Source organism: Dryas octopetala, chromosome 4 (genome assembly GCF_963921425.1).
Source record: "Dryas octopetala chromosome 4, drDryOcto1.1, whole genome shotgun sequence".
Taxonomy (NCBI): Eukaryota; Viridiplantae; Streptophyta; class Magnoliopsida; order Rosales; family Rosaceae; genus Dryas; species Dryas octopetala.
In genome coordinates, this window is record NC_141369.1 from 16,062,758 (window position 1) to 16,178,103 (window position 115,346).

At 38.0% G+C, this 115,346-nt stretch overlaps 5 protein-coding genes, 1 long non-coding RNA gene and 6 pseudogenes across 13 annotated transcripts; 2 read left to right on the forward strand and 10 right to left on the reverse strand.

Moving 5' to 3' along the window:
- Positions 1-588: 588 nt before the first annotated feature.
- On the reverse strand, positions 589-2,835 carry LOC147287334 (GDSL esterase/lipase APG-like). The gene is made up of 5 exons (XM_086239040.1): positions 2,549-2,835; positions 1,719-1,849; positions 1,398-1,631; positions 1,041-1,296; positions 589-944 (listed from the first exon to the last, which is right to left on the reverse strand). The coding sequence occupies exons 1-5, from the start codon at positions 2,796-2,798 to the stop codon at positions 748-750; spliced, it is 1,068 nt and encodes a 355-aa protein (XP_086095166.1). The 5' UTR covers positions 2,799-2,835; the 3' UTR covers positions 589-747.
- A 2,394-nt stretch (positions 2,836-5,229) lies between these two features.
- On the reverse strand, positions 5,230-13,141 carry LOC147287335 (putative leucine-rich repeat receptor-like protein kinase At2g19210; annotated as a pseudogene).
- Positions 13,142-21,826: 8,685 nt separating this feature from the next.
- On the reverse strand, positions 21,827-26,263 carry LOC147287336 (senescence-induced receptor-like serine/threonine-protein kinase). Its single transcript, XM_086239374.1, has 13 exons — positions 26,176-26,263; positions 25,471-26,017; positions 24,887-25,374; positions 24,622-24,760; positions 24,458-24,529; positions 24,298-24,369; positions 24,125-24,205; positions 23,714-23,868; positions 23,333-23,550; positions 23,119-23,245; positions 22,875-22,937; positions 22,597-22,786; positions 21,827-22,241 (listed from the first exon to the last, which is right to left on the reverse strand). Exons 1-13 carry the CDS (start codon positions 26,261-26,263, stop codon positions 21,827-21,829), a joined length of 2,655 nt encoding a protein of 884 aa, XP_086095500.1.
- A 4,321-nt stretch (positions 26,264-30,584) lies between these two features.
- Positions 30,585-40,515, reverse strand: LOC147287337 (LRR receptor-like serine/threonine-protein kinase IOS1). The gene is made up of 14 exons (XM_086239294.1): positions 40,419-40,515; positions 39,957-40,286; positions 34,292-34,514; positions 33,668-34,167; positions 33,393-33,531; positions 33,208-33,279; positions 33,023-33,094; positions 32,846-32,926; positions 32,519-32,679; positions 32,207-32,430; positions 31,943-32,069; positions 31,616-31,678; positions 31,329-31,521; positions 30,585-30,999 (listed from the first exon to the last, which is right to left on the reverse strand). Exons 4-14 carry the CDS (start codon positions 34,035-34,037, stop codon positions 30,585-30,587), a joined length of 1,917 nt encoding a protein of 638 aa, XP_086095420.1. The 5' UTR covers positions 34,038-34,167; positions 34,292-34,514; positions 39,957-40,286; positions 40,419-40,515.
- LOC147287338 (LRR receptor-like serine/threonine-protein kinase IOS1 pseudogene) lies at positions 39,964-40,515 on the reverse strand (annotated as a pseudogene).
- A 9,209-nt stretch (positions 40,516-49,724) lies between these two features.
- LOC147287339 (putative leucine-rich repeat receptor-like serine/threonine-protein kinase At2g19230) lies at positions 49,725-54,435 on the reverse strand. Of its 2 annotated transcripts, none has more exons than XM_086239292.1 (13): positions 54,300-54,435; positions 53,633-54,182; positions 53,005-53,504; positions 52,731-52,869; positions 52,535-52,606; positions 52,372-52,443; positions 52,194-52,274; positions 51,712-51,872; positions 51,368-51,561; positions 51,123-51,249; positions 50,949-51,008; positions 50,658-50,847; positions 49,725-50,446 (listed from the first exon to the last, which is right to left on the reverse strand). In XM_086239292.1, exons 1-13 carry the CDS (start codon positions 54,400-54,402, stop codon positions 50,044-50,046), a joined length of 2,652 nt encoding a protein of 883 aa, XP_086095418.1. In that variant the 5' UTR covers positions 54,403-54,435; the 3' UTR covers positions 49,725-50,043. The 2 variants fall into 2 exon arrangements, with proteins under 2 accessions (XP_086095418.1, XP_086095419.1); XM_086239293.1 differs by having other exon boundaries at positions 50,310-50,547.
- A 3,812-nt stretch (positions 54,436-58,247) lies between these two features.
- Positions 58,248-61,584, reverse strand: LOC147287340 (uncharacterized; annotated as a pseudogene).
- A 5,407-nt stretch (positions 61,585-66,991) lies between these two features.
- LOC147287341 (senescence-induced receptor-like serine/threonine-protein kinase) lies at positions 66,992-72,027 on the reverse strand. Its single transcript, XM_086239165.1, has 13 exons — positions 71,906-72,027; positions 71,219-71,765; positions 70,583-71,067; positions 70,331-70,469; positions 69,985-70,056; positions 69,780-69,851; positions 69,603-69,683; positions 69,101-69,255; positions 68,761-68,984; positions 68,542-68,668; positions 68,225-68,287; positions 67,938-68,127; positions 66,992-67,727 (listed from the first exon to the last, which is right to left on the reverse strand). Exons 1-13 carry the CDS (start codon positions 72,003-72,005, stop codon positions 67,316-67,318), a joined length of 2,667 nt encoding a protein of 888 aa, XP_086095291.1. The 5' UTR covers positions 72,006-72,027; the 3' UTR covers positions 66,992-67,315.
- Positions 72,028-72,787: 760 nt separating this feature from the next.
- LOC147287342 (uncharacterized) lies at positions 72,788-80,727 on the forward strand. Of its 7 annotated transcripts, XR_015121874.1 has the most exons (12): positions 72,793-73,496; positions 73,645-73,694; positions 73,873-73,936; positions 74,799-74,879; positions 75,057-75,113; positions 75,223-75,266; positions 75,647-75,725; positions 75,819-75,891; positions 76,291-76,329; positions 78,973-79,024; positions 79,131-79,210; positions 79,385-80,727. It is a non-coding gene; the product is annotated as an uncharacterized LOC147287342 (long non-coding RNA). The 7 variants fall into 7 exon arrangements; XR_015121873.1 differs by having other exon boundaries at positions 72,794-73,496; positions 78,973-79,210; XR_015121875.1 differs by lacking the exon at positions 79,131-79,210 and having other exon boundaries at positions 72,795-73,496.
- Positions 80,728-84,842: 4,115 nt separating this feature from the next.
- LOC147287343 (putative LRR receptor-like serine/threonine-protein kinase At2g28960 pseudogene) lies at positions 84,843-86,295 on the reverse strand (annotated as a pseudogene).
- Positions 86,296-96,704: 10,409 nt separating this feature from the next.
- On the reverse strand, positions 96,705-101,629 carry LOC147287344 (LRR receptor-like serine/threonine-protein kinase IOS1; annotated as a pseudogene).
- Positions 101,630-110,515: 8,886 nt separating this feature from the next.
- LOC147287345 (putative leucine-rich repeat receptor-like serine/threonine-protein kinase At2g19230) lies at positions 110,516-114,458 on the forward strand (annotated as a pseudogene).
- Positions 114,459-115,346: the final 888 nt, after the last annotated feature.

Below are 115,346 nucleotides of genomic sequence, written 5' to 3' on the forward strand. Positions count from 1 at the left end.
TAATGCAGATCACCACCCTGTTTTCTCCTAGTGTGCCCGCTACTTGAGGAAATAACTGGTGGCATTTCACCTTTGCCATATGCTTCGTCTACTTCAGTTTTTATCACCATTTATCACCATTTTGTTGTATCTTCTGGTAATTTACAAAACATTACAAAAGATGCTATCCTTTTGATTAGTTCTTTAAATCTCTTAAGTAGGGTGACCAGCACCAGATTTTTCAGTATTTAATCAATTTGAAACATAATGTTTAGCTATTTTCTGGTTGTGCTTCTGTTTTCTAGTTCATATGTACCTTAAGTTCTAGTTTGCTGGTTATGTTAATATGCTTAATTAGTACCAAAAAAATGCAATAAGTTAAGCCAATGTTAGGGTGGGGGTGGCCTGGTGGGTAGTGATCATGAATTAACTCTGAAGCTTAGTGTTGAACAGAATTTTATGTTTATCATAATATTGTCTGAATGCTAAAAAAAGTTGAGATCCCATGCTTAGTTTTACATTCCCTTAATTAACTAAGAAAATATTTTATTACAATCACATCTTAGTATAAGAGAATAAGGTCAACCAGTAAATTTCTAAACCATTGCATCTCTTGAAAGTTCTTATGTAATAAAATTAATAAATTGCATGGTACCAACTACATTGTTATTAAGCTTTTGCGTCACTATCTTTGTAAACATAGTAGTACCTAAAAGCAAGTAGCAGCAGTCTTCAACATGTTACAGAAACAGAAGAATGCATGTATCCTCATCCAATGAGGGAGATGCCTTGGATTATCAATGCATCAGCAAGAACTTGATTAGCAGCTTCAGATGGATGGACACTATCCCAAAACACATATTGAGTCGCATTAGAACAAGTTCCTATCGACCTTGGATTGCACAGCAATATTGTTGTCTCTACAGTCCCCGTACCACAGCAACCTCTCCTTGCTTCTGCGAAGCCTACAAAATGATAACAGACAATATTAGACAAATATAGTTAGCTAGCTAGCTTTCCATGCTTTGCTAGGCTACTGGGCTGAAAACTCAGTTCATTACCGTAATTTGATGGAGATTTCACAACATCATAGAGAGGCTTGTAAATGTCGAAGATGACGATTTTAAGACCAGGAAGTTGCTTTTGAAGATTTCCTGCAGCGGAGCTTATCTTCTTATTAAATGCTTGGGCATCATTGTTGATTCTAGAGACACACCCTTGTTCATGGGCACCAAACAAGGTGAGTGCAGCCGGAAGGCAACCCAATGGGGGGAGTGAGGTCACTCCAAGTTTCCTGGCTCCCGAGCCATACAAATCCTAGTTTTCAAGCAAAGCAGCAGATTGAAAACTTAGTTTCAGTCTGAAGTACTATTAAATTCGAGCATCTAACCCAATACCAATTAGCAATATGAAGATACCTTAACGAAGCTTTGGAATGCACCAACAAGGGTGGAGGAATACTGGTCAGGAGTGTAGACTCTGTAAAGCAAAGGATTGACATAGTAGTTCTGAAGAAAGTCACTGCTGCCAGCACTCAGTAAATACAGTGAGTCCTTGATGATGGATGCTGCTTTCTTACTTCCTGCTACCTTGGTTAGCTTACTCTGGTATTCCTTGAAGTATTGTAGCTGCTGGGGCAATGAGATTGCATGCTGCCACACAAGTTCAATTGTATGAAACATATGGTATTGTCATATATAAGTGTACTTAGACTGTCACAAATAAGATATATTTTTTACATTCAAGGTTGCTGCTCTTTCGTCGTAACCAGATGCAGCTGAAGCAAAGTTAGCTCCGAGAAGAAGGTTCTTCCCTGATGCCTGTGGGCTAAGATATGCCGGTGGATAAGTCTTGAATCCCAGAGTATCAGCTGCATAAAGAAATTCAGATTATGTTTTGACAAGTCAATTGAAACGCTCAAATATTCTAATAGACAGAGGTGAGACCTACATATACAAGCGAGTTCCATCTTTAGCAGAAACGCAGTCCAAAATGTAGTCTAAATAGTTTTATTGTATTCTAATGAACTACTAATCCCAAAGACTAAGGCTAAAGGGACCAAATTTTTTTACCACAGTAGTTGAGCACGGCAATTGATATGTACTTACTATATCAATTATTACGATGAACTGTTAATTAAGGGTTTAGGGTGTACTAATCCTAAATCCTTAATTAACACTTCACATGATGCGGTCATTTAATTTAGTAAGAAAACGTGATCCCTAAATGCAGCACAAGTTTCAGGTGCCCATTTTCGTAATCACTTTTCGTTTGGCTTTCGGAAGATAAAAATGGCAAGAAATCTACTTTCAAAATGCTGCAGAAAAGTTTCAGCTGCATAAAGAAATTAATTATGTTCTGAAACTGATATCTAGTATGAAAAAATCATTAATTTGACTACCCAATTTAAGCTCTCAGTTCTATAACTAATCCCCTGTGCAGCTCAAAAGGTATCCATTTTGCTAAAAGAGGTACTTCTCATGCTTGAAGAAGATACACCAGAACTAGGCTTTTGAACATTCTAAAAATGAGAAAAGGCTTTTGAAGCCAATGCTAATTTTCTACTTACCAGTGATGTCAGTGGCCAGTTTCCCATTGCAAAACCTCCCTGTAGGTTGGTGATTGACAAAGTCCCTTCCATATGGAGGGTAGTTAGCCTTGAAAATAGTTGAAAGGTAGTCATTGTTCCCCACATCTACTGCAGAGTCCCCAAATGTGAAGATGGCTGGAACAAGAGTGGTTGATTCTTGTGCATTGCTACCACTTACAAATGCATATGCAACAACCAGAGCCAAGGTTGCTCTCAAGTGTATACCCATTTTCTAAAACGATTTTGTTTTGAAGATTTGGGTGTGAATTGGACCTTATAAGGGCATTGAAAATGACCCATTTGAAGTTTCCTCTTGAAGAGGGAAGGTGGAGTTTGTTTTGGCCATTAAATGAGAGTTTCATCGGTTTTACTTGCATTAAAAAGATGCAACTTGGATTATCAATGAGCTTTTTTTTTTTTTTGGTCTTGTTTTACACTTTTGTTCTTGTAAATAATTTACAGACAAAACACAATAAATTCTTCTTTTGCTCTTCTTATTAAATAGGGGGGGTATGGTAGTTGAGACGATAGTAGGTGGTGACATTATGAGTTAAAGCCGTGTCAAAGTTGCATGTGATGGAGTTATTTTGGTAGTTCTGAAAACCAGCCGATTTGGCGACAAGTTGGAAAGTCAAGTATGGCATATCTGGCTTAATTAGCTAGCTGAAACCGATTGGAAAATTAATGTTGAAAACACCATCTATTTGCTTTCCTATTTCAAATTAGAGTTTGGTTTACAAAAACATAAAACAATTACAATTAGTCAAGTAGAAGAAAGGGAAATCAAACAATTACAATTAGCTTCCAAATCCGAAAGAAACTTTCTTATTATGGGCATATGAGTATATTCACTTTATGTGTCTTTTTTCATAACGTGACTTAACATGTGATTATCGAGACATACATAATAAATGTATATACCAGTTACATAAAAATAAAGAGTTAACATATGATTATCAAGATATATACATAATAAGTGTATTTATTATATACCAGTTACATAAAAATAAAGAGTTAACATATGATTATCAAGATATATACATAATAAGTGTATACACCGATTACATAAAAGTTTACTATTCAAATCCAACGACAATCTTAATGAAGGGACAGCATAATGCTTCAACTGTACAGACATTGAGAATCATAATTAGAACTCTTTATGTCATAGATTATTAGTTGGAACAGCTCTGTTATGTTATTGATGAATGGAGACCTACATTGGAAATGGGGTCCATGCATGGTCATAATCCAAAGTCAGGATCTCCAATAAATCAAATGGGTACCTGTTGGCTGTTGCCATCAAAGTTTGCCAGCTCCTTTCTCTTTCGTAGAGACTGTAACCTCTATCAGCACACGTTCTGTGCATGTATTGAGGTTTTTGAAAATTAAATGATATCAGCCAGAGAACTTTGAAATGGAGTGGTGAGAACCTCTTTTAGGTAAGAAACATCGCACTAAATGAGGAAAAAAATTTAAGAAAGGCACTTTAGATATTTAAAAAAGTTTCATCATATTTTGGATATTTTATGGTAAATTTCAAGGAATGGGATTCTAGGAATCTCATACGTATTTCATTAAAGAAGGTTGTTTATTAGAAATCCATGAAATGCAACATTCACGTGTTTGAAAATATGGAAAATGAAAATAGTGTTACCGAGATATATACCAACAAAATTTTAGGGGAAAGCAACCAATTTTCTTTATTTTTATTATAGTTTGTTGGGGAGCATTAAATACGAGTTAATTACACCCCCTACAAGAGAAAAAAAATAAATGAACAAAAAAGAAAATATTTGTATTGAAGTTAGACCTTACATCTTGAGTAATCTTCTTAGGTCATTTCACCCCTTAGCATATCTTTTTACATATTTTCTCATCATTTTTCGTCTAACCATAAGAGATTATATGCAATAGTTTTGAAACCTCAGGGGGTGTATGTGTAATTATTGAAACCCCAAGGGGTGTATGTGAAAAAACGATAAATCTCAGGGGGTGTACGTAAGTGTAATTAACTCCATTAAATAATCTGCTGCGTTCTGGTCCAGAGCAGGCAGGTTAATTGAAATTGGGATGTACTCCTTGTAATTAAGATTGTTATGTGGAGAGTAATGCACATTCTTCACATAAGTAAACCTTTTCTTTTATGCATGTACATGTTTTAGTCAATAATATTTTCAGCTCTAAAATTGTCAACAAAGTAGGAGGCACTACTACTTTGACTTAATGAAGATTAAGGTTGTTAAAGGTTTATTGCTTTGTAAATTTGGTTATTGTTAGCAACATAGTGTTGGATGGCCCGGATGGGAATGAGTGCATATTATATGGATTGTGGCTTTATTTGATGAGGAATATAAAATTGTTGCAAAATTGCAATCCATACCATACATAATACAAAAAACTTTCATCGGACCGTCCTATATCGTCCTATAAGTCTACTGTATCTATCTCTCTTATCACGTAACTTGTCACATAACATGATGATGTATAAAACAAATAGGACCGTCTCATAGAAGATTTTCTCTACATAATACAATATCTATTACAAGCAGATTGTATATTAAGACCTTAAACCCTGCAGGATTATAACATGTGCAAACCTGCGGATTGAAATAGTACATCCCAATTCCCATTATTTTATCAAAGATAAATAAGTACTACTACCCAACTGAGGGAAACAGCATAGTAATTGAATTCTGAGACATCATCTCAATGGGACTTCTTGATTCACTTTCATTGCCGCTCTGCTTGGTTCCAGCCAGTTCTGTTGCCAAACGCTCCTTCAAGTCCACCACTACTTGACTCATGATTGGCCTTTTGATGGCACTGGTAGATACACATGCCATTGCTATTTCCACTGCTTTCCACACAGAGTTGATATTGAAACTTCCCTCTAACCTCGGATCAACAATGGTGTAGATGTCTCCTTTTGGAAGAATGGAACCAACCCATTTACTAATGTGAATTCTCTCATACTTGTATATATGAAAAACAGCTCGACCTGTGAGAATCTCCAACAATACAATCCCAAAGCTATAAACATCACTTAATTTTCTCATTTAACCTGTTTGATAGGTTGTACCTTCAAGCCAACCATGCAACTCAAGTCATATATTCTGAAAAGGATTTGCTAAAATATCCATTTATAGTTTCTTTCTTCATTTTCTTCATTTCTTAATTTGATTTAAGTTTGCTTCACGGTCATATTAATAATTTTGAAGACCAACAATGATGGATAAAGTAAAACAATAATACTAGAGGAACCAAAAGGTTTCCCATATTTTGGTCACTAAATCTCGAAAATAAATGAAAGCCAGAGTGACCTTAGATATAAACAAAAGTGTTGATGCAAATTCTCGTAAGGTAGATGCAACAACTTAGAATAGCTGATCTGGCTGATCAGATGCTTTACTGGATGATGAAGTGGATGTTGATTGAGATCTTCCTGCAAGAGAAACAAGATCAAAGGAGATGGACCGGTGTGGTACCAGCCAAACACGCTCCGATGATGAAGTCAACGATGGTGTTTGATGGTGGATGAGGAAGAACAGAGTATGAACTTGGGAGAATGGGAAGAACAAGGCAAATGTTCTGGGTTATTCTCAGCAAGTTGGGTAGGCTCTTTTGTGGATGGAGATTTTTTGTATAAGTGTTGTGTGCATAGATTGTTAGATCATCATTTTGTGCATATATGGTGCCTTTATATAGACAAAGGAAGACTTAATGAATAAGTTACCTGCATGTGAATGAATGGTTGCCAGAGACCCACGCACCTGGTCAGACCTAGTTGCATGCTCAGCTGCTTACTTCCTCAGCATTCAATGCTGCATTGAATGCCCTATTAAATGCAAGGTTGGAAGGTTCAGGCAAACTGCCCCAGTAGTCATGAATGCAGACTGGATATTCTATCTGTCAGAAGATTTGTGTCAGGTGCATTTAAGTGTGGCGGTTCGTCCCAGCATGATCTTCCCGGGAATGGCGGCGGAGAGCCGAGCCGAGCCGATACGAACACATGTTCTTATGCGTAGACATGAAGTCCATGTGTGGTCGGATCGGACATGGGATTCCAGACCGAGCCGGTCCAGTAGACTGGGGTCTTTCCGAGCCCTAACTGGTCGACGCCAGAACTCGGATGGAGACCATCCCCTGTGCCGAGCCGAGCCGAACCGGGATGACCGTGGAAAGATGGACACTCGATCCCTTGGAAGATCATCGGTTCGGCTCGGACCGAACATGGTGGGCCCGGCGTAGAAACTCGGTCTGAGCTGGCAGAGGAAATGCTGATCAGTGATGATGTGGAGGTCAAAATTTGACCACTGAGAGTCAACTCCGAGGTGGGCGTTGACCAGCCACGTGTTGAGCCGTGATTGGCTGTTCGGATCGATGTGGATTTTCCCACAAACAAAAAGAAAGGTCTCATCACAATAGATTATGCTTGGAAACTGTTAGATTTGATGGGGTACTGATGGAATATGCAGCATAATACTTTGTTAAGGTTTTTGGGTTAGTGACTCGTGCAAATAAAGTTGATTAATTATAATATATGTTTTGGGCTAAGATCCTAGAGTGGTCCACACCGTCCACTCATCATTTTGTTTTCCTACAAGTAATGTAAAAAATAAAATTAGTAGTAAAAGGAAAAAACATTTAGTGGAAGAGAAAGCTTATGAAAATAAAATTGGCTCATGTCCATTATTAGTCTTTTATTCCTATTCGATCTTTAGTATTTCATTTTTATTAGAATTCTCAGTATCCCATTCCTAGTAGAATACTCTTGTAATTAATTCCATATTTAAGAAATACAACTCATTATCAATAAAGCAATTATCATCATTATTCTCTGCGTATAGTCTTCCTCTGTCCTCTCAACAATGCAGTAAGGTTTAACGGAAAAAAACACAATGCAGTAAGGTTTAACAAGTCAGGAAACCAAAAGTAGTTTCTTAACTTTCTTCTCAAATCAACCCAGCTTGCTTTTATAACAGTAAAAAAATTGAAACCTCTTGCTTAATTCTTTTATGCATGCGCTTGTTCTGGTCATTATGTGGATTGTGGCATTATATGATTATGAAATACTTGCAATCCATACATAATACAGTATCTATTACAAGCAGACTGTATATTAAAAGACCATAAAACCTGCAGGATTGAAATAGTACTATTGCAAGAAGATTTTATATTAAGACTGTACATTATTACAACCAGACTGTACATTATTTGATTATGAAATAGTTGCAATCCATATCATGCATAATACAGTATCTATTACAAGCAGATTGTATATTAAGACCCTAAACCCTGCAGAATTTGTTCATGTGCTAACATGCAGGATTTTAATATATAGTACATCCCAAACCATTATATTATTGAGATGGATAGGTACTGCTACCTAACTGAGGGATACAGCATAGTGATTGAATTCTGAGACATCATCCCAATGGAACTTCCTGATTCAGTGTCAATGCCGGTCTGCTTTGTTCCAGGCAGTTCTGTACGTAGCCAAACACTCCTTCAAGTCCACCACTACCTGACTCATGACTGGCCTTTTGGTGGCATCTCTAGATACACATGACATTGCTATTTCCACTGCTTTCCACACAGAGATGATATTGAAACATCCCTCTAGCCTTATATCAACAATGCTGTTGATGTCTCCATTTGGAAGCATGGAGCCAACCCATTTACCAATGTGAATCCTCTCATGTGTGTTTGAATAAACAGGTCGACCTGTGATAATCTCCAACAGTACATACCAAAGCTATACACAGCACTTTTCTCATTTAACCTGTTTGATTCTTTGTACCTTCAAGACAACCATGCAACTCAAGTCATATCTTTAAAAAAGGATATAGCTAAAATATCCATTCAAAGTTTATTTCTTCACTGACATATTAATAATATTTTGAATACTAATGATGATGCATAAACCAAAACATGTACTACTAGAGGCACCAAAAGTTCTCTCAAATTTTAGTCACTGAATGTCGGATATTAATGAGATCCAGAGTGGCTAGAGATATAACGAAATGAAACACAGCTGGGATTCAAAATGTTGGGATTTGTTTTGATGTCTGTAGGATTACTCACACTGAAAACAAAAGAATACTTACTCAGGGGCAAGGTAGCTAGGAGTGCCAGCAACACCTGTCAATATATGAGTCCCATCATCTGCAGGGAAATTTCTGGATAGGCCAAAATCAGATAGTTTGGCTTGGAAAATTTCATTCAGCAAGATGTTTCACATCCCTGTGGATCATAGGCGGCTTAAAACCATGGTGCAGATGTAAGTTAATCATTGTACATCTAATTACACACACACACAGTCAAACAAATAAGTTATTGAATAGACACTAGCTACTAACCTGATGAGGCCATGGTGATTGCAGAAGATTGCTAGTGAACGAGATGCACACCAAGTGTTTGTCAATTAGTCTGAATGCACCAGTCTTCCAACCAACACAGTTCCTGAAGAGCTTCACATGAGAGAGGCAGTGAACCAAATGCTTAGTTATTCTGTGTGGTTAGGGACCTATGCTATATATAGGGTCTTGATTCCGAGTGTCCTCCCACTAAGGTAACTCTTATCAATCCTAGTTAGACTTCTATATAAAGACTTGCTTATGATTGTGTCCAGCTGTTAGCTAGTAGCATAACATCTAAGTAATCCTAGTTCATATTGGTTTAGGATACCTAATGAATGTGAACTAGTTCTGAATTAATTTGGTGTAAACTCCTGTTACTTGCTTCTTAAGTTTAGCATTTAGTTGATTATCCAAGTAGGACAATACCAAAGTCCATAAGAATCTTACAGCAGATACTCCAACCCTGAAATTAAAAATTCAGACATCACTTATAAAAATAAAAAATAAAAAGAGTTGAAAAAGAAAAAGGATTATGAAAATCATTTAGTTGCTGACCTTGTGCGGTGTCGGTTGCTATTTGAAGTCTACCTTCCCAATTCAAGACATTTGAACTGCTATCTACATCCACAAAAAATAAAAGGAAACCTCAATAGTGTCGTGATGCAGAATATAGATTTCTAGTGCTAAAAACTCAAAGCCTCTGATAATTTATTGATGTCTCAATAATTTGGATTTACTAAGAACTATTGAAATTTGCAAGTGAATACTTTCAATTGCAGCCAAACCTGAAAGAAAGTCTCGTAGGTTTCCATTGGCCATGTACTCGTAAACGGGCCCTTTGTTGGTTTCATCATTGCAATATCCTACTAGGCTTGTCAAGTTTGCATGATGAACTCTCATAAGAAGATTAACCTATGATTTAAGAGACCACAACATATCTTAGTTTATTACATAAGATTGAGTTAAAAAAAACACACTGCATTAGTTTAATTTGAGAAACGTGCCTCTGCAATATATTGTTTGAAATCCTTGAGCAGATGATGATGAAAGCATCTTGATAGCTACTTGAGTATCATCAATGTAGCCATGATAAACAGTTCCAAATCCACCTTTTCCAAAAATCCGCTTGAAGTTTTTTTTGATCTTGAGGATCTCAGGGTATGTAAACTGTCGTTTTGTCAATTCCAGTGCCCCAATGGTGGCTTTTGCAACGGTGACAGTTCCTACGATTATCATCACAAGATTATTAAGCATATATTTATGAAGAAGGTGTTATTATCATCATTAATATTTGGAAGTCTTACCATGCTGTCTTTTCCTTTTCAATCCCCACCAGATAGCTGCAACAGATAATAAGAGAACTGAACTTCCTACGATTGACCCTACTAGAATAAGGAAATTGTGCTTCTTCTTTTTGCAAGAAACATTTCCGGATAGATTTGGATTTTCGCATAAACTGACACAAAAATGGTTGATAGCAACTAATAGTTAGATTGGACATTATAGGGCCAATAATGCAAAGTCCTCTGTAATATTAGTAGCAGATGTGATGTAGAACAAATGGCAGAACGGTTTATGCAACAACTCGACCGCTAGTAGGCCAAGAAAAGGAACAAGCTTCAGCCCTACCCAGTGCCTATTTTGGCCAAATTCCTTCGTTTAGGGCTTCAAATAAGCAATTTAGTGTTTTTGAATAAGTTTCCTAAATTGCACTTTATTAATTTCCATTTTTATTTCCGTTTTGAATTTCAAACGTCTAGGGTTCTGAACGTATTTAAACAACCTTTTTGGCTGTTTGTATGATTGATTATTATTATTTTTAATCAGAAAACCTTGAGATTTCTCTCATTTCTCTAATAGTTAGATTGGACATTATAGGGCCAATAATGCAAAGTCCTCTGTAATATTAGTAGCAGATGTAATAATTCCCAACAATCCAGTTTGTAAGGGAATACTTGATCATTTATAATTTCATGTAGAAAGAAATTTGAAAATAGATATAGAAATGGAAATCCGGTGTCATCTGTGTTAATCAATCTAAGATCTAACAACAGTTTCAGGGTGAGTTAAACACAAAATTTTAAGCAGGCTCAAAAAAAACACAAAATTTGAAGGCCGTGATTTTCTATAAAGCACACCTTAATAGCAAACCATTGTTCCTTCTGTCAATGAGTTCTACTGGAACTGAACCATTGAGCTTGTTTTTCTCTCGGTTTCTGCAAAGTTAAATTAAGCACTATACTATCACCATGCCTTGTAAAAAGGGATGTGCAGTTAGCCCCATCATACATCAAATAACTTACAGGACACTTAAATTTGGCATTTGAGACATAAAGTCTGGAATTGGTCCTGTCAAGTTGTTGTCTGATAAATCCCTGAAATGAGCAGCTCAACTCATTTAAAACTGATTGCACCAAATGAAATTTGGACAATATGCACACACAGTAAGACATATATACTTACAATTTCTGTAGCACTGTGAGATTTGATATAGAAAGAGCTATCTCCCCTGTTAATCCATTTGAGGACAAGTCCCTAATTGCATGTTTCATAACTTAATTCACTATGACATAAGTGGAATTAAAATGAAGATACATACATATATACATATATATATATATATCAGTAATTTTGTGTGAAGAGATACTTACAAGGATATGATTCTTGGGGGCTCATTGTCATGATAGCTACAGGTTACCCCTTCTCATGAATATTTTTGAGGGGAACATGGATCTCCTTGCTAGTTTTTCTCAATTCCATAACTTGACTTGATGTTTGTGATTGCATCAACTAAAATTTTTCATAACACAAAGTCACAAACAGAAAATCACATTAAACGCATTCATATATGCATAGGCACTAAACTGATAGTGATGAAAGTTCGTGTAAGGAATAATTAATTACTTGCCATCTTCTTGGTTTGTTTCTGATTGTAACAATTTATTTACCATGTAAACCTCGATGGCATTCAGGATAGGTGGAAGGCTAGATTTCTCAGCCTTCAAGATTGAAAAGTTATATTTTCCTTGACTCAAAGGCTTGCTGTTGTAAATAGTATTTGTGTACAAGTAGTCAAGGGAAAATGGCCCATGAAAGTGCTCTCCATTTCTAAACTGGTTGGCTTGGAGCTTTCGACTTCTGCAAAGTGCAAGTACATATATAATTATCATTAGGAGGCTGCCACCAAAATTCAAGGAACTATTTGCATTTTTTGGCATGACAGCAGTACTCATGACCCAAGATGCTGGTTGGAAAGATTGTTTGAGTCAGAGTCGATGGTGGATTTGGTACTTAATTCTGTCCAATCATTGTTGTCAAAGGCAGACCATGCACGATCATGAACATCGTTTAGATACCTAACAAGATATCATTAAGAGATATTGATTTCATCAGTATTTAGCTAGTTGAATTTGATCAGTGTTCTGATTATTTGATCTCCTAGTTAAAAATTACTTAACTCACCTGCATCCTGAATAGTTAGCTATTAATGGACCAATGTCAAACCGCCAGGCAAGTGCCAATGATTCTATTGGTGTTTCATAAGTTGAATTAGGTAAAGGCCTCAGTTCTATTGCTGATATAAACGGAACCCTGGATCCTGTGTCCACCAAACAAACATGTATATAGTTTCGCAGGGGGACATGTATGAGCTCTACGTGCATTTCCGCATTAGAGGCATTCTTGAACTTCACTGATTCCCATAAATTAGGCCCAAGATGTAATTCGAATTCCAGTGGTTTATCTTGGCCATCACAATTCCCATTTACGAAACTTGCTCTGATCAAATATTTGTCGCCAGTTGTTAGGTCTATTTTGTAGCAGTTCCTGGTTCCTTGAGGGAAGCTCCTAACAGACAAGTACGGCTGTTGATACTCATTTCTGTAATCATGTGATATGGATTTACTTTCACCAGTGTCTATGAAGGTTGTGTCTGAAATTTAGTAAATGCTGGTTGTCTCTTCAGTATAGCTAGAATTTCCTTTAAGGCCGCAATCTATGCTGATGAAGCCTGAAACAGACAGACGCATTTAAGAGATAGAGGCCTCAGCTGACTGCTTACACATTTAAGAGAGAGAGACACATATATACATTTTATTTATTGCAGATATCGATCATTCATACCTGATTGATCCTGGAAATGAACTAATAGCATAAGAGAAAAACCACCAAGCAGTGGAAATAGGAATTGCTTGGATGTCTGCAACATCATTACACTTTCGGAAACAAGATGCAAACTTGTTTTGGAAGAATATCCTTTTATATAAGAGTAATGCTATGCAGATGATCACATTTCTTGACCAAGTAATGTAACAGACATTCCTTGAATATATTTCATGTTATAGTTGCAATATTAATATTACAAATACAAGGTCAGTTTCAAGGGGCCATATGCAGCCAGAGTTGAAGATCCAAGCACAGTACAAGACAATAGTAAATGGAATTATGGAGCAAAGACTGCAATCACCCAATCCTGACATTATAAGATATTGGCTGAAGTGATTTTCTATTGATATTGAAATGAGTGTTATATACACACATTGGTACAGGGTAGCAATAAATACATGACAGAATTACAGCAAGAATAAATGCAAGAATAAATCAAATACATTTAATGAAAAAGGTCAACTAAGGCTAAAATAGGAAAGGAGATCAGCCAAGCAATATTAGCTGATCTCTGACTTTGTATGCTGCTGTGATGATGGCAGAATATCAGCAGATGAGGAGGAATCCTTATTACGCCCCCGCAAGATGGTGGTCCCATCGGAGACACCAATCTTGGTTCGAAGGAGATGAAAGCGGTGGCGGGACAATGGTTTCGTTAAAGCATCTGCTAGCTGATCAAGGGTGGAAACATGAGAGACCTGTAGTTTACCACGAGCCACACGATCACGGACAAACTGAAAGTCAATATCAATATGCTTCATACGGGAATGAAGAACTGGATTTGCACAGTAGAAGGTAGCACCAATGTTGTCACAGGAGATAAGAGGTGTCCTTGGTAGAGAGATGCCAAGTTCTCGAAGCAAGGACTGAACCCAGGCAATTTCAGCAGCAGTAGAGGCAATAGCACGATATTCAGCCTCGGTGGAGAAGCGAGCAACCGAGCGTTGTTTGCGAGAACTCCATGAGATGAGAGTGCCACCAAGATACACAACATAGGCTGTCGTGGAGGTCCTGTCATCACGATTACCCGCCCAATCCGCATCGGAGAAGGCATACAAGTTGAGGGAGGTGGAGCGACGGAAAAACAAGCCATGGTACAGAGTTCCTTTAAGATAGCGAAGGAGCCGCTTGAGAGCTTGCCAATGGATGGTGGATGGCATATGCATGAACTGAGAGAGCTTGTTGACAGTGAATGAGATGTCGGGTCGAGTTATACTGAGATATTGAAGACCACCGACAAGTTGACGATAAACTTTTGGATCTGCAGGAGGAGAACCATCATGTAAAATGAGAGAATCTGTGGTGGACATGGGAACACTAGCCGCTTTGGCTCCATCCATATGAGCTTTGGTCAAGAGATCCCGGATGTACTTGTGTTGAGATAAAAATAATCCAGCACGGGTAGGCACAACCTCAACACCAAGGAAGTAATGAAGGGCCCCGAGATCTTTGATGGAAAATCGCCTTGCAAGGTGAGCAATAAACTGAGAGATAATGGAAGGGTTGTTGCCTGTGACAATAAGATCATCCACATAGACCAAAAAATAAATAACAACAGTATTATGGTGATAAACAAAGAGTGAAGCATCCGAAATGGCATTGACAAAACCAGCCGAGAGGAGGAATGAACTGAGCTCTTTATACCAAGCACGTGGTGCTTGTTTGAGGCCATAAAGAGCCTTACGCAGCTTACACACATGATTAGGGACATTGGAATCGACAAACCCAGGAGGTTGAACCATGAACACATCCTCAGAAATAAACCCATGAAGAAATGCATTATTTACGTCAAGTTGACGGATGGGCCACCCATGTGCAAGTGCAATATGTAGAACAATCCGAATGGTAGTGGGTTTGACCACCGGACTAAAGGTGTCGGAGAAATCAATACCGGGTCTTTGGTGGAACCCTTTTGCCACCAAGCGGGCTTTGTACCGATCAATGCTGCCATCCGGGTTTCGTTTGGTGCGAAACACCCACTTACAACCGATAATGTTTTTACCAGGGGAAGGAGGAACAAGCTCCCAAGTGCCATTGCGAAGCAAGGCAGTGAACTCTTCTGACATGGCGGCACGCCAATGAGGGTCACGAACAGCCTGAGAGACACAAGTTGGTTCCAATGAAGATGGGAGAGGGTGTTTGGTGACTGTATTAAGGCACTTGGGTTTAAAGATCTGATTTTTGGAGCGAGTCACCATGGAATGGTCATTTTGAGTAGGAGATGGTAGTGGGTCAGAGATGTGGAGTGGGACACGAGAAGCTGGATTGGGTGCTGCAGGCGCTGGAAAATGAGCTACAGATCGGTTTGGGTTGCGGATGTAAGTTTGCAGTGGTCGTGGCTGGGGGGCAGCAGGTTGGGGATCAGGTGGACCTGTATTGACCATTGGGGTAGGAGAAGGGATGAGTGGTGGGGCCATAGAGGAACCAGGCAGAGAGGCATGAGTTCCTTCCGAGCTCGAACTGGGAGCAGATGCAAGAGTGACCGGTGTTGTGGGCTGCACGCTCTGGTGGTGCGGTGTGGTAGCATGACGAAGTGGCACCGAAGCAACAATGGGAATGAGAGATGACCAAGTGGAGAGGCTAGCAGAGGAAACACGATTTGGTGTAAGATCAAAGTTAGAAAATGGAAATTGAGATTCATCAAATATAACATGTCGAGATATAAAAATACGTTTAGACGAAACATCAAGGCACAAGTAAGCACTTTGAGTAGGGGAGTAGCCAAGAAAAACACAAGGGCGAGAACGTGGAAGCAATTTGTGGGAATTATATGGACGCAACAATGGGAAACAAAGACAACCAAAGATTCGAAGTTTAGTGTAGTTAGGAGATTGGTCAAAGAGAGCAGTGTAGGGGCATGTGTTGTGAAGAGTGGGTGTAGGCATTCGGTTTATGAGGTAAACAGCGGTTTTGAAAGCATATGACCAGTAAGTTAAAGGTAAAGAGGCATGATGAAGCAATGTAAGACCAGTTTCAACCACATGGCGATGACGACGCTCAGCCATGCCATTGTGTTCTGGTGTGTGGGGAGGTGTGGTGAGGTGAGTAATTCCATGAGTAGCAAGAAAGGAACGCAATTTGACAAATTCTCCTCCACCATCAGAATAAAATTGAACAATTTTTGTTTTAAAAAATGTTTCAACAATGGCCTTGAATTTGATAAAAATAGAAAACACGTCTGATTTGAGTTTCATAGGATAAAACCAAATATATTTGGTGTAGTGGTCTACAAAAATAACATAATAGGAAAACCCATCTATGGACGATTGGGGAGCAGGACCCCACACATCACTATAAACAAGATCAAGAGGTCCACGACTAGTAAGAGAAGAACTACTGAACGGGAGCCGATGGCTCTTATTGCACTGACAGGAAACACAAACAGACTCTAGGAGAGATTTTGGAGACATTGGAATTGAAGCAGTGCGAGAAATTTGAAGAAGAGTGCGATGGTTCGGGTGACCAAGACGTCGATGCCACATGGTCGAAGAAGCTGCCACACCCACCATAGCAAGCGGTGATGGTTGCACGCCCGGAGAGGAGTGGGGCCACTCATACACATCATCCTTATTCGGGCCTCGAAGAAGAACCGCCCCCGTGCTCAGATCCTTGACATGAAAGGAATCAGGAAATAATTCAATAGATGTTTGGTTTTGTTTATTGAATTTAGCTATAGAAATAACATTTTGGCGAATGGAAGGAGCACATAAAACATTAGATAAGGAAAATGGGTGTGGGGATGATGAAGGTAATGGGGTGGAACCAACATGAGTAATATTCAAACCTGTACCGTTACCAATAGTAATTTCATCAGGCCCGTCGTACACCGAGTAGGATGGAAGATTGTTCGGAGTGGAGGTAACATGATGTGAGGCACCAGAGTCCAAAAGCCAAGTGGGCGAAGGGCGACTGGTGGTCACGTTGGCAATCGGAGGAGAAGCAAGCTGCACGGTAGGACACCTTTTGGCACTGTGACCTTGTTGATCACATAGTTGACAATAACCTCGATACCCAGTACGAGGTGTGTTGTTGGAGCGGCGGTCGTCTCGAGAGCCGGTGCGGTTGAAATTACTGGGGGAACCACGATGGCTTCCAGATGAGCGAGATGAGTCACCATGGAAGCGATTCTGAGATGACGAACTGTTGGTGTTGTTGTTGCGGAAGTTGCGATTAGATGGGCGAGAGAATTGGGTATTGTTGACGGTGATTACTGAGGGATCCTTAGTATCCTCAGTCCGGCGAAGAGCAGCTTCATGTTCAACTAACTTGTCATGAAGGTTCTCGAATGAGATGGAGGTGTCACGACCACGAACAACAGCAGCAATTTCTTTGTATTCTGGACCAATTCCATTAAGGATGTGAAGGGCAAGATCATCATCAGATAGGGGTGCATCAATGATGGCCAACTCATCAGCAATTGTCTTGATGGTGTGTAGATACTCGGAGACAGATTTGGTCTCACGACGCATGAGAGTGAGACGTTCTTTTAATCCCATCACACGGGATCGGGCCTTGTTGGCATAGAGCTGAACCAGCTTGTCCCAAGCGGTTTTGGATGTTGTAGAGGTAGCAATCAGTGATATGACCTCAGCAGAGACTGATGTCAAGATGCCACCACTCATCCCTTCTCCTACCCCAATGGTCAATACAGGTCCACCTGATCCCCAACCTGCTGCCCCCCAGCCACGACCACTGCAAACTTACATCCGCAACCCAAACCGATCTGTAGCTCATTTTCCAGCGCCTGCAGCACCCAATCCAGCTTCTCGTGTCCCACTCCACATCTCTGACCCACTACCATCTCCTACTCAAAATGACCATTCCATGGTGACTCGCTCCAAAAATCAGATCTTTAAACCCAAGTGCCTTAATACAGTCACCAAACACCCTCTCCCATCTTCATTGGAACCAACTTGTGTCTCTCAGGCTGTTCGTGACCCTCATTGGCGTGCCGCCATGTCAGAAGAGTTCACTGCCTTGCTTCGCAATGGCACTTGGGAGCTTGTTCCTCCTTCCCCTGGTAAAAACATTATCGGTTGTAAGTGGGTGTTTCGCACCAAACGAAACCCGGATGGCAGCATTGATCGGTACAAAGCCCGCTTGGTGGCAAAAGGGTTCCACCAAAGACCCGGTATTGATTTCTCCGACACCTTTAGTCCGGTGGTCAAACCCACTACCATTCGGATTGTTCTACATATTGCACTTGCACATGGGTGGCCCATCCGTCAACTTGACGTAAATAATGCATTTCTTCATGGGTTTATTTCTGAGGATGTGTTCATGGTTCAACCTCCTGGGTTTGTCGATTCCAATGTCCCTAATCATGTGTGTAAGCTGCGTAAGGCTCTTTATGGCCTCAAACAAGCACCACGTGCTTGGTATAAAGAGCTCAGTTCATTCCTCCTCTCGGCTGGTTTTGTCAATGCCATTTCGGATGCTTCACTCTTTGTTTATCACCATAATACTGCTGTTATTTATTTTTTGGTCTATGTGGATGATCTTATTGTCACAGGCAACAACCCTTCCATTATCTCTTAGTTTATTGCTCACCTTGCAAGGCGATTTTCCATCAAAGATCTCGGGGCCCTTCATTACTTCCTTGGTGTTGAGGTTGTGCCTACCCGTGCTGGATTATTTTTATCTCAACACAAGTACATCCGGGATCTCTTGACAAAAGCTCATATGGATGGAGCCAAAGCGGCTAGTGTTCCCATGTCCACCACAGATTCTCTCATTTTACATGATGGTTCTCCTCCTGCAGATCCAAAAGTTTATCGTCAACTTGTCGGTGGTCTTCAATATCTCAGTATAACTCGACCCGACATCTCATTCACTGTCAACAAGCTCTCTCAGTTCATGCATATGCCATCCACCATCCATTGGCAAGCTCTCAAGCGGCTCCTTCGCTATCTTAAAGGAACTCTGTACCATGGCTTGTTTTTCCGTCGCTCCACCTCCCTCAACTTGTATGCCTTCTCCGATGCGGATTGGGCGGGTAATCGTGATGACAGGACCTCCACGACAGCCTATGTTGTGTATCTTGGTGGCACTCTCATCTCATGGAGTTCTCGCAAACAACGCTCGGTTGCTCGCTTCTCCACCGAGGCTGAATATCGTGCTATTGCCTCTACTGCTGCTGAAATTGCCTGGGTTCAGTCCTTGCTTCGAGAACTTGGCATCTCTCTACCAAGGACACCTCTTATCTCCTGTGACAACATTGGTGCTACCTTCTACTGTGCAAATCCAGTTCTTCATTCCCGTATGAAGCATATTGATATTGACTTTCAGTTTGTCTGTGATCGTGTGGCTCGTGGTAAACTACAGGTCTCTCATGTTTCCACCCTTGATCAGCTAGCAGATGCTTTAACGAAACCATTGTCCCGCCACCGCTTTCATCTCCTTCGAACCAAGATTGGTGTCTCCGATGGGACCACCATCTTGCGGGGGCGTAATAAGGATTCCTCCTCATCTGCTGATATTCTGCCATCATCACAGCAGCATACAAAGTCAGAGATCAGCTAATATTGCTTGGCTGATCTCCTTTCCTATTTTAGCCTTAGTTGACCTTTTTCATTAAATGTATTTGATTTATTCTTGCATTTATTCTTGCTGTAATTCTGTCATGTATTTATTGCTACCCTGTACCAATGTGTGTATATAACACTCATTTCAATATCAATAGAAAATCACTTCAGCCAATATCTTATATCACTGTCCCCAGTTAAAAACCAAGCATGAAACGTAAGTGCAACACCATAACCGTAGTAAGTGATCATTTTAAGCAAGTAAAATGGGAACCAAGTTCAACTCACAAGGGTCAGACCCCCTGCCCAGCAATATAGGATTTTGACTTCTGTCAAAAACCAGGGAACAAATATGCAGCCAAGAGAGTGAAAATACGTTTAGCCAAAAAAACCACTACTTTGTCAACACATAAAAAAAAAAAAAAAAAAAAAAGAACCACCATTTTTTACTACTGGTATTACTCTTCAAAAATTTTCCATCCACTAACTTTTTCATGTTTTTTTTTTTTTTTATATAGTTATACATATCATACGAAATGTTCTCTTGACAATATTTGGCAACATAATAATTTTATGTTGGGAATTTGGATAATTAATTAAGTTAACTCATGACTGAATTTGTGGCCCAAATTTCATTAAATATTGACTCAAAATAATTTCAGTCAGAACATAATATTTCATGACATAAATCTCTACTTATTGTGAAAGTGAATCTTTCAGGTATGCTATCAAACGCCTTTTGCCCCAACCCGCAAAGGAAAAAAATCAAAGAAACTAGAGGCAATAGAGAAAAAAAGGACTTAATGAGCTCAATTGACCCTATTGTTACCACCTCAACCTGCCACTATTTGTTATGCAAATAAACTACCAGTAAGAAAAGCCCAGCGGGAAGAAATTAGATGACTAGAAAACATTGTCAGGGAATCTTCTTTTCTTTCATAGCCATTCATCCATTAATCATGAACCTGAGAAAAATGAAGTCATTGGCAAAAGAATTACATTCAGGCTAACCACATGTGAAAATTTTAAAAAGTCATATGTGGACTTTAATTATTCCACAACATGCAAGGTCTACAACTTTTTAAAGTTTAACATGCAACTCTCAAATCATCTCAAAAGAATAAAAAACATGCAACTGTCGAATGTATATATGCTCTTGGCAAGTAGAGGGCGCTGACTTTAGTGGGTCAATGGGCTTGAAAGATCCATTTTACGCACTATACTTGTCAATAGCCCATACTTATTGATATAATTGGATAAGCTACACTATATAATTGGATAAGCTACACTAATTATTCCCTAAACCCTAAACCCTTACAAAGGAATGGGCATTATTATATATGGTCTGACAATTCCATTAATTGTTTTTCTTTAATCTAAAGTTATTAGGGAGGAGAGATTGGAACTTAAAAACTCAAATAGTAAAGGTAAACACTCTTAACCGGCCACCAACAAATCCCCACGGATTGACCATTCCATTATTTGATTCACACATTAGTGTTTTGGTCAAGAGCAGGAAAATCAATTGAAATTGACAAAAGCCTGTTTCTGACCGCTTGTGAGAAATTTAAGAAGGGGTTATATATTTCTAGAACAAAAATTATTATGTGCAGATAGTATGTACAATCTTTATATGAGTATACCATTTTTGTGCATATACTTGTTTTAGTCTTGATATTTTCAGCTCTAAATATGTCAAAAATTAAGGTAATACTATTTCTTTGACTCAAATGAAGATTAAGGTTGTTAAAGGATTTTTTGGTCTGGGAATTTGGTTATTGTTGGCAACACAGTGTTAGATGGGAATGGGTGCATACCATATGGATTGTGGCATTTGTAGGCATTATGGTTGGATACAGAAGTAACTGGAGCATTGTTTTTGAGAAGATTCAGTGCTTTCTGGTGCTTGCATTGTGTTGGGTATAGGGATTAAACAAAGACACTTTTTGACAGTGTTTCCCATCTAGCACATGCTGCAGGGTGAATTTATCAAAATTCTTGCACATGCAGTCAGCCTCTTTTCTCAAGAAGATGCATCATTTGATTATGAAAAACTTGCAATCCATACAATAATACAGTATCTATTACAAAGATATTGTATATTAAGACCATATAACCTGCAGGATTTTAACGGGTGCTAACCTGCAGGATTTAAATAAATAAAAACATCCACATTCCCATTATTCTATCGAGATCAATAAGTATTACTACCTAACTGAGGGACGTAACATAGTGATCGAATTCTGAGACATCATCTCAATGGAACTTCCTAATTCAGTGTCATTGCCGCTCTGCTTTGTTCCAGCCAGTTCAGTTGCCAAACACTCCTTCAAGTCCACCACTACCTTACTCATGATTGGCCTTTGGGTGGCATCTCTAGATACACATGCCATTGCTATTTCCACTGCTTTCCACAAAGAGTTGATATTGAAACTTCCCTCTAGCCTCGGGTCAACAATGCTGTGAATGTCTCCATTCAGAAGCATAGAACCAACCCACATACAAATGTGAATCCTTTCATGCCTGTTTGAATAAACAGGTCGACCTGTGATAATCTCCAACAGTACAATCCCAAAGCTATACACATCACTTTTCTCATTTAACTTGTTTGATAGGTCGTACCTTCAAGTCAACCATGCAACTCAAGTCATATCTTCTGAAAGGGGATTTTGCTAAAACATCCATTCACAGTTTTTTTTCTTCATTCTTCTTGTTGGCTTTGCTTAATTTAAGTTTTCTTCATTGAAATATTAATAATATTTGGAATAATAGCTATGATGGATGAACTAAAACAATAATACTAGATGCACCAAAAGTTGTCCCAAATTTTAGTCACCAAATGTCGGAAATAAATGAGATCCAAAGTGGCCTCAGATATAAACAAATGGAACACCGCTGGGACTCGAAATTTTGGGTTTGTTTTAATGTCTGTAGCATTACTCAAACTGAAGACAAAAAAAAAAAAGGAAAAACTTACTCAGGGGCAAGGTATCCTTGAGTGCCAGCAACACCTGTGAATATATGTGTCCCATCACCTGCAGGGAAAACTCTGGATAGGCCAAAATCAGATAGTTTGGCTTGGAAGTTTTCATTCAACAAGATATTTGTTGATTTCACATCCCTGTGGATCATAGGTGGCTTACAACCATAGTGCAGATACTCCAATCCTGAATTCAAAAATTCAGACATCGCTTATCAAAAATAAAAAAAGAATTGAAAAAGAAAATGGATTATGAAAATCATTTAGTTGCAGACCTTGTGCAGTGTCTGTTGCTATCTGAAGTCTGCCTTCCCAAGTCAAAACATTTGAACTGCTATCTACATCCAAAAAAAACAAAAGGAAACCTCAATGATGTCATGATGCAGTAAGAATGTTTCTGCAGAATATAGATTTCTAGTGCGAAAAACTCAAAGCCTCTGATAATTGACTCTCTCAACAGTTTAGATGTACTAAGAACTAGTGAATTTTGCTACTGAATACATTCAATTGCTGCCAAACCTGAAAGAAATTCTCGTAAGTTTCCATTGGCCATGTACTCGTAAATGAGCCCTTTGTTGGTTTCATCATTGCAATATCCTACAAGGCTTGTCAAGTTTGTATGATGAACTCTCATAAGAAGATTAACCTATAATTTAAGAGACCACAACATCTTAGTTTATCATATATGATTGAGTTAAAAAAACATTGCATTGGTGTAATTTGAGAAACACGCCTCTGCAAGAAATTGTTGAAATCCTTGAGCAGATGATGGCGAAAGCATCTTGAGAGCTACTTGAGTACCATCTACGTAGCCATGATAAACAGTTCCAAATCCGCCTTTTCCAAGAATCCTCTTGAAATTTTTGGTGATCTTGAGGACCTCAGGGTAAGTAAATTGTCGTTTTGTCAACTCCACTGCTCTAATGGTGGCTTTTGCATCCGTGGCAGCTCCTAAGATCATCATCACAAGTTTAATGAGCACATATTTATGAACAAGGTTATTAATTATCATTACTTTAAGATCTACACTTGCTTCTTATGTAATGAAACCCTCACCTTTTTTTTTTTAATCACCACAAAGAAAAAAAATTTATAATATATTTGGAAGTCTTACCATGTTGTCTTTTCCTTTTAAAACCCCACCAGATAGCTGCTACAGATAATAAGAGGACTGAAACTCCAACAATGGACCCTACTATGGGAATAAGGAATTTGAGCTTCTTCTTTTTGCAAGAAGCATTTCCGGATAGGTTTGGATTTTCGCAGAAACTGACATCAAAATGGTTGATAGCAACAGTAGTTGGATTTTGATCAATTATAGTACCAATAATAAATATTCCTCTGTAATATTAGTAGCTGATGTTATAATTCTCAAGAAGAAAGAAATTTGAAAATAGAAATAGAAACCTGGTGCATCTGTGTTAATTATCTAAGATCTAACAACAGTTTTAGAGTTAAACACAAAATTTCAAGCAGGCTAAAAAGAAAACAAAATTTGAAGGTCATGGTTTTCTACAAAACATACCTTAATGATAGCAAACCATTCTTCTTTCTTTCAATGAGTCCTACTGGAACTGAGCCTGTGAGCTTGTTTTTCTCCAAGTTTCTGCAAAGGTGATTAATAAGAACTATACATATCACCATATTTGTAATGAGGGATTTTCGGTTAGCCCCATCATATATAACCAAATAACTTACAGGACATTTAAGTTTGGCATTTGAGACAAAAAGTCTGGAATTGGTCCAGTCAAGTTGTTGTTTGATAAATCCCTGAAATGAGCATCTCAACTCATTTAAGACTGATTGCACCAAATGAAATTTGGACAATATGCACACACAGTAAGACATATATACTTACAATTTCTGTAGCATTGCAAGATCGAATACAGAAGGAGCTATCTCCCCTGTTAATCCACTTGAGGACAAGTCCCTGATTGCATGTTTCATAACTTAATTCACTAGGACATAAGTGGAATTAAAATGAAGATATATATCAGTAATTTTATTTGAAGAGATACTTACAGGGATGTGATTCTTGGGGGCTCATTTTGATTATAGGTACAGCTTAGACGTTCCCACGAATAAATTAGAGGGGCACATGGATCTCCTTGCCAATTCTTCTTAATTTTATAAGTAGACTTGATGTTTGTGATTGCATAAACTAAAATTTTCAAAAGCAAACAGAAAATCTCATCAAAATAAATCAAATATATAATATATTATATGTAAAAGTATACATAGGCACTACATCGAGTAATGAAAGCTCGTGTAAGGAAGAATTACTTACCATCTTCTTGGTTTGTTTCTGAATGTTCTAAGAATTCCTTTACCATATAAATCTCGACTGCATTGAGGATGGGTGGAAGGATAGAGTTCTCAGCCTTAGAGAGTGAAAAATTATATCGTCCTCCACTCAAAGCCCTAGAGCTGTAAATAGTATTTGTGTACAAGTATTCAGGAGAAAATGGCCCATAAAAAAACTCCTCATTCATTGTAATAGAGAGCTGTCTAGACTGGTTGGCTTGGAGCTTTTCAACTTCTGCAAAGTGCATGTAAATGTAAAATTCTATTGCATCATTCTCATCAGGAGACGGCCACCAAGAAAAATTTAAGGAACCATTTGCATTTTTTGGCACGGCAGCAGTACTCATGACAACAGATGCTGGTTCGTAAAAATTGTGAGATAGAAGATCAATGGTGGATGAGGTACTTAATTGTGTCCACTCATCATTTTTACCGGAATACCAGAAGCGATCATGAACATCGTCTGGATACCTATATAGAGATTATTAAGAGTTAATTCATGATCAGTATTTAGCTATTTGAACAGTACTGCTATGATCATCTCCTAAAGAAAGATCGCATATATACCTATAAAGTTTATCGTTAGGTGCTATTTGACCAAGGTCAAACCGCCAGTTAAGTGCCAATGACCCCATCTGTGTTTCATAAGTTGAATTAGGTAATGGCCTCAGTTCTATAGCTGATATAAACGGAACCCCGGATCCTGTGTCCACCAAACAAACATGTATATAGTTCTGCAGAGGGACATGTATGAGCTCCTTGTGTGTTTCTGCATTGGAGGCATTCTCGAACTTCACTGAATCCCACAAATTAGGCCCCAGATGTAGTTCAAATTCCGGTATTTTATCATGTCCATCATAATTCCCATACACGAAACTTGACCTGATCAAATATTTTTCTCCACCTGTGACGTTTATTTTGTAGCAGTTCCTGGTTCCTTGAGGGAAGCTCCTAACAGACCAGTACGGCTGTTGATAGTCATTTTTAGAATCACTTGATACCAATTTACTCTCACCAGTGTCTATGAAGGCTGCATCTGAAATGTAGTCAATGCGTGTTGACTTTTCAGTATAGCTTGAATTTGCCGCAAGGCCACAATCTATGCTAATAAAGCCTGAGACAGACAATATGAGAGTTAGAGCTTCCAACTCAAAATTAATTAGCAGTGGATGGATAGCCCAAGACATTATATGTTGTAACACAAGGCTTTCATTCATTCTACACAAATAAGAGAGAGACATTAGCTGATTGACTGCAGATATTCATTCATACCTGATTGATCCTGGGCATGAACTAGCAGCATAAGAGCACAACCACCAAGCAGTGGCAAGAGGAATTGCTTGAATATCTGCAACATCATTACACTTTGGGAAACAAGATGCGAGTTTGTTTTCGAAGAATATGGTTTTATATAAGAGTAATGCTATGCAGTGATCGCATTTCTTGACTGAGTAATCAGTAATGTAACACACATTTCTTGAATAATGAATACTATGTTATAGTTGCACTATTAATATTACAAGGTCAGTTTCAAGGGGTCATATTGAGCCAGAGTTGAAGATCTAAAACAGTAAAAGATAACATAATTAACGGAGAAAAGACTACAGTCACCCGACTCATTGTCCCCAGTAAAAATTAAAGAATGAAACTGTACATAACATACAACATCATAACCATATATAGTAAATGATCATTTTAAACAGGTAACATGGGAACCAAGTTCAACCCACAAGGGTCAGACCCCCTGCCCAGCCATATGGGATTTTGACTTCTGTCAAAAGCCAGGGAACAAATATGCAGCCAAAAGAGTGAACCTACGTATAGCCAAAAACCCACCATTTTATCAACCTAAAAAGCCCCCTCACTATTTTAAGTACTGGTAATATTCTTCAGAACTTTTCCATCTCTAAAGAATAATACCTCCACCACATTTTGTGTTTCTTTTATTTGATACATAAACACACACACACACACGCGCGCACACATATAGGTATACATACAGAAATGATTACTTGTGAGTTGTGATATAGTACTTTCCAAACATGTGACGAATTTTGATAATATCAATTAAGTTGACTCTTAAATACATGTGTGGTTCAGATTGTATAGTACGAAAACATTACCCTTGGCTGGTTTGTGATTATGAATTGTGTCTACTTATTATGAAACTCTGTGAGGTATTTTATCAAACACCTTTTGCCCCGTGTTTAATGGAGAAAGTCAAAGAAACTAGTGGTAATGACCTAAATTTAATGGAGAAAAACAATGACTTAGTGGGCTCAATTGAACCCTAGTTACTACCTCAGAGGAAAGCCATACAAACATTATGAATAATAACAAAGGGTTGTAGGTAAGATATCTTGCCGAACTGACATACAACAGAGTCATAATAAAAAATATAAACATTATGTGATATATGCATACATCATCATATGATCAGCCAAATATGCTCAAGAACTAAAGTTGTATGTGCAACTTATTCAACACATGAAATAAAGAATTAACGACGAAATGTCTGTGGTGTGCACAAATTACCCACTTGATATAATAAGACTAATTAAATGTATATATAAAATGTTGATTCTAGAAAATAACTTGCATGTTCCCGTGATAAAGACAAGCTGGTGTCACAAAGAGAGAAAAAGGAGAAGAGAGAAAGAAAGGGAGAGAAAGAGAAAAAAAAAGAGAGGAGAGAGAGAGAGAGAGAGAGGGGGGAGGATGGGGATACCACCTGGTGGTATCCCCGGGACATACAAGTTTCTCTAGTTGATTCTGCAGGTGGTATCCCCGGGACATACAAGTTTCTCTAGTTGATTCTATAGTCAAATTGTACATGGTTGTAAGATCTCTTGCCGAACTGACATACAACAGAGTCATAATAGAAAATACAAACATGATGTGATATATGGATACATCATCACGTGATCAGCTAAATATGCTAAAGAACTAAAGTCGTATGTGCAATTTATTCCACAACATGGAATTGTACATAAAGAAATAAAGAATTAATGACGAAATGTTTGTGGTGTGCACAAATTACCCATTTGATATAATAAGACTTTAATCAACTCTAGTGGCAAATATATAACAAATATATAAGATGTTGATTCTATAGTCAAATTGGACATTGGTTGTAAGATCTCTTGCCGAATTGACATACAACCAAGGAATAAAATTTCGGGTTTCGAGGAAATTTCGATGGAAATTTCGAAGATTTTTAAATTTCAACAGAAATTAAACGAAAACGACGGAAATTATTATCAAAATACGGAAATTTTGAATGAAACTTTACTATATGTTTATTTAACATATTATCTACTACATTGATAAAAAAAAACATTGAAGAAACCAAATTATATAGTAAGTTTCATGTGATATAAGATGAATATAATGCGCGCTGAAGGTAAATACTGTTAAATAAAATTAGTATAATGAATAAATAAGATTAGTATATTCTTTATACTCCTTATATACTTTATAATTTATACTCTATATTGTTTAAGATATCGTATAAGATATTAAGGTTTAGGCCATTTAGGATATTTTTAATTATTTTTTATATAAAAATGTGTTAGAGTTTATTAATTTAGGGTTTAAAACCAATTAAATGAAACCCCAAAAAAACAAAACGAAATGCCAAATCATTTTTTTTTTCCAATTGCCCAAAAACCTCAAACTAGGATATAGTATATGATATTAGGGTTTAAGCCTTTTATGGTATTTTAAATTATTTTTTATATAAAGATATATTAGAATTTACTAGTTTATGGTTTAAAAACAACTAAACGAAACTCCAAAACGGCCAAACGAAACCCCAAACCATTTTTTTTCTTTACAATTGTCTAAAGGCCTCAAACCCCAATCAACCCTAAACCTTTTAATTTTTTTTCTCTTTTTTACTTTTTTTTTCCTTTTTTTTTTTCTTCTTCTTTTTCTTTCTTTCTTTCCTTCCTTTTTTTTTTTCTTCTTTTTCTTTCCTTCCTTCCATTTCCTTTCTTTTCCCCTGAGTCTCCAGTCTCCACTGTTTTTTCTTCTTCTTCATCCTCTCTCTCTCTCTGTGCATCTCCAATCCATCACCAACCCACTCTCACCCTCACCTCTTTCTCCCTCCTCTCTTTTCCCTCGATCTCCCCCTACCGGCCTCTTTCTCCCCCCTGCCGCCCCCTGCCACCGCCTCATTTTTCTCCCAAAACCCAGCCTCCTCTCCAAAACCCCAAAACCAGATCTCACCGGCGAAAATTTCGGCGAAATTTCGAGGATTTCGGCAAAATTTTGATAATTTCGACGAAATTATCCCGAAAATTTAACAAATATGGGTTTCGATTTTGACACCCCAAAAAATTGAAATTTTCGGTGAAATTTCAAAATTTAACACCTTGCATACAATAGAGTCATAATAAAAAATACAAACAAGATGTAATATATGCATACATCATCATGTAATCAGCTAAATATGCTCAAGAACTAAAGTCGTAAGTGCAACTTATTCCACAACATGGAATTATACATAAACAAATAAGGAATTAATGACGAAATGTGTGGTGTGCACAAATTACCCATTTGATATAATAAAGCAACTGACCAACTAGTGGCAAATATATACGATGTTGATTCTATAGTCAGATTTAACAACACTCGGCTGGTTGAAATCTTATGGGCTTGAAAGATCCATTACTAATACATTACCCATTGACTTGAGTGGGTCAATGGGCTTGAAAGGCCCATTATCAATAATTTACCCATTATTAATTGTTAATAGCTCATTCTATTAAGTATTAATAACAATGTGTAATTCATTAATATTGTTTCTTTTAAGCACCCACTTAAAGCCCAACTCCAGAACTTTAATCCATCAAACATTCATATCCTTATCTAAGAAGTTAGGTGGTGTTTTGTTCATTAAAGTGCACCTTGAAAGGAAATTGGCATTCTTGTGTACTGACCATTCCATGATTTGGTTCACACATAAGAGTCCTTTATATTTTATTTTATTGGGAGCATAAATCTGCTGGGTTTTGGTCAATAGCAGGAAATTAATTCAAATTGACAAAAGCCTACTTCTGACCCCTTGTGATAAATTGAAGGGGTGATATTATTATTTCTAGAACAAAAATTGTTATGTGCAGAGTAATGTACAATCTTGATGACATTATATATACCTTTACTTTGTGCGTATACTTGTTTTACTCATAATAGTTTTAGCTCTGACACATGTCAAAAGTAAAGAGACACTATTACATTGACTTATAAGATTAAGGTTGTTAAAGGTTTTTTGGTTTGGAAATTTGGATATTGTTGGTAACATAGAGTTGGATGGGAATAGGTGCATATTATATGGATTGTTGTGGCATTTTTTGTGCATATCATATGGATTGTTGTGGCATTTGTTGTGCATATCACATGGATTGTTGTGGCATTTCTGGTGCTTATGTTGGGTTGGCTGTAGGGATTAAATAAAGAGAATGCTCTTGCCTTTCTACTTTCTACAGTGTTTTTTATCTTGCACATGCAGTCAGCCTCCTTTCTCAACAAGATGCATTATTTGATTATGAAATACTTGCAATCCATACATATAATATACAGTATTTATTACAAGCAGATTGTACAATAAGACCATAATATCTGCAAGACTTTATAGTACATCACAATTCCCATGCATTATTTTCTAAAGATAAGTACAACTACCTAGCTAAGGGACTTAGCATAGCAATTGAATTCTTATACGTAACCTGAATGGAATTTCCCGATTCAGTTTCATTGCCGCTCCACTTTGTTCGAGCCAGTTCTGTTTCCAAACACTCCTTTAGTCCCACTACCACCCCAGTCATGATTGGCCTTTCAATGGGATTTTCAGATACACATTTCATTGCTATTTCCACAGCTTTCCAGGCAGAGTTAACACTGAAACTTCTCTCCAACATCAGATCAACAATACTGTGAATGTCTCCTTTTTCAAGCTTCGAACCAACCCATTCACTGATGTGAATTCTCTCACGTGTTCTTGATATAACAGGTCGACTTGTGATAATCTCCAACAGGACAATCCCAAAGCTATAAACATCACTTTTCTCATTTAACCTGTTTGAATAGCCGTACCTTCAAAGCCAAACATGCAGCTTAAATCATATCTTCTGAAAAAGGATTTTTGCTAAAACCCTCCATTTATACTTTCATTCTTGTCAAAGCCAAACATGTAGTTCAAACTAAAAACAATAATACTAGAGGCAAGGAAAAATGTTTCCCAAATTTTAATGACTAGATGATGTGGCAGGTCACTTGATCATAGTACCTTACTTAAGTTAGCTAGAAATTAACAAGTTCCAGAATGAGCTCAAATATGAGCAAATGAAACGCTGCCATGCTAATTGGGATTTGTTGTTTTGGTATGTGTAGTATTACTCAATTTAAAAACCAACAGTACTTACTCAGGGGCAAGGTAACCAGGAGTGCCAGCAACACCTGTTGATATATGAGTAATCCCATCATCTGTAAGGAAAATTCTGGATAGGCCAAAATCAGATAGTTTGGCTTGGAAATTTTCGTTCAGCAATATGTTTGTTGATTTCACATCTCTGTGGATTATAGGTGGCTTACAGCCATGGTGCAGATACTCCAATCCTGCATTTCAAAATTCAGACATCACTTATCACCAAACATTCAAAATAGGAGATGCTAGATAAAAAGAGATTGTGACAATCATTTAGTTGCAGACCTTGTGCAGCTTCTGATGCTATTCGAAGTCTGTCTTCCCAAGTCAAGATATTTGATCTTCTATCTATATCCATAAAAAATAGAAGAGACTAACTTACAAAGGAACCTTTTTATTCTGTCTTAACTCACAAAGGAACCTCAGTCATGTGGTGATGCAAGAAAGTTGCAGAGTAGAAATAATTGTACTTGAAAAGGTTTAATTTTAAGTTTGTATTAAGAGACTCAGAGTCTCTGATAAAAAGTCATTGACTCTCCCAAAAATTTAGAAGTACTAATTGAGAAATTAATGGTGATCTTTACTACTGAATAATTTCGATTGCAGCCAAACCTGAAAAATGTTCTTGTAAGTTTCCATTGGCCATGTACTCGTAGACGAGCCCTAAGTTTTCTTCATCAATGCAATATCCAACAAGGTTTGTCAAGTTCTTATGATGAACTCTCATAAGAAGATCAACCTGTAATTTTGAGAGGCCAAACGCCACATGATCTTAGTTAATCATATATATATGATTGAAGACATTGTATTAGTTCATTTTGACGAACTAAATGATTGAGCTTAAAACATTGCATTAGTTTATTTTGATAAGCATGCCTCTGCATTAAATTGTTGAAGCCCTTGAACTGATGATGGTGAGAGCATCTTGATAGCTACTTGAGTTTTGTCTACGTATCCATGAAAAACTGTTCCAAATCCACCTTTTCCAAGAACCCTGTTGAAGTTGTTGGTGATCTCGAGTATCTCAGAGTACGTAAATTTTCGTTTGGCTGACTCCACTGATATTAATTGAATGGTTGGTTTTGCATCTGTGGCATCTCCTATAAGAAAATTACAATTTCAGTGAGCATCCATGCTTGCATCTTTAGACCTTTAGCCTCTTACAAATATATGGAAGTCTAGTCTTACCATGTTGTCTTTTCCTTTGAAATTGCCACCAGAAAATGGCTGCTACAGCTAATATGAGAATGGAAATTCCAATGACTGACCCTACTATGGGAACAATGAAATTGTGCTTCTTCTTCAGTTTGCAAGAAACATGTTCCAATAGATTTGGATTATCGCAGAAACTGACATCAAAATGGTTGATAGCAACTGTAGTTAGATTTTGATCAATTATAAATTCCTATGTAATATTAGTAGCAGCAATCAGATGTTATAACTCTCAATAATAAGGAAATACCTGATCATACAATACTTTCATATTCTAAGGAAATTTGAAAATAGAAAGCATACCTTAATGATAGCAAACCATTCGTCCTTTTCCCAATGAGTCGTACTGGAACTGAACCTGTGAGCTTGTTTTTCTCCAAGTTTCTGCAAAGGTAAATCAATCACTATATCCATCACCATGCTTTTTAACCAGTTAGGATTTTTAGTTTAGCCCTATGTATAACCAAATAATTAACTTACAGCACAGTTAAAGTTGGCATTAGAGACAAGAAGTCTGGAATTGGTCCTGTTAAGTTGTTGTTTGATAAATCCCTAAAATCATGAGCAGCTCAACACATTTAAATTAAACTGATTGTGACAAATGAAATTCTCACCTTGTCATTAATTTGGCAACTCACTAATATTGACACACACGACATACTTACAAAGTCTGTATCATTGTGAGAGTAGATATAGAAGGAGCTATGTCTCCAATTAATCCACTTGAGGATAAGTCCCTGCAGATTGCATGTTAATTAATTCACTAAGACATAAGTACCTACTTAACTAAATTAATGAAATATCATGATGATGAGTAAGTTTATGTGAAGGGTACGTTAGTGATACTTACAAGGATATGATTCTTGGGGGAATATTTTCATTATAGCTACACCTGACACCTTCCCATGAGTACTTTTGAGGGGAACATGGATCTCCTTGCCAGTTTTTGCCAATGTTATAACTTGACTTGATGTTTGTCATTGCATCAACTAATTAAGATTTTCGGAAGCAAACGGAATATTGACCCCATCAAAATCAATCATTTAATTACATAGTGGATAAACAATCAAGCTTAAGGCAATCAATTAAGCTTGTGTGTCTAAGGAAGAGTAGTTAATTACATACCATCTTCTTGGTTTGTTTCTGATTCTACAAAAATCTTTGCCATATAAATCTCGTAAGCATTGAGGATGGGTGGAAGGGTAGAGTTGTCAGTCACAGAGATTGCAATCTTAACAGATTGTCCTGTAATACTCCAAGGCCTAATGCTGTAAACAGTAAATGTGGACAAGTAATCAGGAACAAATGGGCCATAATAGTTCTCTCCGTCTTTACTAATATGGAGCAGTCTGGACTCGTTGGGTTGGAGCCTTTTAAATTCTGAAAAGTGCATGTACAAATAATACTCCGTACTTCTATCAGCACCCTCGGGTGGCCAGAAAGTAATAACCAAGGAACTATCAGTTGCATCTTTTGGCGTGGCAGCAGTACTCATAACAACAGATCCTGGTTGGTAACCATTGTTAAGTCCAGAGTCGATGGTGGATGAAGTATTCAATTGTGTCCAATCATCTTGGTGATCACTATAGTAATACCAGAAGCGATCATGAATATCAAATGGATACCTAAATCAATTAACACACAAACATTTCATCAGTATGTATGTCTAATCAAAAGTTCTTCATATTGTCATGTAAGGCTTAGACTTCCTGGGGTTCTACATTCTCCAACAATGAGAAACCTACTCACCTGTATCCATTGCGATTAGCTATTAGACCCGTGTCGTAGCGCTCGACAAGTGCCAAGGACTACTCTGATTGTGCTTGATAAGTTGTCTCAGGTAAGGGCCTGAGTTCAATTGCTGATATAAATGGAACCCCGGATCCTGTTTTCACCAAACAAGCATCTATGTAGCTACGCAGAGGGACATGTATGAGCTCCTTGTTTACAGTACTGGAGGCATTCCTGAACCCTATTGTGTTGATGTGAGTCAACGGAATAATTAATAGAGAATATATGGGTAGTTAATAGAGAATATTTGGGTGTAATTATGTTAATTATTTTTTCTCCTGTAATTAAGCTATAGGACCCTGTATATATACTTTATTTTGTGGTAATGAGAAATCATCAAAGTATTAACCCAAACATTCTTATCATGGTATCAGAGCCGACCCTTCTCACCTCTTCTTTCTCTTAGGTATTAGGGTTTAGGTCGTGGTTGTTTTGGATGTTTAGGGTTGTATTTCGATCGTTATCCCTCTTAATCCTAGATTAAGCTTTTTATCAGAATATTGGTGTGAGTGTACTGTTGTGACTCTGTTCAAACAGAGAAATCAGAGACGAGACCCATCGTCTATCTCTCTTCACAAGAACTGATCTCTGCCCGTGCCTGCTGTGCGTCGACCAGCCACCGTGAAGACGACTCCTTCCAGTGACGCGACGCCGCTCCTTCAGTGACGCAACGCCGCCCGATCCGATCTCTTCCAGCGAAGACGACAACTTCCAGTGACGCGACGCCATCCGACCACCTGCCTGTGACGCCGACCCTCGCCTGTGCGCCTGCCTGTGCGCAAATCAGTCGACGCCGTCCGCCTGTGAGCTCCGTTCGCTGAGCGCCGTCCAGTCGCAGTGAGGCCGACCCTTGTTCGTTCGCCTGTGCGCCAACCAGTCGACGTCCTTCGCATGTGCGCTCCGCTCGCCTGAGCGCCGTCCAGTCGCCGTGACGCCGATCTCGTCTGTTCCTCTGTGCACGTCTTCTCTGTTTGCAGTGACGATCGGTCGCTCGCTGCGGCTCCGACTGCTCTGCTCCGTACTGCTCTCCGTAACGCCAACTGCTTGGCTGCTTGCTGGTCTGTGTGTGCCTTCTCTGTTTTGTCAATCCCCATGTCTCAGACACCTCCCTCTAGTCCCGGTGGCTCAAACAAAAACAAGAACAATGATGTGGTTAACCCAAAACCACCATTGTCTGCTCTTCCTCCGTTGAGTTCCCAAGATGTATCCTCACTGATCTCACCAGAAAAACTTGATGGCTCAAACTATATTGATTGGGCTCTTATAGTGCAGAATAAGATTAGAGGTCGAAAACGTTGGGGTTTTATCACAGGGACAAGAGCAGCTCCAGAAGATGTGAATTCAGATGAGTTTGAAACATGGGAGGATGAGAATTGCATGGTCAAGTCTTGGCTTCTTGATGCTATGACCAAAGAAGTCCGATCACTCTTTATTCGATTACCGACGGCGAAGGACATCTGGGACGCAGCCAAACAAACTTATACAGTGAGCCAAGATGCCTCTAAGGCATATCAACTCCATTGTGAGGTAATCTCTGTACGACAAAATGGTGGGTCTATTATTTCCTATTTTGGCAAGCTACAAAAACTTTGGCAGGATATTGATGCAATTGAACCTTGCATTATGGATTATGCGAGTGATGTTGAAAAATATACCACTATGATTAACTCTCAGAGATTATACATGTTTCTAGCGGGGTTGGATCCTCATCTAGATGGAGTTAGAGGTCGTATTCTTGCCATGTCTCCTTTACCTAAATTACAGGCGGCTTATGCAATTGTGTGTTCCGAGGCTAATCGGCAAGACGCTATGATGGGGGGTGCTGACGGGGCAGTCGCTATGGCAGCCCGAAAATTCTCACATAAAGATGCTAAGAAAAATGACAGGAAGTGTACTCACTGTGGAGGTACAACTCATGTGGTTGAAAAATGTTTTAAACTACATGGCTATCCTGAGTGGCATCCAAAGGGTGTGAAAGCCTTTCCCTCTACTTTCAAGATTGACAATACCAGTTCCAGGGTGAATTCCGTTAGTGCATCCAGCTTTGTTGCCAAGTCAGGTACCTCTAACTTTGTTTTGAGTACTTCTGCTTGTTCTAGTGATGATACGTGGATAATTGATACAGGTGCTACGGATCATATGACCTCTGATTATTATGTGTTGAGTCATCTATCATCAAATTGTCCTAAACCATTTATTATCAATGCCAATGGTGTGTCATCCCCTGTTGTCGGGGGCGGCACTGTGTCTTTGTCTTCTAGGTTGTTGCTACGCGATGTTTTGTTTGTTCCTTCCCTCAACTGCAACCTTATTTCTGTTAGTAAACTAACTCAAACTCATAATTGTGTGGCCACATTCTTTCCTACTCATTGTATTTTTCAGGACATCCATACCAAGGAGAAGATTGGCAGTGGTAGGAAGAGAGGTGGACTGTACTATCTAGACAATGGTGTTTCTCCATCAAATGGTCGTGGCGTTGTGAGTGTGGTTCGAGCTACTTCTTTACAGAATAAGAAACAGATCTGGTTGTGGCATCGTAGACTTGGTCATCCTTCATTTGGTTACCTTAGAAGATTATTTCCCTCATTATTTGTTGATTTAAATATTTCTGACTTCAGTTGTGAGGTCTGTGTTTTGGCGAAAAGCCATCGTACTGTGTTTCCTTCTAATGATCACCGTATGGATATTCCTTTTGCATTGATACACTCAGATGTTTGGGGTCCTGCCCCATCTGTTACACATAAAGGGATGAAATGGTTTGTGACATTTATTGATGATTGCACACGAATGATTTGGGTTTATCTTCTGAAAAATAAAAGTGATGTGTGTACTGTTTTTCAACTCTTTCATAAAATGGTACTCACTCAGTTTGCATTCCCTATTAAGGTTCTTCGCTCTGATAATGGTGGAGAATTTATCAATACTGAATTGAGTCAGTATTTACGTTCTGCTGGGATTCTTCACCAGACTTCTTGTCCTCATTCTCCGCAACAGAATGGAGTTGCTGAAAGGAAAAATCGACATTTATTAGAGGTCAGTCGGTCCCTTCTCTTGGGTGGTCATGTGCCCTCTTTCTTATGGGGTGATGCTCTGAGTTCCGCTGTGTATCTGATCAATCGGACACCATCTAGTGTCCTGAACTTTCGTCGGCCGTTAGATGCTCTATCCGATTTTGTTTCCTTACCAGGTATCCTTCATTTAGAACCACGAGTTTTTGGTTGTGTTGCTTTTGTCCATTTGCATTCTCATCAACGATCCAAGCTTGAACCTCGGGCCTTAGAATGTGTTTTTGTCGGCTATGGTCCATCTCAAAAGGGGTTTCGGTGCTACCATCCCCCTTCTCAGCGTTTCTATGTTTCTTTGGATGTTACCTTCCACGAACATCGGCTTTTTTACTCCTCGAGTACAGTGGACTCTACACTTCAGGGGGAGAGTTCTAGTGAAGTGCAGAATCGAGAGGATATGTTGTTCTTTGATCAGTTTGGGTATAGAGGAGTGGAAGGAGTGGAAGATGAGACTGTTAAGAATGTGGAAAATGAGACTACTGAGGTTGGGGAACATGAGACTGATGAGACTACTGTGGAACATGAGACTGATGAGACTACTGAAATTGTGGAAGATGAGACTTCCATTGTTAAAGAATCACCACTCCATGATAGTACGGTAACCTCTCCTACTCCATTGGATCAAACTCCTGAGGTAATCAACAATACTCTTGTTTCCAATCCTACTGTTGATACTATTGCTCCTAAATTTACTCTTCCTCCTCGGTCTAACCGAGGACAACCACCAGTTAAATATGAGCCAGACCCCAATGCTAAAGTTAGGTACCCAATTGGAAATCATGTGTCTTCTGTTAAGTTGTCAGAGTCATATGAATCCTATGTCTTGCAATTATCTTCTGTTTCTATCCCTAGTAGATTGCAGGATGCTCTTGCAGATTCTAGGTGGACTAAGGCTATGGCAGAAGAGATGGAGGCACTACAGAAAAATTCAACTTGGGAATTGGTCTCTCTACCTAAAGGGAAGAAAACAGTTGGATGCAGATGGGTGTTTGCTGTCAAACATAAAGCTGATGGATCAGTTGAAAGATATAAAGCTCGTCTGGTGGCAAAAGGATACACCCAGTCATACGGCATAGATTACCTGGAGACTTTTGCTCCTGTTGCAAAATTGAATACAGTACGAGTTCTATTGTCGTTAGCCGCAAACAGGAATTGGCCACTTCTTCAGTTCGATGTCAAGAATGCATTTCTACATGGTGAGCTGACTGAAGAAGTATATATGGATCCGCCTCCAGGTGTACCAGGATTTGATAATACAGGGCTGGTATGTAGATTGAAAAAGTCTCTGTATGGTCTTAAACAATCTCCAAGGGCTTGGTTTGGGAGATTTACTCGTGCAATGAAGAATTATGGATATCGACAAAGTAATTCTGATCATACTTTGTTCTTAAAACGAAGGAAGGGAAAAATTACTTGTCTTATCATTTATGTTGATGATATGGTTCTGACTGGAGACGATCAGGAAGAAATCTCTGACTTACAGAGATACTTGTCTAGAGAATTTGAAATGAAGCAACTAGGGGATTTGAAATTTTTCCTTGGGATTGAAGTTGCTAGATCTAAACATGGCATTTTTTTGTCTCAAAGGAAATATGTTCTAGATTTATTGGCCGAAACTGGTATGCTTGGATGTAAACCAGCTGTGACTCCTATGGAACAGAATCACAAACTTTTTGAGTGTTTGGGGGCTTCACCTGCGGATAAGGGGAGATATCAGAGGCTAGTTGGAAGGTTAATATATTTATCTCATACTAGACCTGACATTGCTTATGCTGTTAGTGTAGTAAGTCAGTTCATGCATGCCCCATGTAAACCCCATATGGATGCCGTGGAACGGATTTTACAGTACTTAAAATCTGCTCCAGGTAAAGGATTGTTATTTGCTAATCATGGTCACTTGAATGTGGAAGGTTTTTCTGATGCAGACTGGGGAGGCTCAGCTGATGATAGAAGGTCTACTTCAGGCTATTTTACCTTTGTAGGAGGAAATCTAGTGACTTGGAGAAGCAAGAAACAATCAGTTGTATCTAGATCGAGTGCAGAAGCTGAGTACAGGGGTATGGCTCTTGGAGTAGTTGAACTCTTATGGTTGAGAAATCTGTTGACTGATTTGGGTTGCAGACTTATCAAACCAATGGACTTATATTGTGATAACAAATCTGCTATTGAGATAGCACATAATCCAGTTCAGCATGATAGGACAAAGCATATTGAGATTGATAGACACTTCATTAAAGAGAAGCTTGAAGCTAAAATCATTAACTTTCCATTTGTGCGGTCTGAGGATCAGCTTGCAGATGTATTGACCAAGGCCGTGGCAAACAGGATTTTTATGGACTCACTAGACAAGTTGGGTATGTGTGATATATATACACCAACTTGAGGGGGAGTGTTGATGTGAGTCAACGGAATAATTAATAGAGAATATATGGGTAGTTAATAGAGAATATTTGGGTGTAATTATGTTAATTATTTTTTCTCCTGTAATTAAGCTATAGGACCCTGTATATATACTTTATTTTGTGGTAATGAGAAATCATCAAAGTATTAACCCAAACATTCTTATCATATTGAATCCCACAAATTAGGTCCAAGATGCAGTTCAAATTCTGGTAGTTTATCTTGGCCGTCATAATTCCCATATAGGAAACTTGCACGGATCAAATATCTGGTGCCACTTGTAACATTTATTTTGTAGCAGTTCCTGATGCCTTGAGGGAAGCTCCTAAGAGACCCATACGGCTGTTGATACAAACTTCTGTATTCATACAATACCAACTTATTTTCACCAGTGTCTGTGAAGTTGGCGTCTGAAATATAGTTGATGCCTGTGTACTTTTCACCATAGCTAGAAATTTCAGATAGGCCGCAATCTATGCTAATGAAGCCTGCAGGGACAAACATGCATATATTCTATATCTATAAGAGAGTGCTTTATATAGGCTCTTAATTGGACATACTATATATAGTGTGTTGAACAAAGTAAACATCATTATAACACTGCAGATGTTCTTATATACCTGTTTGATCATCCTGGGCATGAAGTAGCAGCATAAGTTTAAAAGCAAAACCAGCAAGCAGTGCAAAGAGGAAGAACTGCTTGAATGCCCTCGACATCCTGATTATACTCCGCAAACAAGCAAGACACAAAATATGTCTTTGTTGATGCCCAAAAATGGTAGAGCAGTCAACGTCGAGTCGAACCACGTAGGCCCGTTGACCCACCACTGAGCGGATGACACGTCGAAGTGGGGCAGGAACGGGTAGCTGGGTCCGACTGGTGAGTAATGAGAGATAATGATATCCAAGCACCCTGCACAGGTACACAAAAGTGAGCGGGAAGGGCACCGGTGTGGTGCCGGCCAAAGCTCCTCCGACGCTCAAGTCAGTGTTCAGAGAAATCTGAGAGCAGAGTGAGTGAATAGTATAATAATGATTTCAGTTTCTCTTTCGTGACAAGAAGGTACCTCTTTTATAGTACCTTTGGAAGAGTGTCAGCCAATCCGGTGATGACACGTGTCCCTTGTGATGACTTGCACTGTAGGAGCGCCACGTGTCACCGGTCTCGAGGATCCGAGTGAGTTGACACGGGTCGGGGCCTAGGAGGCTGGAGCTTAGGAGGCCGGAGCCTATGGGGCCGGAGCCTATGGGGCCGGAGCTTAGGAGGCCGGAGCCTATGGGGCCGGAGCCTAGAAGGTCAAGGCCTAGGAGGCCGGAGCCTAGCGGGGGCTTAGTCTTTGGGTCTAGGCCCAAACGACATGATGTTAAGCCTTATGTCACTTGTCGTTATGCCGAGATGATTAGTCATACGAACAGAAGTCCCCCAAGTTTCCGAGCAAAAGATACTTCTTGGTTGGGAACTTTGCACACAAAGAAGTCCGAGCAGAACGACAAGTGTCCACATACTTGTTCCTGCTTAAGATACTGTCCAGAAGTCCCCCAAGTTCCTTAGCAAGAAAAGCTGTACTGCAGGAAAGCTTGGGGGTTACATATGAAAGACTTCCCTCTTTTTTCTTTCTGTCTTTTTTTTTTTTTTTGAATTTCTGATCACCCTGTATTCCGAGCAGTAGACGCTTCGCGAAATCCCAGCGAAGTCTGTCTGATTGAATGGTGGGATGTCGCCCTCTGTAAATGAGAATTTAAACGGTAGAGCCTAAATATAAAGATTGCACACCCACATCTTTTTTTTTTTTTTTTAGTGTGACTAGTTTAGGAGACAGAGAGCAGCCCCCCTTGTTTTTTAAAGTAGAACCAAGTATAGGGGGCGGCTGTGTTTTGAAATAGAACAAGAAAAGAAAAGGGGGGATCGGGTCGGGTGGATAGGGGGCTCGGGTCGGAGGTGTGAGCGCGGGCCGGGGGGTTTGCAGCAGAGGAGCTGCTCGGGTCGGGGTGGTAGCTGCTCGGGTCGGAGTGCGGCGGGCTTGGGTCTGCAGGGGCTGCTCGGCTCGGGCTCTGTCGCGGCTCGGGGCGGCGCGGTTGCGGGGTTTCGGATCGCGCAGTGGGCGGTGCTCGGCTCGGGTGTTCTGTCGCGGCTCGGGGTGTTGAGCTTAGGCCGGATCCGAGCGCGGGTGGGCGGAAGTGCAGGTGCCTTTGCGAGTGCTGGGCTCGGGCTTTCTCGTCGCGGCGGCTCTGCTCGGGTCGGAACGCGGGCTGATCCTCTCGGGTCGGCGCGGGTTGGAGGGGAGAGCTGCGCGGCTCGGATTGGAGGTGGAGGTTGGGCTCGGGCCGGGCCTGTGTGCGCGGACGTCGGAGAGGTCGGCTGTGTGCCTTGGCGCGGGGGTGGTGGACTGCTCGGCTCGGAGCAGTGGGCTGCTCGGCTCGGAGCAGTGGGCTGCTCGCAATGGGCTCGGGTTGCTTGCAGCAGTGGGCTCGGGTGCAGCCGCGTTGTGCAGGGGGGTCGGGTGGAGGTGGTGCTCGTTGCGGTGGGCTGCTTGATTTTCCTACTTTGAGGTAGGTAATTCAAATAAAAGTTTGTCTACCCACTGGATATATTGATTGTGCCTTTGAAAAAATTGAGAACTTTGAGAAGTTGTGGTCGTCCAGCCTGAGGCGGACCTTGGAATTCTGTTTGTGAATTTGTGGATAATGTGAGTAGAGGCAGGTGGAGGGGCAGGTGGGTATGAACCTTGCCGAGCCCTGGGTAGGCCACACGCCTACATTTTGGACTTTGTAATTTATTGGGTATTGTGTTTTTTGCCAGGTACATAGGAAACAAGATGAGTGGGTCGGAACCCGTCTGAGCTGTTGAAGCCGCGGAAGACTGGTAAGGCATGGGTTGTCATGGCTCTTCCCCTTGAATTGATTTTTTGAATATTGGCTTTGATAACTGGTTGGTGGCTGAGCATGTGAAAAGTGATAGGGTGAATGTTGTAAATTTGGGGGTGGAAGAGCACATATGAGGGGTGGGAAACCAGTAGCGATCTTGATATGTCCATAGTGTTGTCTTGGTATTCCGAGAACTTCCCATCTTGATTTTTGGTTGTTTTTTTTTTTTGATGGGCAGGTGTGCGGGGCGGAAGCCTGGGCTCGGGCCGGGGCTGGTGGTGCACTAGGCGGAAGCTCGGAGAAAGCTGGTGTCAGCGGCGCGGAAGCCTGAGTGGGTGCGCGGCGCGGAAGCCTGGGTGGTGAGCAGGGCGAAAGCCTGGGTTCGAGCCGGGGCAGGAAGCCTAATCAATGCATTGCAGGCCGAGCTACTGCAGGCCAGGAAGGAGGCAGACCAGGCTAGGCAAGAGTTGGAGCAGTGCGAGGAGAAGCTGAGCCAAGCCAAGCAGGTGGTCTGCTAGGGGCTGACAGTAATGATGGGCATGTCAACGTCCCAGAGGGAGGTACCCAGGGGGGAGAGCCCGAGGATGGAGCATCCACAGGTGGGGAGCATGACATGGGAGAGGATCCCAAATAAATGTTTGAAGCAAACAAGGCCCGGGGGCAGGGGTGGGCGGACCATCGCCCTATTTTTGTTTGGATTATATGGTCGGGTCGGATGTAGCCCGTGCCAAATTACAAACTCTTTCGATTATTCCCTTTGTACTTTATGATATTTGGATGATTTGGAGGGTGTCCAACCCGTTTATGGGGTAGGATGCCCTTCCCTTTAATACATGGTATTGTGGGATTTTCTCGAATGCATGGTACTTAGTTTTCCTTGAATGCATGATATTGATTTTTCTCTGAATGCATGGTACTTAGTTTCCCTTGAATGCATGAGATTGATTTTCCCTTGAATGCATGGTACTTAAGTTCCCTTGAATGCATGTGCCATAGCCGCGCCCTGAATGCATGGTACTTAGCTTCCCTTGAATGCATGGGCGGATATGGGCAGGGTCGGATGTCTGATGGCCCGGGGGTCCATACAGCCAATTAAGACTTTGAATAAAAATGAAGAAAAAAGTGTCCGTGGTAGGACTTCCGTGAATGCATGGTACTTAGTTTCCCTTGAATGCATTTGCCATAGCCGCGCCCTGAATGCATGGTACTTGGCTTCCCTTGAATGCATGGGGCGGATATGGGTAGGGTCGGATGTCTGATGGCCCGGGGGTCCATACAGCCAATTAACACTTTGAATAAAAATGAAGAAAAATCTGTCCGTGGTAGGACTCTCATTTATGAAAGCGATAACATAGATGAAATTGAAAAAAGTCCCCGGGGGGTACAACATGTGTCTACTTGTAAAAGTAGCGGAGGTGCTCGGCGCGCCAAGGGCGGCCGAGTTCCTTGCCGGTTGTGGCGCGGAGCCTGTATGTGCCTGGACGGACGACCTCAATGGTTTTGTAGGGCGTCTGGGGTAGGGCAGGTGTTGGAGACACAAACAGCCATAGAGGGCTTGACCTCTTTCTTCTTCTTGACTGAAGTTATATAGCAGGACCTGGCTGACACTTGATTGCCTTTGACTACCCCCGTTCCACATGGGGTCGGGAACTTGATCAAAAGTAAGTGAGTGGAGATCATAACCCTCAATTGGTTAAGGGCCGGTCGTCCCAGGATGACGTTATAAGCTGTGGGGCAGTCGACCACCAAAAACTGAGTAGTTGTGGTAGCGGACGAAGGATACCTCCCGAGGGTGAGGGGAAGGTAGATCCCACCAAGAGGGGTGACCATGTCGCCCGAAAAGCTGAGCAAAAGAGCGATCGACCGGTCAAGCCTCTCCTGGTCGATTCCAAGAGCGGTGAAGGCTGGGGCGAAGAGGATGTTGACGGAGCTACCACAGTCGATAAGGATCCGAGCCACATCAAAATTAGCTATGGTGGCTTCGATGACCAAGGGGTCATCGTGTGGGAAGATCAAATCACGTTCCTCTTCCTCAGCAAAGGAAATGGGCGACCACCCGAGCTGAGGAGTCTTTTTGCTACGGTGGAAGTCTACAGCCATAACGCCGGAGCATGGTTGAGCACGTCGGGCGTATTCCTTCCTAGCTCTGTTGGAGTTGCCAGCGAGGGTCGGGCCCCCACAGATGGTATTGACCCGCCCCCGGCGTTGTCCGTCGGTCTTGGCCTTCTCGGTGGCCTCCTTGTCTATAAAACCATCCAACTTTCCTTCCTGTACCAAAGTTTCTATTGCCTCCTTAAAAGCTCTGCATGCCTCGGTGTCATGGCCATGGTCGTCATGGTAAAGGCAAAAGAAATTCTTGTTAGCCCGGTATCGTGTTTGTGGTGGGCGGGGTGGGAGCTTAGGAAGTATGTCCTTGATCTGGGGATACAACTCTGTATAAGTAACAGTGAGAATTGTATAGACTTTGAACCTGGAGGCATAGGATGTCTGATAGGTTTCCTCCCTTCGTTGTCCTCCACCTCTACCATCACCAAATTGTTTCTTGGTGAACTTATTGAACTCTTTCCCGGACCCCCCATGCTGGTTACCCGAGTAGGGCTTGGGCTGGGGTGGCACTATGATGGCCTGGTCGGTACTTGGGCGATCCATGGTAGGCGGCTTCTTCCCATATGTTTTGAATTCGGCCGTGGCATAGGCAATGGCCTCGTGCATGAGTTCCTTGTAGGTGCGCGGATTGCGGCAGTTGATTTCAAACAGGAAGTCCCCCTCTAGGAGACCACCCTTGAAAGCAGCGAAGGCTACCTTCTCATCACAATCGCGACACCGAGATCGTTCTAGCTGAAATCGAGTGATGTATTCCCGGAGGGATTCCCTGCTGCCCTGTCGGACTCGAGTCAAGTCATCCGTGGTGTAGATTCTATCGGTCTGGATGATATATTGGCCTAGGAAGAGCTCTCGGAGCTCGTTGAAGCAATCAACCGAGCCCGGAGGAAGTTGGTAGAACCAGTCCCTTGCACTGCCAGAGAGGGTGGAAGGGAAGATTCGACACTTCGTAATGTCATCAGCACCTTTAGATTCCAGAGCGGATCTGAAACTCATGAGGTGGTCATATGGGTCTTCCTTCCCTGTGTATGGAGTGATTTTGGGAGGCCGGACGTCGCCAACCGGAGGAGTGGATAGGATGCGAGCTGTGAAAGGTCCAGGCAGCTCCCTTGTTTCTAAAGATGGGTGCCCACCCCGACTTCCTTCCTCCACTCTTTTCAGGCGCTCACTGATGTCCATGAGAAGTTGCTGGAGCTGGTCTGGTGGAAGAGAACCGCTGTTACCGGAGTCAGCGACTTGTTCACTTGTGAAAGTGTCATCTTCTGCGCGGCGCCCAGCCGAGAAAATCTGCTCTTCTCCCCGTCGTTGCTTGGAACGAGGAGCCTGCTCTTCCCCCAAGTCTTGGGGACGCGGGTGGGATTCGTCCCGGTTCGTCCGCTGCTCTTCTCGCCGAGAGCGGTTGTCGTCGAGCAGATGACGACAGTCCTGATAAATGTGGAGCTCTTCAGAGCGGGTAGGATGCTCGCCAGATCGAGCCCGGTTGACCGGGTGGACAAGTCTCTTTTGGAAACCTGGGGGCGGATGGCTACCTTGCCCTACATCCAATTGGCGGGGAACATTTTGGTCCCTTCGGGGGGGATCCCTCATCTCACCACTCCGGAGAGTGGTGTGTTCGTCCCTGTCATGGGGGTTCCTCCTCTCACCACTCCGGGGAGTGGTATGTCCTTCCCTGTCGAGGAGGAGTCGCTCATAAAGCTGCATTGCACCTTTTTAGAGGTCGAGCTGTTCCTGGGTTCGTTGGAGCTGAGCCTCCAATCGCTGGATGTACTCCTCCTGATCAGATTCGGCAGTCTTCTTACCTCGCTTGTCAACCAGCGGGGTGTTGTCGACTTGATCGAGGATAGGACCTCCGTCAGACATTGTGAGGGTCGGTAGCTCGGAAGCTAGGGAGCTCGGAAGCTAGGGAGCTCGGAAGCTAGGGAGCTTGGAAGCTCGGAAGCTCGGAAGGTTTTTTTTGCACCTCAACTGAGGGTAGAGAATTCAATGGGGAAAAGTTGTAACTTTCCCACAGACGGCGCCAAACTGTTGATGCCCAAAAATGGTAGAGCAGTCAACGTCGAGTCGAACCACGTAGGCCCGTTGACCCACCACTGAGCGGATGACACGTCGAAGTGGGGCAGGAACGGGTAGCTGGGTCCGACTGGTGAGTAATGAGAGATAATGATATCCAAGCACCCTGCACAGGTACACAAAAGTGAGCGGGAAGGGCACCGGTGTGGTGCCGGCCAAAGCTCCTCCGACGCTCAAGTCAGTGTTCAGAGAAATCTGAGAGCAGAGTGAGTGAATAGTATAATAATGATTTCAGTTTCTCTTTCGTGACAAGAAGGTACCTCTTTTATAGTACCTTTGGAAGAGTGTCAGCCAATCCGGTGATGACACGTGTCCCTTGTGATGACTTGCACTGTAGGAGCGCCACGTGTCACCGGTCTCGAGGATCCGAGTGAGTTGACACGGGTCGGGGCCTAGGAGGCTGGAGCTTAGGAGGCCGGAGCCTATGGGGCCGGAGCCTATGGGGCCGGAGCTTAGGAGGCCGGAGCCTATGGGGCCGGAGCCTAGAAGGTCAAGGCCTAGGAGGCCGGAGCCTAGCGGGGGCTTAGTCTTTGGGTCTAGGCCCAAACGACATGATGTTAAGCCTTATGTCACTTGTCGTTATGCCGAGATGATTAGTCATACGAACAGTCTTCAATGAATATATAGCATTTATATAGAATGTAAAGTTGAAGTCGTGGGAACTGATTTTGGTACATTTCATGAATTTATAATGGACAAAGCAGAGAACTCAATTCTGAATTTAGGCTCACATGTATACCACTTCTCGAATAAAGGTGGGGCCCACCTATAGAAGTGGATTCCAGTTTTATTTGAGATGTGGTACATATATGATACAAAAAATGTGATATCTCTAGCATTCAATACAAACCATTTCCTTATCGTTCAATTCCTTAGATATAATCACTTTACGGTCTTTGTTGGTGCCTTGGTGATGCTTTTTTAATTTCCATTTTATCAATCTTTATCATTTTTAGCCTTGTTCACAATGAACTTATATGTCTTTGAATTTCGAAAAAGAATTACATCCAATCCATGTCTAACAGCAGAGAGGAAAGCCGTTGAGGTCCTCCTCAATCCAAATAAGAAAATTCAGAACAAGAAAGCGCCAACTTAACTAAAAATGAGCGTTGACAAACAAAAAAAAAAAAAAAAAAGCTAAAATGTGAGCTACATCGTTGCAGATTCTTGCCGAACTGGCATACAACAGAGTCAAAAGTTCTCATCAATCCTTTGACCTTAAAACTTAAGAAAAATTAATATAACAAATATAAACATTGTTGGCGATGTTAATTTATGTATACATCATCTCAAGAGACTTATCCTTTCATGCAAGTCTACCCTTATGTATACATCATCTCAAGAGCTGCCACATTTGATAATTTTAAATGTTTTATGTGCAATTTATTCCATAAAATGCAAGTCTACCTTCATGCATTTTGTTTTGATAAAGAAGCAAAGAAATTAATGAATAAACTTCTGTTGTGTGCACAAGTTCTTTTGGTACTTATATTAATCAACTGACCAATTAGTGGCCAAAACATAAGCTATATCCTCTTTGCACTTGGAGGTCGCTGGCCAGCCTGGCTTGTGTGGGTCAATGGGCTTGAAAGATCCATTACTAATAAATTACCCATTATGACTTGAGTAGGTCAATGGAATATTGAAAGATCCTTATTAATTTTTAACAGCCCATTCTTACAAAGTATTAATAAGAATGGGTAATTTATTAGTGTTGTACCTTTCAAGCACCCAATTAATGCTGTATTGTATAAGAGTGGTGTTATATATTGTCACCTATTTTAATAATTTTGCTTACATATGTCAAATTTTCTAACTCATTCCTTCAATGATAGTATAGCTGGATAAGCTACACTATTTTAAGGCCAAATTTTGTTTTTGGTTCTTGTAATTTGGGTTAATTAAGTTTTATTTTTGTCCATATAGTTTCAATTATGCCAATTTAACCTATGTAGTTTCCAAATAATTTCAATACAAGAACACACGCATAATTTCGTCAATTTTATTCAACGAAATTAGCGCGTGAAGCACTCACACAGGCAAGAGTGCTTTTGGTTTTCGGGTGATTGTGCATTATTGTCCGACTACTTAAAATACCCTAAATCATGCACATCATATTTTTCTTGACACAATTAGATAAAATTAACTAAAGAATTACAATCATTAGGAAACTACATAGACTAATTAAATTGACACAATTAAATCTACATAGATCAAAATGAAACATAGTCCAAACGACAGGGATTATCAGAATAGTGCTCCACTTACTCGGGATTAAGGTATCCAAATGTTCGCATGGGATCTATTAATACATGAGTGGCAAGAACTTAAGAAATCCTAAAATTAATCAGCTAACTTGGCTCGCAAGTCTTTATTTAACAATATGTTGGAAGTGTTTAGATCTCTATGGATTATGGGTGGCTTGCAACCATTATGTACATAATCCAGTCCACAAAGTATTTGACACTGTGTTGAGAATAGTATCCCATATCAAGGAATTAAGTAGAGTCTTATAGTATAAAGTCTTGAGCATCCCTATTCATTATTAAGTATAAGTGGGGTGGGGCAACATGCAACTTGTTTATTGCATTTGCATTTTGAGCAATTTGTTTCCTTGATTTTCTACTTGAATTTTAATATTTGTGGGGTTGATTAGATTATTTATTTATTTATTTAAAGCAAAGTATAGAGGATTTTTTAGTTGAAGATTTAAATTAGTTGAGGATATATAACGTAATTGCAATGTTGTAACTGCAAATACAGTAAACAAACACAGACGCGCAGATGTAGTTGCCAAACACTCAGCCATCAATGCTGTCATGAAACTCAATAATGCAACTGGATATCCTGCTAGGTAAGTAAATTAGTAATTTTGATCTGAAAATTAAAAAATCCCAATTTTTTAAAGGGTGAGAAAAGGAGTTTAGGGGTACATTTAGAACTTCCCGAGAATTATTAAAGCCACAAAGGCCAACCAGTGAAAGCCCAACCTAAAAAAAGCCCAAACACAAACATACAAAAGCTCCAACAACTGAAGAGAGCCCAAATCTACACATAAGAAAAAGGAAGCCCAAACGACAGAAGAAAGGTAGACAATCTTAAAATCAAATTGGAATTGCAAAGCAATGCCAAATTGATAAATGAACACTAAAGAGTAGATTGGATATTGCATTATTGTGAACCTAACTCTGGCCAAAAAAAGTACTACTACCTAACTGAGGGACTTTGCATAGTGATTGAATTCTCAAACATCACCATGGAATTTTTAGTTTCACGACTCTTCTTGGTTGGAGCCAGCTCTTTTGCCAAACACTCCTTCAGTCCCACCACCACCTCACTCATGGTTGGCCTTTCGGCAGTGTTTGTAGATACACATTCCATTGCTAGTTCCACAGCATCCCAGGCAGAGTTAACATTGAAAGTTCCCTCTAACTTGGGATCAACAATGCTGTAGATGTCTCCTTTTTCAAGCATCGAACCAACCCAATCGCTGATGTGAATTCTCTCTTGTGTTTTCGAAAAAACAGGTCGACTTGTTAACATCTCTAACAGGACAATCCCAAAGCTATAGACATCACTTTTCTCATTTAACCTGTTTGACTTGCTGTACCTTCAAAGCCAAACATGCAACTCAAATCATTTGCTAAAATGCCCAGTTATAGTTCCTTTCTTCTTTCTTCTTCTTGCTTTATTTAATTAAAGTCTGCTTCACTGACACATATTAATACTTTAAATACTAATTAAGATGTCTAAATGAAACACTGCCACATTAATTAGGATTGTTAATTTGTAGCATTACTCAATCTAAAAAAAATACTTACTCAGGGGCAAGGTAGCCAGGAGTGCCAGCAACACCTGTTGATATATGAGTCCCATCATCTAGAGGGAAAACTCTAGATAGGCCAAAATCAGATAGTTTGGCTTGAAAATTTTCATTCAGCAAGATATTTGTTGATTTCACATCCCTGTGGATTATAGGTGGCGTACAACCGTAGTGCAGATACTCCAATCCTGCATTTCAAAATTCAGGCATCACTTGTCAAAAAATCAAATTCAAACAAGGATATTCTACAACAGGATTATGATTCTATGAAAACCATTCAGTTGCAGACCTAGTGCAGCATCTGTTGCTATTTGAAGTCTACCTTCCCAAGTTGAGTTGGTATCTACATCTATAAAAAAATAAAAGAATCTCAGACAATTTATTGACCAATGTACAATTTAGGTGTACTAAGAAATTGACAACTTCGCTACTGATGGAGTTATTTCAGTTGCTGCAGTCAAACCTGAAAGAAATGCATGTAAGTCTCCCTTGGCCATGTACTCGTACACGAGCCCTTTTTTGTTTTTCTCATTGCAATATCCTACGAGGCTTGTCAAGTTTATATGATGCACTCTCGTAAGAAGATCAACCTGTAATTTAAGAGGCCACAAATGCAAAATCTTAGTTCATTATATATATGTATATATATATATATATATGATTGACCACAAAATCATTGCTTGCAATTGTTTAGTTGGACAAACTTGCCTCTGCATGAAATTGTTGATACCCTTGAATTGAAGATGGCGAAAGCATCTTAACTGCTACTTGAGTTTTGTCTATGCGGCCATGATAAACTGTTCCAAATCCACCTTTGCCAAGAGTCCTCTCCAAGTTGTTGGTGATCTTGAGTATCTTAGAGTATGTAAACTGTTGTTTTGTTGACTTGGACTCGAAAGTGGCTTTTGCATCATTTATAGTGATTATAACAAGTTATTAGTACATAAACAGTCGAACTCTTGCCATGATTGCAGCACAAAGTGCCTCAACCTGCATTTTATATGCTCGCCAAAAAAAAAAAAAACTTAAAAACAAATGTTTCGAAGTCTTACCTTGTTCATGTTGTCTTTTCCTTTTCAAGCCCCACCAGATAGCTGCTACAGATAATAAGAGGATTGAAACTCCGGCGATTGACCCTATTACAGGAATAATGAAATTGTGCTTCTTCTTTTCACAAGAAAAATTTCCAGATAGAGTTGGATTTTCGCACAAACTGACATCAAAATGGTTGACAGCAACAGTACTAGTTAGATGTTGATCAATTACAGGTACCAATGATATAAATTCTGTAGTATTTGTAGCAGGTGTTATAATTCTCAGTATCCAGTTTGCTGGGATACACCTGTGTGATCACGATTCCTGCAAGATTTACGTGTCCACAACCTGATCATTTTATATTTTTTTTCATGAATATATAGAAACTGGTGGCATCTGTATAAATGAGTTAATCGCTCTAAGCTAGCTGTAATACAGTTTTAGAGGGAGTCAAACACGAAGTTTGGAGGTCATGGTTTTCTATAAAAAGCATATATACCTTAACTTTAGGGAACCATTCTTTCTTTTTTCTATCAATCCTACCGGAACAGAGCCTGTGAGCTTGTTATTCTCCAAGTTTCTGCAAAGGTAAAGCAGTCTGTCAGTCGCCATGTTTTCTAACTAATCAATTAGCCCCATCATGCATATATGCATGTATAACCAAATAATTAACTTACAGGACAGTTAAATGTGAGAAATGAGACAAAAAGTCTGGAATTGTTCCTGTTAAGTTGTTGTTTGATAAATCCCTGAAATCATGAGCAGCTCAACTCATTTAAAACTGATGGCGCAAAATGAAATTAGGATCCTATGCACACACAGTAAAACATATATGCTTACAATGTCTGTATCATGGTGAGCTTGGATATAGAAGGAGGTATCTCCCCTGTTAATCCACTTGAGGACAAGTCCCTGCAGATTGCATGTTCCATAACTTAAATTCACTAAAACATTTATGCATGGAATTAATTAAAATGAAATTAATATAATGATCAAGAGTAATTAAGTTTGAGAAGAGATACTGATATATACTTACAAGGATATGATTCTTGGGGGCTCATTTTCAGGATAGCTACACTTGACAGCTTCCCATGAGTACTTTTGAGGGGAACATGGATCTCCTCGCCAGTTTTTCTCAATTCCATAACTTGACTTGATGTTTGTGATTGCATCAACTTAGATTTTCATAACACAAACAGAAAATCCCATCAAACTCAATCTTATTCAGTTACATAGTGGGTAAATAATAAGGCAATAAATCAATAAATAAGCTTGTGGGTGAGGAGAAATATATGTATAAAAATACTTACCATCTTGTTGGTTTGTTTCTAATATTGAGAACTTCTTTACCATATAAATCTCGAAAGCATTGAGGATGGGTGGAAGGGTAGAGGTGTCAGCCGCAGAGATTGCAATCTCAACAGATTGTCCTGTAATACGCCAAGGCTCTTTGCTGGGAACAGTACTTGTGTACAAGTAAGTAGGAGCAAATGGATCAACAGTGCGCTCTCCATCTCTACTAACATAGAGCATTCTGGATTGGTTGGATTGGAGCATTTCAACTTCTGCAAAGTGCAAGTAATAATAATACTCTGTACTTCTATCAGCACCCTCGGGTGGCAGGAAAGTAATAACCAATGAATTATCTGTTGGATCGTTTGGCGTGGCAGCACTACTCATAACTAGAGATGGTGGTCGGTAACCATTGTCCGATTCATCGTCGATGGTGAATGCGGTAATTAACTGTGTCCAATCATCCAGTTGATCATTATAATTAAACCAGAAGCGATCATGAATATCATCCGGATACCTATATATCAGACATGCATATAGAAGATGAGTGTTAGAATTAGAGCATCCAACAGACGCGAAACCGGCCAATTGGATCATTCTACATACATTAATCTACTTACGTTCTGCTACAATGAGTACTCTCACCTGTATCCTGCATTCAGATCATTGGATATTAGACCCGTGTCGTAGCGCGAGACATATGCCAAGGTCTCGTTCCCTTGCGTTTTATAAGTGTCACTAGGTAAGGGCCTGAGTTCAATTCTTGATATAAATGGAACCCCAGAGCCTGTGTTCACCAAACAAATCTGTATGTAGCTTCGCAGAGGGACATGTATGAGCTCCCTGAATGTGTTAAGAGAGGCATTCTCGAACCCCATTGAATCCCACAAGTTTGGTCCAAGATGGAGTTCGAATTCCGGTAGTTTATCTTGGCCATCGTAATTCCCATATAAGAAACCTGCTCGGATCAAATATCTGGTGCCACTTGTAACGTTTATGTTGTAGCAGTTTCTGAGTCCCTTAGGGAAGCTCCTAAGAGACATGTACGGCTTTTGATTCTCATCTCTGTATTTATACGATACCAATTTACTTTCACCAGTGTCAATGAAGTTGGTGTCTGGAACATAGGTGATGCCTGTTTTAGTTTCATTGTAGCTGGGATTGTCTACTAGGCCACAATCTATGCTAATGAAGCCTGCAGATACAGACATATATTATATATATTTATAGGTTCTTAATTGGGCATGTTATAATTTGCATTGTTGAACAAAATAAACAATATGATTATGATAGTGCAGATGTTCATATATACCTGACTGATCATCCAGGGCATGAACTAAGAGCATAAGGTAATTTAAAGCAAAACCACCTAACACTGCAAAGAGGAAGAATTGGTTGAATGTCCGAGACATCATTATGCTCTGGAAACATGCAAGCTAGCTAGCTAGAGACTCGCAAATATATCGTCAATGAATAACATTTATATCATCTATATATAAGTAGGCCATGGCTATTTCTAAACGTGGATCTTTTTCTGTAACTTCCATGAATTTACGATGCATGGGTGGACCTGTAGAGGGGCCAGTGAAGGAAATTTCCCTCACTCACCCTTTGCCACAGCCATGAGCTTCCCCCATCAATCCAATAATTTTCTTACGGGTGGGGACAAGGTGTTTGACAAAATAGCTCAAAGAGAGAAGCTGATAGGAGCAGAACACGTCTCAGTTGAAATTTTATTTATTTATTAATGTACCCGCCCAAGTTGGCCATCTCACCAAAATTTCAAATCTCTCATAATCTCTCATATTTACATTTAGTGTTAAATATGGGATGGGCCGGATGAGCTTCATGTAGTTTTTCAACAATCCAAACCATCTATTTTTTAGGTCTCTATTCATAAATCATCCTTGCAAACAATTAGCCAAATCGGAAATCATTTGTCTATTTAACTTTGATCAAACAAATAGACGAATCAAATATTTTCGATAAAACTGTCTATTTAATACTAAATGTGAGATCCCACACTTGAAGCTTCCTGTATATATATATATACATTGTTTACTTAACAATGAGATTCTTATTTTCTTAAAACTGATAACTTTTACTTTATTAGAGAATGACACATTTTTTATAATGTTAATATGATAACATTTTACATTTATATTTTTTTATAGTTGTTTATAATAATATATAGTAGTTTAATATTTATGTTATTACTAACATAAGTGGTATTATATAAGTATATATAACTAAATTTCAGTAATTAAAGATGCTCTAGCAGAAGTACAAATAATTAAAGACCGGCCTATATAGGGTCAAGTGAAGGCAATTGCCCCCATTCATTAGTTTGTCCACCATGAGCAACCCAACAGCCCAATATATCTTTGATATTTTCCATGAGGGCGGGGACAAGTTGCTTGGGGAAGTGCCTCAAAAAGAGGATGATAGGAACAACAATATTACAAGTTTACAACTATAGCTTGTAATATGGTATTCCCTTTCATCAATAAAAATATTGTTAGTGAATTCTTTCTCGAAAACTTTCTCATCTTATCTCATAAACAAAAATTTCTAAGTCCGCAGAGTAGTACAGAAACTATTAAATTATGTGTTTCATTAATATATAATCATAAAATATGATATGTTTAGCATGTTTCATATTGTCATTGGAGAAACAATGTATGCAGGTGTGCATAAATTACCCATTAATTAGTTGATTCTACAGCCAGAAGTAACACAGAAGGAGCTACTAGTTCAGAAGCCACAGCCAAGTCAGAGGGGGTGTGGGAGGGGCTGGGTGGGGGTGGGCCAAGTTGGGGCTGGGCTGCGTAGGGCGGGGAGGGGCAGAGCAAGGGTGGGGCAAGGTTGGGCTACGTGGGTCAAATCGGAGCAGAGCGAGAGCGGGGTGGGGCAAGGTAGGCTGGGCTGGGGCTGGGCAGGGGCTGGGTTGGGCTGGGTTATGTGGGGTATATCGAGGCAGAGAGAGGGCGGGACGGGCAGATAGGCGGAGGGTGAGGCTGGATGGGGCGATGCTGGGCGGGGCGGGGCGGGGCTGAGGCTGGGGCTGCGTGGAGTTGGGGATGGGTGGGGGCGTGGCTGGCATGTGTAGAGAGAAAGAGAAGGGGAGAGAGAGAGAGAGAGAGAGAGAGAGAGAGAGAGAGAGAGAGGAGGAGGGAAATGGGAGTTGTCGGCATGTGCAGTGGGTGGAGAGGGAGGGGTGGCCGGAATGTGCAGTGGGTGGGAAGAGAGGGTGGCCGGCTTGCGCAGTGGGTGGAGAGGGAAGGGTTTGGTTTTTTTTGTTTTTTTTATAATTTAATTGAATTTTAAAGATTTTATTTTTTAAATATTATTTTAATTTAAAGTTTTATTATTTTATTAATTTAAATATTATTTTAAATATATTTTACAGTTGAAATGACAAAATTACCCTTCCACGTCAGCATTTCTAACAGTGGTGTTGACGGAATCAGGCAACGTGGGAAACAGCATAAAAGTTTAGGGGGTTATATGAGACAAATAAATGTGAAGGGGCAAAGTGAGAAAAAATTAACCTAAAAGTCAGGGGCAAATGTGCTAATAAGCCTATATATAATATACATACAAAGTACAAAAGTAGAAACTAGAAAATATAGTTGTCTGGCCAATTTTTCCTATAACGTACCAAACATAGAGAATTTTTTCAAAGGATTTGGATAACTCATAATTGCTATAATTTAATATATATTCTTTGGAAATAAGAAAGGACCATAAATGTGGATAGGGTTTTTTTTTTTTTTTAGGATTTATTTTTTTTAGTCTAATTCATGAATGTCATATAAGGGTATAAAATTGTAATATAAAAATGTAGTAAGTATAATATTACTGTATAAAAAAATAAAAAATGAAAAAGTACCATAAATCTGGAGACTAACGAGTGGAGGAAGAGTTGGGTAATTAGGTTTACATCCTCGGTTTATTTAATTTTTTAATTGAAACTTGGTGATACTGTTAAATGTGGGTCTAGTCCTTTCACTACATAATTCATTAGTGTTTTTTTTTTTTTTGGGTACAAGAGGGGCCAAAGCCCAAAAGAAAAACCTAAACAACTAAAGCTCTAGGACATGGAGTACCAAGAGCATTAGCAAAAAGTAAAGAGCAAACCTCAAGAGGAGAGAAATCAAACCAATTAACACCCAAATCCTTCTCAACACTTAAAGAGGCTAAACGATCAGCACAAAATTTTTGCTCACGATACACATGCCTCACCATGCAATTAGCAAACCTCACCATGCTCACGATACATAATTAATTAGCTTTGCATATATTTCCTCTTTCGATCTCTTTCAATTTTTATATTTATATTTCCGGTCCTTTGCTCCGATTGGCTTTGTGTGTAATAGTTGGTGGATTTGCAAATCATTTTTTTTTCTCTCTAATATTTCCTTCATTGACTAAATAAACCTGCAAATTTTTTTATTTGAATCTGAATTCTCTGTAATTAATAAGAGATGAATTTGATGATTCAATCTAATAGCCTGATTATGATTCGAATTTAATAACTCATTAAGTTAATGAAACAAATAAGAATTGTAGTGATTCCAAAATTTGATCTAATTGGCAAAATTAAAACCACAATGATAAAATATACTTTTAGCTCAAATCAAAACACAGGACTAAAAATATATTTTACAATATAATCTATGAGGGGACCTTGTGGCCCTTTCTACAAGTTGAAGTTTTTGCAGTCAGGGGAATTGTTATTGCACCTTTCATGAATTTATGAAGGAGGGACACGCATGCACCATGGCCCATCGTTTACTGGCACCGCACCAAAACTGACGCCGTTGAAACGTACACATGCCGTCAAAGGTCTATATCTATCACGTGTGATGTGCAGCATGCAGTAAATATAAATAAACACGCCATATATGGGGTTCACGTCTAATTTAAGTAACCAAATTTTAATTCTGTGCTGTGGACATCAAGGAATAAAATTTCGAGTTTTGAGGAAATTTCGATGGAAATTTCGACGGAAATTTCGAAGATTTTTAAATTTCGACAAAAATTCGACGGAAACGACGGAAATTATTATCAAAATACGGAAATTTTGAATGAAACTTCACCATATGTTTATTTAACATATTATCTACTACATTGATAAAAAACATTGAAAAAAACCAAATTATATGGTAGGTTTCATGTGATATGTGATGAATATAATGCGCGCTGGAGGCAAATACTGTTAAAAAAATGCTTCACTAATTAATAATTACTTCAATAACACCTCAATTTTATTTTTACTATAATATTGCCACATGAATTACAAAAGTAATCAATACCACATAGAGTTTCTAGGAGGTTCAAAATTTTCGCTGTCTTCAGTATCATCATGTCCAGAGTAGGTGTAATGTGAAGAATAATCATCCCAAGATACTTCTCAAGCATAATTTTGCATGTAATTGCCAACATGCCAACCATATGGATCAGGAACCTGTTGTGGTTGAATTTGCCCATAAGCATACTCATTTGAAGAGTTTGTCTCTTGTTGTGCCAATGAGTTACTATCAGACTCAACCAAGTAAGGCAGATGTGGTGGGTAGAATATTAGAGGGTTTTGCCCATAATTGTAATTGTCACTTCCTACCCCTATAGAGCCAAAAGTGGTGGATAATGAATCCTCTTCTTCTTGTGCCAAACTCTCATGACCTCTTTGTCTGCGACTATAGTCTTTTCCTATGGCACCAATTCCTGGTCCGGCACGCCTACTCCCATGATCCTCATCTTGTGTTGCATGTGTGTAGTGTGCTTCGACAGAAAATGGGCTTATATACTCTTGAGAATGTCCAGTGACATCTTTATTTCCACCACCACCACCACCACTACCTCTACCACCACCACTACCTCTACCTCCACTGTTGGTAGGAGTGCCCGATCTTGTGCTAGAGTTGCCTGATCTAGAAGGATTAGTGGGAACTGGCTCAGTACGATGTGTCGACCTTGGTTGCATAAGTTCATTCAAACTTGTAGTAGGGCTCACCTCCTCATTTAGAACTCTGTCCATATTGATACCTTCCTGACGTGCTTGAGCTGCAATATCAGGGTCTGGATTGCCTGCATCATCATCTAAATGGAGGGGCCTAATCCACTGATAAAGCTGGTTTTTCTCCACATCATCATCCCCTATTGCAGCATCATATATATCCAGCGGATCATATTCATCAACGCGATCCTCCTCTGCTTTCTTGTCTCGAAGTGCAAGCCTCATATTATAGTAGCAATATACCATTTTTTCTAACCTACTATATGAGAGCCTGTTTCGTTGTTTGGTGTGTATGAGTGCGAAAGTGCTCCAGTTTCTTTCACAAGCTGATGATGACGCCGTTTGTGATAAAACTTTGATGGCTAACTTCTTCACAGTAGGCGCATCACTCCCATACATGATCCACCATTTACCTGAAATGAAAAATTTGTTTGTGTAAGTGTAACTATAAAAATAAATAATTAAGTTAATCTAACTAATACAAGTAAGATGTATACTCACTAGGAGACATTCGTGATCTAGAGGCCTTTGCAGCTCGCTCTCCGAACATTTTCCGGGCATCTTTAAAATATGTTAACTAGATACAAATACAATACAAATTATACAATATCAATCAAATAAATAATTTAAGACAATCAAATTCTATAAAGTATTAATATTTTTCGTAAGGATTCTTATGGGCCTTATGACAAATTATTTTTACCTCATTTCCAAATTGGCCAACTTCTGGTGAATAGGGATCCAATTTGGAGAATACGTTGTGCACAGCCCGAATAAGTTCACCATCATCTCCAACGCCAGGTCTATATTGATAGCGAGGATTCAAATAATAGGCTGCAATCATGCATCAAGTAAATATAGAAATATATAATTAGTAATTTAGTTCATTAATTGAAAGCTAAATCAATTAAAAAAAATGCGGAACCAAAATAACAAATAAATTATTGGGTTACATGCTGCGTGCAAATCGTGTTGTAACGTTTTAAACCATCGATCGTTGATGATTTTTATTACCCACCGTGCACCCTGTTTTTTTTCTAGCTCTTCCTTCACGACACGCATTAACTCATAAATTGATCCCATTGTAGGATACACTTCTGTGTCAACAATACGTAAAACTACGTAGAGAGGTTCAAACAGACCACACACCTTATGCACATGTTGCCAAAAAGAGTGATCAAGAACTATATTTTCAACCGTGATGCCTGCATCTGAACGCCGGAAATTGCTACGACCCCAATCATCACTGGTGAACAATTGCTTCAGCCCCATCATCTTACCATACAAACTATCCAATGCAATATAGTTTGTAGCAAATCGAGTGGCACCAGGACGAACAATATCTCCCTTCGTGATCTCTCGCATCTTTGCCAACAACCAGTTATGGTTGTAAATATAATTCGTGATCATTCTGGCTTTTTTAATCACATTAGCAATCTGCTCTTTCTTCCCCATCTCTTCAAACATTAGATCAATGCAATGTGCTGCACACGACGTCCAGTACACATTGTATTTGTTCATTAACTTCTTACCTGCTTTGACAAATGCGGAACCATTGTCGGTCACAACTTGAACAACATTCTCCTCTCCAACCTCCGTGATTACATCCTTCAGTAGCCCATAAATATATTTATGATCCTTTATGCAATCTGAAGAATCAACGGACTTAAGGAATACCGACTTCCCTCTTGAGTAGGCCATGAAGTTTATGATAGACAGTTTGGTTGGACCTGTCCAACCATCGCACATGATTGTGCAACCATAAGTTGCCAAATCGGCCTTCAATTTGTTTACATGCTCTTGCATTTCTTGAAACTCCTGATCCAAAAATCCGGTGCGTATCTGATAGGGTGTTGGAGGTTCCACTCCTACTCCTGCCTGTTGACATCCTATCACCAAATTTTTGAAATGATAAGATGCTGCTTTTGAAGGAAGAACATTTTCATATATGAAGAACTTGCTGATCAAGCGTTGCATCCCATCTTTGATTGACCCTCCGGAAAAGAGATTTTTAACACTCTTTTGGCGTGCTTGAGCTGCCTTGTACAAGCTTGGTGCTCCTGGAGGTGTTGGTCGTGATTCCCTCATGCTTGATCCTCTTCGCATCTGTGCACCACTACTAGACCCAGAACCTTGTCCCATGTTTGGGACTTTATGTAAGTGTTCCCTCTCCCATTCTGCTGCTCTAGAGGCTCGAAGTGCAGCCCGAAATTCTCTTCGCTCTTGAGGCCCCATATCATCATTATGATCCTCATCATCATCATCCTCATCATCATCACTCGGCTCAATCTGACCTTGTCCTCTAAGCTCTTCCATCCTTTGTATTTTTTTGCTTTTTTGGTGTTGTTTGTGTTGCATCCCTGCAATGATGAACTGTTTCACTTCTGGTGGGACACTATTGCATCGCTGCACATTGTGTCCAGGATCCATACCACTAAGGTGGTATTTCAAGCGTGTCACTCCAGCACCCTTCATTACAAGGCCACAATATTTACATATTGAACCTTGTCTGCCACCCGGTAGTAGATCGGCATGATCCCAAGCTGGATCACGTGATCTCCCTCCACTGGCCAGTGAATTCTAAATTCCTAATAACAAAAAGACATACACAGTAACACAAGAACAATAACAATTAACAAGAGAGTTAAATTCTATATTAATATCATATCAGTATATCACCAAGAAATTAATATCATATTAGTTATTAACTTATTACTAATTAGTAATTTCATATCATATTGATATTACCAATTGGCAATTCCATATTACTAATTTGTAATTTCATATCATATGACCAATTTCATTTCCATATTACTAATTTCATATTAATTATTAATTTATTACCAACTCCATATTAATTTCACTAATTCTAAATTACCAATTCGGGAATTCCATACATGATACATATTAGATTATTACTATTAACAAATCATACAAATTCCATATTAATTATTAACAAATCATACCAATTCCAATTCCATATCATATCACCACTTTCAACTTCCATAGTTCCATATCAATATTTATATATCATACAAATTACACAAATCATACAAATCAAAATCAACCTAAAATTATACAATCAATTCCAAAATTATACGATTAAAGATTCAAAATTAACCCAAAATCATACAAATTATACAAAACAAAATCAACCCAAAATCATACAATTAATTCTAAATCTATATAAATCAACCCAATATCAATATAATTTATCTTATATAAATCAACCCAAAATCATACAATTAATTCTGATCCTTAAATATTAATAGGTAATGATAAATTGATAATATATTGTAAATTTGTAACTTTGTAAGTTTGTAAATTGTAAATTTGTAAGTGACTAACTGACTAATCAACCCAAACTTAAGTAACTTTGTAACTTAAATATTACTTACAGTAACAAATCAACCCAAATACCAAAACTCCAAACTGATTTCGGGGTTCAGACTTAAGAGAGAGAGAGAGGTCGGAGACTCGGCGTGGCTTCGAGGTGGCCAGGCCGAAGGTGGCCGGAGACAGAGCAGTCCGAGAACACAAACAGAGAAGATAGAGAGAGAAGAGAGAGATCGATGACTTCGGCCTTCAGTCCAGTCCGAGAAGACGGAGGAGAGAGGCGAGCCGACGGCGCTGCAGATCGAGAGAGGCGAGCGACGGCGTTGCAGATCGACAGAGGCGAGCGACGGCGCTGCAGATCGAGAAGGGTGTGCGACTGGCCGACTGTGCAGGTAAGAATATGAGGGTTACGGGTTAGGCTGTTAGCTGGGTTAGTTGGGAAATTTCGTGGAAATTTCCCTAAATTTCCACGAAATTTAAGCGAAATTTCTCTCAAATTCAGAAAATTTTGCATTTAAGGGTATTCGAAATTTCGCCGAAATATTCTGAAATTTTGTCAAATACGTGTTAAAATTTCGGAACCCCTAAAAATCGAAATTTAAACCCTTGGTGGACATATAATATAATTACCCATTAATTAGTTGATTAATCTATAAGTGGCCAGAAGCAGAAAGTGACAGAGAAGGGAAGTAATAATATGGAAGCTACAGGCAAGTCAAGTCAAGATTCTCACAGAATTATATTCCATGCCCACGCAGAAGTAGGGCAATTTCCACAACTAGTTGATTGATTTGATTGATTTGATTGATTATTCCGTTGTAGGACCAAATTTTAATGGAAAATTAGGATTAACTTAAGTTTAATTGCAACGTGGCTATTACTACTCAACATGGAGATCGACCATCTACCATACGAACAATGGATAAGTTAAAAGATTACACCCTGCTGAAAAGATGTGCTCTTAAAACCAGGCGTAGAAAGAAAGAGTTGGGCAAAAACTTAAACTGCACTTAGTGAGTGAATTAGTTATTCTTAATTATATTTAAACGACTTTTTACTGTTTTAATCTTTTAAAATAATATTTATTCTTTTTAATAATTTTGTTTAACAAATAGTAGATTAGGTAAACTAAATTTTGGTAAAGCTTGTAACACCAAAATTAATCTTCATTCTTACTTTATAATAGTACTAGTCTCTTGACATGCGCTCTAAGAGTGTTAATTGGCTTTTTTATTATGTATTTTGTTCTCCTTGTTTTATAACTTTTTACTATTCTCTTAATATTTTAAGGTGGTGGGATGTATTTTTTTATTTTTAAAATTTTATTTTAATAATTGTATTTTACAATTATAATTTTATTTATTCGGTTGTATTTATGTGACTATTTTTTTGAATGAAAGATAATTTAGATAATTTCATTTTTTGTGAAGCCTGTAACACCAAATTCTTCTTTTGCCTTTATAATAAATAAAAAACAATACATAACTGGAGATTTGCAAATCATTTTTACTAATATTCGCTTCACGTACTGATTGTACGAGGAGAAGGATTCATGATGTGCCGGAATGCTTGAAGAATTATTCGTTATTTTGAAGTCTTTTTAGTCTCCTTTAATAACGACATCTCAATCTGTTCTTTTTAGTCTCCCTTAATAACGACATACTCATTAAATGATGATTTAAAATCTTCTAAACATGAATGCATGAAAAGTACAGAGGGGACTGCTACTGCATGGAAGCTACTGCCAAGTCAAGGTTTTTGGATGCACGTGCATGACTCATACTCATTGACTAAGTCGCTTGAAATGGATATATGAGGTAATAATTTCTATAATATCAAATTGGTCTAGGACGTATGTCTAATTAATACTTTTTTTTTTTTTTTAATTGAAGGGAAAATTTTTAGGGGGTGGGAAATTAAAGGAATTTTTAGGTACATTTAGAATCTTTTTCTTGCAATTATTAAAGCCACAAAGACGGACCAGAGAAAGCCCAAACACAGGCATACCAAGGCTCAAAAAATTGTTATGTGGACAGTATTGTTCATAGCTTTGTAGTTTGTATACACATATATACATGTTTAAGTAACAGTATTTTCAGCTCCAAAAATGTCAAAAGTTGGCTTCGCCCCCTTAGCACCAAAAAAATGTCAAAAGTTATTACCTTGACAAAATAGGTAATAGCTATGTTGGTAAGAGGTTTTTGTTTTTTGTTTGAGAATTTGGTCCCTCATACACGCTAATAGTGAATCCATCAAAATTCTTGTACATGCCGTCAGCCTCCTTTCTCAACAAGATGTATTATGTTCTTATGAATTTAGTTTTAGAAAAAAATTGAAAGTAGTTTTAGAAAGCCCATTAGATGATCTTTCAATCCCCCAACAAAACATTTGTTGAAAACAAGTGGATATTTTTTTCCCAAATTGAAGATTTGATTTTTGTTAAAATTATCATAAGATTGCAAACTTCATAAAACATAAAGATTAAATTGGTAAAATTGAAACCACGAGAACAAAATGTACATTCAGCTCAAAACGCAGGGACTAAAAATGTATTTTACCCTATAATCTATGAGGTGACCCTGTGGCCCTTTCTACAAGTTAAAGTTTTTGCAGTCATGGGAATTGTAATTGCACTTCCATGAATTTATGAAGGAGGGACATGCATGCACCATGGCCCATCGTTAACTGGCACCGCACCAAAACTGACGCCGTTGAAACATACACATGTCGTAAAAGGTCTATATCTATCACGTGTGATGTGCAACATGCAGTAAATATAAATAAACACGCCATATATGGGGTTCACATCTAATTTAAGTAACCAAATTTTAATTCTGTGCTGTGGACATATAATATAATTACCCATTAATTAGTTGATTAATCTATGAGTGGCCAGAAGCAGAAAGTGGCCACAAGCAGAAAGTGACACAGAAGGGAAGTGGTAGTATGGAAGCTACAGACAAGTCAAGTCAAGATTCTCACAGAATTATATTCCATGCCCACGCAGAAGTAGGGCAATTTCCACAACAAGTTGATTGATTTGATTGATTTGATTGATTATTCCGTTGTAGGACCAAATTTTAATGGAAAATTAGGATTAACTTAAGTTTAATTGCAATGTGGCTATTACTTCTCAACACGGGGACCATCTACCATACGAACAATGGATAAGTTAAAAGATTACACCCTGCTGGAGAGATGTGCTCTTAAAACCAGGCGTAGAAAGAAAGAGTTGGGCAAAAACTTAAACTGCACTTAGTGAGTGAATTAGTTATATATTCTTAATTATATTTAAACGACTTTTTACTGTTTTAATCTTTTAAAATAATATTTATTCTTTTTCATAATTTTGTTTAACAAATAGTAGATTAGGTAAACTAAATTTTGGTAAAACTTGTAACACCAAAATTAATCTTCATTCTTACTTTATAATAGTACTAGTCTCTTGACATGTGCTCCAAGAGTGTTAATTGGCTTTTTTATTATGTATTTTGTTCTCCTTATTTTATAACTTTTTACTATTCTCTTAATATTTTAAGGTGGTGGGATGTACTTTTTTATTTTTAAACTTTTGTTTTAATAATTGTATTTTACAACTATTATCTTATTTATTCAGTTGTATTTATGTGACTATTTGTTTGAATGAAGAAAATTTAGACAATTTCATTTTTTGTGAAGTCTGTAACACCAAATTCTTAGTTTGCCTTTATATAAAAAAAAAATACATAGCTGGGGATTTGCAAATCGTTTTTACTAATATTCGTTTCACTGAATGTACGAAGAGAAGGATTCATGATGTGCCAAAATGCTTGAAGAATTGTTCGTTATTTTGAAGTCTTTTTAGTCTCCTTTAATAACGACATCTCGATCTGTTCTTTTTAGTCTCCCTTAATAACGACATACTCATTAAATGATGATTTAAAATCTTCTAAACATGAATGCATGAAAAGTACAGAGGGGACTGCTACTGCTTGGAAGCTACTGCCAAGTCAAGGTTCTTGGATGCACGCGCATGACTCATACTCATTGACTAAGTCGCTTGAAATGGATATATGAGATAATATCAAATTGGTCTCTCAAAATGGATGTATGTCTAATTAATTCTTTTTTTTTTTTTTTTAATTGAGGGCTAAGATTGAAGGGAAAAGTTTTTCGGGGGTGGGAAATTAAAGGAATTTTTAGGTACATTTAGAAGCTTTCTCTTGCAATTATTAAAGCCACAAAGACGGACCAGAGAAAATTAACCCAAACACAGGCATACAAAGGCTCAAAAAATTGTTATGTGGACAGTAATGTTCATACCTTTGTAGTTTGTATACACATATATACATGTTTAAGTAACAGTATTTTCAGCTCCAAAAATGTCAAAAGTTGGCTTCTCCCCCTTGGCACCAAAAAAATGTCAGAAGTTATTACCTTGACAAAATAGGTAATAGCTAGGTTGGTAAGAGGTTTTTGTTTTTGGTTTGAGAATTTGGTCCCTCATAGGCGCTAATAGTGAATCCATCAAAATTCTAGCACATGCAGTCAGCCTCCTTTCTCAACAAGATGTATTATGTTCTTATGAATTTAGTTGCAATCCATGCATATATAAAATGGTATCCTTTACAAAATCAATAGAAGAAAAATCCAACAAAAGAACAAACAGATGCAAAAAACACTCATTGATTAAAAATGAACAAGAAGTCTACATAACAGAAGAAGACGACTTGACTAAGTGCATACAAAATAACGCTTAATTTAAATAGAACAACCCTAAGATGCTAAAAATAACAAATACCGCTTACAATATAAATCCAAATCCTAAACATAATAAAATAAACCTAGCTAGCCTTGTCTATAACAGTATCTATTCCAAAGAGTTTGTTTATTAAGACCATAAAACCTGAAGATTTTAACATGTGGTAAACTGCAGGATTGAAATAATACAGTCCCAATTCCCATTATTTTATCCATATTGATAAGTAGTACTTCTACCTAACTGAGGGAGTTAGATTAATGATCGAATTGTCAGGCATCATCTCAATGGAATCTGTTAATCCAGTTTCATGGTTCTGTTTCGTCCCAGCCAGTTCGGTTGCCATACAGTCCTTTAAGTCTACCACTACCTGACTCATGAGTGGCCTTTTGATGGCACTTACAGATGCACATGCCATTGCTATTTCCACAGCTTTCCAGACTGAGTTGACATTGAAATTTCCCTCTAACTTTGGATCAACTATACTGTAAATGTCTCCTTTTGCAAGCATGAAACCAACCCATTGACTGATGTTAATTCTCTCATGCATTCTTGATATAACAGGTCGACTTGTTATGATCTTCAACAGCACAATTCCAAAGCTATAAACATCACTTTTCTCATTTAACCTGTTTGATAGGTAGAACCTGCAAGCCAAATCATGCAATTCAACTCAGGTCATATCTTCTGATGCAAAAGATTTTGCTAAAAGGTCAATTTATAGTTTCTTTCTTCATTGCTCTTGTTGGCTTGTTGCTTTATTTAATTGATGCTTGCAATTTGATTCACTGAAGTGCTAATAGTTTTAATACTAAAGATGATCATATATGGGTAAATTAAAAACAAAAAATACTTACTCAGGGTCAAGGTACCCTGGAGTACCAGCAAGAAGGCTCGACGCCTGAGTCCCATCATTAGTAGGGAAGTTTCTGGATAGGCCAAAATCAGAAATTTTGGCTTGGAAACTTTCATTCAGCAAGATGTTTGTTGATTTCACATCCCTGTGCATTATAGGTGGCTTACAACCATAGTGCAGGTACTCCAGTCCTGCATTTCAAAATTCAGACATTACTTACACAAAAATTTCAAGAAGAAAAGGAGATGCTAGATAAAGAAGGATCATGACAATCATTTAGGTGCAGACCTTGTGCAGCGTCTGTTGCTATTCGAAGTCTGTCTTCCCAAGTCAAGATATTTGATCTGCCATCTACATACATTTAAAATTAAGGAGACTAAGCCTTTTTGTTCTGTGTCTTAAGATTCTTAACTTACAATGGAACCTCAGTCAAGTGGTGATACAAGAAGTTTCAGAGTATAGAATTAAAATTAGATTTTCAAGTATATATTAAAAAACTTAAAGCCTCTACTAATTAAGTTATCGACTCTCCCAAAATGTTAAAAGTAGTAACTGAGAAATCATTGGTGAATTTTGCTATTGAATGATTTCAATAGAAGCCAAACCTGAAAGATGTTCTTGTAAGTTTCCATTGGCCATGTACTCGTAAACGAGCCCTAACTTGGTTTCATCATTGCAATATCCAACAAGGCTTGTCAAGTTCTTATGATGAACTCTCATAAGAATATCAACCTGTAATTTAAGAGGCCACAGTCGAAACATGTTATTACATTATAAATGATTGAGCTTAAAAACATTGTATTAGTTTATTTTGATAAGCATGCCTCTGCATTAAATTGCTGAAGCCCTTGAACTGATGATGGCGAGAGTATCTTGATAGCTACTTGAGTTTTGTCTATGTAGCCATGATAAACTGTTCCAAATCCACCTTTTCCAAGAGTCCTTTCGAAGTTGTTGGTGATCTTGATTATCTCAGAGTACGTAAATTTTCGTTTTGTCGACTCCAATGACCCAAATTGAATGGTGGCTTTAGCATCTGTGACATCTCCTATAAGATCATTGCAATTTTAATGAGCATCTGTGACATGTCTTATAGGACCATTGCACGTTTAATGAGCATATGTACAGAAATTAACCACATTAGCAGATATTGGGAGGTCTTACCATGTTGTCCTTTCCTTTTAAAGCCCCACCAGAATGGTGCAGCTACAGTTAATAAGACAATGGAAATTCCAATTGACACTACTACAGGAAGAACAAAATTGGGCTTCTTCTTTTTGCAAGAAACTTGTCCGGATAGATCAGGATTTCCGCACAAACTGACATCAAATGTTTGATGGCAACTGTAGTTAGATTTTGATCAATTACCAGTGATATAAGTTCCTATGTAATATTAGTATCAGATGTTATAACTCAATAATCCTGTCTGTAAGGTAATACTGATCAATTTATAATTCATGTAGAAAGAAATGTATGTTAAAATATACAGAAAGGCTCACATCCTTACAGCTTAAGCTTTTGGGAATAGTGGTAGACCAATGTAAGATCTTTATTAAAATTCAAACAATCAATCAAGTTTGAAAATTTTAAAATCCAGTTTCTAACACAGTTTTAGAGTGAGTTAAACACAAAATTTGAAGGTCATGGTTTTCTATAAATCACACACCTTAATGATAGCAAACCATCTTTGCTTCTAGAAATGAGTCCAACCGGAACTAAGCCTGTGAGCTTGTTTTTCTCCAAGTTTCTGCAAAGGTAATCATAGCACTCTATATATCACCATGATTTCTAACTAAAATTTTCAGGTCAGTTAGACTCAAATATAATTGACCAAGCAACTTACAGGACAATTAAATTTGGCAATTGAGAGGAAAAGTCTGGAATTTGTCCTGTCAAGTTGTTGTCTGATAAATCCCTGAAATATATCATGAACAGCCCAACTCAATTAAAATTTACTGAAATGCAATTTTTACAATGTCTTGCACTCTACCTTGTTATAATTTGGTAAGTCATTTGACACACACACACACACATATATATATACTTACAATTTCTGCATCACTGCAAGATTGAATATAGAAGGAACTATCTTCCCTGTTAATCCACTTGAGGATAAGTTCCTGCAGATTAATTGAATGTTCCATAACTTAATTAACTAAGACATATAAGTGGAATTAAAATGAAATATCATAAGCAACAGAGCAAGTTTGGGTGAAGGTTCTTAAGTGTAGTGTTTTTAGAATCCGCATGTGCCTATATAAGTGTGAATACAATGTATTACTCATTCAAGTCAATACAATGTAGTCCATTCACTATCTCTCTCTAAACATTCTCTGTAATCCTCTATTTGTTCTCCTTCCTCAGAGATATTAATAAAGAGATGGTGATACTTACAAGGATATGATTCTTGGGGGCTCATTTTCATGATAGCTACATGTTACACCTTCCCATGAGTAATTTTGAGGGGCACATGGATCTCCTTGCCAGTTTTTCCCAATTCCATAACTTGACTTGATGTTTGTGATTGCATCAACTAATATTTTCACAAGAAAATCAACAGAAAATTATCTCATCGATCAATCATGATTATGAAGGTAAGGCACTAAAAGTTGATATATAGCGATGAAATATTCACTACTTAATTACCATCTTCTTGGTTTGTATCTGCTTGTAAGAATAATTTCACCATATAAATCTCAAAGGCATTGAGGATCGGTGGAAGGGTAGAGTTGTCTGCCCCAATGATTGAAAAATTGGTTCGTCCTCCTCTCAAAGCTCTAGTGTTGAAAATAGTAGTTGTGTACAAGTAATTAGGAGCAAATGATTTATAAAAGAGCTCTCCGTTCTTAGTAATGTATTGCAGCCTAGACTGGTTGGCTTGGAGATTCTCCACCTCTGCAAAGTGCATGTAAATATAGTAGTCTGCATTTTCATCAGTAGCCTCAGCCGGCCAGAAATTAGTCAAGGAATCAGTCTGACTTTTCGGTGTGGCAGCATTACTCATAACAACAGATGGTGGTTGGTATTTGTTGTGATATTCAGAGTCGATGATGGAGGAGGTATTTAACTGTGTCCAATCATCCCGGTCATTATAGACATACCAGAAACGATCATGAATATCGATTGGAAACCTGAAATAAATTAATACAGATTTTAACTCCATCAGTATCTAGCTAATAAAAACTTGAGAATATATAGTAGTTCCATCAAAGTACTTAATTAAACACACACTAGTGCAATCAATCACCAAATTTATTTCCAACAAGTAAGATAGATACCGACCTGTATCCTTTACCATTACCCGTTTGACCAGTGTCATATCGCGAGACAAGTTCCAAGGACCCACCTTTTGTTTGATAAGAAGTATTATTTAGAGGCCTTAGTTCTAAGGCTGATATAAATGGAACCCCGGAGCCTGTGTTCACCAAACAAACATGTATAAAATCCCGCAGAGGGACATGTATGACCTCCTTGTTGGTGTTAGTTGACGCATCCTTCAACCTCAATGAACCCCACAAATCAGGTCCAAGATACAGTTGGAATTCTGGTAATTTTTGTTGGCCATCATAATTCCCGTACAGGAAACTTGCTCGGATCAAATACTTGGTACCGTTCCTAACGTTTATTTTGTAGCAGTTTCTGATTCCTTGAGGGAAGCTCCTTAGAGAATCGTACGTCTTCTGGTAACTGTTTTTGTAATCACTCTGTATCCAGTGACTTTCACCAGTGTCTACAAAGGTCACGTCTGAAACATAGTTAATGCCTGTTTTGCTTTCACTATAGCTTGAATTTTCCGGTAGGCTTAGGCCGCAATCAATGCTGATGAAGTCTGCAGAGACAGAAATGCATGCATGTTATAAATAAGAGAGGCAGATAGTGCATCCATGTAATTCGGATTATTGCTTTCTATGATATTATATAATTTATATATGTTGAACAAAATAAACATTATTATTATGTTGTTCATACCTGATTGATCAGCCTGGGCATCAACTGCGAACCTACGATTAATAGCAAAACCAGCAAGCAATACTGTAAAGAGGAAGAATTGCTCAAATGTCCGCGACATCCTTATACTCTGGAGTCTGGAAATTTACAAGCAAGACGCAAATAAGTTTTCAATAATGAAAAGGATTTATATAATCTCTTCCAATTAAGAATCATGCACAAGCAGGGAGATTTCCAAATTTAAATTTTCCACAACAAGATGAGTGGTCAGTACGTAGTTGTAGGTCCAAATCAAACGTACCCTAATTAATTACTACGCGTACGTAGAGGTTCATGGCCTGGGGTGATGGGTCATATCATCAATTAACTTATGAAGGTCAAAGTCTTTGAGTCTTTGCTACATCAAAGTACAAGTAGGCGAGGATAAGACTTGTAAAATAAAGCGTCAGTAGTGACTAGTAAGAAAGAGTTGGGTGTTAATTTTTGGTTGACTAGTACATGCAGTTTTTTATTTTTATTTTACTTCCTTTTTGTAGTTTGCTTTGGCTACACAACACAGTCTAAAATAAATGGAATCAACACAACGTTACTACAATGGTCAAGAATCAAATCCTCCTCTACGAATCCAAAACACATATATGGGCCTTTGTATGCCCTGTGTTTGGGCCAATAACTGATCAATAAAGCCACAACACTAATGTAACTAAAAATTACCTATATACTAAAACTGAACAAAGGCAGTACTGTAGCTTAGGAATAGTGTGTTTCCTTTTTTGCCCCTTTTTTTTTAGTTGCTTGCCATTGTAATTAGTGGGTTATTTGGGGCTGTTTTGGTCCTTTTGCGTCCCTTTTTCTTTTTGCCCTCCTTTTTTCCGTTTTTTTACGCCCCCTGCCATTGCTTTCCTTTTCTTCTGTTTCCTCTCTCACTCATTTTTTTTTTTGATCTGCTTGCCATTCTGATAATACCAAGGTTGGGTCTGCCCTTTTTTGTCATTCGCCCTGACTAATGTTAGACAGCCCAAAACCCGGAAAATACTGCAACACCCTCATCTCACGCGCCTCTCTCCCTCTCTCTCTCTCTCTCTGTTCTCTTGGTTCTCTCTCCTTCCGCCCCCTTTATCCGGCCGTATCTCCACTGTCCGGCGACGTATGCCGGCGATATGGGTCCCGATTTCTTCCTCTTCTCTTCCTCTTCATTTCTATGGTATTTTATTAACCCAGAAATTATGCCAAAACTCGAAAAGACACCCAAACCCGATCGAGTCCCCGGCGGCGATCCGTCAATTCCGGCTGAGTTGGGATGTCGGACCGGGTGGGTTTTGTTCCTCCCATCGTTCTGAGGATGATGGTGTCTTCAAATTGCTCAACCGACCGCCTTGCACGGAGTTTCGAGGCGAAGAAGTCCGGTGGCCTTCCGCCGCCGATGTTGGCGATTCCGGCGGCGGATGGTGATGATTTTGGTCGGGTTTTGCTCCTCTCTTCCAGTCCTTTCTATTGGTGTGCTTGATCTAAGTCAATTGGTTCCCGAAATGAAAGCTCCAATTCGAACCTAGCTCCGCCTCTGCCACCGTCACCTGCGACGGCTCCGGTGACTTTACGCCTCAGGTTTTGTGTGAGTTTTACTTCTCTTTGTCTACTTTGTCTGATTGTTGGATCGAATTCTTCAATTGGTTGTGAAATCTGTATTTCTAGGTTTTGTACCCACTGCCACCACAATTCCCGCCGGCGCCGGTGACTTGATTTCTGTGTTTTAATTTCAGGTTCCCATACTTTCTTGGATTTGAAGATTTGGTTTCTTTTTTGGGGTAAGGTATGGTTTTTTTCGCTGGTTTTAGCTTTGGTATGTTTCTGTTCAACTTTTAACTCTCAAGGTTTTGGTTGATTTCTATAAAAAATATTTGAATCATGCCTTAGTGAGTATCATCAAATTCACAAAATTTTGGGGTACTATAATGACTGAGTTTTGCTTATTCCCTTTTTCACTGCAGATATATTGCACTAATGGAGATTTGCTTCACCAGGCTTCCTTCTATTCTGAAGAAGACTCATTTGGTAAGCAATTTCAGACATTATTATTTGAATTGTTTTTGTTTTTAGTACAAATGGTTTTTCAGTCTTTTAAAATAGGCAGTTTGCTTTGGTTAGATACAAGTTAGGAATTGTAATTAGATTGGTTGAAATTAGTGGTGTATATAGTTTTATTTTCGTTTATTTGACAGCTGGTTTTGAAGTGCTTAATTAATTTTAATTTTATTGTATGCATTGAGATCTCTCAGAAGATATCAACAAAAGTGAAAGGATAATATATATTATTGTTTGTATGGATTGGTAACTTGGATTTCTGTTAAAATCCAAAAACCTAAACTAGAACCCTTTGCCACCGTGACCTCCGCTGTGTATGGCTCCGGTGACCGCTATTTTGAGTGTTTGTGATGGATTGAAATTGGTTGATAGCTTGAGAACTCTGATTTTGTTTGTAGCCACTGACTGGCTTGAGCTGGATTGCATTGAGATATGTTAATTTCCTTGGTGAATGAACATGGTTTAAGTGAATTTAGTTTAGGTTGGTACGCTGATCTAATTGGTAATTACATGATTGAATTAAGATGTTTTTCCTGTTAATGAAATGACTAGATCATTCTTGATTTAAGAATTATTTGATGATGTTCTGTTATTAATTGAATAATCGGATTATTATGGACAGCTAATGGTAGCTGATTGTAGACTTTGAGCCGCTACATCTGCATGCATACAATGAGAGTTTGTTTCAAATTTACTTTCATGACTTTGAAATAGACATTATTCTATAATTCCGATATCATTATTCAAATCTTTTAACAATATTATCAAGTTTACTAAACTTATTCATCACTATAGGAGTTATCACGTTTACTAAGTTGTGGCACCAACGCAGGTTTCTCACCCCATCTTCTCCATTTCAATTGCTCACACTTCCAAAATCAATCAAGCCCCAGATTTAAGGCAAGCTTTGAAGGTATTCTCTGTTTTTTTTTTTTTTTTTTTCTTTTCGGCAACTCCAATTGCATCTATTAGTGAGTTATTCATAAATCCATAATTTCTTCCTGCGCTGATGTGGTGTTTTTGGAATAAATAACATAATTATGTGCTGTTTGATTTTGTTTATTTTGTGGGTTTTGGTTTTAATTTTTAGGCTTTGGTTAAACTTTTGGCCTCAATTCTGTAAGCTTCAACCGATTGATCTACCTTGGTAAGAAATTTTGGTTTCTTCATCTTCTAATTTTTTTTTTCTCCCTGTGTTGGTTAACGTTTTGGTGTTAATTTTATTCTCTGTTTGTTGTTTCTCTTTTGATTCATAGGTTGCATTTTGGGTGCTTTGGTGTTCTTACTCCTCTTTGCACAGGTAATAAAAAATTTTAGTTGTTTCTTATGAATTTGTGTTTGGTTTTGTAGCAAACCAAAGTTTAGTTTGCAAGTTGAATGGACTATGGTTGATAATATCACATCAAAATTAAGAAAAGAAAAAGAAAGTCACTTTTAAGCAAATGAGGACTATAAGCAGTATTTTAAAGAGTCCTGACTTTCAAGTGGATTTTTTTTTTTTTTTTTGTGCACTTTGTGATTGGCACTTGGAACCTTTTTTCAAGACCCTGAGCTGGAAAAATTGCACGCTGATAGGATTTCTGTTCTAAAAGTACCATTTTTGTATGTTTCATTCATGTGGGTATATGGAATATGGTAGTTTGTGTTTATGTTTTGGGGTTTCTTTGGAATTTTGAATAGAAAGAAGTTGAGAACCAAGAGGCCTTGAAGAGGGAGGGACATGGAGAGTACAGGGAGATAACTGAGGGGGACTTTTTAGGTGAAGTTACTGCTACGTTCTTTTACGCACAAAAAGATGGACAAGTGAGTGTATTGCAAAATTTATATTCTCATGTGAAATGATTCTTTGTAGGATAATGGATAAGCATTTGAAGTCCCTTGCTTCCAGGCATCTTCATGCCAAATTCATTAGGCTGGATGCAGAGGTCAGTGTAAACTTCAATCACTATTTCTTCTGTTGTTGCAATTAATGCAGCTTTTCGTGTTTACTTGGGCTAAGCCTACTTCATTGCAACCTTCCTTTTTGGTCATTTAGTTAGGAAAGTATTTCGATGAGAAATTAACCATTTGAAAATGAAATGCAGAATGTACCCTTCTTCGATCGTCACCAAGCTAGGAGTCAAAACATTGCCTTGAACTTTATAAAAAATTATATATATATTTATATATAATTTACTAGATCAATTACCTCAGTTGAGCTAAATAATTATATGTTATATATATGCATGACAGTGTAGTAATATATTAATATATAATTTACTTTTGTGTGATATATTGTTTTGTTGCTGGAAAATTTGACACTATTTCTATAATTGTCTGTTTAGTAGTTCCTCCACTCACTCTCTATGAGCCGCATTGTCGAGGTAAATTTCTTATCATTTTTTCTTAACAGTGTAGTAAATTATATAAATGGATTGGGGAATTGGAGGGAGAAGAGTAAGTTTCATCTGGCCATTATTGCCCAGATGAAGCTTAAGCAGATAAAGAGAGAAACATGAGACTCTTTAGACTTTTGGGAAAAGAATGAGTGAACGTAGAGAGGAAAGTGGGGAAGATTTAGAAGATAACAAAGAGAAAATGACAAGTTGATTGTTAAATTGTCTCCATTATTTCCAAAATAATTCTTTTTACAAGTGAACTATAAATTAAAAAAAATTTATGTAACAGCTTCAATTATAAAATTTAAATAATATATAAAAATACATCTTAAAAAATGTAGGTACCAGCTTCAATTAAAAAATGTTTGTACAAAATTTACATTTATGATGTACTCTACATTTAAACAGTTGTTCTCTGTATATATGTATTCATCCATCTTTTTCTTGGGCTGGCCCATTTATTCCGATTTTTTGTGTTATGTATAGCAGCCTCTAAATATCATTAATTGATTCAAACCATCCAATATGAAATCACTGCATCTTAGCTTGCCATGATATGTTAGATATTAATTGAATAATTGGATAATTAAGAACAACGAGTGAAATTTCGAAAATTTCGGCGAAATTTCGAAAATTTCGATCCCCCTCACTTGCATTTTTGTAAAATTTCGTCGAAATTTGCCGAAATTTCGACGAAATTTCGCAGTGAACATAAAAATTTCACTGTGCAGCCTTACCTTTCACTCAGATCTCTTCCTCTTTTTCATCCACACACTCAAATCTCAACCTATTCAGCTATTCTCTCTGTCTTCTTCTCCCCTGCGCACAAGATTTCTCTCCCAGTTGCCTCCTTCTCCGGCGCGGCGTGACTCTCTCTCTCTCCTCACTCTGTCTTCTCCGCCTGCGACAGCGGCTGGCCTCCGACCGTGAGTGGTTGTCTTCTCAGATAGACCCAGAATCTCGACTGGGTACGCTCAGTGGATACGCTCGGCGGGTGGGTGATCGATTTTGGAGAAACGGCGGGTGGGTACTCCTAGTGGTTGTTCAATTTGCTGCTCGATTTTGGATGAAATATATGTCTATAAGTCTATTTCTTGGTTTTGCTGCTCGATTTTTGTGCTGGGTAGCCTGGGTAATATAATGGTTGATCAGCTCGAGAAATTTTTTTATGAAGATTGGACTGTGATGATTGCGTTGCAGAAAGAAACTATGACATTTTGTTACTTTTTTTTTTCTTCTAATTTGGGTTTAAAGAGTTTTATGTTTTCTGACTTATCCGAAACAGTCTTGCTCTATATATCTTATGTTGACGTTTACTGGCAAATTCATGCACGATGAAAGTGATTTCCTCTTTAATTTCCTCTTTAAGTTTTTAACTTTTATGATATATGATTGCAATGGTTCCTTTGGATAAACTGCACATCAGATAGAACAAATGGAACTTTTCAGTTGAATTATTGATTAGGCAGAAAGATACCATGCATGGTGCCATGAGATTAGAAGTTGACACAACCATTTGTGGTGGTGGTCACCTTGTCACCCATATGATTCTTGGTTAAATCACATCAAAATTGGGACTCCTTCGTTTTTGGAGACAAATTAAGCACATAAGGAGATGATTCCTTGCCTAAACAGAAGCTATTTTTTAATCTGTTATACGGTTGGGTTTATCGTTTATATCTTTTTTACTTCCTTTTTTCCCACTGAAATGTTTAATTTGCTGGGTTTATGAGTCTAAGTGTCTAAGTCTAAATTCCCATATCTATTGCAATTCTAGATATGAATCAGGTATTATATGTGTTATTATATATGACTGAATTTCATTGGATCAAGTACTTTTGATCTGGATGGGCATAAGCCGCATAACCTATCTTACATATATATTATGATCTTATCATATATGTCAATTATATATGAGTATATTTGTTCAATGTTACATAAAACTTACTATATAATTTGGTAAGTTATATTCATCAGCGCGCATTATATTCATCTTATATTACATAAAACTTACTATATAATTTGGTTTCTTCAATGTTTTTTATTAATATAGTAGATAATATGTTAAATAAGCATATGGTCAAGTTTCATTCAAAATTTCCATATTTTGATAACAATTTCCGTCGTTTTTATCTAATTTTGTCGAAATCGAAATTTTAATCGAAATTTCCACGAAAATTTCCGTCGAAATTTCCATCGAAAATTTCCGTCGAAATTTCCATCGAAAATTTCCTCGAAACCGAAATTTTACTCCTTGATTAAGAAATGTTAATGGTCATGCTGTTGCTGATTTGTGATGGCTGTGATGATTTTGATTGTTGATGAGTTGGCTTGAGTTGCCAAAATAGTTTTCATATTATGTGTCAAAGGCTCACCGTTTCTTAAGCTAGAGGGACAGAACCGGACAGAAACGGTGAGCTATCAATTTCTGTTTTTTGTTTTTTTCCCTCTTTTACTTGACCTTTTCTTGGCAGCCAAACAGAGGCCAAGCCAATTAAATTCCAATTGACTATTTGATTGCAGCATTTTATTTTAACTGGGTGTTCATTTTGTGAGCTTTCAATTTTCTTGATGTTTAAGATCTGAATTTCATTTGCTATTGATGTCAATGTTTACATACATATTTAGATTTTCATATTGGTGTTGCCCACAAGCACTGTCTGTAAGCCTCAGGCTCAAGGTAAAGTCTCCACTTTTTTCTCTCCTCTGATCTCTCTACAATTTGTATATATTAATTGGTACTGTCTCTGTTCCTAATTTCTCTTGCTCTTTTAAAACCATTTTAGGAAGCTGTTTTGATCAATTAGGGTGACTAAATCTTCTACTATTTGATAAAGATTTGGATTTAACAATCTAACAGAAAATTGTGAGCTGTCAATTTATGTTTTTTTGTTTCTTTCTCTCTTTCACTTGGCCTTTTATTGGCCGCCAAACATAGGCCAAGCCAATTAAATTCCAATTGACTATTTGATCCAATGTATTCTTGGGACTTTATAGCATTAAGGGGTGAGAAAACTAACTTTAGTAGTATGGAATGCAGGCATTTCATTAGAGAAGGATGGGAGGAAGAATTCCACACCCGCGACACCGCACGGGCACATTTACTAGGAATAGATTGATAAGGAAGAAAATATTCTAGCCTACTATGTGTTTAGAATTTTTCTTAAACTACTTTTATTGTGGCTGAGTATGCGATACTTATTTTGCTTACGTCTTGATCTGAAATAATGAGTTATTTTTCCATCACAAAATCAAATACACAATTTGATCATTATTTACAATCTTTATTATCTTAAATTTCACAAAATAATATAATAAACTATATTTTCATCTATATATATATGTCACCAGTTTTATATACTCAAATCACAATTATCTTTTCACTTTTCTCACCTACAACAACACACAGGCACAATAAATTGCAACACCTCAAAGACATGCTTTATACTTCTTAAAAAATTGCATATATGACTATAAAAATTATGAACCAAACTATGAAAACTAATTTCCAACTTCCTCTGTTTATACTTCTCATCCTCTATCTCCAGCTTACTGTTCTTCATTTATTGTGAGATTTTACATTAATGTCATTTTTAACAATAGGTTAACTTCTCCTTTTGTGCAAAGCTGCTTTTCATTGGTTAACTTCTCTCTCTCTCTCTCTCCAGATCTTTATGCCTTAGTTAAAAATTCTCTTTTTTTTCCTAAGGCTTCCTTACCCTGCATTATTGTGAGATTTTTAGTTGAACTTCATTTTTATGCATGAATTAACTTCTACTATTATGTAAAACTCTTTCAATTGGTTAGAGGTGTTCCTTCTGATTTAATGGCTTAAATTGCAAGAATCATTTTTACCAGTCTTTTCCGATCTTGCATCTTATCAATCTCATTCAAATTAAGTTTTTACATTCATATGTGTTTTTATTACACTTTAAAGAATTTGTCTGCACTTTTAAATTACATGGACTCAAATTCTACCATTATACACACTAACAAATCACATTTTTAAAATTTCAAGCAAAGAAAACGAGAATCCTCCTGCACAAGGCTATGAAGGAGATAAGCAGCCCAAGAACACTGAAGATGAATCCCCCAAAACCTATTAAGTCACCTGTGAAAACCCATCCAAGAACTTTTGAACAATGACCATTTGAATACTGCCCATCTTTTGTTGACCATGACATACAATTGTCTAACCAAGTATTGTAATATTTTTTTGAATGTTGTTTGGTTTATTAAAATATCATCAATATCTTAGGTTTATTAAGATATCATCAATATTTTAACATAACAATTAGCATATAAAACATATCATGAATCCGCATTTTGTAACTTAAGCTTGACATTGATGTATATATGTAAAAATTTTATCAGCCTTATGCACGTTTTATAAGCTTTTAAGACCCGCGGCATCGCGCGGGCACTATTACTAGTATCAACTAATTATTGATTTGGTGATATTTCTCTATAATATTACCCATTAATTAATTGATGATTTAAACTCATGCATGCATGAGAAGTAGTACAGAAACGGACTCCTAGCTACTACGCAGAAGTTACTGCCAAGTCAGACAAGCTTCTTGGATGCATGTGCATGACTCAGACTCATTGACTTGGGTTGTCGTCTCTTGTAGAAATTAAGGAGCCCAATGTATACGTTAGTCTTTATTGACTTGGGTCATCTCTCGTTCGTTTTTTATATTTTTCTAAGTGAGGGAGAAAATGGAAGGTTAAGGAGAATTTTTTTAAGGTTTATTACTCCATATTAGTAGATAATTAAATTTTTTATCATAAATATAGTCAATAATATATTTATGCTAAGGACAATTTGTAATTTCGTATGCATTAAGCACATCCATCAAGTTAAATTAGACCGTCGAGTACTCAGCAGCTGTATTTGCATTTTGAGTTGCATCTGCATCTACATCTACCGCTCAATAATTTTTCTTCATAATCTACTTAAATATTAATGTTTACTGGGTTGATTTGATTTTTTTGTAGTGTGTTTTAGGAGATTTATTAGTTGAAAATTTAAAATTAGTGTTTTGTTTAAGAATGTATAATATAGGTGCAATGTAATAAGTGTAGATGCAATTAATAAATGTAAATGCAGCAGCCGAGCGCTCGACAATGAATTTTGTCCTAGATCTTAATAATGCAACCGACTGTACATTCTACTAGGTAAGTAAATTAGTAATATTAGCTTGAAAAATTAAGGGACCATTTTTTTAGGAAAGAGATCTAGGAGTACATTTAGAACCTCCCGACAATTATTAAAGCCACAAAGGCCTAGTTGTGAAAGCCCAACCAGAGAAAGCCCAAACACAGGCAAACAAAGGCTCCAGCAACTGAACGGATCCCAAATATACAGATAAGGAAAAGGAAGCCCAAACGACAGACAAAGGTAGACAATCTTAAAAATCAAATTGGAATTGCAAAGCGATTTGTAATGAAATTAACTCTGCTATGGCAGCATTTTGGTGAAGACAAAAGGATAATGAAAAGAACATCCATTGGCAAAACTGGGATACGCTAGGGAGATCAAAGAAAGAAGGAGGAATGGGATTTAGAAATTTGGAAGACTACAACTTGGCTTTGTTAGCAAATCAAGCCTGGAGAGTGGAGATTAATTCAAGAACCAGACTCTCTATGGGCCCGAACTTTAAAAAATATATACTTCCCTCAATGTGAATTTAGGCATGGTCTAGTAATTAAGCTTAAAGGGAGAGATTTATTGTTATCAGGTGCTAAATGGCAAGTTATAAATGGGAGCTCCATTGCTATATGGAGAGATGTGTGGGTTCTTGGTACTACTGCTCCTATTTTGGATGCTTGACAAGGCTAAATTCTATTTCGATGACGATCTAGTTAAAGCAATTGAGGAGATTCCTATTTCATCTAGATTATAGGATGACAGATTTATTTGGCCTTTAGTAAAATCTGGTTGTTACTTAGTAAGAACAGGTTAATTATTACTTGAGCCACACTGAAAGAGACATTCCGAATGCAGTTCATTCCTACAATCTCAGCAGATCGATAATCAAATTTGGAGTAAGATTTGGGGAGCAAATTCCTTACATATATAAGATCAAGCAGTTTCTTTGGAAAGCAGATTCCAACAATGTGGCTTGTAATGCAAACCTGCACAAAAGAAAGGTAATTACTAACCCTCTTTGCCCCATCTGTCATAAATATCCTGAGTCTGTTGAACTTATCCTGCTGTTATACAGCTGGGTGGAGGGAGTTTGGTTTGATTGCTTAGGTTATAAGATATATAAATAAGTTTGCAATTACCTCCTATGACTCTTGGTTGTTGCAAGTTCTAGAACATAGGAAATCTGCAACTTCTTTTGTTTTGTCTTGGATTTGCTTTATTTCCTGGACAATCTGGAAGGTCAGGTGTAAGGCTGTGTTTCAAAAGACAATGCCTGATCCAGTGTATGCTAGTTTGGCGGCAAAAACGACATGTTTTGAATTTCTTCATTCTCAGGAGAAAATCATAAGGCTGTGTCTGCTGGAAAGACTCCCTGTTCATCTGTTCATCCAGTGTATGCTAGTTTCAGGAGAAAATCATAAGACTGTGTCTGCTGGAAAGTGTTAGGATGCTGACTTATACAGCCAAGTCATCATCCAGGTCACTTTTAATGGGTTGTTTAGGTGGTTCAATTGTGCCACTTGTCAAATTGTAATTAGTTGAATTGTTGCAATTAGTTAGATTAGTGGGGTTGTTGAGATAAGTGGTTTAGCTACTAGCTTATAAGCTGTTTTCTGTTGTAAAGGTGAGGCGTGAATTGTATCAGGTTTTCTCTGTTCTTAATAAAAGGTTCCAGTGTTCTTCTTGATTGGGTAAAGGTTGAACAAGGTTCTATCATTGGTAAGACTCCCTGTTCATCTGGTACTATATCATAATTGATGGCTCTTGGGATCACTAGATCAGGAGAGCCATGAGGCAGGCTTAGGGTGGTTTTGAGTGATCATAATTGCAGATTGGTGGGTGGCTCTGCCCAGTCTTGTGTGGCTTCTTCTGCTTTACAAGTGGCTGGCATGGCTGCCCTTGAGGATCTGTGTTGTGCTAAAAAGAAAGGTTTTGGGAATGTGGTGGTTGATTCTGATCACAAGAAGTGGTGTTTTCTGTGCAAGGAGTGCGAAAAGAGATTCGCTAGGAAATCTTAATTTGCTGCACTCATCCTTTGACTCAATTCACTACTTGATTCTCATCCCATGTAGCTCTTCTATATGGGATGAGAATCCCCCATCTTCCCTACTCGATGTGTTAATTGCTCAAGGTTTGCTGGAAGATTAGGCGGCGGCTGTTGATTTAGTTTTGTTTCGAGCAGCTTAATTAGTTTGTTACTTTGTAGTTTGTTTAGTTCTCTTTCCTTTTTTGGACTGTTTTTTATTTATGTTTCTATGTTTTGTTTAATGAAAGGAAGTAATTCAATGGCCAAAAAAAAAAAAAAAAAAAACCTGAGGATTTTAACATGTGCTAACCTGCAGGATTAAAATAATACAATCTCAATTGCCATATATGCATTAATATTTTATCAAGATAAGTTCTACTACTACTACCAAACTGAGGGACTTTGCATAGCGATTGAATTCCCAGACATCACATATTGTAGCAAGAGCTTACAATGAGACTAGGGGACCTATGAGCCAATCCCCAGTACAAGAAATTAAGGTCCTTTATATTTTATTTAATTGGGGAGCATAAATCTGCTGATTTTTATTTAATGCACAATCTTTTAGGGAAATTGAACTAAATAACCCATTTTTTAGAGCACATTATTTCTATAACCTCTTTTTTTTTTTTTTTTTTTTTTAAACTTACTTTTAGAACTCTTTGGCCATTTTTTGGACCAAAGCACCTCTAACAAAAAAAACTCTGTGGTCGACAAATAGGGTCGAGACATGGTCTACATGGCCATAACGTTGACCTGTAATATCAAGTCATATTAAGACACCATGGCTACAGTACTCTTAAGACACCAAGGAATTCATATTTTTGTGTGACTGAGGAGACCTATATGAGCCAAACCCCAGCACAAAGAAATTAAGGTCTTATATATTTTATTTTATTTTATTGAGAAAAGCCTGTTTCTAGAACAAAACTTGTTATGTGGACATGAATCTACAATCTTTTATATAAGTAGCCCTTCTTATTCACATATACTTGGTTAAGTCATAATATATATTATCAGCTCTAAAAATGTCAGCAAGTTATAAGGAGACACTATTACCTTGACTAAATGAAAAATAAGGTTGCTAAAAAGTTTTTTTTGGTTTGGGAAATTGGTCCACAACAGTTGAGGGTGAATTTATTCAATTTCTTGCACATGCAGCCAGCCTCCTTTCTCAAGAAGATGCATTATGTACTTAAAAAAATTAGTTGCAATCATGCATACTGTGGCATCTATATTACAAAGAGATTGTATATTAAGCCTATAGAACCTGCAGGATCTTAGCATGTGCTAACCTGCAGGATTGAAATAATAATTCTACCTAACCGAGGGAGTTAGATTAGTGATCGAATTCTCAGGCATCACCTCAATGGAATTTCTGTATTCAGTTTCATGGCTCTGCTTCGTTCGAGCCAGTTCTGTTTCCAAACACTCCTTCAAGTCTACCACTACCTGACTCATGAGTGGCCTTTTTATGGCACTTATAGATGCACATGCCGTTGCTATTTCCACAGCTTTCCAGACTGAGTTGACATTGAAATCTCCCTCTAATCTTGGATCAACTATGCTGTAAATGTCTCCTTTTGCAAGCATGAAACCAACCCATTGGCTAATGCTAATGATCTCATCATGCGTTCTCGATATAGCAGGTCGACTTGTGATAATCTCTAACAGCACAATCCCAAAGCTGTAAACATCACTTTTCTCATTTAACCTGTTTGTTAGGAAGAACCTGCAAGCCAAATCATGCAATGCAACTCAGATCATATCTTCTGATCCAAAAGATTTTGCTGAAGGGTCAATTTCTAGTTTCTTTCTAGTTTTTTTAAGTTGCTTGCCATTGTAATTAGTGGGTTATTTGGGCCTCTTTTGGTCATTCACCGCCTCTTTTTTTTTTTTGCCATTGCCTTTTCATTTTTTTTACGTTTTTGCCATCCTTTTGGTTTTGCCTCACATAAATTTGTTTTTATCTGTTTGCCATCTTGAAATTGTGAGGGTTTGGTGTGCCCTTTTTGGTCATTCACCTTGACTGTATTGGCTGTGAGAACTCATTTCTATCCCGTTGCTTTCATCAGACCCTCTCTCTCTCTCTCTCCCCCCCGGTCACTCTTTCTTTCTCTCTCTTCGAATCATTGCCGTCCGACGAGGGATTTCGGCGAGACCACCCACCTCGAGCTTGCTTCTTCCTCCTTTTCCTTTCGGTGGTCACAATCAACCCAGAAAGCCAGTGACGGCCGCGGATCGAGCCAGTCCGATCAGAGCCTCTCGCCGGCGTTGACTTCGATTTCGGCGGTGTGGCGACCTTCCCCCAGCCTGTGAGTTTGTTTTTATGAATTTAGGATAGTTTAATTGTTTTTGCTTACTGACATCCAGGAGCTAGCTTCCAAGCTTATATTTATATATCTATTTGTAAATCAAATTTTGGCTTCAGCTAGATATTAAATACCTATACATAACACCATCTAAGTATCTAACCATTGGTATTAACTATATATATTGATATAACCAAGAAGAAAATCAAGTAACCTCTGCTTATGTTCTTTATTTGCCTCCCCGTGTAAACAGCTGCTACACCCTCAAATTTCAGGCAAAATGAATGGCATGCATCTAAGACTCAATTTGTTTATTTGTAAATATGCTTAATATTAAAGGAGACCATGCAAGAGAGTAATAAAATTCGATTTATTTATTTAGACACTACCATAAAATGATCATTTTCGTTCACTGACCTTATGAATTGAAATTCGTAATCTTCATCTCTCATCTTCATTTTAAATTTTTTGGTGGTTCTTCGTTATTTTCACATTTATGGTTTATTTACTCTAAACCCATGAGAGGCCATTGCAAAAGACACTAAACACAGCAGAGAAATGGGCAATAATTTGTTACAAAGGAATTTGAGAAATGGTGTACAACATGGTGTTTTCTTAATGAGAGCTCTCCTAGTCAATCTCTATTTTTCGGATCATTAAGTGTGTGTGTGTGAGTGCAGGAAGGAACTATACTCTGTTCTAAGGACTAATTTTTGCAATAGTCCTCTAATTATACTCTGTTTCTTATTTTTGTCTTTCAACTCTATTTTAAAATTATAGGCTCCTTATACTGTTTAATTTGTCTCATTTTGATTGATATGCGTTTAGTTATGCCTTTATGGTCCCTTTAGTCTGCAAATTTAGGTGTTTATTCTTTGTGGTCCCAGTTGATGTAGCCACTCCATGTACGTCTGACATTGGGTGTTGTTTTCACCAATTTTGAATGGACTTTGACTTTGTTCATTTGTTGGATACTTTTGAAGTTGTTGTTGAGCATCCAATAGTAAGTTGTTTGTTGTATGTACTATGTACTCAAAGTGTGACATCTTTAAAGGAGGATGATACTGTTTATGTTTAGAGATTTAAGACAATGTTTCCCTTCCTTTTTTTAAAATTTTTTCTCTTTTCTAATACATTTTTCAACTACTATACAACCCTATTTGTGATCGATAAAGAGTAGTAGACCAATTTCATCACTATGCTTTGTCAACAGCATTAAGTAGCCATTTGAAGGATGAGTTGCTTAATTTCTTGGCATATCCAGTACGATCTGATTTACCACAATCCAGAGCCTAAGGGAAAAATGATAAAAGCATGTAACTTTGACATTTTTAATTTAATTACTCCCCAATAAATAAATGATGTGTATATAGTTCAATTAATAAATCTTTAAAATGCATAAATGATCATTTTCTGGTGATATCCAGTGAATGATCATAAAGCCACAAATAGTCCATATCTGATGTATCAAATGATCATGTAATAGTCCATATCGGATATATCAAATGCTTTTCATAAATGATCGTTTTCATTTATGGAGTACTTGCATTAATAAAGTCTCCTGTGTTAAGTTGCTTAAGTGAAGGTTAATTAGTGTAGACTGAATGAATGGTGTTTGAGATTTATAACTTAAGGTTAGTTTCAACATTAACAAGTCCGCAAAAACAGCTCTAATTAAGGTTGGTCCTAAACCCTTTATATTTGCTTTTTTTATTTAATTAAGGTTGAAATCATGCAATTGGTTCTAACTTTGATGTTTATGCAATTAATTATTTGACTAGAATATGGTATTGGTTTATGTTGATTCTCAGTTAGCCTTGGTTTGTGATGGTTCTTTTCTTAATGAACCGAAAAAAGAGATTGATAAATGCACTTAAAAGTGAGAACATGATATTTTCTTAATGAGAGCCAGTTTGCTGAGTCTAGGCTTTTTGGGTATCATATTGAAAAATACAAATCTCAACCATGTTCTTTTCTTAATGATCTCAAAAAAGTGATTGATGAATGCAGTTTTTTTTTTTTTTTGGCTGGCAGTGTTATTGGAGCAGTGGTAATTGTTGTGGAATGGCTGTGTTATTTTTTGGAATGGCTGTGTTATGTTTTTTCCCTCCACCTAATGCATGTGAATTTAAGTGCACTAATTTTTTTCCTTTACGTTGACAGAGATGGCAATCTTTGTAAGAGATTTTAAGTGTTCCAAATTTTGTCCCGGCTTGGCTTTTCAAAGAAAAAAATTATTTACAACAGGGATTTAATTTTGTTAAGTTTTGTTTATTTCTTTTTCTCCCCAAATAGGTTATAGGGTCAATAAACATGTGAGGTACTTTTTTTAATTTATTTTTCCTCTCTAATGCTTTGATATTTAATGTTTTCTTTCATTTCGTTTGCTTTTTATATCAATTTTGTTGTCCTTTGGTTATTGTTGTAATCAACTATTTTAGTTTATATATTTATCCATTGCAATAACTAACTGTTACACTTTTAACAAAAAAATGCATGTTTCATAGGTACTATTGTTCTGCTTTTGCAACAATGACCATTGAAGTCAAGCTGTTTAATTAAGGAATTCTGTTAAGCAAGAGATCGGTTTCTATTCAATACATTTTAAAGATCTACATGCACATTGGTCTTTGAAACAATTCAATGAATGACCCTTAGTATTGGTCGGTGTGTTATTTCACTCTAAGAAATTAACCTGTAATTGTGTATTAACTGATCTTCTGTTAGCTCATGCATATATATAGAGTTGTATGAACTGGGTTCTCGACCTGCCTCCCCTTCTAGCATTACCCTCCATGTAGCCTCTAGATTAGTTTCTGAATAATCCCTTTTAAACATGGTTTCTGTCTAATAAAACCTCTATGAGTTGTCCTGGGTTTTCATTATCAAAGTATAGAATACACATATTGATATCCAACTTATCTCCGTGCAGTTCTCAGGCTGCAGACCCAACTCATTAAAGCTTTTTGCAATCAGTGATTTTGTATTTCTTTGGTTGTTGTTGTGGTCAACTCTTTTGGTTTATATATTTGTCCATTGGAATAGCCAACTGTTGCACTTTTAACAAAAAAAATGCATGTTTCGTAGGTACTGTTGTTTTGGTTTTGCAACGATCACTTTCAAGCTGTTTCGCCACTCTTTTGTGTACTGTTAAGCAAGAGGTCAGTTCTATTCCTAATAAATATTGTGTTTTTCTCAATTTGTGGATATAATTTGAATCTGCATATGTTTACCTTTTAAAATATTTTCCATCATTTTTGCAGCTACATTAATTAAGTTGTTGCTTGAGCTTAAATATTTTTTTCCCTGTAAGTTGACCTTGGGCTGCATATTCACCACTATGTATATGTAAGTTGACCTTGGGCTGCATATCCAAAAAAATGAGGTAGAATTCGAGGAGATTGGGGTCATGAATCCGCATTTTGTAATTGAAGATTAGTTAAGAAACATTGATGTCAGTGTTTATAGACATATTTAGATTTTCATATATATGTAAAAATTCTTATATTTCAGTTTTTGTTGTAAATATATTATTATGTGTGGCTATTCCTGTAATTAGTTGTAGGGCATACTAGTAAATATTTAAAACCTAGTAAACCCTACCTCTATATAAGGATATTTATAAGATGAATGAAATAGACAGATTATATTTTCTCTGTCTCTCTTTTCCACAAACCCTATTTTCTATATACTTTTACAACACGTTATCAGCACGAAAAGCTCTTTGGATTGTGGATTGCCAAACAAAAGAGGATCATCATTCAATCCGTTCTTCAACCAAGTAGGTTTTATAAAATAATTTTATGTTCATAGTTATTTAACCTTGATTGATTGAAAAATTCTCTATGAAGTATGAACCCTAAATTTATGTGATTGATTTATTTGGGATTATATATTTTATACATGTATTTGGGTTGAATGATTAAATAATAAAAAAGAGGAAATTTGGGTGATCGGAAACCACCCCGCGCAGCCAGCAGCCGCTAGCCCCTTCACCCACGCGCGCTGCCTGCAGCAGCCCCTCAGTCTCTCGCTGCCAGCTCAAGCTGCCACACCTCCCCTCAGTCTCTCGCTGCCAGCAGCAGCGCAAGCAAACCACAAGCTGCCACACCTCCCCTCGCGCTGCCAACCTTCGCAGCAGCAGGCTTTGCTGCCAGTAGCAGCCCAGCCCAGCAGGCCCGTGCAGCAGCCCAGGCCTAATGCGCCAGCCCAGCCCAACAAGCCCAGTCCACGATGGCAGCCCAGAAGGCCTGCCACGCCGCTGCCACGTCAGCATCCACGTGGACGCCAAACCGCTGCCACGTCAGCGCCACGCATGCGCCATATCATTGACATGTCAGCGCCACGTCGCTACCACTCCCACGCTGACACATGACGAGCCTCCTGAAACTTTGTAAAAAGGAGGTTTTAATCTTTGCCATGCCTGGGATTTGAACTCAGGACCTCTTGTGCACAACCTTATGCCTTGACCAATATGCTGCTAATGGTTTCTTGTTGATATACAAACTATTTAATATATATACTCTAAATGCCAGAAACTTTTATTCAAACAATTTCGTGATATTTTTCTGTTCTTCTTGGGTATATGAATATTTTACTTGTTTAAATTTTTGCACTAGAATATATGTGTAAAAATTGCAGGTAATTAATGAACCAGTAGTTCATACATAAATATTGAACCTGTAGCTTCAATAATGTTGTATAAGGAACCTGAACTTTTCTTCATAAATTCACCATACATGATAAAAACAAGTAGATTTTACATGTCTATACCATGTTATAGAACTTGAAGCTCTTATTTGTTGCTTATGGATGTTATTGCCCAAAACATTAATTATGGTTATTTGTTCCTTTTAACCAAAATGTCAAATCTCAACAAGCTTGATTTTGTCGCTTTGGAAGTTTCCGGAAGAAACTATCTAAAGTGGACTCAAGATGTTAAGCTTCATTTGACTGCCAAAAAGATGAGGTCGACAATTAATGCTGACAATGTTGTCGCAGAGTCCTTTTGGGCAAGTGTCATGATCTTCATTAAGAAACATATGGAGGAAGCACTCCAAGTTGAGTACCTCGCTGAAGATGATCCACGAGCTCTTTGGGTCGCTCTGGAAGAGCGGTTTAACCATCAGAAGACCATTTTCTTGCCTGAAGCAAGACATGATTGGCAGAACATCCGTTTCCAGGATTTCAAATTTGTGAATGAGTATAATTCGGAAATCTGCCGGATCCGGTCACTCCTCAAATTTTGTGGAGAGGAGCTCACCGAAGCTGACCTATTGGAGAAGCCTTTCTCCACCTTCCCTACCTCCTGTTTGGTCCTGCAGTAACAATACAGGGAGATGAATTTTACTAAGTTCTCGGCATTGATCACTACTTTATTGTTCGCTGAAAAGAACAACAACTTATTAATGAGAAATGATTAAGTCCGACCTGTCGGTACTAAAATAGCACCATTGCCTGAAGCAAATGTTGCTCATCGCGATTCAAACCGCGAAAGAGGATACCGAGGTCATGGAAATGACGAAAAGTTCGATCGCCCAAGATATGGAAGGAAAAGTTCTCAGAGGAATGACCCGTATGACCGAGACCAACGTGGTCATGGCCCACATGGTAGGAACCACCGTCTCTCGGCCCCAAGAACTCAAAATGAGAGGAACACTGGTCCGGCCCGTCGCCACCATAACTAGAATCAGAATCAGAATGATCTCTATTACCTATGTGGAGGAACTGATCATTGGTCCCGCACCTGCCGTTCATCAGCGCAAGCTGTAAATAAGTATCATGCCAGTCGCGGAACTCGAGAAACCAACCTCATTGAGGGATCATTTCCTATGGATACCACTCTAGAGGTCACTGATTTCCAGGCTGAATCTGGACACTTCAAGGACTAGAAACTCGATGACATGGATATGATCGGCACTTGTGCCTTATTTATTTTATGAAAAATGTTTTTCTTATTCAAATTATTTTGGTGATTTATGACTTGGATTATTTGTTCTAAAAATTTGGTTATGTTCGAAAATTATTTAATTCAATCAAGTTATTTTCATACATGTGATCCATTGAATTAAATTTATGAATAAGCATGTTTAGTGGGGAAGTTTGTTGTCTGGCAGACAGTGCTACTACGCACACTATACTCCAAGATCGGAAATATTTTTCAAACTTATTGCTTACTCATACCTCTGTGACAACCATATCAGGCCAATCCAACCTGATAGAGGGCCATGGCAAAGCCCATTTTTATGTTGTTTAATGGTACTAAATTACCATTAATGAGGCCTTATATTCTCCAAGTTCCAGAAGAACGTTGTTAAGTTTTAAGAATATTCGAGCCAACGGTTAGCACGTTGAAACCACTAAGGAAAATGGAGTGGAATATCTTTGCATAACATCTAATTTGTATAGCCAGAAGCGTACATTGGAGAAATTGAAATGTCTCTCGAATGGTCTTTACATGACCACCATTAGATCGATTGAGGCCAATCACATAGTTAACCAGAAGTTAACCAATTTGAGCAGTTTCTTTCTATGACATGACCGGTTGGGATACCCAGGTCAAAGTATGATGCGCCGTATCCTCAATTCATCACACGGGCATCCCTTATTAATAAGGATCTTGTGTTTAGTGACACACTATGCCAAACTTGCTCGCTCAGAAAGTTGAATATTAGATCATCATATGCAAAGACTAGTAAAGACTTCATCCTTTTCCTGCAAAGGATTCAAGGGAATATTTGTAGACCTATCCAACCACCATGCGGACCATTTAAATATTTCATGGTTTTGGTTGATGCATTGACAAAGTGATCACATGTTACACTATTGTCCACAAGAAATGCTGCTTTTGCTAAACTTCTCGCCCAGAAGGCTCACCACACGAATTATCCTATAAAGTCCAGAAGACTTGATAATGCCGGAGAGTTTACATCGAAAACTTTCGATGATTATTGCATGTCCCTTGGGATTAATGTTGAACATCGAGTTCCCCATGTTCAGACCCAGAATGGTCTCGCAGAAGCGTTCATTAAAAGATTACAAATGATCGCACGAACCTTGGTTATGCGCACCAAGCTTCTAATTTTTGCGTGGGGCTATGCAATCTTGCATGCAGCCATGTTGGTCCGGTTGAGGCCCACTGCTAGCCAACCTTACTCCACGTTACAGCTAGTTACTGAGTACGAACCTGACGTTTCGTACTTACGCGTATTTGGGTATACAGTTTACGTGCCAGTTGCGCCGCTACAACGTACCAAAATGGGTCCTCAACGAACGATGGGCATATATGTCGATTATGAATCTCCATCAATTATATGCTTTTTAGAGCTCTTGACATGCGATCTTTTTACCGCCAGATTTGCGGATTGTCACTTTGATGAGACAATCTTCCCGCCATTAGGGGGAGATAAGAACGTCACCGTTCCTGAAGAACGACGTGAATTGACGTGGAATGTCCCCACTATGTCTTATCTCGATCCCCGAACCGCCCAATGTGATAGCGAAGTGCGGAGAATTCTAGATCTATAGAGTATAGCCCATAATATGCCAGACGCATCCTCTGATCTAGCTAAAGTGACGAGATCACATATACCTACTGCAAACGTGCCTGCAAGGATATCCGTCCCCGAAGGACGTGTCGTCCCAGATGGACGAGGTACAACCATAGCGGCTAACCAATCATATGTCCCTGCCCAGAAGCGAGGTAGACCACTAGGTTCGAAGGACTCTTATCCCCGGAAGGGGATAAATTTGGCACAAACGAGTCCCCTTGACATCGCGATCTCAATCGATCCATCTCACGAAATAGTTTCGGATTATGGGTCCATCCCAGAAGAGATGGCGTTAGGGGACGCTCCAACGTTTGAACCCACTCTCGAGAACATAGAGATCTCTATAAATTATGCATGCTTAAGTGAACTCTGTATCGAAAAGAGATTATCATCGATGATATATTTGTATTTGCGGTAGCTACCGAAATCATAACTAGCGATGACATCGAACCTCACTCTGTTGATGAATGTTAACGTCGAGACGACTGGCCAAAATGGAAAGAAGCAATCCAGGTCGAATTAGATTCCTTGACAAAGAGACAGGTGTTTGGGCTTGTCGTTCCTACACCTTCTCCATGTTAAACCTGTAGAATTTAAATGGATATTTGTAAGAAAGCGTAATGAGAAAAACGAGATTGTGAGATACAAGGCTCGTCTAGTGGGGTAAAGATTTTCTCAATGCCCTGGGATTGATTACGAGGAAGAGTATTCCCCCGTAATGGACATCATAACGTTCTGCTACCTTATCAGTTTGGTAGTTTTCGAAAAACTGAGTATGCAGCTTATGGATGTGGTCACTGCTTATCTCTATAGGGATCTTGATACAGAGATATATGAAAGTTCCCGAAGGACTTAAGACACCCGATGCAAATAATTCCAGACCACGGAACACGCTCTCCATTAGTTTGAGGCGATCACTTTATGGATTGAAACAATCCGGACGGAGGTGGTAGAACCGTCTAAGTGAGTATTTGATCGGGATGAGATATGTGAATAATGTTCTATGCCCTTGCGTGTTTATTAAGAACAAGTTCCAATTTTTCTATTGTAGTTGTTTATGTCGATGACATGAATCTAATTGGTACTCCTGAAGAGATCAAGGAAACAACTAAACACTTGAAGTTGGAATTCGAGATGAAAGATCTTAGGAGAACGAATTTCTGTCTCGGCCTAGAGCTCGAGCACCATGCAGATGGAATTCTAGTCCATCAATCGAATTACATCCAGAAGATGTTAAGGCGCTTTAATGAGGATAAAGCGAAGCCTTCTAGCACGCCCATGATCGTCCGTAGTCTAGATCCTAAGAAAGATCTGTTTCGTCCCGCAGATAATAACGAAGAGATATTGGCACCAGAAGTCCCATATCTAAGTGCAATAGGCGCATTATTGTACTTGGCTCAATGTACTAGACCGAACATCTCATTCGCTGTGAGCTTGTTAGCTAGATATAGCTCTGCGCCAACACGTCGCCACTGGAATGGCATAAAAGACATTTTCCGCTATCTTAGAGGTACGACGGATATGGGCTTATTCTATCCCTACGCATCAAGGAATGGATTGATCCCCTCGATCCTCAGAACGATGCTCGCCTTGTTGGATATGCTGACACAGGGTATCTATTAGACCCGCACAAGGCGCGTTCCCAAACTAGTTATGTCTTTTACCATTGGGAAACAACAATATCTTGGAGGTCTACGAAACAGACCCTTGTTGCTATCTCTTTGAATCATGCTGAGATTCTAGTCCTTCATGAAGCAGTTCGTGAATGTATATATGGCTAAGAGCAGTTTCCAAGCATGTTCGAAGTACGTGTGGACTGCATTCCACCACTGATGAACTAACGATTATCTATGAGGATAATGCCGCTTGCATCCAGTAGATGAAGACGAGTTTCATCAAAGGAGACAACACCAAGCATATTGTACCGAAGTTCTTCTTCAATCAACAACAACAAGTGCATCAGCTGATTGAAGTCAAGCAGATCCGATCTCAAGACAACCATGCAGACCTTTTCACCAAGTCACTGCCAAAGTCCACGTTCTTGATGCATGTTTGAGGTATTGGTTTGAGTAGATTGGCTGATTTACCTAGTATGTAGTCTTCAGGGGGAGTCGACATCAGGAGAGTATCCCGAAGCATACTCACTTGACCATCGTGTACTCTTTTGTCCTTCGTCCAGGGTTATTTTGTCCCATTGGGTTTTGTTACCTGGCAAGGTTTTAATGAGGCACATCTTGGCATGGTCACTCTACTCATACTACATCCTGAAGATGTGTTGATCTGATATATATGCATTTGCTCATCTTTTCCCTTCGACCACGGGTTTTTCCCATTGGGTTTACCGGGCAAGGTTTTGGTGTAGCAACTCTAATACACCCCGCTCTCATTGACATACTATCTGCTTATGATCCAGAAAATATGACTTCACCTACTTTCGAGGTTCTGATGCGACTACTTCACACTCACGCGCGTTGCACTCTTTTTCCTTCGACCAGGGTTGTTTTTGGTCCCATAGGATTTTTATTACCTAGCAAGGTTTTAACGAGACAACTTAGAAGCGCATAGCAGAGACAACACTAATGACATGGAATATCCAAGGGGGAGTGTTGTAAATATATTATTATGTGTGGCTATTTCTGTAATTAGTTGTAGGGGCATACTAGTAAATATTCAAAACCTAGTAAACCCTACCTCTATATAAGGATATTTATAAGATGAATGAAATAGACAGATCATATTCTCTCTGTCTCTCTTTTCCACAAACCCTATTTTCTACATACTTTTACAACAGTTTTATAGATATATGCACATTTTACAAGCTTTCCACACCCGCAGCAGCGCGCGGGTACAATTACTAGTTTCATTACTATATCCCACCAATGCCCCGTCGTTAGTCATTAATATGTGGTAATTTGACCGAGTTTGACTAATTCAAAAGGTCAATTTTGTCCTTCATATACTTGCTTTAAGTCATAATATTTTCAGCTGATCTAAAAATTTCAACATGTTATAAGGAGACACTTTTACCTTGACTAAATGAAAAATAAGGTTGCTAAAAGGCTTTTGTTGTTGGTTTGAGAAATTCCATCAAATTTCTTGCACATGCAGTCAGCCTCCTTTCTCAAGAAGATACATTATGTACTTAGGATTTAGGAAACTGGTTGCAATCCATACATAATCTGGTATTCTGGTATCTATAATACAAAGAGATTGTATATTAAGACCATAGAACCTGCAGGATCTTAACATGTCCTAATCTGCAGGATTGAAATAATACATCCTAATTCCCATTTTATCCAGACAATTAATTAGCACAACTATCTAACCGAGGGAATTATATTAGCGATTGAATTGTCAGGCATCATCTCAATGGAATTTCTGTATTCAGTTTCATTGCTCTCCTTCGTTTGAGCCAGTTGGGTTGCCAAACACTCCTTCAAGTCCGCCACTACCTGAGTCATGAGTGGCCTTTTGATGGCACTTACAGATGCACATGCCATTGCTATTTCCAAAGCTTTCCACACTGAGTTGACATTGAAATCTCCCTGTAAGCTTGGATCAACTATGCTGTAAATGTCTCCTTTTGCAAGCATTAAGCCAACCCATTGGCTAATGCTAATGATCTCATCATGCGTTCTCGATATAGCAGGTCGACTTGTGATAATCTCTAACAGCACAATCCCAAAGCTGTAAACATCACTTTTCTCATTTAACCTGTTTTTTATGAAGAACCTGCAAGCCAAATCATGCAATGCAAATCAGATCATATCTTCTCATGCAAAAATATTTGCTAAAAGGTCAATTTAGTGTCTTTCTTCAGTTCTCTTGTATTCTTGTTGCTTTATTTGATTAATGTTTGCAATTTGATACACTGAAGTGCTAACAGTTTAAATACTAAATATGATCATGGGTAAATTAGAAACAAAAAAAATTCTTACTCAGGGTCAAGGTACCCTGGAGTGCCAACAAGAATGCTCGAAGCCCGAGTCCCTTCATTAGAAGGGAAATCTCTGGATAGGCCAAAATCAGAAAGTTTGGCTTGGAAACTTTCATTCAGCAAGATGTTTGTTGATTTCACATCCCTGTGCATTATAGGTGGCTTACAACCATAGTGTAGGTACTCCAATCCTGCATTTCAAAATTCAGACATCACTTACACAAAAAAATTCAGGAAGAAAAAGGAGATCGATGTAGCTAAAAAAAGAATCATGACAATCATTCATTTAGTTTCAGACCTTGTGCAGCGTCTGTTGCTATTAGAAGTCTACCTTCCCATGTCAAGATATTTGATCTTCTATCTACATATAACATATCCATAAAAAATAAAAGAGACTCAGCCTTTGTATTCTGTCTTAACTTACAAAAGAACCTCATTCATGAGTGATGCAAGAAAGTTTCAGAGTATAGAATTAATTGTAAAGTTTGAAAGTTTCAAGCATATACAAAGCCTCTGATGATTAAGTTATTGACTCTCCAAAGTTTAGAATTAATACTAGAGAAATTAATAGTGAATTTTGCTACTGCATAATTTCAATTGTAGCCAAACCTGAAAGATGTTCCTGTAAGTTTCCATTGGCCATGTATTCGTAGACAAGTCCTATGTTGGTTTCATCATTGCAATATCCAACAAGGCTTGTCAAATTCTTATGATGAACTCTCATAAGAATATCAACCTGTAATTTAAGACACCATAAACTCCAAATCTTAGTTCATCATATATGATTGATCTAGAAACATTGTGTTAGTTTATTTGGACACAAACGTGCCTCTGCATTAAATTGTTGAAGCCCTTGAACTGATGACGGCGAGAGAATCTTGATAGCTACTTGAATTTTGTCTATTTATCCATGATAAACTGTTCCAAATCCACCTTTTCCAAGAACCCTCTCGAAGTTGTTGGTGATTTTGAGTATCTCAGAGTATGTAAATTTACGTTTTGTCGACTCCAAGGACCCTAATTGAAGGGTGACTTTTGCATCTGTGACAACTCCTAAAGACCATTACAAGTTTGATGAGCATCTATGCAGACAATGCAGGAATCTTTATACAATCGAAACCTTCAGCCTTCATTATTTCATTGCCAATAAACATCTGTAAGGAAGTCTTACCATGTTGTCTTTTCCTTTGAAAGCGCCACCAGCAGATGGCTGCTACAGTTAATAAGACGACGGCAACGATTGACACTACTACAGGAATAACAAAATTGTTTTTCTTCTTCTTCGTTAATTTGCAAGAAATAGGCCCGGATAGATTTGGATTTCCGCACAAACTGACATCAAAATGGTTGATGGAAACTGTAGTTAGATTTTGATGAATTATAATTACCAAGTATAAATTCCTATGTGATAGTAGCAGATTTTAGCCTCTACGGTAATTGACCCATGCTCTGTAATACACAGTACTTAATTTTAAGGTGAGTCAAACACAAAGTATAAAGGTCATGGTTTTCTAAATAAAGCATACCTCAATGATAGCGTACCATTCTTCCCTCTTTCTATCAACAGTACTGGGACGGAGCCGTTGAGGTTGTTTTTCTCCAAGTTTCTGCATGTATCCATCATCACTATGCTTTCTAACTAATTACTATCATTTGCATTTCATGTATAGCCAAATAACTTACAGGATATCTAAATTTGGGAATTGAGATAGAAAATCTGGAATTACTCCTATTAAGTTGTTGTTCGATAAATCCGTGAAATCATGAGCAGCATCAACTCATTTAAATTAGAATGATTGTGACAAATGAAATTCTGACCACATGCTGTTTACCACTCTACCTTGTCATTAATTTGGAAATTAACTGATTGTCACATTTATACTTACAAAGTCTGTAACATGCTGAGATTGGAAATAGAAGAAGCTATGAACCCTGTTAATCCACTTGAGGACAAGTCCCTGCAGATTGCATATATGTTCAGTATTTAAAACACAATAAGAACTTGAATTAATTAATATGAATATATGTCATGATCATGGCTAACTTTGTGCGAAGAGACAGTGATAGTACTTACAAGGATATGATTCTTGGGGGCTCATTTTCAGGATAGCTACACTTGACACCTTCCCATGAGTACTTTTCAGGGGCACATGGATCTCCTTGCCAGTTCTTTCCAATGTTATAACTTGACTTAATGTTTGTAATTGCATCAACTAATTAATATTTTCATACACAAATTAACGGAAAATCCCATCAAAATCATAATAATTAATCATATTTAATTGCATAGTGGGTAAATAATAATTAGAGGAAATAACAGATTTAGTCCAGTTATTTTATACCTAGTTCAATTTTGGTCCACAATCTTTTTTAAGTTCTGTTTTGATCCACTAATTGTTCCACTTGTTCAATAAAGGTCCAGATTTGTTTTCTCAAATTTGACCTGCCTTTTACCCTATCAAATCTCACCCAAATTCAGCAAACATATACTTGTTTTAAAGGTATGCATTTCTTCTTTACAACCATATAAAGATCATTCAAATTGGAGTTCTAAAACTCAAGATAATTGACCCCAAAGTAGGGTATCCAAAACTGCCAATTTTTCAAACTTCACCCAATCTCAATTCTCTTAGATTATAATACTCTAAATTTGTTTTTATGACTAAGAAATGGTGAAATATAACTTATACTTCAATTATAATTGAAGAAAACACAACCTAAAAGATTTAGAGTCACAAATCTGGACCTTTATTGAACAAATGAAACAATTAGTGGACCAAAACAGAACTTAAAAAAGATCGTGGACCAAAATTGAACTAGGTATAAAATAAGTGGACCAAATCTGTAATTTCCTCTAATAATTAATTACTTACCATCTTGTTGGTTTGTTTCTGATTCCAAGAATTTCTTTTCTATATAAATCTCGATAGCGTTGAGGATGGGAGGAAGGGTAGAGTTGTCAGCCGCAGTGATAGTAATATCAACATATTCTCCCGTAAAACTCCAAGGCTCAATGCTGGAAATAGTATTTGTGTACAAGTAATCAGGAGCAAATGGCCCATAAGTGCCTCCGTCCCCACTTGTATAGAGCAGTCTAGACTGGTTGGGTTGGAGGTTTTCAACTTCTGCAAAGTGCATGTAACTATAATACCCTGCATCTGTATCAGCACCCTCAGGCGCCCAGATAGTAATAACCAAGGAATCAGTTGGATTTTGTGGGGTGGCAGCAGTTCTCATAACAACAGATGGTGGTTGGTAATTGTTGTGAGAGTCAAAGTCGATGATGTTTGAGGTATTCAACTGTGTCCAATCATCCTTGTTATAGTAACGCCAGAAGCGATCATAAATATCCACAGGGTACCTGGACATAGACATTTCATCGGTTTATATCGATCTAATCAAAAACTTCATGGACGTACGGTAATTTATTGCGTGTTAGAATTAGGATATCCAACCCAATATTCAATTGATCATGACTACTCATAAAACAATGAATACTCACCTGTATATATTGCGGTTATCTATTAAACCCGTGTCGTACCGTTTGACAAGTGCCATGGACTGGTTCTGTTTATAAGCGTTACTAGGTAAGGGCCTGAGCTCAATTGTTGATATAAATGGAACCCCAGAGCCTGTGTTCACCAAACAAACATGTATGTAGCTTCGCAGAGGGACATGTATGAGCTCCTTGACCTCGTCAATGGAGCCATTCCAAGGCTTCACTGAATCCCACAAATTGGGCCCAAGATGTAGTTCGAACTCTGGTAATTCGTTTCCGCCATCATAATTCCCATGAAAGAAAGTTGCTCGGATCAAATATCTGGTGCCACTTGTAACGTTTATTTTGTAGCAGTTCCTGGTTCCTTGAGGGAAGCTCCTAAGAGACCCGTACGGCTGTTGCTTTGTATTTCTGTATTCAGACGATACCAACTCACTTTCACCAGTGTCTATGAAGTTGGCGTCTGAAATGTAGTCAATGCCTGTATTGGCTTCGTTATAGTCAGAATTTTTGGGTAGGCCGCAATCTATGCTAATGAAGCCTGCAGAGGACGTAATCAAAGGGGCAGACAAATATTGTTATAATTAATATGTTGATCAAAATAAAAGTTTTATATATAACGCTACGGATGCTCATATATATACACCTGATTGATTTTGGGCATGAACTAGGAGGAGCATAAGATTAAGAGGAAAACCAGCAAGCACTGCAAAGAGGAAAAATTGCCTGAATGTCCGCAAGGACCACAACATCATGATTATACTCTGGAAATTAACAAGCAAGGGATGGAGGTGTCTACAATATATGAATATCATCTATATATAATTTATAAGTGGGTCATGGCCGTTCCTCAAGCAGCTTATGTCATCTATTTATAATATGCAACTTGATTTTAAAGACTGAACCTTTAACTTATCATAATCCTAGCATCATTCATAACTTCCCACCCTCTCTCACTTATAGACTAATTCCTATATATGTACGTACTTGGATGCAACTTGATTCCATTGACTCTTCGTATTACAAACTCATGAGTCATGATCACTAGCTAGCTTGTCAATATTGCTCTTAGAAAGTTGTCTCATGACTTCCATGTTTGGATTAGGGATGGTCTAATCACCTGGCTATTTAAAATACAATATATCTTCTTATCATGCTTCTGTATGAATAAATAATTAAAGTATCTTTTCTAGAAGAAAAATGCATGTCAATTGTGCTATAGTTTTTACAATAAAATTAATGAAGACAAAAAAGAGATTAATGACGAAATTTCTGTGTCCAGTGCATAAATTACCAAGTAATTAGTTGGTTGATTCTACAAGTGGCCAAAATCTAGGTGAGAACGCTGGCCTCGATCTGTGTAGTAATTAAGGAAGCTACAAGGAAGTTAGCCAAGTCCAGTCCAGAAATATATATATATATATATATATATAGAGGCTCCTTCAATTGAGATATACCTCAATTTATTTATGTTAAAATATGCATGTGCATGATGGAGAGTTGGAGAGTTGGGACGTATATATAGAAGCTAGTTGCATGATGGGCAATTTCAACAACAAGATGATTGTTTAGTTCTGCCATTCATTCAACTCGATCAAAGTCTCAAAACGTACTGCACAGTACTTCTTGCGCGTAGAGGTTCATGACCGGATCGAGCGGGTCCATGATGGGTAATATATAAATACATATATATATATATATCAACTTGTAGGTTATATAACTTATATATATATATATGTATATCAACTTGTAGGTCAAATGTTTTGAGTGTTTGCTAAATAAAATAAAGAAAGAGGGATATTACGATATTAGCCTTTTATGGGTTTTAATGAGATAAGTATGAGTTTGAAGGTGGTTTTCCTAATTTACTAAAGAAGAAATATCCGCGTTAGAGAAAAGAGTTATCATTAATTAATAGGTCCGTTGACTTTAGGTACCAAATTTAAATATTTTTTTTATTTTAACTACTAAAATATTTATGTCATTTCACTTTAAATACTAGATTTTTGTTTAGGTACCAACTTTAAAAAATATAGTTTTACTAAGCAGTCGTACCTATTCACCGAGCGCTTGAGAGAATATTTTATTTTTTTTACAAACTCAACTAATTGTACGTGACTATCCAATAATTACAACTTTTTTATTGATTTGTTGTTTTTTTAGAATTTGCAAGGCTTAAACTTTAATGTTTAATTTCTACGTTATAAGACTTCATCCCCCAAACCTAAATCAAAAGCATTAAACTCTTATAAACTTTGAATTTTTATGAATTTCATACAGTTACAACTGCAATTGTTAGACAGTTACACTGTGACTATTCGACAGTCACAACTGTACAGCAAACTGAAAAAAAATAAAAATAAAAATAAATAACGAAAACCACCCAATCCAAAATATTTTGCTTTAGGCTAGTACCTAAAATAAAAAAAAAAATTAATATCTTGCTACTTTGTTGAAAAACCATTGATATTTGATATTTAATTCTAATTTTCTATTAATTAATTAGGGATTAACATTTGGTTGACTAGTAATTATTTGGTGAAAGTCATACGGACTCCCTAAGATTCTAACTTATTTCATTCAGGTCCCTAAAGTTTAATTAATATATGTTATCGATACCCCTTGGTTAGTCATTGTTAACAGAAAATGTGGTTTGACCGAGTTTAATTGACTAAGAAAGTGTCAAATTTGTCCTTCATATGATATTTTAAAAATCAACGTCATTCCCTAAACAAAAATTAATATTCTTCTCTCAAGATAAGTTGTGAAAAGATGGTTTTTAATTTCATTTGTAAAGGTCAAACTGACTGTCTTGTCCTTTAATCGTTAATGAGAGTTAAAAATTACTGCTAAAATAAGAGGTATTGGTGGAAATAACAAAACCTGAAAGGTCTGAGTGAAATAAATCTGAGGGGTCTACATGAATTTCAATTTCACCCGTAAGCAGGTAAATACATTTTTTCAAATTTTTATTTCTGTTCCTTTTGTCGTTCGTTTTGGGCTAAGAGCCTAAGACACAGTGTGAAATAAATGGAGTTACTACAATACTAGAACAGAGCTAAAACCAGAGCCCAAATTCATGCTTCTTGCAAATCCATCAAAATTCTTGCACATGCAGTCAGCCTCCTTTCTCAACAAGATGCATTATTTGAATACGAAATTAGTTGCAATCCATACATAATATGGTATATATTACAAAAGATTGGCTTATTAAGACCATAAAACCTGCAGATTTTAACATGTGCTAACCTGCAGGGTTGAAATAATAAATCCCAATTCCCATAATCTTACCCAGATAAGTACTAGTTACTACCTAACTAATCGAGTAGTCGGGCATCATCTCAATGGAATTTCTGAATTCAGTTTCATGGTTCTGCTTCGTTCGAGCCAATTCTATAGCCAAACACTCCTTCAAGTCCACCACTATGACTCATGAGTGGCCTTTTGATGGCACTTCTATTTCCACGACTTTTCAGACTGAGTTGACACTAAAATTTCTCTCTAACCTTGGATCACAATATTGTAAATGTCTCCTTTTTCAAACAAGAAACCCACTCATTGAGAAAGAGGACAAGCAAATAGGTGCACCATCATACCAACTAGCGAGCACTGCAAGTTGCTTCAATTTCCGCGACATCATTACATGGAAAGCAAGACGCAATACTAGCTACCAAGTTATCTGTGTTCATTGACTATGATCATCATGTTATATAAGCAATATATGAATATCATGACCTATGCTAAAGCTAATCAAAGCATAGTGGCTACACTTGTGAAATAGACCTCTCTCTTTCATGTCTAATCGTGGGCACACCCAAAGCAATTAAGAATAATTTTATAGATGTCAAAATTAGACTGACCAGTGGCAGTATTTGTGCTCCCATTTCCAGAACTCGAACTAAAACCATTTTCTTCTGTTATTTCTTTATTATATAGATATATATATGCACTAACACATTTACAATTTGCCTAATATTTAACAAAAGAAGTCGATCTCCAATATTATGAACCGGAAAGTGACAACAAAGTTTGAGCATCATGGTGGTTCGATGCCCATCTCATACCGAGTGGAGTCGCGATGTCAGGTACGTCATTATTTAATATAATACATATATATTCCTTAGTATTATTTGAGTTTTTGACAACATTATTTATTTTCTTTTTCAGGCCGCGATTCGCAATTCCTAGAGATTGACACTTTCAAAGATGTTTATGTCCGACTCAGCTGTGATGCGGCCAAGGCGAAACATGTTAGTTTTTTATCTTTTATTTGTTTCACAAATTTTTTTATTTATACTTAATTTTCTAATTTCTAACTTATATATAACATTTTGAAGGATGAAATAGTAGCCCAAAGGACAAGGTATTTGGAGGACTTGGCTAGCCAGCTCCCTCCTGACACTCTGTTGAAGTCAATCTCATACCTGATCCCAATATCGGACTTCGTATTTTGACGAACTCACTGGGTGTTAGGCCCGGTAAGTACATATGCGGCATAGGATTTGGTTCGTGACATCGAGGCCTCCTCGTCTTCTTCTCAGTCATCTGCAGTCGTCACCGACTTGTCCGCTCAAGTGCAGCAGTTGAAGGATGAACTATATGCCGAGATAGCAACTCTCTAGGAAGAGAGGGAGGCTAAGAGAGCAGCTTGCCAGGCAGAGAAAGCGGTTTGCCAAGCAGAGAGGGCCTCCTGACACTCTGTTGGAATCGATCCCAGTACCCGATCTCGATGTTGGACTTCATATTTTGATGGACTCACTAGGTGTTAGGCCCAGTAAGTACATATGCGGCATGGGATATGGTCGGGTTCGTGACGTCGTTTTATCCTCGTCTTCTTCTAAGCCATCTGCAGTCGTCGCCGACCTGTCTGCTCAAGTGCACATTTGAAGGATGAGCTACATGTCGAGAGAACGGCTTGCCAGGTAGAGAGGGAGGCTGAGAGAGCAGAGAGGGAGGCCGAGAGAGCAAAGAGGGAGGCTGAGAGAGCAGCTCGTGATACAGAAAGGGGCCAGTTGCAGCAGATGTTCGGCCAGCTGCACGTATTGATACCTAGGTTAGTGGTGCTACCTTACCTTCAACAACCTCTGCCGCCAGACATGGATGACGATGATGCCCCTGACTTAGGATAGATATTAACCACTAGGGTCATCATTATGAACGATCATTTGTACGGATATTTGGATATAATTATGAAATTTTAATATTAAATTTTTGCTACTTGTGTTAATATAAATAAATTTTGTGTTATATAGTTTTTGGATAAAATGCTAAAAACAATTTAAAAAATATTAAAAGATTAAAAAACCTTAAGCGACGAAAAAGGTTTGTCTCCTAAGAGGCCTTTGGAAGACGAAATTTCATATTCGTCTCCCAAAGGTACCTTGAGAGACGAAACACTTCAAGGTGGCTTTAGGCGAAGAATCGTAATTTCGTTGTCCAAAGTAACTTTGAGAGACGAATCAAATTCATCTCCAAAGGTGGTTTTAAGCGACAAAATAATGATTTCGTCGCCTAAGGGATTGAGCAATGTGATTTATGCGACGACATATTTTTGTCGCCCAAAACCTTAGGCGACGAAACGTGACTTTGGGAGACCTAAGCTATTTTTTTTGTAGTATAAGTTACAAAGTCAAGCCAAGAAACATGAAAAAAAAAGTTCATCCAAGAAAAAACAACAAATACCATTGGCATATCCATTAGATACCAACAAGCAATTAGGCCAATTCGACAGATTGTCACAATTCAAAACTCCATGTCTTTAGCCTCTAAAATCTGCTACACAACTCACTTTGCAAAGTTCTATATATAGGACCTAGATCCTCTACCTTGCTTCCCTGCAAGGCTGGTACCAGGCTCAAATCTGAGTCTTTGAAGACACACAATATCTCTCTCCCTCCTCTTTCTCTCTTTACTTTGTCTTTAGAGGCTCAGATTTGAGCCTGGTACCAGCCTTGCAAGGAAGCAAGACAGGGGATCCAGTTCCCTATACATATATATATAAAATGATCACTCGCTCACCATAGAGCGGGGAATGCCCCGCTCACCTAACCACCCAACCTCAAATTTCAATGATCGAAACGGTCCATAATTTAGGGCATCATTCAAATATCACCCTTGCAAAAAATCAGCCAAATCGGAAACTGTTTAGCCAGTGTATTATTGTCAACATCATTTCAACCTTATCTGACGAACTGTATTTGTTTGCAAAGTTTGGAGAACCAAACAATTATCTATTTAGCTGATTTTTTACATAAACAACCCTTAAGGATGGACCTAAAAAATGGACGGTCCCGATCATTGAATTCCCCGCTCTGTGGTGAGCAGGTGGTTAGGTGAGCGGGGAATTCCCCACTCTATGGTGAGCGAGTGATCATTATTGTATATAGATATATATATATATGCAGTGCAATAACACTTTTTTGCACTTAAATTATTATCCTATTTGGATTCCATAATATATATATGCTCCTGTAGTAGACTTGAATGTACCCACGGAGTGGGATTCCAAGTTTATCGAGAATGTGTTATGCGTGTCCCAATATGGACAAATAATTAATAATAACATGGGCCCGCCTGGTAGTCTTGCAGTGAAATGTTTAAGAGCTAGAGTTAAAAAGGCCAGTCAGATACACCGCCACGTGGCACATGATGTAACTAATCCAACTTGTTAGAGTATTATTGGATGATATATTTATATTAGTAGGATTTAATATTAATAACATTCATCTATATTATGACACGTTGGATTGGTTACACCACGTGACGGTGTATCAATTACACATAATAATTTCTCCTGAATTTGTGGATTAAAAAAGGAAAATTGCCTCTTTTACTTAGCATTAAAAAGTGTATTACAATAACTCCAAGGTGTTAGAAAAGTTGGTTCGGAGGTGTAGCTGTAAATTCAGGCACCCGAGTTCGAGTTTCCAGTTCGACCCTTGGAGCCAGGCAACAAGGGAGGTAAAATCCCTTGTGAATCCTTTAGGCCTAGCATGGATTGCATGCCTTTGACTGCCCTGAGAGATTAGTCTGGTGGGCGAAAGCTGGTGCAGGATACCTTCGATCACAAAAAAAAAGTGCATTACAATTACACAAATTTATATGACACGTTTGCCTATTTGAGAACCAACATAAAGGAAGAAAAATTACATGCCTAAACTTTAATTAGTGACGTCTGGCTTCAAAAAAATGTATAGTGACGTCTAATCTTAACCCCTATATTTGGTGATGTGACACACATGCTATTAGAGCTGCCTTTGGTTTGGTTTTTACTGAACCGATCAAAATTTTTTGTTTTGGTAAATCGATTTTCACAATTCGAAAATTCGAAAAATGTTAGTTTGGTTTTGGTAAAATCGAAAAAATTTGGTAAACCGACCAATTACAAAAAATTATTACTAAAAGAAACCGAATCGATTATTACCGAAAAGTCGAAATATATACCGAAAAACTGAAAAATTACTAAAATTTAGTTATATATACTTATATAATACTATTATGTTAGTGGTACAATAAATATTAAACTACTAATATTATAAACAATTGTAAGAAAATATAATTGTATAATGTTATCATATTAATATTATCAAAAGTGTGAGTTAAGATATAGAGTCATTCACTAATAAAATAAATGTTATTATTTTTAGGAAAATAAGAACCTCATCTTTAGGTAATTAAGTAATGCATATATATATATATACAGGTTCCTTCTGTTGAGGTATACTTCAACTTATTTATGTTGAGGTATGACCTTATTGAGGCTCACACGAGTCGTTTTGTGTCGATCTGAACCGTTCACAAGGATCATCTTCATTGATAGATCATCCATGCAAAAAATTAACCAAATCAGAAATCATTTGCCTATCTAACTTTGATAAAACAAATGGACGGTTTCATGGAAAATATTTGGTTCGTCCATTTATTTGATCAAAGTTAGATAGGCAAATGATTTCTAATTTGGCTAATTTTTTGCAAGGATGATCTATCTATGGAGATGTAAAAATTGAACGGTTCGGATCGACACAAAACGACTCGTGTGGGCCCCAACAGGGTATACCTCAATATAAATAAGTTGAGGTATACCTCAACAGAAGGAGCCTGTATATATATATATCTACTCATATTTATCGGTATATATACATACTAAATTAATAGTATATGTACTAATATATATTATTAAACTATTTATACTAGTATATATTACTAATATTAATATTATTGCAATTAATACTAGTACTATACTTAACTACCAATACTATTCGTGCAAATATATATTCATCAAACATTATATATTATGCATCATATTTAATTTAATTTCAATTTATATTGGTATATAATAATTAGTATTATTATAATTAAACAAAAAATGAATCGAAAATATACTGAAGTAAACCGAAAATGAATCGAAAGTATTCGATAACCAAATTACCGAAATCGAATCGAAAACCGAAGTTTACAAAAAATTACCAAACTAAAAAATACCGAAACCGAAAAATACCAAAATTTTTTGTTTTATTTTGGTAAGCCTTAATATCGAACCGAACCGAACCGATCGATGAACAACCCTAATTGCCATGGCAATTTCCATGACTTTCCGAGCAGAAGAGTGGGTGTAAGTCCCCTGTGTTCTAGAATCTACTATATATGCTTTCGATGTCAATATCAATTAATATCCTCTATGTGAAATTTAGAACTCCCACATATATTGAAATATGTGAATAGGTTCTTATATATGTAAGAATAAACAAATCCTTTCAATATTGACTATCAGCATAATCAAATAGAAAATAGGGTCCGTTAACATACAGGTATTGGTACCTAAATTTATTAACCAAAACCACCTAAAGCCTCATTCTTTCTTTGCGGGCCAACTACCACAATCCTATTATTCATTTGCGGACACCACACCCATTAAATCCCAAAATACCATGCAGACACCACACCACCACTAGATCCCAAAATACCATCCGAAAATAGACATAACATGCAGACATCTTCCAAAATACCTGCATCAATGCATCACCAAAAAACTGAAACTGAAACTGAAACTGCAAGTCCACAACTCCAATAAACTGCAGTTTCAACTCTAATAAATTGCAGTTTCTGCAGTTTCAGTTCACTTACAGTTTCAGAAACAGCAGTTTCAGTTTACTTACAGTTCCAGAAACTGCAATTTAGGGTAAACCCAAAAAATTGAAACTGAAACTGCAAGTCCGCAACTCCAATAAACTACAGTTTCAACTCTAATAAATTGCAGTTTCTGCACTTTCAGTTCACTTGCAATTCCAAAAACTGTAGAAAGTTCATTTCCAGAAACTGAAACTGCAAGTCCGCAACTCCAATAAACTGCAGTTTCAACTCTAATAAATTGCAGTTTCTACAGTTTCAGTTCACTTGTAGTTCCAGAAACTGCAGAAAGTTCACCTGCAGTTTCAGAAACTGCAGAAAGTTCACTTTCAGTTTCAGGTTTATGCAGTTTCAGTTCACCTGCAGTTCCAGAAACTGCAGGTTTTTGCAGTTTCAGTTTACTTGCAGTTTCAGAAAACTGCAGTTTCAGAAACTGAACTAAACAAAAAAATCAAGAACCTAAACATACTCATGCACAGACCTTGATAAGCAGAGAGAAAAGTCGGGATCTGAATTATTTGATTAATAGATAAATTAGATCGAAATCGGTGGCGGGCAGCGGCAAAATGGCAAAGCTGGATGACGAACAGATCGCGGAGCTGCTGCTGGTGGTGGTGTTCGTCCTGGAGGTGCTTGCTCTGCGAAGAAGAAGAACAAGAAGATGAAGAAGAAGAAAGAGAAAAGAGACATAGTGGGGGGGATAAAGAGAGAAGATGAACGTGAAAAGAGAAGAAAAAGAATGACAAAAAGGAAATAAAATGGTCATTGGCCATATTTCAAGATAGCAACTTACCTTATTATTAAAAAAAATTAATTGGTGCACTAGAGAGTAAAAATAATAAGTAAAAGGTAGTTTAGGGTAATTAATTCTAGAAAATATGTGTTAAACTAAAAAATACTATGTGTCCATACAAATTTCAGAAGCTGAAGCTCATGAAATTTCTACTTTACCCCTTATATAAATAGAAATTACTCAATTTTTTTAGGGAACCATGCAACCCCATTGCCCACTATCCCGCGCCAGGGCCAGCTCTTTAATCTCCATCCAAGAATAAAAAGGCTTTTCTAAAAAGAAAAATTGTTGAGCACTTGGGCACTGTAGATTAAGATAAAATGATCCTATTCTTTAGAAAAACAAGTTGGTCTAGCTTGTTTCCCAATTATAACGATGTCGCTGACATTCAAGCAATTCTTCATCTTTCCAGTAGTGCTCGGTGGTTTTGCTCTTCATCTTATGCTCCTAGTTCATGCCCAGCATCCACCAGGTTTGAATATTTATCTGCAGCACTTACCATTAATAATTAATGTTTATTTTGTTTAACGTAAATATTATAATTAACATAGCCCTTACCTAATGACACTTATGTAACGCAACAGAACGAGTCCTTGGCACTTGTCTCACGCTACGACACGGGTCTAATAGCTAATGATCAGGATGCAGGATACAGGTGACAGCACTCATTGTAATTGTATATAAAATCGATCTAATTACTTTTGCGTTGGATGCTCAAATTCTAAACAATACTCACTCATTATCCTCAACTTTTTTATTTGATATATACACTGATGAAATTGTCTGTGTGTTATTTAATTAATTAGGTATCCAGATGATATTCATGATCGCATCTGGTATTACTATGATTCTAGCCCGTATGACTGGACACAATTAAATTCCTCATCCCACATCGATTCTGAATCGAACAATGGTTACCGACCAGCATCTGTTGTTATGAGTACTGCCACCACGCCAAGAAATCCAACTGATAATCCCTTGGTTATGATTTTCTGGCCACCCGAGGGCGCTGATAGAAATACAGAGTATTATAGTTACTTGCACTTTGCAGAAGTTGAAAAGCTCCAACCCAACCAGTCCAGACTGCTCTATGTTAGTAGAGATGGAGAGCGCATTCATGACCCATTTGTTTCTCCTTACTTGTCCACATATACTGTAAACAGCAGGAACCCCTGGAGTAGTAAAGGACAATATGTTAATATATCAATCATTGGGGCTCAAAACTCTACCCTTCCACCCATTCTCAATGCTTTCGAGATTTATATGCTCAACAAGTTCTCAATATCAGAAACAAACCAACAAGATGGTAACTAATTCAAGATTATAATCTCTTAATTACCCACTTCACTATGTGGTACACAAGCTTAATCAATTTCATCACTATTGATTTATTAATCTATTATTTATCTGCTATGTTATTAAATATGATTGATTTTGATGGTGTCAATTTTCTGTTTGCGTGTGAAAATCTTAATTAGTCGGCGCAATGACAAACATCAAGTCAACTTACAAAATTAGAAAAAACTGGCAAGGAGATCCATGGGCCCCTCAAAACTACTCATGGGAAGGTGTCAAGTGTAGCTACGTACCCTGAAAATGAATCTCCAAGAATCATATCCTTGTAAGTTTATATCACTATCTCTTGATCGCAAAAACTTAATTGCTCATGAGTCATGACCATGATATTAATTTCGTTAACTTAATTCAACTTACAGAACATATATGCAATGTGCAGGGACTTATCCTCGAGTGGATTAACAGGGGAGATATCTCCAGTTATATCCAATCTTTCAATGATACAGACTTTGTAAGTATATATGTCTTACTCTGTGTGTGAGTGTGTGTGGTGTGTGTGTCAATATTAACGAGTTACCAAATTAACGACAAGGTAGAGTGGTACACAGCATATGGTCGGAATTCATTCATAATAAGTTTAATTTAAACGAACCTGCTCATGATTTCAGGAATTTATCCAACAACAACTTAACTGGACCAATTGCACACTTTTTGTCGCCAATGCAAAATCTAAATGTCCTGTAAGTTAATTATTTGGTTATACTGCAAATTCTAATATATTAGTTAAAAGCATGGCGACAAACTTCTTGACCTTTGCAGAAACTTGGACAAAAACAACTTCACAGGTTCAGCTCCGGAAGGATTGATAAAATGAAGGAACAATGGTTTGCTAAAATTAAGGTATGCTTTCTATAGAAAGCCATGACCTCCAAACTCAGTGTTTGACACACCCTAAAACTGTGTTACAACTAGCTTAATTAGAGTGATCAACTCATAGCACAGATGCAACCACTCATAGCACAGATGCAACCACTCTTCATCAGGTGTTTCCTTAAAATCTGCTACTAATTTTACAAAGGAATTTATATTATTAGTATCTGTAGTTGATCAAAATCTAACAACCGTTGCTATCAACCATTTTGATGTCAGTTTATGCGACAATCCAAATCTACGCAAACATAGATCTTGCAAAAAGGAGCACAATATCATATTTCCTGTTGCAGTGTCAATCGTTGGAACTTTCATCCTCTTATTAACGGTAGCAGCTATCTCGTGGGGATTTAAAAGGAAAATACAGCATGGTAAGACTTCCAAATATTTGTTGAAGTTTTGTTTTTTTCTCTTTTCCTTTTGTTGCGATAAGTAAGAAAGGCTGAAAGAGAAGTGGGAATGAGAAAATAAAAGTTCAGAGTGGAGGTAAAGAGAGAGGGAGAGTCATTTAAGCAAATTAGGGGTCTAACTAGAGTCTCCCAAATTATATTGCCACCATTCAAATATTGCCACCATTGGAGTTAACAAAACGACTAACCTCATAATAAGAGGGTACTGTTATAAAAATCATTCTTAAGCTTAACTAATGCCATTCTGATGATCCATTTGGTGTAGAGATGATCAAGAATTTCAAGCAAAACGGGTTGATGGAATCAGAGGGTGAACGCTTTACATACTCAGAGATTGTGATGATTACAAATAATTTTGCATCAATGATTGGAAGTGGCGGATTTGGAAAAGTCTTACCATGGCACTTTGCTGAACAATGAGATTCAAGTTGCTGTGAAGTTACTTACTTCATCTTCAAGGCAAGGCTCAAATGAATTTCAGAATGAGGTACTTGCAAGTTGCAACTATATTAATTCACAGTTCTTTCTAGACAGCTAAAAATATTAGACAAAATCTACAACTTTCTAAAATGGTACCCATGCATAACAAATTGTAGGTTCAACTATTGATCAGAGCTCATCATAGAAACCTGGTTTCTCTTGTTGGGTACTGTGATGAAGGTGAAACCATGGCACTTGTTTATGAGTACGTGGCCAATGGAAATTTGCAACAGCTTTTATCAGCTGGTATGCATACTGATTCTTAAATTCATATGAGTTGCTTCATTGGGATCGACCATCTACAGAAATAGTAGGCTTCGTTAATCATTTAAAAAAAATAAAAAATACTTCAACAATTCTATGACATGGATGCATGATCATTGACAACGCTTGAGTGCGCGCAGATATAACTACAAACGTTTTGACATGGAAGGAGAGACTTCAAATTGCAGTAGATGCAGCACGAGGTAACTAGGTAAGCACTTGAGTTAATCTTGGAAGCATGCATTAATGATAAAATGTTCAACCATTAGTTAAATGGCGTGTTGATGGCATTTTGCAGGACTGGATTATCTACATAATTTTCAACCTATGTTTTAGATATATGCACCTAGATAGGCTAGCTCTACTATTTCACCAGCTTGTAATAAATGGGTCTGCTGACCTTTGTGATGAAAGCTCCCTATATAAGGGATATGTGTTTGTAAGTTTCGATCAAGGCAATCAGACTTGATCATTCAGTCTAGCTAATAAAATAAATTGTTCTCTCTCTTTTAGTCTTTGCGAGAGTGTGTGAGAGGTGGATAAAGTCTGTAAACTTTTCACCCATATATCTTGGTATTACTTTGTAAAGTATATACCAAGATTTCTGGCCTTTCTTTTTCGTTCACACACATTACATGGCAGTTTCTATAGCTTACAGAGCAGGCGTAGGTCCCCTGTATTCTTGAATCCACTATGCTTTCAATATCCATGTTCTCAAATTTAGGAATGACCCAATCAGATATATATGTTAATAGCGGTTTCAGTTATAATAGCTGGTCTACAGTTATAAGCTCTTGCAGGACTATCCCAAAGCTGTATACATCACTATTTATGTTGAGCTCTTGAGTGGGGTGTATATATAGCTTTGGGATAGTACGTCTTGCTAGAGCTTATTACTGGTAGACCAGCTATTATAACTGAAACGACTATAATTAACGTATCTGATTGTGTCATTCCTAAATTTGAGAATGGAAATTGAAAGCATAGAGGATTCAAGAATACAGAGGACCTAGGCTTGCTCTGAAAGCTATAGAAACTGCCATGTAATGTGTGTGTGAAAAAGAAAGGCCAGAAATCAGTTTTGTGTAGGACGGATTGAAGGAATGTAAAAGGCATACTCTTTAATATATAGTACTATTGTAATCTTACATGCACATTGTTTGTTATTACAGCTTCTTCTTTCAAGTAACATCTCCACCATAACACTTAGCAAGAGCATTTTTT

Bases quoted from the DNA above. Each gene is read 5' to 3' on its own strand.
- LOC147287334 (XM_086239040.1), bottom strand. From the start codon at position 2,798: ATGGGTATACACTTGAGAGCAACCTTGGCTCTGGTTGTTGCATATGCA. The intron at 1,850-2,548 runs GTAAGTAGAAAA...TTCTTTATGCAG, and splicing joins ACTGGCCACTGACATCACTG to CTGATACTCTGGGATTCAAG. The intron at 1,297-1,397 runs GTATCTTCATAT...CTTGAAAACTAG, and splicing joins CATTCCAAAGCTTCGTTAAG to GATTTGTATGGCTCGGGAGC.
- LOC147287336 (XM_086239374.1), bottom strand. From the start codon at position 26,263: ATGATGTTGCAGATATTCAAGCAATTCCTCTTGCCACTGCTTGGTGGT. The intron at 26,018-26,175 runs GTATGAATGAAT...TGTCTGTCTCAG, and splicing joins TCATGCCCAGGATCAATCAG to GCTTTATTAGCATAGATTGT. The intron at 23,869-24,124 runs GTATGTTTTGTA...TTTTGATGTCAG, and splicing joins AATGGTTTGCTATCATTAAG to TTTCTGCGAAAATCCAAACC.
- LOC147287337 (XM_086239294.1), bottom strand. From the start codon at position 34,037: ATGAGTACTGCTGCCACGCCAAAAGATGCAACTGATAGTTCCTTGGTT. The intron at 33,280-33,392 runs GTAAGTATCACT...TGCAATCTGCAG, and splicing joins CCCCCAAGAATCATATCCTT to GGACTTATCCTCAAGTGGAT. The intron at 31,000-31,328 runs GTAAGTACTGTT...TTGGCTTTGAAG, and splicing joins CCTGGTTACCTTGCCCCTGA to GTACGGCTATTCAAACAGGT.
- LOC147287339 (XM_086239292.1), bottom strand. From the start codon at position 54,402: ATGATGTCTCGGACATTCAACCAATTCTTCCTCTTTGCAGTGTTAGGT. The intron at 53,505-53,632 runs GTGAGAGTACTC...TCTGATATATAG, and splicing joins GATCTGAATGCAGGATACAG to GTATCCGGATGATATTCATG. The intron at 51,562-51,711 runs GTAAGACTTCGA...ATGATGCAAAAG, and splicing joins GAAAAGACAACATGAACAAG to CCACTTTCGAGTCCAAGTCA.
- LOC147287341 (XM_086239165.1), bottom strand. From the start codon at position 72,005: ATGTCGCGGACATTTGAGCAATTCTTCCTCTTTACAGTATTGCTTGCT. The intron at 68,985-69,100 runs GTAAGACCTCCC...ATGATCTTATAG, and splicing joins TAAAAGGAAAGGACAACATG to GAGATGTCACAGATGCTAAA. The intron at 68,128-68,224 runs GTCTGCACCTAA...TTTGAAATGCAG, and splicing joins AGCAACAGACGCTGCACAAG to GACTGGAGTACCTGCACTAT.